The following is a 144,179-nucleotide window of genomic DNA, read 5'->3' as shown; positions in this document are numbered from 1 at the left end:
CCAGTCTTACATAACTTTCAGGCAGATTTTCTGAGTGGAGTAGATGTGCAGTAATCTAAACATTTCTATGAGTGATTTCAGATGGGGGGAAGATCAAAAGCCAAAAGGATATCCTGCCATGTCACCTGTCTGTAGAGATGAAACGGGGATATAATGAGGCACAAATATCAAACACATGAAGCAGATTACCAAAAAAAAAAAACCCCACATGGGCATCTAAGGAGGAAATGTCCTCACCCACTTTATGTAATTGTGTAACTTACATCATTTCTATGATAATAATGCATGTGGAGTCATCATTATCATCACCAATCCTACAGAAAAGTATTCCAAATTGACTTGTATCATTAAAAAATGGTTATTTCTACTAAATAAGTGAATTTGGGATGCTATGCTAAACTGTAATTTTCTACCATAAATTATTATAATAACATAATATAACACAACATAACAAAAAACACATAGCATAAAATAAAATGTAGCATAAAACATGACGCAACATAACATATAACATAACATAACAATAATTACAGCCTAACAGCCTTTTATTGTAAGATGAAAAAAATAGAAGACACTAATTCTATCCATAGCATTGCTGTGGACAACAGTGTTGTGAATGTGAGGGGCTCAATTCTATAAATGAATCCTTGCCTTCAGAGAGTCATGGAACTGGTCATGAATAGATATGAGTTTTCTTCTTCCGATCCTCTAAAATAAAAAAGTCAACAGGTCCCATGCAAAACCATAAAAAAACAAAAAAGTTAATAATAATAATAAAAGCAAAATTGCCCATTCTGATCTAGTTTGGTACTGCCTAATGGGTGTCTGATTCTAGATACCATTCAAAACTAAATTTGATATGTTTTTATAGCCTTAGGAAAACAACACAATTTAACCCTAAACATTTATTTTTTTATTCCTTAACTACAGATAAACTAAAATAGCTGGAGGGCATAATCTGTATATTCAGATGATAGCATTTGGAGATAAATGTCCACTTGTTCTCAATTTAAAAGGTTTTTAGACTAAATTAAAGTTCGGGTTCTTCTAAGCTACACTGAGGTTACAATTTAAAACAACCACTCAGAAATAAATTCCATTGAATACTTAATTTTAAATAAATATACAGTGTATGCGTTTGACTAAAATGCTCACTAACTCAAGTTATTATACTAAACTGCAAAACAAAAAACCCTAGATTAATATAACTGCTCTAAATAAAAAAGAAAAATCCCTTTCATATATTTCTGGAGGCAACATTATAAGTGATGGAATGCCTCTTCCAGGAGGATAAATGTGTTTTCTAAAAAAAAAAAGTGAAAAAAATAATCCCTCTTCTTCCATTGCTGAAAACCAATGTTGTATCATCAATTGATAGATATCCATGTCACTGGATGACATATCCCAATCAGTTTTATAATTATGTATATAAACATTCTTAGTTTTTCATCTGTAAAATAAGAATATGATCAGCCAACTTTCTCATGGCATGAAGAGAATCAATTATATAATTAGAACTGAAGTACTTTTATAGTAGGTATGATGGGGAAAGGTTATAGAAGTTATAAATAATAACAATATACTTGGTAAATATTGGATTTGTTCTGTCTTGTGGAAACAAGTCCATTATTGTAAGACTAAATCTTAAATATGTAAATGTCAGCGATGAGGAGAGGGTGATTGGAAGATTTTTTTGTCAGTGGGATTTGGAAAAAAATATTGAAATAAATAAGCAGGTATATAATTTTGAAGCAGATATATCAAAGCTGTTAATTCAGCTATTACAACTACGATATCTACAGATATCATATTGCATTTTAAATTTCGCTCTTCTCGTTGGCTTCTATTCTTGTGAATGTTTTATATCTTCAGCAACCTTTTGGATATGGTGTAATGACCTATGAATAATTTGCCATTTTAAGAAACTTGAATATGGCTTCTTCCTTGTATAGATATTTATAAACTCAATTGCAGTGGGGAACAAGGGGTGCCATCATCAAATCAAATGAGTTTAAAACCCTCCTTATTGCAAAACCTATAAAAAGTGCTTAAACTAAAACTCACTTCAGCAAACTTTCTCTCAATATTTGTGCTAAATTAAATTGCTGTGAAATATTAAATCTAGTTCTTTGTTTCAAAGTTATTAATATCAGGAAGGCTTTTCAAAGAAGGAAAAAGACAACTCATTGAACTTATGCAATTAAATCATTTCTATCACAATACTTGATATATTGCTTTTAATAGAGTATTTTCAGAGACATTTCAAAATACCCCGGAGACACTTTATTTTATTAATTTGTTCAGGTGCAAAATGTGGTGCTAAAACATTCCTTCCTCTTGGCATTAACTACTGGGAAAAATGAGACAAGAGATATTGGTGATCACAAACATTATCACTAACAATAAAAATGTTATTCTTTTTACCTAATTTTGGAATTAAGCAAAGGGCAAAGTATTCATTGGGTGAAGAATCTCTAATTTATTCAGCAGGGAAGGTGTGAGTAAATGGATAAAGTATTAGCGACAACTTTTAGGCCAAGAGCTAATAAAAATCTAGAATGGAAGACCATCAAAGCTGAAAGATTTAAAAGCTCATTCTAATATTAAATATATTCCATGAGAACTCAATTTATTGTGATAACAGGCAAATATATTAATACAAGTTTTGTGTTATGGATGGATGGATGGATGGATGGATGGATGGATGGATGGATGGGTGAGTAGGGAAGCCTTATTCTGAACAGAGAAAGGTTGCAACACATACAGTAGGTAACTCCTTTTAAATGTGGGGAGGGAGCTATGGAAAACCTGATATCCATAGGTTTACTGCTTCTATTTGTTGTTTAGCACACGGGTTCTTCTGACAAATTATGGATAAGACTTTTTTCCTGTTATTCCAAATTCATGAGAATATTTAGCAAAACAAAGCAGGGGCTGCATCAGAAAAACTTTTCTTGGAGCTTCTATACATACTCCCAATTCATGACCTCATGATTCTTTTACAAATGTATCTTTTCTTTTATGTACAGTGAGAGCCTATGCATCAATGGCAAATTCCTTGTGTGTCCAATCACACTTGGCCAATAAAAAAATATGTTTTGTTCTGTTCTGTTCTGTTCTGTTCTAGCTATTTATACAGCAATGCTCCTCAAGAAATCATCCCTGGATCCAGCTGAGTTGAAGAACCTCTGATTGGTTTCCAACCTGTTTTTCATGGGCAAGGTTGTCAAGAAAATGGTGGTACCCCAGCTCCTGCGGTCCTTGGATGAAACTGATTTTCTTGACCTTTTTCAGTCCATAGTCCACTGCTATGGTCATAGTGATGGATGATCTCTGGCAGACCCGGGATAGGGGTCACTCCTTTATCCTGGTGCTTCTTGACTTCTGCTTCTTGACCATGGTATCTTTCCCTGATGGCTGGAGTGGTTGGGGGTGGGAGCCACCATATTACGGTGGTTCTCCTCCAATCTCTCTGGTTGAACACAGTTGGTATTGGTGGGGGGAACAGAGTTCCACCCCAGGTCCCTTCTTTGTGGGGTGGTGCAGGGGTCAGTTCTCTCCCACCTATTATTTCACGTTTACAAGAAGCCGCTAGGTGACATCAACCGACAGCATGGGGTGAGTTATCAGCAGTTTGCTGATGATACCCAGTTGTACATCTCCATCTTGTGCCAATTTAGTGAAGCGGTCAACGTGATGTGCCGGTGGCCTGGAGGCTGTAAGGGTCTGGATGGGAGTCAACAGGCTCAAGCTTAATCCCGACAAGACCGAGTGGCTTTGGGCATTTCCTCTGAAGGTTCATACCATCTGTCCATCCATGGTCTTGGGGGGGAGGAAACCTTAACACCCTCAGAGAGGGTCCACAATCTGGGTGTCCTTCTGGATCCACAGCCAAGGCTTGATCATCCAGGGGGACTTTTGTCCAGGCTCATCTGGTTCATCTTATCTGAACCAGGAGACTCTGCTCATGGTCATTCACTCACTTATCACCTCATGTCTTGGTTATTGCAACACATTCTATATGGGGCTACCCTTGAAAAGTGTCCAGAGATTTCAGCTAGTCCAGAATGTGGCCACAAGAGCTTTTGTGGGTGTACCGAGCACACTCTGTATGCTGCACTCGCCACCAATTGGTCTCTAGTCACAATTCAAGGTGTTGGTTGTTACATAGAAAGCCCTACATGGCTTAGGACCAGACTATTTACAGGAACATCTCCTGCCGCCTACCTCCTAGTGATTATTTAGACTCCACAGAGTCAGTTGGCAGATCTGTGAGGGAAGTCCTTCTCTGTGGCAGCCCCTGCTCTTTGGAATCAACTACCCTTCAAGGTCCATACTGCCCCACCCTACTGGCTTTCTGAAAGGCCCTGAAGATCTGGCTCTGTCGGCAGGCTTGAGGGACATGAGACTTGACACCTTCAATTCCGGCCTAGACATGATTCGATTGGAATGTTTGATGATATGACTGGAGTGGTATATTTAAGAGTTTTTAATGGAATTATTAATTGTTGCATTTTAATCATTTTATATTATTTTTATTCTTGTTGTAAGCCGCCCCAAGTCCTATGGGATTGGGGGGCATATAAATTATTTTTTAAAAAAAAAAAAATGCTTGTTCTTTGAAACAGAGTCCTCGTTGCTAGTTAAAAAGCACTTGAGGCCAGTTCTCTGAGAAACTTTGCATCCAGTCATTGGCTGAAGGGGCAACATCAAAGGTGTTGCTTCTTTTAGGAATCTACTTTGGGACTTACTCTTACCTTGAAGAAGGGCAGAATTCCTCCCTAAGTTGGTAAGTTTAAATAAGACTTCTTAAGAAACTTCCCCTCAATCTTTCAATGGACAATTATAGCCTAATTTCTAACCCATTGTGGTTAGATATAGTAAATGAGATCAATTTCTGGCAAAAGCAATAGAACCTAGACTTATATACTACTTCACTGTGCTTTACAGCCCTCTCTAAGCTTTTTTACAGAGTCAGTATATTGTCTCTAACAATCTGGATCCTCATTTTTCCGACTTTGGAAAGGTGGAAGGCTGAGACCCGAACTGCCAAACTGGTGGCAGCAGGTGATCAGCAGAAGTAGCCTGCAGTAATGCATTCTAACCACTGCACCACCGCAGCACTTATATTGGCAATAGCAGGTTATCTTGACCATTTTAAACTGGTTCCAAGATGGGCATAAGGGTTGAAACTGTAATGATGAGCCTGATGGTGATCTTTGTTTGGGAATCAGCAAAGAGAACAACATTAAGTTGTTCTTGATATTTAGAGTTTTGATGTCATCAATCATGCTATCCTACTAAGTATGATGAGAGATCTGACATGAAATTAGAATGTGACAGTTCTAGTCTGACTAAACTAGTAGGGTTTTCAATAAGAGAGAATATTTGTAGCCCAGGATTAAACTGTGGAATCCTTGATACTCTTTGAGTTTAGTAAGATTTTCATAAAATATATAATATATAATTATTTTGTCAGCCACCATTTTTAACAGTTTTAGGCAGCTATTACAAGCAATAAGAAGTGAGAAAACATGTTAAAGAGTATTATGGGATAATTTCTATAAGAACCGGTTTCTGAAATTATCATTCTGAGGTAACACAAAGCAGTCTATATTACCCCGAAACCCATGCAGCAGCATATTAAGTGCTGCTGAGATATCCAGGTTCACATTTCATCCTGATACATAGGTTACCAAGGCAACCAAGACAAATTCCACCCCAACTCCAATCAGATTGAATTAATTCAGGTAATTCATTTCATCCCAAAGCACCTAGATTTGTTACAGTGTACAATGTATCTACAAGTGATAAATCAGAAATTTATCATTTGTGGCTGAAAATTCGCCTGATCTTGCTGTTGAAAAATATTGTTTAAAAAATATTGGTATTATGATTTTACTTCAAGAACAAATTGTATTAATCACCTGTCATCTCTCTAATAAAAAAGCAGAACACAGATGAAAAAAAAAATCCAAGTTTTCTAAGAAAATCAAAAAGATCATTGTAAATAATATAATCTTATTTAAACTTGATTTCTTTGCTGGATATTTATAAAATGTACTTACAACAGTTTGCTTAGTGTCTATTCAAAACTACAACTACTGAAAAAAGTAACTTAGGAGTGGTTTTCACACTTACCACCAGGGTAGCAGGCAGGACAGGGTGGAGCGCAGTTCCACCAGTGGAAATTTATTTATTGATTGATTGGATTTGTATACCGCCGCTCTCCAAAGACTCGGGCCGGCTCACAACATAAATGAAGCTGTGTGCCCAGCTCCATCCTCCCATCCCATCCTCCCATCCTCCTCCTCCTCCTCGGAAAGCGGCAGGGAGACCAGCACCGGCAGAAGTTGCAGGAGGCCCATTTCCTCCCCCATCTTTTCTCAACAGCTGATTGGCACCCATTCACCTAGCTACCCAGCCTGAGGCAGGGAGTGACCCAGGAAGGAGAGCATGGGAAACACGCAACAAATTGTCACCCGAGAGAACAACACTGGTGAGGTTGTAAGTCGAGGACTTAACAGTTCACTTGAATGATGATGATCATTCAAGCCGCTGGTCACATGGTCAACAAGCCACTCCTGCGCAGTCACATGGCCATAAAACCACACCCACAAAATATACCACGCCCACAGTATGGCAGTAAAAATTTGGCTGTAAAAACAGTAAAAATTTACAACCATTGCAGCTTCCCAATGGTCAGATGATCAAAATTCAGATGCTTGGCAATTGACTCCTATTTATGACAGCTGTAGCATCCCAGGGTCATATAATCACCTTTTGCAACCTTCTGACAAGCAAAGTCAATGAGAAAGCCATATTCATTTAACAATCATGTTACTAACTTAACTACTGCAATGATTCACTTAACAACTGTGGCAAGTAAGGCTGTAAAATGGGTCAAAATTAACTTAAACCTCTCACTTAGTAACATACATTTTGGGTTCACCTATAAGATGAGAACTACCAGGGGAGGGGCAGGGGGAGAGGAGAGTAGAAATAGAAATGGATTGGGAGCATTTATCAAACCTGACAATTCACCAAAAGAAAAAGCAAACAGGGGGTGTTAAAATTGTATGTTATATTATTTTATTCTTATTCAAACCCTTGTTTTAATTTTTGCTTGCATTTCACCACTGTGATATGTCGCATCATTCAATCATGGAGGAGCTGAATCAACTTCATGAATTTCTTCAAGCATCCATAATGTCTTAGAACAAGCAATCCAGACAATCTCCAGGTTTATACCAACAAATACTTTTGTCAGGTCAATAAAGGCAGTAAAGTGGTGTGTTTTACTTAATGCACTTCTTAATTTACCTTACAGAAAATATGAACTCTACTATTTTGTTATGGCCAAAAACTGCACTGTGCCTCCAGAAGGTTTCTTTCCAATGATGAGGTTGATGATCCACAGGCAATTTTTAACTAAACAATACCAGTAATTTATTTATTTATTATTTGGATTTCTAGGTCGTCCTTCTCCATAATATCAGGGGTGGATTACTACTACTGCTGCTACTGGTGCCTTGCATGCATAGCTTCACTTACCGTGTACACACGCTATGCACATATGTCCCCAGTGTGTTTTTGCTTCTGCTCATGCACAGCAAGCAAAAACACGCTGAAATAGAAACATAGAAACATAGAAGACTGACGGCAGAAGAAGACCTCATGGTCCATCTAGTCTGCCCTTATACTATTTCCTGTATTTTATCTTACAATGGATATATGTTTATCCCAGGCATGTTTAAATTCAGTTATTGGATTTACCAACCACGTCTGCTGGAAGTTTGTTCCAAGGATCTACTCTTTCAGTGAAATAATATTTTCTCACGTTGCTTTTGATCTTTCCCCCAACTAACTTCAGATTCTGTCCCCTTGTTCTTGTATTCACTTTCCTGTTAAAAACACTTCCCTCCTGAACCCTATTTAACCCTTTAACATATTTAAATGTTTCGATCATGTCCCCCCTTTTCCTTCTGTCTTCCAGACTATACAAATTGAGTTCATTAAGTCTTTCCTGATACGTTTTATACTTAAGACCTTCCACCATTCTTGTAACCCATCTTTGGACCCGTTCAATTTTGTCAATATCTTTTTGTAGGTGAGGTCTCCAGAACTGAACACAGTACTCCAAATGTGGTCTCACCAGCGCTCTATATAAAGGGATCACAATCTCCCTCTTCCTGCTTGTTATATCTCTAGCTATGCAGCCAAGCATCCTACTTGCTTTTCCTACTGCCCGACCACACTGCTCACCCATTTTGAGACTGTCAGAAATCATTACCCCTAAATCCTTCTCTTCTGAAGCTTTTGCTAACACAGAACTGCCAATGCAATACTCAGATTGAGGATTCCTTTTCCCCAAGTGCATTATTTTACATTTGGAAACATTAAACTGCAGTTTCCATTGCTTTGACCATTTATCTAGTAAAGCTAAATCATTTACCATATTACAGACCCCTCCAGGAATATCAACCCTATTGCACACTTTAGAGTCATCGGCAAATAGGCAAACCTTCCCACATCATGAGAGGGAATCTCATGAGAGGACATGCATGAGAGATTTTGGCAAATTTTTGCTTCTGCGCATGCTCAAATCTCTCTAATGCACATGTCCCTTCATGAGATTTTCCTTCTGTGCATGTACAGAAGCAAAATATATGAAAAATTGAAAAACGATGGCGGCACCCGTAGGACTGGCACCATAGCAGCTGCACACAAATTGTGCAATCTGGCGTCCCTTACTGTACCAATAGCAAGCCACTACTGAGTAATATACATGATTATCAAGTGAAGTAATGATGGACAAGTATGAATATGAATGTCTATGTGTGCTACAAAAGATTGGAATCTATTTGGCTTTTAAGAAATCAAACTTCCAGATAGTAAAGAAAGAAATTGAGAACAAGGTGACCTTCCGGCCATTTCTTTGAAGGTTTCACAGGCTCATTAAGATGTAGATTCTCATGCATTTCTTGGGCAGTGACTGCAGTGAAGTGGCCTTGGCAAATGATCTTTAGTGAGAAATTCATTAATGAGAGAGGAAAAGTGAGGTCTAACTTTGTTTTTAATGAATAAGTTGGCAATTTATGTGATAGATGAAGCTTCAAATAGTAGAAGACATTTCTCTTGTACAAATGAAAAACCTCTTCTGCAAATGCATACTCTACTCAAAGACAGTATTTCAAACCACTTGGACAGTGATAACTGCTGCTTAATTGTCTTTATTGTGGAAACACTTTCACCATACAGTATATTAGCCCAAGCCAGGCCATCCAATTAATTCCCCCCTTTTTTTGCATTCCACCCCCACAAAATTCTCAAAATGCATCCTTATATTTGTGTTTTAAAGGAAACAAAGGCAGGAGTAAACACATGCAAAATGTTTACAACTTACCTCTCCTGGAAAAATAATGCAAAAGCTGGAGAGAAAAAAATCAGCCAAATCCCCTAGTAACATGATCACATCACTACCAGAACTTCTATGGCCCTCAAATGCTAAAGAAATAATACAATAGAAAGTGTGGCCATCACAAAAAAAGTTTTTCCCATTCTTGCTTCAACCTAATTTTAACTTCTCCTTTTCTTTTAAAAAAAATCTTTATTTCTGGTGAATAAAGTGATTTTTTCCCCCTAATACAGTTTTTAGAAATCCACTTGTTTATAAAATCAAGAAATAGAGTATTTAGATGATTTCATCATCTCATTTCATCATGTTTTTGCTGAATTTTTTAAATTAAAGGAGACTAAGATAGCACTTGAAGTAGACCCAGAGACAGGGTTTTGAGCAATCGGTACTTTTATTCAGCTCAGAGAACAAGTGACAGCTCAGCAAGGTAAAGTGACAATTCAGCGAGTACCGACTGACTCTGCCTGGAGAAACCGCTCCTTTTATATATTTGCGGTTCCCGCCAAAGCTAGAGCCGGCCGCGTCTGAGCCAATCAGGAGCGACTTCCTGCTTGGGCTCAGACAGCGCTGAAAGAGGAACAAACTATTTACAGAGTTACAAGGTAGCCATTACAGGATACAACACCCCTCCCCTCATAGTTGGACACATCCATCAAGAAAGCCATGTGACAAAGTCGTCCAATCGGTGGGGCCTCTGAGTAGCTCGCGCTGACCTGCGCAGTTCAATTTCTCCTTCGCCACCGACTGTGGAGGATGGCTCGCCGCTGTTCTCCCGGTGTGGCGGACCTGGCCTGGCGGGCCCAACGAAAGCTTCGGAGGACGAGGATGGTTCGGCGTCGCTGGATGGTTCCCCCTGGCCCGATAAGTCTCTTTGCGTGTCTCTTATTTCGGGCAATGTACTAAAGTCTGTTGAAGGGGGAGAGTCCATGTCAGCGGTTTGTGGCAATTGATTTTCTGTTTGCTTCCGAATGTGGTCTATGTGTCGTTTCCACAAACGACCATCCTCTAGTTTAACAACATAGGTCTTAGGTGCATTTTGCTTAACAATGATTCCCTTCATCCAGTTTACATTTCCATCAAAACTTTTTACATATACATTTTGTCCCAAAAACATTTCTCTTTCAGGTTTGGTACACATTTGGTTATTATTAACACAGAACCTTGGGTTTAACCTGTCTAGTGGTGACCTCAACTTCCTTCCCATCAATAACTCTGCAGGGCTTACATGTGTGTGCGAGTTAGGGGTGATGTGTTGGGTGAGTAAGAATTGGTCCAAGTTCTGTTGCACATCCCCAGGGCCTGACCTGCGCAATGCCTCCTTTGCCACCCGTACGTAACGTTCTGCCAATCCGTTAGCCCAGGGCGAATAAGGCGAGATGAGGGCATGCCTGACCCCTAGGCCATCTAGGAACAATTCGAATTGCCTGGCTGTTAGTTGTGGCCCATTGTCAGACACTAAGAGATCTGGGCAACCATGGGATGCAAACAGTCTGCTCAATACCTTGATAGTGGCACTTGTGGTTATGTTGTTCATTGCTATTATTTCCAACCATTTGGAGAAGGCATCAACCACTATTAAAAAATACTGAGACCCCACTGGGCCAGCAAAATCAATGTGGATTCTAGACCAAGGACCAGCAGGCTGTTCCCACTCAGCCGGAGTTGTTTTGGGGGGACTGGGCCGTGACTCTTGGCACGGATCACACTTTGAAACCCAGCTTTCAATATCAGCATCCAGCCCTGGCCACCATAAATGCCCCCTTGCTAGGCTCTTCATCCTGACAATCCCAGGATGACCCACATGTAGCATTTTGAGTACCTTTCCCCTTAGGCTTTTGGGGATGATCACTCTATCCCCCCACAGCAAACAACCTTTTACATACGATAACTCAAGTCTCTTGTTTTTAAAATCACACAATTCAGGTTTCACAACATCATTTTGCCATCCCTTTAGAACACAGTTCACCACTTGTTTAAGGATTTGATCTTGCTGCGTGTGTGCAGCTACCTCTTTTGCTGTGGTTAGTGGGTTTTCCTCGAGTTCTATCATTAGCACATCTGTGGAAGGAACAGGGTCTTCCACTAAGTCTGTTATGGGGCATCTGCTGAGACCGTCTGCATGATTGATTTCCTTCCCCCCCTTGTGGGTGAGCTCATACTGATACCCTGAGAGGAAAAGGGCCCATCTGATTAGTCTTGGAGACATAAAAGGTGGAGTGGGCTTGTTGGGGGCTAGCAGGCCTAGTAGAGGTTTGTGGTCAGTGACTAGCTCAAAGCTTCTTCCAAAAATGTAATTGTGAAACTTCTTTACCCCTGCCACTAATGCTAGAGCCTCCTTGTCTAACTGGCTATAATTCCTTTCTGTGCTGGTCATGGTTCTTGAAAAAAATGCTATTGGGGCCTCTGTCTTATTAGGTAGGACGTGAGCTAGGACCCCTCCTATGCCGTACGGCGAAGCGTCGCACGTGAGCCTAATGGGTAGTGAAGCACTATATTGGACTACTACACTTTTAGAAGTTAATAAAGTTTTTATTTGAGAAAAAGCTTCACGTTCAGTTTTCCCCCATGTCCAGCGGGCTTCCTTCTGGAGTAAACGATGGAGAGGCTCTGCTACTGTTGCCTTCTGCTTTAAAAAAACGGAATAAAAATTAAGGAGGCCCAAAAATGCCTGCAACTCATTCTTATCTCGTGGCTCTGGGGCTTCTCTAATTGCTCTCAACTTCTCTGTTGTGGGGTGGATTCCTTCCTTATCTATTTTATATCCTAGGAATTCTATACTGTTGGTTCCCCAGACACATTTATCAGGCTTGATTCTTAAACCTTTGTCCTGTAACCTCTTAAGTACTTCCCTTATTCTTTTGTTTACTTGTTCCTGGTTCTCCCCTGCAATTAAGATGTCATCAAAGTATGGAATGGCCCCATTTACCCCTGACAATAGGCGTTCCATAATGCTCTGGAATATTCCTGGGGCTATGCTTACCCCAAACTGTAACCTCGTGCATTTGAAAGCCCCCCTGTGCGTTACAATTGTTTGAGCGTTTGCTGTTTGTTCATCGACCGGAAGTTGCTGGTAAGCTTGCGCCAGGTCGATCTTTGCGAACCTTTTCCCCTCCCCCAGGGAATGTAACAGTTGTTGCACGACCGGGATGGGGTAGGGGTGGTGTTGGAGCGCCTTGTTTAGGGTCGATTTGTAATCAGCGCAAACTCTTAGGGAGCCATCTGGCTTCAGAGGGGTAACTATGGGAGTTTCCCATGGCCCCTGCTCCACAGGGACCAAAATACCTTGGCTAATGAGTTTGTCCAGCTGTATATCTAGTTTGGGGAGGAGTGGCAGGGGGACCCTGCGAGGTTTTAGTCTGATCGGTGGGACCTTGGGGTCAATAGAGAAAGATATAGGGGGCCCCTTATACAATCCCAGTGTGGGGCTGAACACCTCAGGGAACTCTTTCACAAAGTTAGGCATATCATAACAGTTTACATTACACACACCCGAAATCTCGATCCCCAGTGGTTCCATCCATGCTAAACCCAGAAGAGAGTGTTTGGCCCCTGTTACAATAAGCATGGGAAGGGTACATTTAACATTCTTGAATGCGATAGGTACATTTGCTGTTCCCAGGACCGAGATTACTCCCCCCTGAAAGTCTCTAATCACCAAAGAGGTTTGATTTAGGTCAGCCTTAGATACATTAGGCATATACAGTTTAAATTTTTCCCAGGGCATGATGGTATATCTAGAGCCCGTGTCCAGCTCCATTGAGCAAGGTTGGTTATTGAGTAACAGTGATATAACAATTTTAGCCCCTTTTTTGGTTGCCGTGTTATTCACGGAAAATTGAGAGTTACCTCTATAGTAGTCGCGGTTAGCGGTTGAGTAGTTTCTTTGACCCGCGTTGCGGAATGGTCTCCTTTCTCGCGCTTGGGGGGTCTGGTTTTGAGGTCGCTGGTATTGCGGTGTGGCAAATGTTTCCTCTGGCGCTGTTGCTCTGCATGCGATGGCGATGTGGCCTCTCCGGTTGCAACGGCGGCATGTAGCGTCTCGGAAGGGGCATCGATGGCGCTGGTGATTTCCCCGGCAGCCCGCGCAGGGGGCTGGGTGAGTAGCTCTCAGGTGTCTCGGCTGGTCTTGCACCAGGAGGCAGTTGTCTCCGCTGGGAATTTGTTGGCTGTTGTCTGTTTCCACGGCGCTGGGAGACGCGGAGTCGATTTTTGCAATGAGTTCTCGCCTTCCGTGCTCTTTCAATTCTCTCGCCGCTGCGTCGGCTGCTTCTGCGGTTTGCGCCAGTTTAATCACGGTTTGTAGGCTCGGCTCTTCTTCGGTGAGGAGTTTATTTCTCACCGTGCTGTTTTTCATGCCGAAAACCAAGGCGTCGGTGAGGCGAGCTTCCGGGTCTTTAAACTTGCATTGGGCAAGTACCGTTCGAAGCCGCGTTGTAAACTGGCTGATCGACTCGGTTTCTCTCTGAGCCATCATGTGGAATTGGTGCCGAAAAACCATGGCTGGTTTGGTCGGCTTGAAATGGCTCGCCAGTTTTTGTTGTAGGACGTCCCACGCTGTGGCTCTTGCTTGTTCCGGTTCGGTGAGAGTTTGGGCAAGTCTACGGATTTCTGCGCCGCAGTAGTTAAGGAAAATAGCCCGTTTGCGATCGGCTTCGGCGTCCTGCATTCCCGCCGCCTCGAGGAAGATCTCGAAGGTGGCCATGTACTCGTCCCATGTCGATTTCTCGGGATCGAAGAGTTCCGGAGCCTGGCCGATCTGGATTTTGTCCATGTTGCACGCGAAGTTTCTTCCGTCCGTTCGTCGCCAGTGAAGTAGACCCAGAGACAGGGTTTTGAGCAATCGGTACTTTTATTCAGCTCAGAGAACAAGTGACAGCTCAGCAAGGTAAAGTGACAATTCAGCGAGTACCGACTGACTCTGCCTGGAGAAACCGCTCCTTTTATATATTTGCGGTTCCCGCCAAAGCTAGAGCCGGCCGCGTCTGAGCCAATCAGGAGCGACTTCCTGCTTGGGCTCAGACAGCGCTGAAAGAGGAACAAACTATTTACAGAGTTACAAGGTAGCCATTACAGGATACAACAGCACTATTTCGGCCGTGTTCTGTCCTCGTCAGCTAGCCATAAGCCACAGGATCTGATCCCTTTAGCTTTGTACCAGGGAGGGGCTGTATGTTTTTTTTTCTGTCGCATCACCCTGGTATATTGAAGGAGCCTCACAGCTTCATTTTTGCATCTTGGCCCAACCCAGGGCCATTTCCAAGGCAGTTAATTTGTTCATAGCCGACAAACTATATTCTGTATGTATCATTTATATATATACATCTGATTCTTCATGATAGAAAAAAAATAGACTTAATTGAAGTTCATGGAGAATGAAAGAACAGGCTATTTTTACCCTACTGTTTATAACAGCCTTAGGGTTATTTTTAAAAAATCAAATTTAAATAAATTAAGTAAAGGACACCGCAATTGTTTCTGATATTTCAGAGATGTAGTAAGGATAAGTATATAATTCATGCATTCACATTTGAAATTGAATGTTGCGCATAACAACAGCTTTATAATATCTTTTTCCTGGAATAAGATTCTTCAACTAGCAAAATAAATATTTATTGTATTCTGGGTTCCTTTAGAGGAAATACAAATAAATAATTTTAAAAGCATTTTCTCAAACATTTGAAGCTCTCTAAAATGGCGTTACATGTATAATGTCATTTCAGCTCAGCTTCTTCCATTTATTTTAAACTGGAACACAGTGGTACCTCTACTTAGGAATGCTTCTACTTAAGAACTTTTCTAGATAAGAACCAGGTGTTCAAGATTTTTTTGCCTCTTCTTAAGAACCATTTTCTACTTAAGAACCCGAGCCCGGAAAAATTTCCCAGGAAATTTGAGAGCGGCACAAATGCCTGGCCAGTTTCCGGCCATTCCGCCTTTAATCCCGGTCATCTCGGGCTTTTCTGGACTGCCAGGGGAGCCTTTTGGTGGTGCTTAAGGAGGTTTTGGCAGCCCAGAGCGAATGGAGCGTTTTCCTTTCTCTGGGCGCTTGGAGAGGGAATAAACCACTTTGCTGTAGTGACTCCGTCACGCTGCCTCCCATATACCCGGTGCTAGGTTGCCTCCCAGAGCATCTGGCCATGGAAAGGCGAAAGGGGATGCTTTGCTTGGCTTCAGCCAAACCAAGGAGTCACCACATTGAAGGTAAGGCGCTGGCTACAAAGTGAGCAAGTGAGAGTAGAGGGGAGCCCTTCAGCATGGGAAGGAAGAGGCAGCAGGTAGCAGCAGCAGCAGCAGCCGCCTTTTGGTCAGAGGAGTGGGAGGTTCCACTCTCTCGCCCACCTGGGTTTCTTTCTCTGGCGCAGTGTATGGGAGGCTGCCTCGCACTGGGTGTATGAGAGTCACATGCTCCTCCTCGCTGTCTCAGAGTCCCTCTTTTTTTTAAGCCTTAAAGTTTTGGATTTTTTTGATTCCCCTTACCTCACCTTCTTCCTTCGGCAGAGACTGTCCTCCTCCTCTTCTTCCTCCTCCTTCTCCCACCCAAATTCCGAGCTTTTATTTCTTTCCTAATGGGTTTGCACGCATTATTTGCTTTTACATTGATTCCTACGGGAAAAATTGCTTCTACTTAAGAACGTTTCTACTTAAAAATCTGTTCACAGAATGAATTAATTTCTTAAGTAGAGGTACCACTGTATTTACTTTTTTTGCACTTCTGTCTCAAAATGCAACATTGAACGTTTCAAATTGCAACTGGAACAATTAAAATATCCTTGAAATTTCCTCAATTGCCATGTAATCTAGAAAGCTTTACAAACAAAAACTTGCTCCTGCATTTTATTCGCTTCAAAGATGATTAAAAAACATGCCAGTTAAAATAATTTCTATTCTTAGATTAATACTTTGAGCTGTCTAAGCCTTCCCTATTGAACAGTAAAAATGTATTGCAAGGCATTTGCTGTTCACTTTCCCAAAGGACCACAATGATTAAGACAGTCAATAGGAAATCTACTATGAGAACCCAGGATCTACCCAATAAAGCCTATTTAGGTTCCATCTTATGATATGATACAATGATATGATATGAGCAAGCAAAAAGGCTCATATCATTAACAGAAAAGCACATTCCCAAATTAGTTCCTTTGTGTCCTCTTTATTCAACACTTGATCTTAAGGAAAAAGCTGCTTGCACTTTGCCTACCATATTATTAATCTGAGGCCACTTCTTTTTCTTTTCCATTTCTTTTTCCAGGTACACAGCAATATAGCACACGCTCTTGGACTCTTCTCCTCATAGGAGAAGATCTTCCAGCCTACCATACCTCAACAACATATCGACATCCCAAGTACCACCAAAAAGAATGGGAAAGTGCACTCCTTACTTCCTCAATCCAATCCAAAACCAATCTTGAATACAAAACCAATCTCAAATGCAAACTAATCAATGCAAAAAGTGTAGTTAACAAGATGTCAGTATTCCTCCTCCTACTAGACACTGACACCTTCAACATTATTTTTGTCTGTGAAACATGGCTAATTGTATCCTATCCCGACTCCATCATCACATCAAGAAACCATCTTGTCTTCCAGTCCAACCATGAATCCCGCAGGCGGAGTAGCTATATTCTACAAAAAGTAGAAAAGTAAACCTAAAAAACATCCAAGTTGCTCATGATCTTACTCTCCCTGAAACCATCATCTGGGATCTATCCCTAAATGCCACACTTCGCTTCCTACTTTGTTACAGAACCCCTGACTATGACATCACCCATGCAAACAAATTAACCTCACTACTAATGTAGGCAGCCTCCTGCCCATACCCCCCTATCTTAATTATTATTATTATTATTATTATTATTATTATTATTATTATTTATCAGATTTGTATGCCGTCCCTCTCTGAGGACTCTTCCTTTGTGACCTCAACCTACCCCACATTAATTGGACCCTAAATGAATAATAAAAATAATTTATTAGATTTGTATGCCGCCCTTCTCCAAGGACTCGGGGCGGAATGCGCTACGGAACCCATCCATATTACCCTGTACAATGCTGTACCAATCTGGGACTCGACCAACTAGTAACAAACAGTACTAGACTCAACAGCTGCCTAGACCTTGTATTCTGCAACAGCAAAAGCACAATTTATGGACTACAAATAAAAGAACCTTTTTCCAACAGCGACCACAGCATGATTAACTTCAGCCTCAACCTACACCACTCCAAGATTCACCCTAATAATACGACACCCAAGTACAATTTTTTAAAAGCCAGCTATGAGCTCATAGGCGCTGATCTCTCAATTTTTGACTGCCAAACTCTATTCTCTGACTGTAAAACTGCCGATGACCTCTACAACACATTCTTGCTTGAAGTCAAAAGAATCAGACTACATGTACCACTAATAACTACCATGAGCAAGAAAAATAACTTACCCATCTCAATAAGAAAACTACAAACCCCCCAAAATATCACTCTGGCGGAAAAACAAAAAAACTCACGTAGCCAACTTCAAAAGCCGCTACAAAAATATATGCCACCAAATGAAGACAGAATGCTTCAGCTACCACAGCAAACAAGAAGAAAACCTCCTGTGTACCAAAATCAACAGTGCCTTCTACAACTTTGTAAATAACAAATAACTTTGTAAATAACAAACTCAAACACTCAAGACCCATCCCACCACTAGTAGGACCCAACAACAAAGAATGCTATGATGAATCAACCGAACACATGGTTCAACACTGTTCAGTCTTTGTGAACAGCAACGGCTCATCCCCAAAATTCACTAATCGCACCTCAAACACTCACAATTACTTAACTCAATTAGACTTCACTGAAGACATAGTTGGAAAAGCATTACACAATCGTAAACCTTCTTTATCAATTGGGCCTGATGGTTTATCTGCATGTTTCCTAAAAAGCTCTCCACAGCCATAACTGTTCCGGTTAAAAGCGGCGTACCCCAAGGCAGCGTACTTGGACCAACACTCTTCATACTCTATATAAATGACCTTTGCGATCACATTACAGGCAACTGCATTCTGTTCGCCAATGATGTCAAACTTTTCAACACCGCCGATAACACAGCTACTCTCTCACAAAACCTTGACTTTGTGTCCAAATGGTTAAACATCTGGCAACTCCAAATCTCAACCGAAAAATGTTCTGTTCTACACATTGGCAAAAAGAATCAGAAAACCAAATACAAGCTGAATAAACAAGACCTTGAAAACAACCCTCACTCTCTTAAAGTCCTTTGAATACTCATATCAAATGACTTAAGTACCAAAGTCCATTGCAACAACATCACCAAAAAGGCTTCAGGAGTTGTTAACTAATCCTATGTAGCTTCTGCTCTGACTACTACTAACCACTACTACTAACCAGAACATACAAAACTTTTGCCAGACCAATCCTTGAATACAGCTCATCTGTCTGGAAGCCGCACAACATTTCAGACATAAACACTTTAGAAAATATCCAAAGATACTTTACTAGAAGAGGCCTCCACTCGTAACAGAATATCCTACGCAACCAGACTTACAATCCTAGGTTTAGAAAGCTTATAACTATGTCATCTTAAACATGACCTAAGCATAGCCCATAAAATCATCTGCTATAATGTTATTCCTGTCAATGACTACTTCAGCTTCAAGCACAACAACATATGAGCACACAACAGATACAAACTTAAAGTAAACTGCTCCAAACTCGACTGCAGGAAATATGACTATAGTAACCGAGTAGTTAATGCATAGTACTCACTATCAGACTCTGTAGTATCAACACCTAACCCCCAAAACTTTATCCTTAGATTATCCACTGTTGACCTCTCCCGATTCCTAAGAGGTCAGTAGGGGTCTCTTAGGCCTTCCATCCCCAGTCCTAATGCTTTTCTTTTACTAGTATTCTGTATATAAATATTATATCTTGTATACCAGTGTTTCCCAACCTTGGCAACTTGAAGATATTTGGACTTCAACTCCCAGAATTCCCCAGCCAGCATTCGGGAATTCTGGAAGTTGAAGTCCAAATATCTTCAAGTTGCCAAGGTTGGGAAACATTGTTGTATACCACCAATACATACGTGACAAAACAAACAAACAAATAAATAAATAAAATAAATAAATTGGATGCAAGCTTTGTCTGTTTTTATAATGGATTTCCTGAAAGTATTTTTTTTGTCTATGGAGTATTCTGTTGTCAATGGAGATTCTAAGGTCATGGTTGTCCCAAGGGCACTTTTCCAAAAGGCAACTGGACTTTCTTGGGGGGTTTTTCTTGAAAACATTTCTCTTCTCTTCCAAGAAGCTGAAATGAAGAAGCTTCTTGGATAAGAATCGAAAAGTTTTCAAGGGAGAAAAACAAGAAAGTCCAATTGCCTTTTGGAAAAAAACACTTTTGGAACATTTACTTGTTTTTAAACTTTTTAATTCTTTTTCTTCTCTCAGAAATTCTTTTTTATTGGCCAAGTGATTGGACACACAAGGAATTTGTCTTTGGTGCATATGCTCTCAGTGTACATAAAAGAAAAAATACATTTGTCAAGAATCATGATGTAAACACTAAATTATTGTCATAGGCTACAAATAAACAATCAGGAAACAATCAGTATTGATATAAATAATTAGATATAAGCAACAAGTTACAATCATACAATCATAAGTGAGAAGAGATGGGTGATAGGAATGATGAGAAGACTAATAGTAATAGTAATGCAGCCTTAGTAAATAGTTTGACAGTGTGGAGGGAATTTTTTGTTTAGCAGAGTGATGGCATTCGAGAAAAAACTGTTCCTGTGTCTAGTTGTTTTGATGTGCAGTGCACTGTAGCGTTGTGTTGAGTGTAGGAGTTGAAATAATTTATGTCCAGGATGCAAGGGTTTCTAGAATGAGCAATAAGTACATTTGTTGGGTTCCACTAAACTGAGTTCCTGCAATCGTTGCAATAAGTTAGTTTGTATTTGTGTATAATTCATCCAGATAGGTGGATTGCCAGAAATAACAACAGGCTCAAGCTGGACCCCAACAAAACGAAGTGGTTGTAGCTTTCCCTCCCAGGGACAATTCCCTCTCTCCTTCCATCACCTGGGGGTGATTTTTGAGCCCCTCAGAGAGGGTCCGCAACTTGGGAGGGCTATTATCAGGGCAGAGTAATCCAGAAAGGAGCTGTTAAAAGAAATTGTGTAGAGAAACAGTTTCAGATATTTTGCTACCTGAAACTTCAGAATTAGAATGGAGTCAAGTAGTTCTTTCAAACTACAGTCTTACTCAAAGACAGATAGCTTTTTACATGGTGTACAGCTTAGTGAGGCTAGCCTGCTGTGGGTTACCATAAACCATAATTAAACAATAGCTTACTGCAAAGCGCAAGTCCAGCCATTTTATTATTGCCCCAAATACATATTTATTTCAGTTGCTGTCTACACCAGTTTGAAAGTTCAACCCCAAAAAAATTGCACAAAATTTCCTTGAAAATTTTATTCACATTTTTCTTAATTATCAGTAGTATTCTTATGCCCATTCCTGACATAGCATATTGTTCCCCCAATTTTCCGTATTGTAAAAGCACTATTTCGTATATTTTTCTCTAAGAGTCTTTTTTGTGCTCGATTGATGATTTTAGAATTATAAAATAGACAAGTTTTAAATTTGGAAGGCAAACGCTACTGGAATGCAAAATTCAGACCAACTCCATTCCTAACCCTAAGTACAAACAGAACACACAGAATTCCAAGTTCCATCATGGTTTAATATTATCAATAGCATCTTTGTCTTGTCTAGAATTAATTTTAGCTTGGTCATTCATTATCCACTTTCAATATTTTATACATGCAATCTTGCAAAATGGAATTTGTAAGTAACAATCAAAAGCATTAAATACTGGGACGTGAGCAAACAACACATGGTTCAAAAGTGTGGGATTTATGTCCCCTTCTCCATTCCATTTGACAAACTTTGTTCTGGTTTTTCAAGGAATTATTGACAGGAGCAAATATCTGGATGATAAGCAATGGACAACCAGAGAAAAATTCTTTTTCAAGCCACACTCATACACAAAGATGAAAAAGTTGGGCTAGAAAGTCCCAACAGATTCTTGATCATTTATTGCCCACTCAGTTACTTTCTTTCAGGCTAGCATTTCAAAATTGTGTTTATCTCAAGACTATAGAAAATGACATCTAAAAGTAGCCATACATTAAATTGTTTTCCTGAAAGGGAGAACAATTTTTTAAGCACTATTTGGACATTTAACCTAAGTAATGCTGCCATCTAGTGGCATTATACTGTAAAATGTATACTTAAAACCTAATCATATATAAATGACTATCTAGCTGTCAATCCATCTTTCAAGCCACCTTTCTATTTTGAATATTGGAAAGCAATATTTATGATATTTTTAATCATTCTAACTCCAGTATAATTGTGTGGATAGAAGGAGGTGATCTTTTTTTCCTTTTTAACCATGTTTTCCTAGGCAGAGGCATAAAATTCTTGCTTACTACATTTTTGAAAAACTCGGTCTTTCTTAATATACTGGAGTGATACTGCTGCTTACCTTTTTACAGTTGACATTTATAAGCTGTTTAGAAGTAGGCAAAACAGCACATTGTAACATGTAGCAATAACTATTCTATTACATAGATGGAGAATTCAAAATAGATTTAAATTTAATTATTTAAAACAGTGTACCACTGATAACTCTTTTTGTTGTTGTACTCTAACCAAAATATATAATGCAATTCTTTCATTATTATACAAGAGATATTTGAACATTCCTGAAATCAAAAGTAATTCAGGGAATATTTTTATTCCCTAAAGAAAAATACAGTAGATCCCTATTCACCAACAAACAGAAACAGATGGACGCATTAGATATGACTAGCAGGTGTATCTCCCTATCTCTTTAAAATTATCTGAAAAGTAAGTCATTTTCTTCAATGATAATTCTCAGTTAAGATAATTAAAATGAATAAGAGATTCTCAGAATATTTCATCTTGGCTGGATAAAAAATACCACGGTTGTAAATAATGTAAAACCACTTAGCTCTCTTACACAGAAAAAATATGTGTGCAAAATGAAATTTGAGGGAGGAGGCTCATATTCATAATCATTTATGGTATCAATTTAGTAATTAATTATTGGTTATTTAATGAAAATCAATCAATCAATCCAGAGCCGGGGTGGCGCAGCAGGTAGAGTGCTGTACTGCAGGCCACTGAAGTTGACTGTAGATCTGTAGGTCAGCAGTTCAAATCTCATTACCGGCTCAAGGTTGACTCAGCCTTCCATCCTTCCGAGGTGGGTAAAAATGAGGACCCAGATTGTGGGTGCAATATGCTGGCTCTGTTAAAACGTGCTATTGCTAATATGTTGTAAGCCGCCCTGAGTCTAAGGAGAAGGGCAAAATGAATGAATGAATGAATGAATGAATGAATGAATGAATGAATAATTTAAATGGACAATTGAGATCTAATATTGTGAACTGATCGAGTATATTGTAAGAACATCATTACAAAGGAAAACCTTAGCAGCTGCACTGACATTCTTGCAATATTTCTGTCTGACTTTTTACATTGAGAACTGATTTCACCTTAAGTTTAAGAATTAAAAATAAAAAACAAATACCAAAAGGATAAATAAAAATTTAATTTAACAAACATATACATGGACTTTTGAACCTTAGGATTTTTGCTAAATGATTTTGGGGGGGGGGGGTTTAATACAATTAGTATATAATACCTTTATGGGAATACCACTTTGTTTAGTCTATCAAACTAATAACAGTGATTTGAGCCTTTATGTTTTCAAAAATTAGACAATGAGGGAATTTTGAATTGGAGGGTAAACATTGGATTATAAAGAATGATAGCTATTGCTGTGAAATCGAAGTCATTTCAAAACACTTCTGAAGAATGACAACAGAGACTTGTAGCTACAATGGTAGAAATAACGTTTACCTATATGAATATATTATTTACAAAAGAAGAAAGGAAAGTGGTTAAAGAGAATGCTTTGAAAGACTTATAGAATGAAGAGGTGAAACAAGCTTATTCATATTAAAATGAAATTGTGGATTACCAAATAGAGACAACAGTAAAGAGGAAATACAAATGACAAGCTAAGATAATGACCTGGAAAACAATTTAAAATAAAGGTAAAGGTTTTCCTTGTCCCGTCATGTCCAACTCTAGGGGAGGGAGCGCTAATCTCTTTTTCTTAGCCAAGAAGCCAACATTTTCCACAAAACACCATTTAATATTTTGAATAATTGTATCGATTACATTAGGCAGAGAGAAAATGAGTGGATTTATTAATACACGGGGAAGTGATCCAGCTGAAATTGTCCATGTATCTTGTCCAGAAATATACCACATGTAAGGAATGTAAACTCTGTTTTAAGCATATCACTTGGGAGAAAGGGAAGGCAGTGTAACAAGATAATACATCTAGTGCTATTTGGTGTTATTATTCATCCAGAGACCCAGAATGCATAGAGAAATATATGGAGCAATACAAGTGTTATTGATCACATATTGAACTGAACATACTAAATCTTTCCTTTACTTATTCTCCCTCTCTCACACAAACACATGTCTATGCATACTCCAATTCAAGGCCTTGCTAGCCAGACTAGGTTTAAGGTCCAAACTCATGAAAAGGAGAAATTTATCATGCATGGTTCTTTGCTCTATGCATTTCCAATCTACCAGAATCTATACACTTTACTGGATTTTATTAATACAGCTTTTCACTGAGTGTTTTAATGATAGATCAATTAAAGATCAATAAATTAAATATGCATCAAACCTCAGATTTCATACCATGTCATAAAACATATACAGGAGTATAGTACTTCAGTCTCTAATGCAATTTGAGCTGAAAGAAATACAATTATAAGCTGCAAACTATGCGACATGGCATTCAGTTCCAAGATTAACAAAACTTTAGAAGAGCCAGACTATATCAGCCAAACTAAATACGAGTCTCAGTCTATTTCTTGTCTCACAACCAAAAAGTGAAATCAACTGAAGCTTGAACTCATTGGAAGATTAGAAACATAGAAACATAGAAGATTGACGGCAGAAAAAGACCTCACGGTCCATCTAGTCTGCCCTTATACTATTTCTTGTATTTTATCTTAGGATGGATATATGTTCATCCCAGGCATGTTTAAATTCAATTACTGTGGATTTATCCACCATGTCTGCTGGAAGTTTGTTCTAAGCATCCACTACTCTTTCAGTAAAATAATATTTTCTCACATTACTTCTAATCTTTCCCCCAACTAACCTCAGGTTGTGCCCCCTTGTTCTTCTGTTCACTTTCCTATTGAAAACACTTCTCTCCTGAATCTTATTTAACCCTTTAACATATTTAAATGTTTCGATCATGTCCCTTCTTTCCCTTCTGTCCTCCAGACCAGTGTTTCCCAACCTTGGCAACTTGAAGATATTTGGACTTCAACTCCCAGAATTCCCCAGTCAGCGAATGCTGGCTGGGGAATTCTGGGAGTTGAAGTCCAGATATCTTCAAGTTGCCAAGGTTGGGAAACACTGCTCCAGACTATACAGATTGAGTTCATTAAGTCTTTCCTGACTTGATTAGGTTTAAAAATCCAACTGCAGCTAGATCTAGCATGAGGTCACCTACATGTTGGTGATTATACTTAACCAACTTTCTGATGAAAGTTTTAACGTTTTGTGTCAGTCCATTTGGCGCTCATATTCTCTATTTTGGGGCTGAAGTGCAGCATAAATTTGGCCCTGCGTGTCAGAAATCAGTGCACATGGTGGTTGCAACTTAATACCATTCTTATTCACTTTATAAATTCAGTCAGTCCCAGCTTGGTACTTTTCTATTACACCTAAGCATTTTCCACTCGAATTTCATTATTGTATCCAATTTCCTTAGGAGTATATTATGTTTTGTTTTCTTGGAGGTCTTTTCATATGGTATTCTTCCACATGCTGGAGAATTAAAATCTTTCAGGAAAAAAATGCCTTCTTCTATGATCTGATTGATTGTGCCACATGAACTCCATCTTCCATTCTTATCTTGTCATGTTTTCATCTGTGTCCATTCATATTTTTCTATCTTTATCCTCTTTGTACAGGAATAAAAGCATAAAATATAACAGAGACGGGCAGACAAAGAGACAGACACAAATATGTACCAGACATCTACAAAACTGTTTATGATAATCACATAATAACACTGTACAAAGATGATGACACTCACAACCATTCAATGAATTTCAAGACTACAAACCATAACATGTTACTTCACTCTCTCATATCTAAGTCTATCCCATTCACTGGCTTTGATGACAAACAAGAGAAAACAGAAATGAGTTTGGTTGGTTTGTTTTAGGCTGAGTAAAATATTTTATTTTAATCTTTATAGATTATTGTCATGTACTGTATGAAGTAGGCATTATTTATTTCCATTGATGTTACCAACACAGCTGAGATAAGAATGTTCTTTCTTTGCAGCAAAGAGAAAATTAATCTGATTTAGGGTGTTCACAAACTTTGCTCTGTGGGAAAGGTTTACCATATTTGTCTTCACAATTGCTGCCTGATTATCCTCAGGAATATATTGCCTCAATGTGCTTCATATGTGGTCTAGCAGTTAAGGCATCAGGCTAGAAATTAGCAGAAGGTGAGTTCTAGTCTCACCTTCTGGATGAAAGCTAGTTTTGGGTCAGTCAATCTCTTTCAGCCAATTCATCTCACAGGATTGTTGTGGGGTAAACAGGAGAAGGAAAGAGTATTAAGGATGTTTGCTTCCTTGAGTTGTTTATAAAAAATAATAATGATGGGATGAATTAATTAATTAATTAATTAATTAATTAATTAATTAATGAAAACTTTATACCTTATATACTAATTGACATATTGCTATGCTCCAGCTATGCTGGCTGGAGAATTCTGGGAGTTGAAGTCCCCAAGTCTTAAAGTTGCCAAGTTGGGGACCTCTATTCTATTACATAATGGATTTCTTTGATTACCAGCTACAACATCATTGCAGAAGGCAGATATACAAGGAGATGTTAGCTGCTGTAGTTACTTGTTTTATAAGTTGGCAATGCTTACAATTTCCATAGGGATCTACCCAATTATTTATTTTGCTCCAAAACAATACCTGTGTGTAGTGTCTATGATGAAAATCAAGCAAATGCTTGAGTGGTTCCATTACAATCAGGGAAATTTAAAAATTTGATCAGATCAATTTCATATTCACCAAATCAAATTGCAAAATATTTGCGTCAAACTATCTTTTCATTCATTCAATGGTTCAGTGATTCCTTCATCCTTCATATTTAAAAAAAGGTGGGTGGTGGGTGGAGGAGGGGGCTTGCTTGTAAAGGAAAAAAAAACCTCAGGGATTAAAAAGCAATCCATCCAATGAAGAAATGGCAAGTTAATTTGTGACATTAAATAAAATTTGTCGCCTAAGATACACTGCTGCATATGACACCACACAATGCCTTGAAATGAAGTTTGCTTTTGAGATGACCTAATAAGACTAAGTGCCTGGCAGCAAGAAAAGCTATGGATGCTGAAAGGCCTCATCAGGGAGGCTGGACAGCAGAGAATTGCTGCAATCCATCTTTGTAATGAAAAACAAAATGCAGCACCTTTTCTTGACCAAGCTCTGCTAAACATACCATCTAGGAACTTATGACAGCCTGTAATGGTGAAAAAGCACAGTTAATACAGGAAAGCCAGGGATGAAAGGGGATGAAAGAAAAGCCTGCTGATTGAGACAGCATGTTTTATGCCTTGGAGAGTGACAGCTTAATTTATCGCTGAACTGAAAGGCTAGTTCCCATATATCAGCAGGGTATGAGTTTAACATGCAATGACATGCAAAAGTTAATCTAAATACATTCACAGATTTAGTGTTTCTACAACATTGCACAAAATCTGTGAATTATTTTTTAATTTTCTTTTAGTTTGAAAAACATTTACTGCGGGGTTTTTGGAGTACAAGATGCGCCTTTGATTTGGGGAGGAAAATAGGGGGGGGAATCTGCCTATCAAATATTCATCTGGCTAATGTCTTTAGTCTGGTCAGTTTCAGCACATTATTTTATCTCCTGGTTAGAGCTTTAAAAAAACCTTACTTGAAGCAAGTAGCAATGAAAAAAAAGCCTACAAAGACTTAGGGCTAGAAAAAAACTTCGGCGAGAGTAGCAATGAAAAAGCCTGCAAGCCAGTAAGAGCAAGGAACATTATTAGCACATCATTAGGGCTGGAAAAACATTCCTTGGAGTGATTAGCAATGGAAAAAAGCCTGCAAGCCAGTAAGAATAGGGAAGATCATTGGTACTTTGTTAGGGCTAAAAAAAAAACCCTTCAAAAAGCTACATTCAGAGTATAAGACACACCCAAATTTTCAGCCTTTTAGGGGGGTAAAGGTGCATCTTATACTCCAAAATATAGTAACTTACTACTTACTACTGATAAATTTTTGTCTAATATATGGCTGCAAGGAAAGATATATCTTTCAAAGCAACATCTAATATAGCTGGGACATCTATCAGTCTGACCACTTAGAGAATGCAAACTACAGAGATGACATGATGTGTGCACTGCTTGCCAATTGTATTATCAGACACAAATTAAGGTTTTTGACATTGACCTTCAAAGCTCTAAATGCTTTGGTTCATCTGTTTCATTATGAACCTGTTTGCCCGTCAAGACTTGCTATAGATGTCCTTCTGAAGTTGCCCCATAGCCTGTTTTCTGGTACATAGAGGGAAGCCTTCCTTTGTAATACAGTGATCCCCCGAGTTTCGCGATCCCGATCATTGCGAATCGCTATATCGCGATTTTTCCACCCGATGACATCACTCCCTTCCTTTCTCATCTTCCTTTCTCTCTCTCTTTCTCTATCTTGCTTCTTCCTCTCTCACACTCTCTTCCTCCCTCTCTCATCTCTTTCTTTCCTTCTCTCTCTTTCTCTATCTCTCCCCCTCTTGCTCTCGAGCGGCAAGCGAGCAGCCGGGCGGGCGGGCGAACGGGCAAGCGGCAAGCAGCAAGCGAGCAGCCGGGCGGGCGGGCGACGGGCAAGCGGCAAGCGGCAAGCAAGCAGCCGGGTGGGCGGGTGAACGGGCAAGCGGCAAGCGAGCGGCCGGGCGAGCGGGTGACAGGCAAGCGGCAAGCGGCAAGCGATCTTGGGGTTTCCCCTTTGCCTGGGCGGCGGGAAGACCCAGGGAAGGTTCCTTCGGCCGCCCAACAGCTGATCTGCTCCGCAGCGCGGCAGCAGCGAGGAGCCGAAGATGGGGTTTCCCCATTGCCTGGGCAACGGGGAAACCCCATCTTCGGCTCCTCGCTGCTGCCGCGCTGCGGAGCAGATCAGCTGTTGGGCGGCCGAAGGGTCTTCCCCGCCGCCCACACGCAAACTCCACCATCTGCGCATGTGCGGCCATGGAAAAAGGGGTGCGCATGCACAGATGGTGTTTTTACTTCCGCACCACTACATCCCGAAATATCGATTATCGCGAGGGGTCTTGGAACGGAACCCTCGCGATAATCGGGGGATCACTGTATACCCTTAGGAACAGCACATCATTTCCATTCCTTTGATATTTAGAAAATCTGTAGACATACTGCTCTCAGCAGACTCTTTCATACATCCATGTACTGTAGTTTACATAGCAACTATATCAAAGATGTTTGATATTACCCTTTTCCAATATAGGTTCTCCTTTTCTGAAGGCCTTTAAGAACTTTCTTGCACTGTTGGACAAATCGGACTAGATAATCCGAGCATTTCCTTTCTAAAATCTGGGAAGAGAAATAAAAAGCATACTGTAGACACGATCCCTCCTATTGCTGCTGACTGAACATGCATTTGAAGCACCTATGGCCTGCTACCAGAATGGTCGGGATGCGCATGCAGCTGCATGTCCCCAGCGCATGGATGTGCACTCCCACACGAGATTTTGCTTCTGTGCATGCGCAGCAAGCGAAATCTTGCAAGAAGATGCTCGTGTGAGTGAGATTTCTGTGATTTTCACTGATTTCCTACTGGGTATATCAGCTAAAATATTGGCGAAAATCTCCAAAATTTCTCTCACACACATGTCCTGACATGAGAGTTTGCTTGCTGCGCATGCACAGCTAAATCTTGTGCCAATGATGTGCCCATGCCTGCAATGGTCTCGGAGGGTGCACCAGTGGTGCCGAAGACGGCAGTTCTTCGCTGATTTGAAGCCTTAATAGATGGCTAAGGGGAAGAGCATAATGAATAACCTTAGCTGCATGAACAGTTTTACTTCTCACCATCCATGCTCTTCACCAATTCTATTGCTTCAGTGCATTTCAACCAAAAGTAAGAGTCATAGGAATGAAAAGAAATTTGTTTTGTTTGATAGTAGGCAGTCAATGCACAATTCTCTAATGTAATGCAGAGTGAGGGGGGGGGGAATCCAGTTCTCCCTGAATATCTATTTGAAGCAGAACATTAGAAATTTATTCTGAGATTTATTATTTCCTGCCCTTTTTATTTCTGGCAAGCCAAAACATTGCAATATAATCTTGCTTCACATTTCAGTATGTGGAATGAAATCCACTTCCAGCATCACTGAACCATCATGTTATTCTGTTAATAGTCAGTTATAACTCTTTGAAAAATTAAAGCATCAGCACTATATTTCTCTCAAGAAAACTTTCCACGTTGAGTTCAATATTTATAGAAGTCGCAGCTGCAGACACCAATATTGGCTGAAACTTATATTTGCATTTTGCAATTTTGAGAAGCTCAAAACAGTACATATGAGAATGAATTGGTATGAGTAATTAATGGGGTTAATTCCTATTTATTAAGTTGACTAATAAAAAGATGGAGTGGGAAAGCAAGGGAAGAATTTTAGTGGTGGAGCTATAGTCATTCAGGCCAATTCACAGGTCTTCTGACTGCATTTCCTTGCTCTGTATACCCCTCCAAGATAATTCAACTATCTATCTTTCCTTCCTATGGGCATCTTGTAAGTTACAAATAATGCTAACTGAAGAAACAGAAAACACTTTGGTTCCCAATCAAAAATGGATGCCTATATTTTTTTTTAATAACTTGAGCGCCACTACTTTCTAATGCAAACAAGTAATAGAGGCACAGTTCTAATTCAGACAGAAAAAACAAAAAAACAAAAAACCAAGTAAAAATAAAAGAGAAGGAAGAAAATTCCAATGATTGCCATTACCTAGGTCTCGTTGAGTTAAATCGCTGAGCCACATGCCTGATGCTGTCCTATTTTATCAAGGGATGCAGCAAAATTGTCAACAGAGATCAACATCATTTTTTCCCTACTGAAAGCTGTAATGTGGAAACGTAGGAATACTGTATGGGATAGACTGTTCTCCACTATAGGTTCTTATCAGCTCTTCATATATTAATGCAACTGTACAAATAAAACAGTTTGTTCTTACTTTGCTGCTAAGGAACTGGGAGTTGCACTTTAGATTCTCGTATGAAAATTGACACAGGAAAAATCAGAGATGCAAGTAGGCTGGCATCATGTACCAGACCTGGACTTGCATTAGATGTCAAATAACATCAGGGATGTCTCTAGGAAGAAGATTGGAAATGGAGATGATGGCTGGCAGCTAAAATTGAGTTTGTCAGCAATTGGCTACTGAAGATTGACGAACGGTTCTTTGCAGAAACTAGAAAGGATAAAAAAGTTGGATTTGCTTGTGGACAAATGCCAAAGAGTTTGCCAAAAAGAATTGTTTGAGCACTACTCAAAATATCATGAGGAGGAGAAGACCTTTCTACACAAGTCAGAAAATTTGTGGTGAACCTTAAAGAAGGAAAATAAGATCAAAGGCATGCCTGTCAAATAACCAACTGCCAGTCTGACTGATGAAAAAAAAATGTTTTTTAAGGCTTTTAAAAAAATTCTAGACAGAAATAGTTCTATTATTTAGCAAACAGAGAAAGTTGCATATATATTAGATAAATGTATTTCCCAAGTTTATGTAATTTTCTAAGTAATGCAATTTTAAAATGGCTTCAAGCTAGACATTAAGAGTCCAGACTGGGGGGAAGAAAAGCTTGATATTTTTGTGGCAGGCTATGACAGGCTATAATTCAGAACAAGTATAGGACCACAGCAGTTAGTGAGGCTTGCAGGTAGAAAAGTCAGTGCTTGGTTATTTTGATAAAGCTTTGCTGAAATTGCTTCTTACTCTCTTAAAGTGATTTTTAAAAAGTGTGAGGAAAAGGTGTGAAATGTTGTGTGAGCCTGCATCTCTCAGCCTCATCTCTTAAAGCTTAAGCTCATATACCTTTGTCACACCCATCTATTAAAATCTCTTTTGGGAGTTATACAAATACAATTATCCAATTCAGTATTCTTCTGTTGAAGAACTGGTGAACTCTGCTCTTCAATACTTGTTTGGCAGTCTGCAGAGACATAGCATTCCAAAAATGGTGATGGCTGGGAGGTTATATTCTCTTTGTCCCCCACCCCACCCTCTGGCACTTTAAAGGCAGCCTGAAGACTAAACCTGGTTTCAAATTATTAAAGGAAAACACTGAGGAGTCAAATATGGGAATGTCTATGTGTTTTAAGAAAGATTTGTGTTGTGTGGGAGAATAGAAAGGAAGAATTTATAGTCGAGGGAGTAGAGTTATCAGCTTAACTGGCAAGTGATACCGTGTTTCCCCGATAGTAAGGCCATGTCTTACTTTCTTTTTACCCCCAAAAGCCCCACTATGTCTTACTTTCGGGGTATGTCTTACATTACCATCCCCGGAAGCGAGCCAGTTTATGCCCTGGAAACCAGCTACTCTTCCAGCCAAGGCACCTTTTGAGCGGCGTTGCAAAAAAAAAAAAACCACATCTTACGTCTCCCCTTCCCCCAACCCCAGCCTCTTTCACACAACCCGACCTCTTTCTTTCTCCTTCTCTGGCAGATCGAGCGCGCGAAGTGGCACCTCTCACCTTCCGCCGCTGCTGGCCGCCCGCCCTCTTTTGCCCAGCGCCGCTTGAAAGGACCCCCCTCTTGGCTTCTGCGATATGCCGGAGAGCCGGAGAAGGGGGCGTCCGGACCCCCCCCACCCCCAGCAGAAGCCAAGGGGGGGTCCTTTCAAGCGGCGCTGGGCGAAAGAGGGCGGGCGGCCAGCAGCAGAAGGCGAGAGGTGCCCCCTTCTCCAGCTCTCCGGCATATCGAAGAGGCACCTCTCACCTTCCGCCGCTGCTGGCCGCCCTCTTTCGCCCAGCGTCGCTTCGGAAGCCGCCGAACGCCGTCAGGGGGGTGCTTGGCGAGCGGCACTTGGCGAACGGAGAGGCGGTCACCAAGCGCCCCCCTGACGGCATTCGGCGGCTTCCGAAGCGACGCTGGGAGAAAGAGGGCGGCCAGCAGCGGCGGAAGGTGAGAGGTGCCTCTTCGCGCGCTCGATCTGCCGGAGAGCCGGAGAAGGAGGCACCTCTCGCCTTCTGCTGCTGGCCGCCCGCCCTTTCGCCCAACGTCGCTTGAAAGGACCCCCCCCCCTTGGCTTCTGAGATATGCCGGAGAGCCGGAGAAGGGGGCGTCCGGACCCCCCCCACCCTCAGCAGAAGCCAAGGGGGGGGGTCCTTTCAAGCGGCGCTGGGCGAAAGAGGGCGGGCGGCCAGCAGCAGAAGGCGAGAGGTGCCCCCTTCTCCGGCTCTCCGGCATATCGAAGAGGCACCTCTCACCTTCCGCCGCTGCTGGCCGCCTTCTTTCGCCCAGCGTCGCTTCGGAAGCCGCCGAACGCCGTCAGGGGGGCGCTTGGCGAGCGGCACTTGGCGAACGGAGGCGGTCGCCAAGCGCCCCCCTGACAGCGTTCGGTGGCTTCCGAAGCGACGCTGGGCGAAAGAGGGCGGCCAGCAGCGGCGGAAGGTGAGAGGTGCCTCTTCGCGCGCTCGATCTGCCGGAGAGCCGGAGAAGGAGGCACCTCTCGCCTTCTGCTGCTGGCTGCCTGCCCTCTTTCGCCCAACGCCGCTTGAAAGGAACCCCCCCTTGGCTTCTGCTGGGGGTGGGGGGGTCCGGACGCCCCCTTCTCCGGCTCTCCGGCATATCGTACCGTGTTTCCCCAAAAGTAAGACATATGTCTTACTTTCGGGGTATGACTTATATTAGCCGACCCCCCTGAAACCCCCTGAAACCCCCCATATGTCTTACAATCGGGGGGGGTCTTACTATCGGGGAAGGTAGTAGGCATGGATTTCAGTATAAAGGTAGTAGGCATGGATTTCAACAAAGCAGTGGCAGACAAACTGAAAGAAGAGACAAAACCCAATAGCTTCACAGCTTCAGCAGTAATGCTGAGAAGTTATAGCCAGTCAATAACTGGTAAACCATATTCCTTTTTTTTTTACCCCAGTGCAGATTGAGAAACTGCCATGCCAGTGCAGAACAGGAGTTGTCAGCAAGGAGCCAATCAGAAGGTGGTTAAATTGTTGTGAGCCGCCCCGAGTCTTCGGAGAGGGGCGGCATACAAATCTAATAAATAAATAAATAAATGGTGGCTAAAGATTTTGCTGACAGCTCAAGCAATAAAAAATAGACTGTTTAAGAAATAAGAAATATACATATGCTGTACCGGCTTTGTTAGCACTATGTACAAGATGGTTGGGTTTGCAATATACAAACAAGCTAACAATGAATAAGAGAATTCAAAATTTCTCAAGCTAAGTAGATTAGCCAATTGTTAAAAAGATATAATATGGAGAAGTGTAAAACTGTTAAGATACCAATGGATCAGGGATTTACACAGTGATATTAAACACCCTTTATTTGATAAGGAAATATATTTCTAATTGGTAGTCTCTCATATTTGAGTAATTGGTCTGGACCAGATTTACTGTATCTTACAGCATAAATCAATTGGCTAGATATAATGTTAAACCAAATGAAAAGCATTAGCAAGGAGCTAAGCGAATACTTAAGTTATTTAAAGCACACAATACATTATTATTTATATTTAGAATCAAGAAATGAACTAGTGTTAATTGCTTGTGCCGATGCAAGCTTTGCTACTGATACAATGACTCATAAGACAACATGTTGGTTATGACCTATAAAGCCCTTCATGGCATCGGACCAGAATAACTCCGGGACCGTCTTCTGCTGCACGAATCCCAGCGACCAGTTAGGTCTCACAGAGTTGGCCTTCTCTGGTCCCGTCGACTAAACAATGTTGTTTTGCGGGACCCAGGAGAAGAGCCTTCTCTGTGGTGGCCCCGACCCTCTGGAACCAATTTCCCCCAGATATCAGAGTTGCCCTCACCCTCCTTGCCTTTCGTAAGCTCCTTAAAACCCACCTCTGTCATCAGGCATGGGGGAATTGAGATATTCCCTTCCCCCTAGGCTTATAAAATTTATACATGGTATGTCTGTATGTATGATTGGTTTCTTAAATTGGGCTTTTTTACATTACTTTTAATATTAGATTTGTTCATATTGTCTTTTTACTGTTGTTAGCCGCCCCGAGTCTACGGAGAGAGGCGGCATACAAATCTAATTAATTAATTACTTTATCCACTATGGAAGCAGAATTCTCGCATTTATCATTAATGTGTACAGAATCGGTATATTATAAACAATTGTTAAAGGATATAGGAATTACTGTACAAGAGCCATTTACTGTGTATAAAGTCAATCAATCTGCAATTAATAAGGCTAATAGTTTAGCTGTGAAGACAAGATAAAAACATACTGACTCAAGGTATCTAAATGTTAGACAGTGTGTACAAAGTAATGATTCAGTTAGAATATTGTACAAGTGAAAACAATATTGCAGATCAATTTACCAAGACTCAAGGTGCTATTAAGCATAAAGAATGTTGTGAAAGTTATAAACTGAAAATATAAAATGTTATATATTAGTCACCCAAATGGGAGAATATTAGTACTATTTAGAAAACAGTTGGGTTAACAATATATAAACAAGCTAACAACGAAGTTTTATTTGAAGTACTATAGCTTAGAGGTAGTGTTGCAAATTGCCATAAGAGGGAGCCAGAAAGCATGATTCTCTCTGCTCTCTGTTCTTTTATGCTGATTCACTGAGACTGATGTAGTAAGCTCTTTGTTAATTTGATGTATTTGTAGGCTGTAATGTATGTCTGATATGTAAGACAAAGACAGGCTTGTAGTATTGTATTGAGAGATACTGATTGATTTGAATGTGTATAACTGGACTGTTTAACTTGACTGTGCTAAAAGTTTTCAGTGTGTCATTTAATAAAAATATTTTGTAATGCTATCTAAAGCATAAACACAATTTTATTAGAATCAACTTTCAAAGTAGTATATCCCGTTAGTTTTTACTGAATATCATGACATTGCCTACAAGAAAATGAAGAGAGACACAAAATTGAATTATTATTTTTATAAAGGGGAACAGTTTTAAGAAGTTACATATTCTTTCTATAAAGCCAGCAATCTATAACATTAGCAGAAACAGGAACATATTAGAGTTTATTCAATGGTAGATAAAAAATGAGAAAACATGAAACAAAATCCAGGTGTACAATATATAATTTGCAACAGCACTGCAAAGGTTTCTGATTATCGATAGTAACAAGCAAAGAAAACAAATCCACAACCACTGCCCTTTCTGGGATAACTAATCTTATATAGACTATTCATCTCTCAACTTCATTTGTCAAAATATGCACATGAACTGATCAATATTGATCAGAACCTTATAGACTTCAGTTGAGCAATTTTAGAATTCTGTATTAATATTTTTCCTCAACTATAGTTATTCAGTATACCTTTGCAATTATATAGTCAGGACAACTTAGTACATTCTCATAGAGAGCTATTTGCTGTGCCCTATATATTGCCAGTTTGTATTAGTTTTATTCTCTACTATTTTGTATTTAGTACCTTATCCTGTACACTTCAAAATACTAAGTAATAAAATAAATGGAAACTAGTGAAGTATTAAAGTTAACTAGTTAAGTGTTAAAAGATCAATAAATAAAAACATTATTTTACCCATCAATATTAAATTTTTACCAAAAAGCATAAAGGAACATTGGCATTTGCAAGTTAATGTATGTGAAATATTGTTTTTATGCATGACTTCTTATTCATGAAAGCTAGGGCCTTGATATGTACATCAACCACAGATAATGATGCTTGTGAAATTCTTTGGGTAATAAATTTCACATTTTTACTGCTCGTACGTCCTTGTGCAATAGTACCTTCATTTGAATACTGGCCTGCAGACATGAGATAAAACAAGGTCTCATGAATTTTCATCACCTACAGGTAGTCCTTGACTTACAACATAAATAAGTCTAGAATTATGATGGTATGATGGCAGTTGTTAATAGGATGACCATGTGACAGTGTCCAATTTTACGTCCTCTTTTGTGGCAGTTGTTGAATAAATACCATGATTATTAAGCCAATCTGTTTTCACCAATGGATGTTTTTTTCCCAGAAACCAGAAGTAAAAGCAAGAAACCAGGAAAAAAACCCCCAAAAATCACAATCACATGACCACCAAATGCCGAAAAGAGCCATAAATCCAAGCTAGTTGTCAAACTCCAAAATGTGATTATGTGACACATTTTGGAGATGATGCAGCCATTAGAACTGCAAGAACAAGTCATAAGTAGCTCTGGGGAGGCCCATCATAATTTTTAACTTCACTAAGGCTTACCTCTACACTTTTTCTCCTTCAATGTATCTAGTCAAACACAAAGAAGAAAACTATAAAGCTATCTGTGTTTATTGGATTACCAACTAAAGATTAATAATAGGCATTTTCAATATATTTGCTGTTGTCAACAAGAGGTAGTTTAAAAGAAGATACTTCACAAATAAGCCAGCCAGTGATAAGCTGGGTATTTTTTTCTTCATTATAATTAGATAAGTGTATTAAGACATTAGAAAACCAGGAGTAAAATCTCATGTCCTAGTACAGGGGTAGGCAAAGTTGGCTCTTCAATTCCCAGAATTCCTGAGCCAGCATGATTGGCTCAGGAATTCTAGGAGTTGAAGTCCACAAGTCATAGAAGAGCCAACTTTGCCTACCCCTGTATTAGTAGAGGACATATAAATCCACTAAAATCCTGATTTCATCATTCCATGCTTCATAACAGATATGAGGCATTCCATCTGATTGCAAGGTGAATTTTACACACACAAAATGGACTTCACGCCATCCAGAAATATTGAAAGAGGATATTGCTACCTAATCTTAACAGTTTAATTTCTATCAGTTAAAAATATATGACCCTGTCACATTTCCGTGTATAGCTTGCACAAAAATGTTTTAACAAAGATATGATTTTAAAAGATATGATTTTAAGAAGGAAAAGAAGTAATTGGTAATCAGAAGAACATTGAATGTATATTAATATTAGCAAGAAACAATCAAAAATCTCCAGTAGCATAATTAACTACTTAATAATTAATAAGAAAGTCCCTGATAATAAGCCCAATTGGGCTTTTGAGTGCATAACAATAAGGCCAAGCACTTACTTCAGGGTTCAAAATAATATAAGACAGGGTCTTATATTATTTTGAACACAGTATTAAATTAAGATTTGACTAGGCACATTCAGAATTCACAATGTATGATGGAAACCTCAGCTGGCCTCAATGTGAAAATTATCAAATTGTGTCAGTTCAAAAGAATGGGTCCCAATAGCTGCCCAGCCGTTCTTTGGACTGTGTTTGGTGACTTTCTCCCACAGAGGATAGCCATTCAACATGCCATAGATATTGGATCCCTGTCAACAAGAAGGGAAAAGTACAAATTTGTATTGAGGAATCAATATTGTTTTCAGTTTTATATTGAAGAACATCATAAGTCAGAAAATAAATCGTTCTAAAATATTTGCCCACAGGGCAAATGCTAGATCTTCCATTTTGAGAGAGATCTGCAGTGCAAGCTTTCCACTGAAAATAAATTCACAAAATATGTATACTGGGTTGAAACCAGAAAACAAATCGTAGCCACATTCTATATAACCAAAGGTTACCCCTCCCACTGACCTTTATTTGCACCATGCATACTTATCCACAACTGGATACTCTACAAAGACATGGAGCTTAACTTTCAGAATTCCACACCCAGTCTGACCCTTTCTGAGACTTCTGGAACTCAGAATATAGGAACTGGGAAGGAGACAGTTAGGGAAAATTGATATACAGTGATACCTCGTCTTATGAACCCCTCGTCATACGAAAGTTACGAGATACGAACCCAGGGTTCGAGATTTTTTTGCCTCTTCTTACGAACGTTTTTCAGTGGGAGGGGTAACACAGAAGTCCGGAGGTGGGGTTTCGAGGACTTCCGTGTTTGTGCGATGCTGCGATTTCACTGAGACTTCCCTCGCTGGGAAACCCCACCTCCGGACTTCTGTTGCCAGTGAAGTGCCCATTTTTGCGATCCTGGGATTTCCCTTTTGGGAACCCCTACAGCATCATAAAAACGCGGAAGTCTAGAGGTTGGGTTTCCCATGGAGGGGGGCCTCAGGGGAATCCCACCAGCGCAAAAACGGGCGCTTCGGCTTGAAAAAGGGGTGAATTTTGGGCTTGCACGCATTAATTGGTTTTCCATTGATTCCTATGGGAAACATTGTTTCGTCTTATGAACTTTTCACCTTATGAACCTCCTCCCGGAACCAATTAAGTTCGTAAGACAAGGTATCACTGTATCTTGCTATTTCAGAGTTTTTTCCAAGTTAATTAATTCCTGTCATCTCTATGGCACAGGAACAGCACGCTAAAATAAGTAGTAGAAATTTCCTCTACTCAGTTCATTCAGAGGAATAAATCAGAATATCACAACACACAAATACATACTCATCCACAAAGTAACCATATGTTGTACAGTCCAGATTTTAGAAGTGATAGGAAAATACATAACTATCATGCATCCCAAGGAATGCCTTATAGATTAAAATCTGAACTCAGAAAGGGCAATTCTCAGAAAATATGTGGATAGACAGCTTTTATAACCTGCTGGGATATTCTTGTACTAATCTCTAACAGGCTATTCTTGAACAAAGGAACTCTCTCAGCATGATACTACTGAATTGCAGCTCGTCAGGTAGTTGAATTTTAATACCTGTGGCTTAATGAGATAGCAGGCCTTTATTCCTCTTTAGGAGTTAATCAGCTTACCAGTATTTGGATAGTATTTCAATGCTTACCTTTAGAATGAGAGTGAGTGTATGCCATCTGTTTGCTCGCACACCAGATAACCCCGTCATCAAGATATCAGCACCAGCTACAAAAGAATAACATTTTAAAACGCTTTCTCTATTTAGAAAGTGAACTAAAATTATGTGCCAAACTCTAAATTTGAACAAAATTAAATAAAACAAAATTAAAAGGGGGCATTTGCCCAGGTTCGCACGGTGCACCAGTTGCGGCCCTATTTGGACAAGGAGTCTCTGCTCACAATCACTCATACCTTTATTACCTCGAGGTTCGACTACTGCAATGCTCTCTACATGGGGCTACCTCTAAAGAGTGTTCAGAAACTTCAAATCGTGCAGATTGCAGCCGCGCGAGCGGTCATGCATCTCCAACATTCTGCGGACTGCATTGGTTGCCGATTGGTTTCCAGACACAATTCAAAGTGTTGGTGATGACCTATAAAGCCCTACATGGCACCGGACCAGATTACTTACGGGACTGCATTCTGCCACATGAATCCCAGCAACCGGTTAGGTCCCACAGAGTTGGCCTTCTCCAGGTCCCGTCAGCTAGACAATGTCATCTGGTGGGGCCCAGGAAAAGAGCTTTCTCTGTGGAGGCCTTGGCCCTCAGGAATTAGCTCCCTCCAGAGATTCACACTGCCCTCACCCTCCTCGCCTTTCACAAGAGCTTCAAAACTCATTTATGTCGCCAGGCATGGGGCAATTAGATCAAGCACCCTTCCTTTGTTTATGAGATGCAATGTGTGGTTGTGAATGAATTGGTTGACTGTTCTGATTATATGTGGGATTTTAGTAGTAACTTTTAATTAATTAGATTTGTTGCTGTGCTGCTTTTGTACCCTGTGAGCTGCCCCGAGTCTTCGGAGAACGGCAGCATACAAATCTAATTAATAATAATAATAATAATAATAATAATAATAATAATAATATAATATTCAAATACAGGGATAAATATAAAAATAAGATAAAGATAAAATATAGTTTTCAATATTGTAATTTATTTGGTATAATGTATATGATATACATCACATTTTGAGTGAATTTTCAGTTTTGAATATAGAAAAAAATGCTCCAACTTCTACCCTTTTTTGTGATATAACTTTTTATTAGTTTATCTAAGTATAAAATACAAGAAAGAAAAAATATGGAAAAGTAAGAAGAGAGGGAAGGGAAAAGAAGGGATATACAGTAATGGGATGAGAAGAAAAAAGAAGGCAGCACTTTGGACTCTCTTTAAATTATTGGGGGCAATATGCTGACTCTGTAAATCATTTAGGAAGGGCTGTAGAGCACTGTGAAATGGTATATAAGTCATAAGAACATAAGAAGAGCCATGCTGAATCAGGCCAAAGTCCATCGAATCCAGCATTCTGTGTCACCAATTGTACATGGGGATCTTGAGCAGAAAGAGAAGGCAAAACCCTCCCTTTCCCTTGACCCCAACAAATGGTACTCAAGGGAATCCTGCCTGCCTCAACCAACATAGAGGCGGCACATGGACATCCATTTCAATAACCACAGGTACACTTGGCATCCATGAATCTGCCTAATCCTGCATTGAAGCTATCAAGGCTGACAGCTGTCACGACCTCTTCTGGAAGTGAATTCCATAAACTAACAACCTTCTGGGTAAAGAAATATTTCCCTTTATTTGTCCTGCTTTCTTACCTATGAGCTTTAGGGAGTGCCCTCTCATCCTAGTATTGTGTGATAGAGAAAAATTTCTCTATCCACCTTTTCTATCCCATGCATTATTTTATACACTTCGATCAAGTCAACCCTTAAATGCTATTGCTATTTAGAACAGTAGAAAGTAATATTACAACCACAACTTTTTGCTTTTACACATCAGTATGTACAACTTCTACCCTTCCAAACATCTACAGCAGTGATGGCAAACCCATGGCATGGTTGCCACAGATGGCATGCAGAGCCATATCTGAGGCACGCAAGGCATTGCCCTATGTCAGCTCCAGCATGCATGTGCATGCTAGGCAGCTGATTTGGGGGCTTCTTTTCAGCCATTTTTGCTCTCCCCAGGCTTCAGGAAAGCCTCCTGAACCCTGGGATGGTGAAAAATGGTCAAACATGCCTACTGAAAGTCCAGAGGGTTCAGTGACGCCTTTACACAAGCGCAGTGGAAGGGTTGTGTGAATGCACAGGGAGCAGTGCAGAGGTTGTGCACATGCGTGGGGGGAGGGCATTGCATTATGGGTATGGGCACACATGCACACACTATTGCACTTGCACATACTCTTTTGGCACCCAAGACAAAAAAGGTTCGCCATCACTGATCTAGAGACACAAGGTTGCGTAACATTCTGAAATAGATAAAATGAAAGATCTGTAGGGCAGTTATCAAGTCTCAGAGAATAGAAGACAATCCATCTATCCAACACCCTCCTCCATTATGCTGAAAAAGTTACAAAGAAAGGATTTACCGAGATCTCCTGTGACTCGATACGTTCCATCAGGAAAAACCCAGAAGAAAATTCCTTTGGCAGATGCAATGTATATGCCACCTTTGTCAATTCTTCCTGCAATGAATGCTCCTCCTTTATTTGATTCTATATAAATATCACAGGTTATTATCATATTTACCCTGTAAGAATAAATGGAAGATCGTTAAATATTGGAGTAATTTTTTTGGGGGGTAGATATTGTCTTAATATTTGAATAGTCTTTTCTCTTGCTTATTTTGAAATCAGAATCTGTAACAACACAAGGGTGATCCAGTTCATAATTATAATATGTCAGAGAAGTGATATTTTCTTCCAGCTTCTCCCCTAAATATCTAAAGTAATATTCTAAATATAATAATCCTTTACTTAGGGCTAAGGGTTATTCCATATAAGACTTCCCAAATGGGAACTTCTTCATCTTAGATTATTTTTAGCAAAGATGAAGTAAGACACATTGTAAACAAGACTGACAATTTTTGTAGAAACCAGACAAAATTCCCGTTCAAAATTGCCTGATATAAGATTTTAAAATTTTGATTCCAACAAAGTCAACACTTCACAATACTGTACTTTAAGAGTTTTTAAAGTTTAATATGAGATGCATTCAATACTATCTAGGACTACTTAAAATGTTATATTGAAAGTGGTATACTACATATATTATACAACTACAGAAATGTTTCACTTAAAAACACCTCTAGAAATACTTCTAAGAGAAACAGAGATGCAACTATCAGTCTCTTTAGGAGAACTGAATCCAAAAGGATAATCAACAGTACTATGCAATGTTTTATTTCTCTTGCTATAGTGCTCGTAGCAATATAGGGCCTCAATTTTATTTCCAGATGTATTCTTTTCTAGTTTGGCATAGCTAAGGAAGAAAACAATATTAAAGATGAGATCAAGGGAAAGAATATTGCAATAGGGAAAAATGTTATATCAGATTTTTTAAAATAATTTATTTGTAAACCATTCTGTAGATTCATTTTTAAAATTGAAAGGCACAACAGTGTCTTAAAATAAGTAAGTTTATTTACAGCAATTTTGTTTCCAGAATTCAAGGGATCAAATAATTCATACTTTGAAATATTAGTCATATCCTTGTAACAAGCCTACTTTCAAGAATGCTACTAGTAGCTAGGATAATTTTTGTCACAGGAAATATTACACGTGCAATGACTAAATCGATCAGCATTATATAAAAACAAACATCTCTTCAACGAGGATTTTACACTCTGATAATGTCAGTAGGGACTGACGAAAGCTTAGTTTTAAATTTAAAAATATTCAACATTCTATGTATGTATGTATGTATGCATGTATGTATGTATGTATGTATATGTGTGTGTGCATGTGTGTGTGTGTGTGTGCGTGTATTCTGTCAAATATATATATTTGTTTTAATTAGTTTACTTTATTTCTATGAGTTTGCCTTTGCTGTTTTAACTCATGAGATGAGATGCCATAGTCACATAAGTGAAATGGGAAGCTATGTAAAATGAATGAAATAAAACTAAAATAAAGAATAACCATAATAAAGCAAGTTATCACCAAAAGATTCTCTGCAACTGTATGTTCACTACTATGGCCACATTTCATAATAAACTTAGATCCAATTGAAAATACAATAGAATACATGCACTACATACCACTTATAGCTGCCGATAATGCTGATTGGGTTCTTTGCATCAATAACCCAGGTTATAGGTCTCTGAGTCACCACTTGTCGGAGTGTAAACACATGCTCTCCCGGATCAGAAGCATTAATAAAATATTCAAACACTCCTGTTTGATCAGCAAAGTATGGTGCTTCACTGAAAGGTGGGTTGCCTATTTGAAGAACATACATTTTATTATTTCAATCCGTCACAGTCATAGGTGTTCACATTCACAAAATGAGAAATTTCTTTGTTCCAAAAAACCTCCACATTATAAATGTTCATCATCACATGTACTGAAAAATTCATTTTTATTGTCTTAATTGGTCATCTCTTCAAAGTTACCAAGTGGGGGGGAGGAAGGCCACCAAGAACAGTCAACTGAAAGATGTATGTGATTGGGAACTCTAGCAGGCTCAGATCTCAGTATCCATATTTTTTGTGATTTACACCAACTAAGATGCTTTCAAAATTAAAAGGCTGCAGAAAGAAGTTCAATGAACAAATGCATGGACTGCCCAATTTGCAGCAATAATCACCAAGCAGAGCTAAATAGTTATATATCATGGATGGTTTAATTTGGATCCCTGTCCAAACAAGGGATTAGATTTATGGTTGTCAATAGACAACCCATTCTCCCATTGTATTGATTTCTATGTGTACCATTCTGTTCCTCTACTATTGGGAATGCTACAGAATTTATACTATTGATGAAGCCCTATCCTTGACAAAAACGACTAGTAGCCTAGGATCCATGCTAGAATTCCCTCAAAATAGCTTGATATTGACTTACGGATATTGAAATCATCTTTGTAAATGGACGGAAAAGGTTGAGAAGGAGGAGGTTCTGAGGAAGAACTTTTATGGCCAGTTGTTAGTGTTGTCAAAGTATAGATCTCATCCAAGCCCAAATTTAGCGTCAAAATTCCTTCAGAGATCTACATAGCAAGAAAGAGGACAAGTGACCAAGTAGTAGCAGTACATACAGGGAAGTCTTTCAGGGCATTGGAAAGGATTCATTCTTGGACCATTGACAAGAAAGAGATACAATTTGGTGTAGCACTTTAGGGACCAAGCTAGAAACCAGGGGACAGTGAGTTCTACTCCCACTTTAGACATGAAAGCCAGCTAAGTAACTTTGGGCCAATTTACCTCACAAGGTTGTTATTGTGGATAAACTAAGAGGAAGAATAATATATTCAGTAAGTGCTAAGGAAATGAGTTTTAGCTACAAACTATCATTCCAAGTGATTTACTACATTCTCAAATTAGCAACTTATTAGGAGAATGTAAGGAGTTATAGGTAGACTAATGTTTTTGTTTTATACATCACCTAGAGTCCATTGGAGTTGGGCACCTGTAATCAATTTAGAATAAATAGGGCTTATACATTGCTCAAAAAATAAAGGGAACACTTAAACAACACAATATAACTCCAAGTAAATCAAACATCTGTGAAATCAAACTGTCCACTTAGGAAGCAACACTGATGGACAATCAATTTCACATGCCCTTTGTGCACATTCAACTTAGTACAGAAGAAGTATTCAATGAGAATACCGTATATACTCGAGTATAAGTCGGGTTTTTTTAGCCCAAAAATGGGCTGAAAAACCCGACCTCGACTTATACTCGGGTGACTGACATGTCACCACAAGAGGGCGCAAGCGGCTGAGGGAAAGACAGCCGTCTGCCTTTGCTTCAGCTAGAAAGAAGCGGCAACTGCCCGGTCAAGAAGCAAGAATCCACCTAGCCAAACGGCTTTTTTCTTGTTTAGCGCGGCGTTCAAGTGGTTGGCAGGTTCCTTTGCTTGCACGCAAGAGCCAACCACTCGAACGCCACGCTAAACAAGAAAAAAGCCGTTTGGCTAGTGGGTAGATTCTTGCTTCTTAACCGGGCAGTTGCCCCCTCTCCCAGAACTTCTTTGGAGCTGAAGCAAAGGCAGACGGCTGTCTTTCCCTAAGCCGCTTCCTGGAGACCGCTAAAGATATCGCTCTGGGAGAGGGGGCAACTGCCCGGTTAAGAAGCAAGAATTTCCCCCCCCCCAGCCAAACGGCTTTTTTCTTGTTTAGCGCGGCGTTCGAGTGGTTGGCTCTTGCGTGCAAGCAAAGGAACCTGCCAACCACTCGAACGCCACGCTAAACAAGAAAAAAGCCGTTTCGCTGGGGGGGGGGGGGAATTCTTGCTTCTTAAACCGGGAGCAGTTGCCCCCTCTCCCAAAGCGATGTCCCAAAGCGGTCTCCGGGAAGCGACCGAGGGAAAGGCAATCGTCTGCCTTTCCTTCAGCTCAAAAGAGAAGGCAAATGCCCTGCCTTCCCCCAGCCAGTTAACCGAGCGCTTCAAGTTAACCGGCTGGGGGAAGGCGGGGCATTTGCCTCCTCTTTCGGGCTGAAGGAAAGGCAGACGATTGCCTTTCCCTCGGTCGCTTCCCGGAGACCGCTTTGGGACATCGCTTTGGGAGAGGGGGCAACTCCTCCCAGTTAAGAAGCAAGAATCCCTCCCCCCTAGCCAAACGGCTTTTTTCTTGTTTAGCGCGGCGTTCGAGTGGTTGGCTCTTGCGTGCAAGCAAAGGAACCTGCCAACCATTCGAACGCCGTGCTAAACAAGAAAAAAGCCGTTTCGCTGGGGGGGGGGGATTCTTGCTTCTTAAACCGAGAAGTGGGGTTTTCGGAGTGGGGAGGCAAAAACGCTCAGAATGTCACCAACGAGGCATTTCTCCAAGGGGCGGGGGTCCCTAAACTTTCCTTTAACCCCAGCGGACACAAAGATGGGAATGCGTGGTCCTTGCCAGCCACCCATCTGCGGGGGCTGCCCCGCGCCAAGGCAGAATTAAATTCAACAACCAAAATATTATATTTTTTAAAAACATACTTTTTTGACAGTTTGTTTGCCTTTTAAGACATCTCTCTGGCTGTGCCTAATGTCAACAATAAAAATTTTTGCCAGGTGAATTTTTTTTTGCCAGATTAGCTATGGATCTCACTGAAGAAATTTTAAAGAATACTCAAAATGATTCTTCATTTGCTTTGTAACCTTAAATAAAAAAACAATACAGTATTGACTCTGTAATTTACCCGGGGAGGGGACAGGAGGGGGGCGCAGACAGACAGGAAAGGAAGACAGACAGACAGACAGACAGACAGACAGAGACCTATGACCACAATTGAGCTCAAAATTTGTTGTTAAGCAAAAGCATTGTTAAGTGAAAATCACCACATTTTACTCAATCCATGACATTTCCTAGCTCTAACAGTGATGTGCAAGCTAGGGAAGTACCGGTACATCTGAAGACATGTGTAATGTTCTAGTTATGGTTAACTGTGTGGCAGAAAGTGGACTCTGGGTTTGTTTTCCTATTACAGTGAGGTTGAATGTACCATATATAATTTTACAAGAGCTCTCTCTCTTTCTCTCTCTGTATATACACATACAGTTTATATAGTAGATAATGTACAGTATATTTTTGTGTGCCTGTGTGTAATATTTATTTACACATATGGCATATATACATAGAATTAAGTATATTTTGGATGTTCAGTAATTGTAAATATAGAGGGAAATTGTATCTCTTTGAGGCAAGGAGAGGTCAAGTATCCTAACCCTAACCCAAACCAGCAGGAGCAGGGGATTAAGGTAAGTACCTAGGTACTTGCAATTTTTTTGCCTATACCTGCCTTGGGGGATATATACCTGTTTACCCTCTTTTAAACTTACAGAGCTAGTTTACTGGCTTTCTTTGAAATAAATATTCTAAAATATTTAATCTACTGATGCCTCAATTGATGTAATTTTATTGGTTTCCATTTTTATAAGTTACCAGTAGCCGCTGCAATTTCCACCCTCGACTTATACAGGGGTTTATAAATTTTCCCAGTTTTTGTGGCAAAAGTAGGCGCCTCGACTTATAGTCGGAGCGACTTATACTCGAGTATATACGGTATTTCATTTATTCAGATCTAGGATGTGTCATTTGAGTGTTCCTTTTTTTTTTTTCAGCAGTCTAGTTTTAACACTTAAAGTGCTCATATTTCTTTCTAAATTCTAGCTGTTTCCTTAAAAGCAGAAATTTGTTGCCTGCCATAACAAGATGAATGCATTTCAGACATGGGAACTTAATAATATGTTTCCTACTTAAACAGCATTATTCTTTCATTACAGATGCAGCTTTGTATAAGATGGCATGCAGGCAAATGCTCTTTCTTTGCATACCTTTAGTTCCTCATTTAGACGTTTAAAGGCAATATCTATCAACTATATCATAGTCATATTAACCCTTTGGTGTACTCACATTTTTAGGGCCAAGAGACTGAAACAATGTAGAGTTGGCAGTAGAAAAATCAAGCTTGGAATACCACATCTGAAGAGATTTCAACTTGCTCTGGAGGAGAAAAAAATTACATTTAATTTTCTTAAGATACTTTATAGCCATCAACATAGATGGTTTTTAAATTAAACACATGAAGATGACTAATAATATCTATTAGCCAAGATGACTGTGTATTTATTTCAGCATCAGAACTATTGTGACTCTAATTACTAGTTATTAAACAGAACATTAGCAATAAGATGCCATTTGGCTAGTATCCTCTTTGTGGTATCTTTTTACTCACTGTGAGCCACTGGATTTGATTAAGTTGACCTTTGGTCTAGCCACCACAGTTCTACTATAGTGGCTTAAACAGGAGGCAGTGATACAGCAGCAGAAAATTAAATCAAAACAAAACTCTAAATTAGGAAGTCAAAATAATAATAATCTAAACACCTTTTTATATAGACTGATAAATATCAGACTATTGAAATTACATAACTTTCTTTAACTTTTCAATGTTATAATTCATTTTTTTATAATGGATTCAATGTACTCCATATGAAATTGCATTCTATAATCTTGCCTCTCTCTTGATACAAAGCTGATTCAAAGTCTTCAAAGTTGACAAATTTCTTGGAACTAACATTCAGAGTTTAGAACTGATCTATTCTTCCATGTGTAGATTGTTTCATCTATTTTGAAACAATCCAAGCACAATCATCCAAAGTTCTTCCCAGATTGAACATTTCCATATTTTTAAAATATAAGGATTAAGGATATCAATGTATTGTTTATCTATTTATTTTTATTTGTTTGTTTGGTCACATACGAATTGGTGGTATACAAAGATATAACATTTATATTCATGTTACTAGTAAAAGAGAAACATTAGGACAGAATTACCTTTAAAAATGAACTGATTCACCATGGCTAGAATATTTGACCAATGAGGAATTACATACCTGTATTTGCCAACATTCCTTCAAATTGATTACAAAAATTTTAATGGTATTTATTGCTATTTAAAAACATTTTCAGAATCTCAGAAATTCTAAAAGTATTATTACCTAACAATTGATTAAGAATATTATAAGCCCATGGCTTCTAATAAAATGTTTTGCTACCCACTTTAAAATAGAGGAAACATTTTTACTATAATTATAACTATTATACTTAAACTGAGACCACAATGATATTTATTCAATATTGTTTCCATTCCAATGTTTGACTGAGTTTAATAAATAAGCTTCATAATACTATTTAAAATCAGAAAAAGAAAAACTATTGTCTTTACCTCAAAATAAATTAAAATGTGGTTCATTTATCATCAATTCTGTTGCTGATAGTTCCACTGAAATATTTTTAATCCCATTAATTATCTAATAGTTATTTTTAATGGAAGAAACAAATATCCAGAATTTTCCTGTTCAAATTAAGTCTTTCTTGGAAATCTGAGTTATATAGCAGAAATTAGGACTATTTATTTATATTTATATTTATAATTTATATTTATATTTATACTTATGCAGGGTGTCCAGGGGGAAAGCATTTTGAAATTCCCTAATATTTCCCTTATATTTCCCTGTAACTTGCAATCTAGTTATGGCACGGTCGTAGACGACGTCATACCAAACGGCTAAGCCCTGGAGAAATATCAGTTGAGGAAGCAAGTTGTTGCCTCATCAACTATGCTCATTTTTGCTTGACTCTGCCAAGCAGCATGATCCTTTTTTGGTACATGATTTTTCCCTGACTTTTAAACATTTTAATATAGTTTGGTTTTTTTCCCTGATTTATTCAGGGTTTTTTTTCACGAATTCTCTGATAATTCCCTGATATTTCCCGAACCGCCGATTTCCCTGATAATTCCCTGATTTCCCTGTTTTCCAGGTTTGCTGGACACCCTGTTATTATTTAATCAAGCATTTATTAGGTAACAAATACAGGTACAGTGGCGCCTCTACCTACAAACGCCTCTACTTACAAAATTTTCTAGGTAAGAACTGGGTGTTCAAGATTTTTTTGCCTCTTCTCAAGAACCATTTTCCACTTACAAACCAAAGCCTCCAAAACTGTTATTGGAAAAGGCAGGGGGATGCCTCCGTGGCGCCTCTCTAGGAATCTCCTGGGATGAAACAGGGCTGGAAAAGGCAGGGAGAAGCCTCCGTGGGGACTCTCTAGGAATCTCCTGGGAGGAAACAGGGCCTCCACCATCCCTGTGGTTTCCCAAATTGCACACATTATTTGCTTTTACATTGATTCCTATGGGAAAAATTATTTCTTCTTACAAACTTTTCTATTTAAGAACCTTGTCACGGAATGAATTAAGTCCGTAAGTAGAAGTACCACTGTATAAACATAGTTATTAATACATGAAATGGATACAAATAAAGGGGGACATTAGGACAGGGACAGTAGACATGTTGCTGCACTTATACACGCTCTTTACAGACCTCTTAGGAATGGGGTGAAGTCAACAGTAAATAGTCTAAGATTAAAGTTTGGGGGTTTTGGCTATAATCAGACTACAGGCAGGCAAAACATTGCAGTACCATGAATCTGAACTGCACCAGTTTATTTGTTCATGGACAACTTCTGATAACAGCCAATAAGATACGGTGCATAGGAATGGAATTTGTCCCTCAATTAGTTATATGTAACATTCAACTACATAGTCACTTCAAAAATGCCAATCATTCTAATTGCTATAGATAAACAAAACAAGCTATTGACTGATCTTGTTTTGATCATCTATTCTCTAAGGCAGTGTTTCCCAACCTTGGCAACTTGAAGATATTTGGACTTCAACTCCCAGAATTCCCCAGGCTGGGGAATTCTGGGAGTTGAAGTCCAAATATCTTCAAGTTGCCAAGGTTGGGAAACACTGCTCTAAGGCACTCCACAGAGTGATTGAGGTACAGTTCAATTACTTACAAATGATCCTTTCAAGTGGAAAACTGCCTTTTGGGGTGACACAACATAGAAAGGAAGTGGTGGTCTGATACACATTGAGTGGTTGTGAGTCTAAAAATAAAGAAAAAATTTTACAGATTAAACATCACCTCAAAGCATCATTCCTTTTATTTCCATCATCCAGACACTAAGTGACATTGTTTATTTAGATAAAGAGGGTCAACAACATAAAAGCATAATTAGCAAGCTCTGGAGAATTATATATATATAATGTGTGATGTTCCTTCAATATACCAGGGTGATTCGACACAAAATGTAACCCTTCCCTGGTACAGAGCTGAAGGGATTGGATACTGTAGCCTAGAGGATAATTCTCTGCCTTACAAGGCAAAGGTTGCAGATTCAAGTCCCAGTGGGTATGGCTAGCTGATGAGGCCAAAATAAGGCCGAAATAGATCTATCCTAGTCTCCCTTAATTTTCAAATTCAGCTTAAACATGTGACATATATATATATATATATATATATATATATATATATATATATATATATATATATATATATGTGTGTGTTTTTCTTATGTCGGATCAATTTTAAAATTCCAGCTAAAAATACATTTAACATATATATATATATATCACAGACAGACAGACAGATACATAGATACCATATTTTTGGTGTATAAGATGCTCCAGAGTATAAGACACACCTTACTTTTATGGGAAGAAAATAGGGGGGGGGGATCTACCTATCAGGTATTCATCTGACTAGCATCCTTAGTCTGGTTCAGCTTCAGCACATTATTTTATCCCCTGGTTAGGGCTGAAAAAGCCCTTTTTTCAGAGGGAGTAGGAATGAAAACAAACCTGCAAAGACTTAGGGCAGGAAAAACTGCTTTGAGGGAGCAGGAATAAAAATAAATGCTGCAAGCCAGGAAGATAGCATCACATTAGGGAGTAGGAATGAAACCAAGCCTACTAAGACTTAGGACTGAAAAAAACCTTCTTTGGAGAGAGTAGGAAGCTGGGAAGATCATTAACACCTAGTTAGGGCTGGGGGTGGGGAGCTTCGGAAAAGCTACATTCAGAGTATAAGACGCACCCAAATTTTCATCCTCTTTTAGGGAGGAAAAAGGTGTGTCTTATACTCTCCAAAATACAATAGATAAATATATACAGAATGTCACAGAAGTGAATATGCCCATCACATTTTGTAAATATATAAGTATATCTTTTCATGCGACAACACTGATGAAATGACACTTGGCTACAATGTAAAGTAGTGATTATGCAGCTTGTATAACAGTGTAAATGTGCTGTCCCCTCAAAATTATGCAACACACAGCCATTAATGTATAAACTGCTGGCAAAAAAGTGAGTACACCGCTAAGTGATAATGTCCAAATGGGGCCCAAGTAGTCCTCTCCCACCCACCTCGGTGTCATGTGACACATTAGTGGTACAAGGTCACAAGTGTGAAGTGGGAGCAGGTGTGTTAAATTTGGAGTTATTGCTCTCACTTTGTCATACTGGTCACTGGGAGTTCAACATGGCACCTCATGACAATGAACTTTCTGAGAATCTGAAAATACAAATTGTTAATCTACATATAAAGATGGCCTAGGCCAGTGATGGCGAGCCTATGGCACGCAGAGCCATATCTGTTGGCACATGAACTATTGCACTAGCTCAGCTCTAATGTGCATAAGTGTGCCAGCCAGCTGATTTTTGGCTTGAACAGAGGCTCTGGGAGCGTGATTTTGGGCTCCAGAGAGCCTCGGGGGGGAGGGGTTACCTTCCTCCGGCTCAAGGGAAGCCTTTGGAGCCTGGGGAGGGTGAACGACAAGCCAACTGGGCCCACTAGAATTTGGGAATGGCCTCCAGGGGGGCAGGGGAAGCTGTTTTCGCCCTCACTAGGCATTGAATTATGGGGGTGGGCACTCGCACATGTGTGATAGCGTGCGCCCATGCTCTTTCGGCACCTGAGGGAAAAAAGGTCTGGCCTAGGCTATAAAAATATTGCCAAGATTCTGAAACGGAGCTGCAGCCCGGTGACCAAGACCATATAATGGTTTAACAAGACAGATTCCACTCAGAACAGGACTCGCCAGGGTTGACCGAAGAAGTTGAGGCCCTGTGCTCAGCATCACATCCAGAGGTTGGCTTTGGGAAATAGACCTATGAGTGCTGCCACCATTGCTGAAGAGGGTGAAAGGTTGGGGGGAAGCCTGTCAGTGCTCAGACCATAGGCCGCATGCTGCAACAAGTTGGTTTGCAGTGCTGTCATCCCAGAAGGAAGCCTCTTCTAAAGATGATGAACAAGAAAACCCGCAAATGGTTTGCTTCAGACAACCAGACTAAGGAAATGGATTTCTGGAACCATATCCTGTGGTCTGATGAGACCAAGATAAACTTATTTGATTTCGATGGTGTCAAACATGTGTGGCGGCAATCAGATGAGGAATATAAAGACAAGTGTGTCTTGCCCACAGTCAAGCATGGTGCTGGGAATGTCATGGTCTGGGTCTCCATGAGCACTGGAGAGCTAAGTTCAGTTAGGGAACCATGAATGCCAACCTATACTGTGACATACTGAAGTAGAGCATGATCCCCTTCCTTCAGAGACTGGGCTGCAGGGCAGTATTCTACCATGACAAACGACCCCAAATACACCTTCAAAGTGACTACTGCCTTACTAAAGAATCTGAGGGTAAAGGTGATGGACTGGCCAAGCAAGTCTCCATACATAAATCCTATTGAGCATCTGTGGGGCATCCTGAAATTGAAGGTGGAGATGTGCAAGGTCTCTTAACATCCACCAGATTTGTGATGTCTTCGTGGTGGAGTGGAAGAGGACTCCAATGGCAATCTGTGAAGCTCTGGTGAACTCTGTACCTAAGAGAGTTAGGACAATACTGGAAAATAATGGTGGCCACACAAAATATTGACACTTTGGGCCCCATTTAGGTATTATCACTTAGGGATGCACTCACTTTTGTTGTCAGCAGTTTAAACATTAATGGCTTTGTGTTGCGTTATTTTGAGGGGACAGCACATTTACAGTTATATAAGGTGTATATTCACTACTTTACATTGTAGCCAAGTATCATTTCATCGGTGTTGTCACATGAAAAGATATACCGTACTTAAATATTTACAAAATGTGATGGGGGTGTACTCCCCTCTGTGACATAGTGTATATATACACACACAAACACACTTACACATATACATATACACATATACACACATTATACACATATACAGACACACACACACACACACACACACACACAAACATATATATATACAGAACCTGTGTATATATCATATATTATATATCATATAATATTGAGTATATATGCATATACTTCTCCAGAACCTGTGCATATATCATATATTATATATCATATAATATTGAGGGGGGGGGGAGTGCATAATGCAAGACCTTAAGATGATAACTTGAAAATTGTTGAATAATATAAAAACCCACAATCGGAAGCTCCTTATTGTCTACCAGTCTCTGAAAAAATTCCAGTTAGAAAGATGTGGTTCAATATAAACAGATATAAATTTGTTTAATATAAATGAATAACTTTACTTTAGTATTCCTGGTCAAAATGTTTTTTTAATCCTTTATATAGATTATACCAATAATTTATACTACAACCTTGTAAAATTAATAAATCAATATAACATATCCCCAAATGTGCTTGTCTAAGGGCTCTTCTCAAAGCCCTATCTCATTTACAACTCAGTCTTGGGGATTATGTTAGGCCAACTGAAAAAAACACTAGTACAATGCTCCTCATAGAGAAGCATTCGTTTTCAAAATATATCAGCAGATGGCAGCATTGGACTGATTTTGTGGGGCTTGAAAACTAAACACTTTTTGCTTGGATGGGAGAGTATCAGAGACTACCAGGGTTGTAGACTATACTGAAAGTCGGGGGGGGGGGGGGTCACCTTGAAGAAATGCAAGAACAATTCATTTTCTTATTATTGCCATGAAAACTTTATGGATGCATTCATGAAATTAACAGGAGTCAAGAGCAACTCAAAGACACTATACTTCCGTGGCATTTGTACCGTTATGCTTCCATAAACTTTATAGTGTGTGAAATCAATTCTACATTAGACTTTGCCGAATAACATTACCATTGTTTCAATGATGATGGTCAGATTGCCCCGCCCATCAGTCAGAGCCACAAAGCTTCCACCTTTTTCCAGATGCCCATCTACTTTCAGGTAATACCAGCCTGGTTGGGTGAACTGTGTTGTATGTGCTGTGTTAAAACAAAAAAGAGTACGTACTGAAATTTGCTTCAATGGGAAGAAAAAAACAATAAGATCAACACAAAATCACATGAAGCTCAATTGTCCTACAAGATAAGCAATCATTTTATTTATTTATTTATTTATTTATTGTTTAGATTTGTATGCCGCCCCTCTCCGCAGACTCGGGGCGGCTCACAGCAGGATACAACAATTCATGACAAATCTAAATATAATTTAAAATATTTTTAAAAAACCCATTTACTAAACAAACATACACACAAACATACCATGCATAAATTGTACATGCCCGGGGGAGGTGTTTCAGTTCCCCCATGCCTGACGACAAAGGTGGGTTTTAAGGAGTTTACGAAAGGCAGGGAGAGTAGGGGCAGTTCTAATCTCTGGGGGGAGTTGGTTCCAGAGAGTCGGGGCCGCCACAGAGAAGGCTCTTCCCCTGGGGCCCGCCAACCGACATTGTTTAGTTGACGGGACCCGACCTAATCGGTCGCTGGGATTCGTGCGGCAGAAGGCGGTCTCGGAGATATTCTGGTCCAGTGCCATGAAGGGCTTTAAAGGTCATAACCAACACTTTGAATTGTGACCAGAAATTGATCGGCAGCCAATGCAGACTGCGGAGTGTTGGTGAAACATGGGCATACCTAGGTAAGCCCATGACTGCTCTCGCAGCTGCATTCTGCACGATCTGAAGTTTCCGAACACTTTTCAAAGGTAGCCCCATGTAGAGAGCATTACAGTAGTTGAACCTCGAGGTGATGAGGGCATGAGTGACTGTGAGCAATGAGTCCCGGTCCAGATAGGGCCGCAACTGGTGCACCAGGCGAACCTGGGCAAACGCCCCCCTCGCCACAGCTGAAAGATGGTTCTCTAATGTGAGCTGTGGATCGAGGAGGATGCCCAAGTTGCGGACCCTCTCTGAGGGAGTCAATAATTTCCCCCCCCCCCCCAGGGTGATGGACGGACAGATGGGATTGTCCTTGGGAGGTAAAACCCACAGCCACTCCGTCTTATCCGGGTTGAGTTTGAGTCTGTTGACACCCATCCAGGCCCCAACAGCCTCCAGACACCGGCACATCACTTCCACTGCTTCGTTGCTCTGTCTGCAGTGCCTATTTGTAGTTACAACTGAATCAAAGGTCCAGGAATAATTTCTTATAGGAAAGCAGATGGGTATGGATTTAATTCAGAAAAGTTTCTTCATAATGTGCAGGATCATGAGTGCAACACCTGTTTGTGAATCAATAAAACTACTGTGGTTTAGACTAACAGTTTGCAGCCTGTGCTCTCCACCTATTCTGGATTCTATTGCCTATAAATCACAGAATAGGATGGGGAGGGGGACAGGGACAGAACAAAATAGAACAGAACAGAATAGATTTTTTTTATTCGCCAAGTGTGATTGAGCATACAATGAATTGTGTCATAGGCTCTCAGTGTACATAATTATTACAGGTAATGTAAACTGTTCCAGCCTAGGCTCCAGTCCTGTCAACCTTCTGAATGAAAAAGTATTTTGAATTATTAAGCAATAAAGTAAGAACAGCATTATGTTCTCATACAACTCACACTTTTTTTATAAAGTTATGAGCATATTAAAATGTAAGCATTGAATCAGTATGTCTAACCTGGTTGAGTCAAGAGATTTCTACATGGGAGAGTGAGCTTGCAGCCTCAATTTTGATAAGACAAATGTCATTTCAAATCAATAGTCCTCTAAAGCTACCCCATTATGTAAAATCTTGCACACGAGTTGAAACAAAACATGCACATTCTCTTATAACCTCTAGTAAAAAGCTCTGTATTATTCATTTAGAAAGATTCTGCTATACTCTAAAAAGTATTACGATTCAAAACAATAGATATTCAATGTACTACTCAACAGCGTAACATGCATTTGATAACTGGAAAAGTTTAGGTTTAACTTCTAAAACGTACCTGTGGACCATATAGGAGAATCCACAGAGTAATGTCCACTCCATGGTTCTCGTGCTGTCATTAATCCACACCTCCCAAAGGGTAATCCTTCATAGTAACTAGCCACCAAATTCCAAGCAAGAGTGCTAAGAACATGGAAATAAGAAACAGGAAGGAAAATTATTATTTATAGTCCACTATTCGTAAACCAAAATCTTTGGGGAGATTTTACAGGAGGTAGTAAGTATATGAATAAATGGAGAGATGGTTCCAAACGTGAAAATATTGACACAGATTAATCTTAGAGAGGTATTTATCTGCATGCCTTTCACTCTCTTTCTGAAACTTTTCACTTGATGGCAATAGCACAAAAAATGAAAACAAAGGAGTTTTACAGAGGTTTATACAATTAAGCGGCCAAGCAAACATCCACCTATTTAATTCATTCCAAGAACTACTATATATTGATCAATCAAGCATAGCCCAAGTTTTTACCAAGTCATATATTAAGAAATACTCATACGGGGGAATAGGTGCCTAGAGTCCCTGGAAAGTTAGGCAACATACAAATTGAATTAAATAAATAAAGAATAACTAAATATCTGCAGAATAAATGTTCTTGTTATAAGCAATTCAACTGGGTGGGGGACTAGTTGGTCCAAGTTTCATGTGCATAATTATTTCATTTGTTAAAAATATTGACCCTATTGTCACTGCCAAAAGAATTAAATAAGGTTTTCACAATATTAAAGATATACAGTGATCCCTCGATTATCGCGAGGGTACCGTTCCAAGACCTGTCGCGATAATCGATTTTCCGCGGTATAGTGGTGCGGAAGTAAAAACACCATCTGCGCATGCGCGCCCTTTTTTTCAATGGCCGCGCATGCGCAGATGGTGGAGCCGGTGGCTGGGGAGGTGGATTTGCCGCCCCCACCAGCCCGATCTCCCTCCGGTGGCTGGGGAGGTGGATTCGCCGCCCCCACCAGCCCTTCCTGCTCTGGGTCAGAGCCGCGGAAACGTTCGGCCCGCCGAGGCTGCGTCTGACCCCTTCGTTTGTATTGCAACGAAGGAGGCGAAGCAAGGCTCCAAGCTTGCCTGCCGCCGCCGCCGCTACGCCTCTGCCGCCTCAGCCACCCCCTCTGCTCTGCAGGGACCTCGCATGCCACGATCTCCCTCTCTCGCCCTCCCCGCGCTTCTCCTCGGCGGCGGCCAAGCGGCAGGCTTAATGGGAGACCAAAGGCGAAAAAAGAAAAGAAAAAAAATCCCCAAAAGAGGCAGGCACAAAGCGGGGGCACAAGGGGAGCTGCCCGGCAGAGGTTGCTTTTTTTCTTCTCGTGGGCAAGTGGAGGAGGGGAGAGAGAAGGAAAGAGAGAGAAGGAAAGAAAGAGATGAGAGAGGGAGGAAGAGAGTGTGAGAGAGGAAGAAAGAGAGAGAGAAATGATAGAAAAAAGGGGAGAAAAAAAGAGAAATGAGAAAATGATTGAAGCAGAGAATGACAGGAGAGAAAGAAAAAGAGACAGAGAAGTGACTCTTGGTGATGACGGATGACGTCATCGGGTGGGAAAAACCGTGGTATAGCAAAAAAACCGTGGAGAATTTTTTAATTAATATTTTCTGAAAAACCATGGTGTAGCGTTTCGTGAAGATGGAAATCGCGAAAATCGAGGGATCACTGTATATTGTCATGAAATACACTTTTATATCACCAGACATATCGATACATACGCAGTCATGTTCCCATTTACATAATTTTGATTCAGGATTCGAGCCCAGCAACTAGCACCCACTTCATCGTTGAAAGTACTGTAGTCTTCAGAAGACCAGAGTTTCTTTAGGGTTAATTGAGCACTTTTTACTGTTTTCGTCCCTGGGTAGTGAGCCCTAGACAAGGGGAAAAGTATATAGTTTAACTCCAATGTATAAGCATTTGATTAAATAACATTCTAGAAAAGTATATAAGACATAGTGTCTTTTCTAATAACAGTTATTTCCTCAGGGCTTACATTTTTGATGATTATATGGAAAATTGAGAATCTCAACTAGTTTTAAATAACTCATAGCTCTTTCAAGGGCACTTCAGCAATCTCTTTGATCCCATCTATTCTCCTTAGCCTTTACTTTTACAGCAATAGTAAATCCGTGACATAGAAAATAAAACTGTTCATGCATGAATTCAGGAATAACATTTAAAGGCTACCATTTACAATGTGAACGCTCAGCATTTATCCAGCATTTTAAAACTCAGATTTTTTTTTTAAAAAAAATTGAAGAGTAAATCAGCATAATAATCCCTGGATTGCAGATGGCAAATCCTAGCCTCAGTTTTCTTTACGGCTGTCTAGTAAGATCAAAGGAAAGGCAGAATTTTAAAAAAGGATTTCCAGGGTTTCACTTATTTACCAATGTAGCAGCATTAATCTCATTACTACTGAGTAGAATTTAGAGACCTAAATGTCTCATTGCTTTTGATTTATGAATCTTAAAACACAAGCCTAGATTCCTTTTGAAAGGCAGAGATGCAAAATAACTCAACAACTCAACATTTAACAACTAATATATTCTGAAGTCAAACACTTGGTACAGAAATCTCTGCTATGGACAGTCTTATTAATCCAATGTAAATCCTTCCAATAAAACGTAAAAGACTTAATATCTACCGCTTAAAACATTATGTTCAAAGCTCTTTCAAAAATTGAGACCAGCAAACATTAGCAATAAGTGTGACTGGGGCTTTCTATTGGTTCATTTTGATGGGGGGGAAATCAGAGCAAAAGACCATTTTAGAATTGCCTTCCTTTTTTTCAACAATTACTTTCATTTTCCAGCCAATTCCTTAACAAGACTGTTTACACTATGCAACAAAGATCATCAGTTTTCCTTTGTCAATCCAGAAGACAGCTGTCCTTTTTCTCCCTCGGGTTGGTAAAGACATTTTTCTTTCATCATCTTCAGTCTTCTTATGTGAAAGGCATTCCCTTCTCCTCAACTTTTGCAGGTCTTGCCTGGATTTCTCCTCCTTTTCTTCAAGAAGTTTTAAACTCTCATGACACCAACACACCAAAACCAGCACACCAGAATCAAAAAAGCTTTAACAGTGACAGTCAAGTCCATTTTAGGTTTATATAACTAAATATATTTATATACTTATATAATATATAAATAGTATATATAATGCTATATACTACAGTATATATAATATTTATATTAATATTATATTTATATTTAATTGGATTTGTATGCCCCCCTCTCCGAGGACTAGGGGCGGCTCACAGAATATATAGTAGACATAACAATACAATAAATCCAAGGTTCTATCATATTTCAAGACCTAAAATGGTTACCTAACATCAAATATGTCATCAAAAAAGCACAACAAAGAATGTTCTTTTTGTGCCAACTCAGGAAGTCCAACCTGCCCAAGGAACTGCTGATACAGTTCTATAAGGAATTATTGAATCTGTCATCTGCACTTTTATAATTGTCTGGTTCGGTTCTGCAACCCAACAAGATAGAAACAGACTTCAGAGGATAATCAAAACTGCAGAAAAAACAATTACTGTCAACCTGCCTTTCATTGAGGACCTGTATACTGCACTCACATCCTGGACACAAACTGTTTCAACTCCTATCCTCAAAATGACACTATAGAGCACTTGCACACCAGAACTAGACAAAAGAACAGTTTTTCCCCCAAACGCCATCACTCTGCTAAACAAATAATTCTCTCAACACTATCAGACTATTTACTAAGTCTGTACTACTATTACTATTTGTCTTCTCATTGTTCCTATCACCCATCTCCTCCCACTTAGGACTGTAACTTGTTGATTGCATCCTTATGATTTATATCAAGATTGTTTCCTGATTGCTTATTTGTACCCCTATGACAATCAAAAAATGTTGTACCTCATGATTCTTGACAAATGTATCTTTTCTTTTATGTACAGTGATCCCCCGGGTATTGCGACCCCGATCATTGCGAAATGGCTATATGGCGATTTTGCAACCCGGAAGTAAAAACACCATCTGCGCATGCGCGCCCTTTTTTCTATGGGCACGCATGCGTAGATGGCGCCGGGCAGATCAGCTGCTGGGCGGCTTCCCTAGGTCTTCCCCCTCTTGCTGGCGGGAGGGCGAGCGGCGGGCATCAGCGAGGAGTTTCCCCACCGCCCACGCAAACTCCTCGCTGCCGCCCGCCCGCCCTTCGCCCGCCCACGCCGTTCATTCTCGCCGCTTCCCAGCTGAGTCCTGAAGCGAATTCGCTTCAGGACTCAGCTGCGAAGCGGCGCGAGCGAGCGCGAGCGAACGGCTTGTCCGCCGCCCGCTCGCGCATCGCCCGCCCACGCCGTTCATTCTCGCCGCTTTCCAGCTGAGTCCTGAAGCGAATTCGCTTCAGGACTCAGCTGGGAAGCGGCGAGAATGAACGGCGTGGGTGGGCGGCGGACAAGCTGAGTCCCCTTCCCAGGAACCCCAATCTTCGGCTCCTCGCTAGCGCTGCAGAAGTAAAAACACCATCTGTGCATGCGCAGATGGTGTTTTTACTTCCGCAGCGCTACTTCGCGAAAACCCGATCATTGCTAGGGGTCCTGGAACGGAACCCTCGCAATGATCGGGGGATCACTGTACACTGAGAGCATATGCACCAATGACAAATTCCTTGTTTGTCCAATCACACTTGGCCAATAAAGAATTCTATTCTATTCTATCTATTATCAGACATTCATGTGTTTTCCTAAAACCAAAAGCCAATTTTCAACAGTCAGAGCTGTCTTCCATCATCTTACACATTATACATCTCCATTAACTTCTCCCCAAGATCTTCTTCCTAGAGTATCTGATGAGTTTTAATCTTTCACTTCTAATGTCAGCAGAATAGTTTCTTTTTCTTTGGAAACCTTTTTCTATAGAAATTATCCCTATTCTTATCTAATAGCTAGAAAAACTTGGTTGATATCTATGTAGATATGTAAATAGCCAGCAGGAAAACAGGGCTGAATGCAAACTATTATAATAACCATGCACGAAAGACAGGTGGTGCAACTTTTACTCACTGGAGAACCACTGAGGTGCTACCATATGTCTATGGAGCTTCTCATGCAGATCATGGTTGCCTTTCAAAAGGCAACTGGACTTTGTTTTTGTTTGTTTTTTAAGATCTTTTGCTTCTCATCCAAGTAGCTTTTTCAGGTCTGACTAAATGGTGATGATGGGAAGGATTTATATTCTTTATAGTCATATGATAAATCCTTCCATTCCCCACTATTCAATCGGAACTGAAAATGTTCCTTGGATGAAAAAGGAAAAAATAAAGTCCAGTTGCCTTTTGGGATCCTCTTAGCACATCATCTGAGTTGAAACTATACAATTGAAACTACATCTCCCATAGACAACATGGCCCAAAATTGTTGTTTACAGAAGATATAGTCCAAATATTTGGGCAACCCAAGGTTTCCCATTTTTTCTATATGGCAAGAAGTCTAAAATAAATAACCTGGACTGGGAAAACTCTTTCTACATTTCTCAACATATAACTGTGACAACAGTTTTACAAGTGCACCAACAAACAATGAAACTATTTAGGAGTTAATTTTGAGAAAAAATAGTAGGCAAAAAGATGTTTCCAATCCCTTCTTCCAACATTATGCATACACTAAATCTCATGAATTCAGGTAATTCTTACTTAATCTCCATTCATTCAGTGGTTTTCAAATTATGATGGTGCTGTATGAAGGTCCTCTAAATTCCAGCTGTTACATCACCCCTACAGTTATGTGAACAAAATTCAGGCATTTGGCATCCAGCTCACACTTATGACTGATCACAACATCTTCACAGTCCTTATTTTTAGAGTCCTGGTATTTCCTGCTTAATAACCTATGGGCAGCAAGAGCAACTGGGACTACGTGGATTGCTATTGCTAAGCAATGTGATCACATAATGTTGCACGTTAAGACCACATCACTTATTGATGGCAATCCCAGTTACAATTGTCATAGTAATTCCACAATACCTGCGTAAAAATCTCAAGGGAATAAGCAGCTTGGATAATTACAATGAAACAGAAGATGGAAAAAACCCTGAAAGCATTCCCTTGAACTTTCCTATGCAAAATTTCCAGTTTCTGGCAACGGTATTGAGTGCAAGAAATCAAATATATTTTTTTTAAAAAGACTACCAGATATGCGCTCACATCTGCATTTGCAATTTGACACTTTGAAAGCTCACAAGTCTAAAGATTGCAACTATTTAATATTCCAGAAAGATTTCTTCCCACCTCCAAAAAAAAAAAGGTATTGCTATCAGATGTGAATGCGTAAGGGCTTATGAGAAAAGAATGAGTTTTGTAAAGATGCCCTACCCAATAATACTGACTGCTTCACGAAGTTCAGAGTCAGTGAGCATGAAAAAGGATATTGGTTCCCAGAGGTAATCGCTGGCTATGATCTGCACTCGCTGTAGGTCTTGCTTATCCAAAGTGTACCTTAAGATCTTTTAAAATAAAGAGACAAGAAAAGTAGCAATTTATTCATTTTTATTTATTTATTTATTACATTTGTATGCCGCCCATCTCACTGCCAAGCAACTTTTTTCCCACCACTTTTAAAAAATAAATATTTTAAAAACCAATTTATTTTGTTGATGTCTATAAAACAGGTATTTTCTTTCTCTCTCTGACATGTGCATAAATGTGAATAGCAATATATACTGCTTCACAGTGCTTTACAGCCCTCTCTAAGTGATTTACAGAATCCGCATATTGTCCCCAAAAATCAGGGTCCTCATTTTACCAACCTTGGAAGGATGGTAGACTGAGGCAACCTTGAGCCAATGAAATTCAATGCTTCTTTCTAACCCCTGTACTTACCACGGCTCTTCAAGTTGTAATAACTGCAACTACTGTATTTGTCTGCCAAAGGGGAAAATAAATAAATTGCTTCATTTCTAAAAGTTTTAAATGGACAAAGTTCATAATAGTCACTTAGGATAGTGAGATGGATGGCATATAAATTAAATAAATTAATAAATAAATAAATAAATAAATAAGAAAGCTCCGTGGACAAGCTGGGAAAACAAAGAAGCAAGCCTTATTCTCCAAACAAAGGTCTAAATCTTCAGAAGCAAGATTTAAAAAGTATTTTGTAGGCAAATACCTCTCAATTCAGATGGCAGAATAAGAACATGCCAAAGAATAAACAAATCCAGGCAAAATCCAATATCTCCTTACACCACAGAACGTTCTCCCCACTGTGATTTGCCTGCCCCAAATTTACCCCAGAGGTTTCTTCCAACCCAGAGAACAGATGTCTATGAAAATTCTGTCATCCAGGTCATGATTGTCTCAAAGGTGCTTTTTCATGAGGCAACTGAACTTTCTTGGGTTTTTTTGAAAACATATCGCTTATCACCCAAGAAGCTTCCTCAGCCACTATCCAGTCAGAGATGAAAAAAGCTTATTTGAACCCTCATGATTCTTGATGAATGTATTTTTAATGTACATTGAGAGCATATGCACCAAAGACAAATTCATTGTGTCTCCAATCACACTTGGCCAATAAAAAATTCTATTCTATTCTAATTTCCCCAACTCTATTTAGTTAACTATGTAACAAAGCTCTTCAATGAAATTGAATTTCAAATTATGAAAAAATATCAATAAAAAATCACAGAACCACTCATATATACTTATTGACTGAAGACCATTAACCAATTCTGAATGGCCAATTCTCTGCAAAGCTATCAGAAGAGACCCAGAACAAGGCTCAAACCTTTAGATTAATCACAGGATTGCCATTTGAGCCAAATTTATCACATGTATGTAGACTGTAACAAATGAATCTGAGATGTTATAAACACTGAAATATGGGAATTAAATAAGATACTGTAAAGGTCAAGAAAAGTTATGCAACACTTTAAAACAGCATCTAAGGGAGACAGGGAAAGTCTAAAAAAATTTTGATACACGACTGCGTTTTGTGACTTTTAGAAAAGAAAATATTTTCTAAACAATGAAAAAATATTTTTTTCTACATAGCGATGTGCAACTGAGATTCACCCATTTCTTCTCAGATATACATAATCAGTAGCAAATGGTGGTCTTGATGAGCGCCAAGCAGCTCTCTAGACTGCCAATTTTAACTTTCCTCAAATGCAGTGTCATAAGAGCCACCTTTATTTGGGGAGATCGGAAGAAAGACCGGCATCATGCTATTTATAAGATGTGATTTCTATCTCATGAATTTGGGGTGGGATGCAACTCTCAGCCAGAATAATTCTAACAGTTGTAAATGGAAATGATAGCAATGACACTTGGAAGTTTCTGAGTTTTCCATTTCTATTCTTAAGAAACAACAGAAAATCAAACTGCAAAGCTTATGATCTGTAGTAATCTTAAACATTAGTATAAATCATTTAAATTTTTTCAAATTTTCATTTATAAATTTTTCCAATTTTCAGGTATAAATTTTGTGATTATTATTTAATAAAGTGCCAGTTTCTCATTAAAATCATTTTTAATATAAGTCAAACACTGTTTTAAATGTCTTAAAGTTTATCCACTGAGCATTGTCCCTTTGGGTGCATATAGCTATTCTCTAATGGTTTATATTACTCGATGAGTTAATTAATGCAGCATATCTAGACAACGTATTATATAGCCATAAAATCAAAGCACTGAGAATATAGAGAATAAGATTAGATGATACAGTTTAGTAAATCAAACATGAAAATTATTACTGATAATCTCCAGGCAGCACGTTCACTTTGGGAAGGCTACATTTAAATGTATAACGTACAACACGGTCCTTCATCTCTGGCATTCAAAGCAACTATGATACAGATAAAAAAGCTAAAAGAATATATTAAAAATACCACCCTAAATAGAATAAAACAAAAAACAACCCAAAAAATGGAGCATTGTCCCAAGAAGTGTATTCTTAAGCTACAGTAACACCGCCATCGCTGAAAAGGGCCAAGCAATCACTAGAAACATCCTCCAAGTTCCTATTCTCTTCTATTGATTCCTTAGAGATAATCAATAATGTTTTAATATTCCACACAAACCCATCTACCTAATCTATCTACCCTGTCTGTCTGTCTGTCTGTCTAGCTAGCTAGCTAGCTACTTACCTACCTACCTACCTATCTCTATATCTCAATAACTCTTAGACTTTATGCCATCAATTTTCAAAATTTCCCCTAAAAATCAGCACATAGTGAAGGTATTGAGAATTCTGTATAGATATAAAGCCTTAGGTTCTAAGGGTACTTATATGAAAGGAAGTTACTATTTAAGAAGCATCTGTGGAATTTACTGTATAAAATAAAAGTCACATATTACAGAAGATAACAGAAAGATGTTGGTATCACATTAAACTACAACAAATAGCTGGAAGTAAAACTAGTGCAGGACCACAAACAAATAATACTAGTCGATGCATAAGAAAAGTGGAATAATTAAGCTTGTATCCAAATTCTAATTAATACAATGCTTTACATATAATAGAGGCATCACTGTTCCTCTGTATTTCCACACTTACCCTACTGTCTCAACCGCGTCATATAGATAAGGATCGACTAACATTTGACTGGCAATGTCCCAATTTCCATCCGCAGCAATGATGCCAAGGGTGTTTAAACCCACTTTGTCCAAAGTTTTGCGAAGTACCTTGGTAACAGATAATATTACTTGGAGTATAATTTTCATCAACTAAGGAGCATGACATTATCTTAAAGGAACAAATAAGGACAAGGCAATCGAATTCTGAAATGAATAGTTAAAAGCTAAAATAATATATGGTGTTGGCTTGTCTAAATTTTATGATCCTCAGTAGGAACAGTGCACTTTTTGGTGATAATCAATTAATAAGAAACAATGTGCACTTGTATGAGATCAGCTACTTAATACACATATCACAGCCAAACAATGAAGAAGTGATTGAAAGACACATCTGAAACTGAAACCTTACTGATCTAATCCCCCAAATCTATTTTATAAGTAATCAACATTAAGTAATCAAAGGGTACTCAGATGCCATCAACACCAATACCACCTAACCAGAGCCCATTCTTATTTCAGAATTTGAGTACTGACCACTTAATATGAATTTAATGCCTAATCTGGCTATTAAGCACATCTTAACTCAAGAGTTTTTATAGACTGTATAGAGCAAATGATGGCTGCTAAGAGGTTAATGTGCCTCAACAAAAAAATCCTGTTACAAATCACTGTCGGAGAGCAACCGTCCCAATTGGGAGGAGGGATCAAGCAGGGAATTATGTCTGTTTCCTTGGCTACATCCCCAGATGTACAGAGCCACAAAGATGACCTTGAGAGAGATACACTAGATCCGTTACTAAAGAAACTAGGAGAAATACATGGCTTAAATCTAAAACAGGCAAAACATACAGGTTGTCCTCACTTACCAACTACAATGTACGCCCCTACGGAGAGGGGCGGCATACAAATCAAACAAACAAACAAACAAACAAATAAATGGGTAGATTAGCCACTGGCAACTCTTGCTAAGCAGAGCACCAAATCACAATGTCAGTTCTGATTGAGTCATTATGTGAATCACCACAAGTTATTAAATGTGATGTCATGTGACAGTGATTTGTGACTTCCTACTGACTTCCCCATTGATTTTGTTTATTGGAAGCTGGCTGTGAAGGCCACAAATGATGATCATGTAACTTAGGAACATTGTGCAGCCATCATAAAATGCATTCTGGTTGCCAAACAACTGAATTGGGACTGTAGGGATGCTGTAATGCCCACAACATTAAGGACCAGTGATATCTCGTTTTTCTGTACTCTTGCAAATATGAATATGAGTAATCAGGAAGCAAGGACTAGCTCTGTGTATAAGTGGCTCACATACTCCATACTTCACAAAGAAATTCACAAGGGAGGAGATACAATCACACTTACAAGATTTTGTTATTAAAGATTTTTTTCTCAATAAAAGTAGACCACCTTCCTGGACAGTTGAAGCTTGGTCTGACCTACTTAGTGGGATTACATTAGTGTCCAGAATCAATCTATCTATCTATCTATCTATCTATCTATCTATCTATCTATCTATCTATCTATCTATTTTCGTAGATTTTCTCGGGTACAGGTATGACGGTCTTGGTATATTCGGGTTTCTTCCCGTGTAGGATTTGGAAATTTCTGGCGACGTTTCGACGAGGTCCTACTCGTCATCTTCAGGCTGGTGTTTCTGTCCTTGTTCGCCCTAGAACAAGGACAGAAACACCAGCCTGAAGATGACGAGTGGAACCTCGTCGAAACGTCATCAGAATTTTCCAAATCCTACATGGGAAGAAACCCGAATATACCAAGACCGTCATATATATATATATATTGAGAGGGGGGAGGCCCAGATGCAAAATTGGAAAGATCCTATCATGTATAATACTGAAAGGAAAAATGTATTATTTGTAAAAATAATAAAGTTGGGATATAAATAAATATATGAATTACTGAAGTGATATATGTTATTTATTTTTCTATGACAAACAAATCTTAAAAAAAAAATGAAATTGAGATTATTTGGGGGGAGGGGGGGCAGGCTGTTTTATCAATGGCACAATGTCCAGGGCTGCCAACTGCTCCACAAGCAAAGGCAGAAGTCCAGAGGATCTGCCCAGACTGTATATCAATTCTGTCCAGGGAATGAAAAACCTGTAGTGAAGGTTACAATTGTGATCACATGATCACATGACACATCCTAAGCGTGAGTCGACTGAAAAGCACCTGGACTGTGATCCTATCACCAAGGGGATTGTGTGCCAGCCAGAACTTTGAGGACTGGTCATACGTACCACATATCATCACCATTATAACTTCAAACTGCAGCTGAACAAGTGGGTGGTAGGTGAGGACCAGGTATATATAGAAATGTAAATAAAGTCGCATATTTACACTACCCATTCCTGAATGGCTTTGGTCAGTGTAAGTCTGCCTTAACTCCAATAAAAAATAGTTCTAAAATAAAAAGTCCTTTACAGAGAAAAAAGAATTGTGTCAATTGTAGTTGTACCTGTGGTGGGTCCTACAACTTTTTTAAACCTGAAAAAATATAAGTTCATGAAAGAAATGAGCACCTTAAATTGCATTCATAAAACAAATGGAAAGCAGTATAACTTGTTCAACAAGTGACCTATGAAATGCCATTGTACATACCTGTTGCCACATTCTGGGCCAGCTGCAATTTAAATTACTAAAAAATTAAACAGTAAATCTTTCCCACACATTTCAACTCAACTCCTCTTAAGAATTAGGCAAGTTCCTGTAGCCTTCAGGGTTAGTCACTTGGTGTCAAATATTAATCTCTTTTACATATTCCATAGCCTTCTTTACATTTTAAATCAGCAGTAAACCATATCTAAATTAGCCAAAACTTGATGAATCCTAGCAAGTTTGATATGTAAGATAAACTGTATATTTTCAAAAGCAAATGATGAACTTCAAAATAGAAACCAACAGTCATATTTAAATGTACAAGTGTTACAGCACAGAAATTGTATCTAATCAAAGTAGGAAATACTTCTTTTAAAACCTAATCGTTTTTTCTAGATGTAAGTCCTGCAACATCCTTAAAACTAAGCAATCAATTATGATTATAAATAAATAAATATTATGCCTTATTTTGTAGATTCTAGATACTGCCATAGTTCCCTCTAAGCTGAGCAGTGAGCAATCGCTCACTTAAAAATCATCATCAACTCAGAGTTCTCCAAACCTGCCCAGAAGCCGAGAGGGAAAGAGTGAGAGGGAAGGAGAGAGAGAGGAAGAGAGAGAAACAGATAGAAAAAAGAGAGGAAGGAAAAGAGAAAGAAAATCAAAATCTAGTTTGAAACTAGCTCAACTATTTAAGTGGCATTTTGATATTGATAGAGTTGCCCTATTATGAGCTCACTGTTATAGGCACACAGTACAGTAGAACCCCTCGTATGACGAAACATTGTTTCCCATAGGAAACAATGTAAAGTCAATTAATCCGTGCAACAACAAAAAAAAACCGCTGCCGCCGAACGCGGAAGTTAGCGTTCGAAGCGGCGCGCGTGTTTTAAAACGTGGCAGCCGGCCTGGGGGGCTCGGGGGCTTCCCCCAGAGCCCCCCAGGCCGGCTGTGACGTTTTAAAACACGCGCGCCGCTTCGCAGCTGTCTCCTGAAGCCGAACGCTAACTTCCGCGTTTGGCTTCAGGAGACAGCTGCGAAGCGGCGCGCGTGTTTTAAAACGTCACAGCCGGCCTGGGGGGCTCGGGGGGAAGCCGGCTGCTTCAGGAGACAGCTCCTTGGCGCTCGTATCCCAAATGTGAGCTCGGGAGGCGAACAAAAATGTCGCTCCCCTCCCAGCTCTTATCTCGAGTAGCTCGTAAGTAGAGCTGCTCGTATGTCGAGGTTCCACTGTACAGTATTTTATTTTGAAATTCTCTGAGGCAAAACAGGGTGGGTTTTTTGTTTGTTTGTTTGTTTATTTATTTATTTTTTCTGTGCTGCCCAGTCCCGAAGGGACTGCCGCTCAGACACTATACTTTTCTGCCCACCCCCCAAAAAAATTAGAGGGAACACTGGATACTGCATCTAAATTCTAGATAAAAGTTCCTAGATTCATCAGTCAACTAAAAACCCAAGCTCTATCTATGACTAAGAATGCTTAATGTCAACTTGGATAATATACCACATTGATCAGGACTGTCAAAATCTTGGCCCATGAGCTGGATGCTGGCCACACCCATGCCTGATTTAGTGAAGGGGGGGGGGAGTCCTGATATGTCATGTGACGATGACATGATGACATGAATTTGACACCCCTGACCTAGATGCTTTTTCTCGAGAGGAACAACCCAGCTACACATATTTATGGAAGCATAGATAGCCTCATTCATAGATCATTCCAAGGTATTCAGTATAAAGCTGTTCTTTATACTTGGTCCACAAACTGTAGCTATATAGTGGAGCAACTAAGATGGGTAAGTTCCTGCACTTGCTGCTACCTAACTACTAAGCCCAGATCATGTTTCTAGCTATGGTAGTCAAGATCCTAAACAACTTGGGATCAGAATACTACCATTTGAGCCAGTAAGATAATGAGCAGACGCTAACTAGTAAAGGCCCCAAATTGAGAATATTTCAGCTCACACAAAATGAACAGCATTATATTTTACTTTCAATGTCCAGTCAGTATTGTATGGATAGCACAAGATGGTTCCGATGTTATTAGTGAATAGGAGAGCATGCAAATGTAAAGCAGATAGGCTACAAATCCAAGCATATTTTTAGTACACAACAAGTAATGCAAATGGTTATTGACTGTTTACTTGAAGTAAAGTACCGTATATACTCGAGTATAAGCCGAGTTTTTCAGCCCAAAAAATGGGCTGAAAAACACAACCTCGGCTTATACTCGGGTCATTGACAAAGTCACCACAAGAGGGCGCCATTGCTTGAGCCAGAGCGAGGAGGCACCAGCTTTTGTCCCCTCTCGCACGCCGTAGGAGCTGTGGGAGGGGTGGAGCTGGTGCCTTCTCTCCCTGGCTCAAGCAAAGGAGGCAGCCATTTGCTCCAACCGAGAGGGGAAAAAAGCAATGGGAAGCCGGTGAGGTTGTGTGTGTGTGTGTGTGTGTGTGTGTGTGTGTGTATGCCCCCTCTTCCCCCCCACCGTGAAAAAAGCCAGCTACCTCTTGCTGAAACCCGGAGGCTTTTTTTTTTACTCCCTGTGTGTATTTGTCAACAGGTTTACAGTAACTATTCCTTGCTCTCTCTGCATTGCCCTTAGTTGGATTAAAAAGGCCCCCTGCTGTCAGATTCTCCTCCCCCTCCTTTGAAAGGATTTAAACTGTTTAAAAAATGGTATTTTGTGGTAGTTGCTGTCCTTGCTTGGATAGGAACTAATAAGGCAAGAGCTAGACAGGAATTCCTAAAGTGTGTTTGTGGATCTTTAAAAGTTGCCTTTTATAAAGTGGGTTTGAGAGCAAGTTTCAATTAACAAGTATGAGGGGAAGCATTTTACATATTTTAAAAATGAGTTTGATTCTTAATAGGACCTGCATATTTAGGATACAAAACCACAAGAGCTGTCTGTGTTTTGCAAGTTTTGCTTGTCTCACTAGTATGTCTGTCTGTCTGTCTGTCTGTCTGTCTGTCTGTCTGTCTGTCTGTCTGTCTATCATCTACCTACCTACCGACCTACCTACCTACCTATCTGGTTTTCTATGCTGATAACCTCACAGCAGCTAATGCTGAAGCTCTGTTTGGATATACAGATTTATTTATTTAATTATTTATTTATTTAATTAATTAATTAACTGGATCTGTATGCCGCCCCTCTCCAAGGACTCAGGGTGGCTCACAGCATATATAAAAACAGAACAATAATGTAAATCCAATTAATGATGAGATGATGAGAAGGAATCCTGTTTTAAATTTACAGAGCTAGTTTACTGGTTTTCTTTAAAATAAATATTCTAAAACATGTGATCTTCTGATGTTTCAATTAATGTAATTTTATTGGTTTCCATTTTTATAAGTTACCAGTAGCCACTGCATTTTCTAACCTCGGCTTATACTCGGGTCAATAAGTTTTCCTAGGGTTTTTTGTGGCAAAACTGGTGCCTCGGCTTATACTCGGGTCGGCTTATACTCGAGTATATGCGGTAACCCCACATTCTTGCTCTGCTGCATAATTTTGTTCTTTGTTAAAGCAAGATTAAGACTCCTACTTGGTTAAATAAGTGAAGGGTAGTAGTTGACATACCTTGATATATTGGCTGCTAAAAGATCGCTCATTCCAAATCTTAAAGAAAAAAAAGGGGGAAAGTTTTAAAGTGTTACAATGTTGCTAAAAAAACCTAGTAATAAAATCTAACTGCCCTCAAGAATTATAAGAAAATCCCACTAAAACCAATTCCCAATCCCAAAGCACAATAACTTAAATTAGAACCCTAATAGTTAAAGAATGAAGCATAAAGAGAACAATAGAGTATCTCAGCCACTGTTTCAAGTGTGTTTCCTTAAAGTGTGTGTATGATTAGGTCAGTGTTTCTCAACCCTGACAACTTTAAGAGAAGTGGACTTTTAACTCCCAAAATTCCTCAGACAGCATCTTGCTTGGGAATGCTTAGAGTTAAAATCCCTACTTCTTAAGGGCATCAGAGTCAGACAATACTTTCCTAGATCATTCACAACACATTAAAAATATGTACTCTTTCAAGTTTAGTACTAAAGCCCTTTTCCAGTGAGAGGCAAGGTCTTTTTATCAAGAATATTCTGCCAATGAAGCTCCTCTGTATATTTGTGTAACATGTCTTTTTTACTATTTTCCGAAATATAAATAACTATTCTAAAGCACGCAAAGTCACTTATTTCTTAGAAAATACTTGACATTGCTTCAATATTATTGGGTGTATTTTTTTAAACACTGATTTTTGAATTTTATATATATATATATATATATATATATATATATATATATTATTCTCTGGGATGCAATTTTGTTCTCAAATAAAGAACTCAAGCTTAAAATAAAAATCAAAACTGACTGTTGCCATAGACACTCATGCTGCATCATCTCTGACCTTGATAAAGTCTCAAAACCAGGGACACATTGTGTACAAAAATGTCAAATTAAATTCCACACTAGAATCTCTAACACACTGTCTAGATTCAAAGAAAACTCCTGTGAGCAACTATAATCTTGCAATTTTTTTATCATTTATGACGGACAAATAATTAGTAGATACCCTCCCAGGCTATTAAATATCCAGAGGCACCTTTCTCTAAGTCAAAGACTCATTTTCATATATTAAACAAAATCCAGGTTTAGCATATCATGAACAAATCTAGACTAGTTTCAAGCTTATTGTTAGAATATTCATGACTAACCACTAACCGCTAACCCCTTCTGAGTCTGTGCAGAGAATCGAAACGGAAACATGGCTCACTCTCCACTCTGCTCGCTCGCTTGTGAACTCTGCTGAAATGAAACTAACTGTTCTCTGCTAAATGTTTATAAAGAGGTTATTGAATCCAGCTCAATCAATCATCTATGTGTGTTTCTGGTTTTGATTTTGCAACAAACTTTAATACTTATGCCACATATCTACAGTATGTATGTATGTATGTATGTATATATGTATGTATGTATGTATGTATGTATGTATGTATGTATGTATTTACAGGACTAATATCGCCACCTATCTCATGCAATTATCTAGGTTGCTCACAACAATCCATGAAATCTAACTTAAAAACAACAATACCCTAATAAAGGAAATTATTTGTAGCTGAGGATTGATATGAGGGTCTTTGGTGCTCAATGAGCTTACTTGTTTTTTTGCAGACATTTTATTACCTAAACTAGGTAATATCATCAGTAATAGTTTGGGTAACTAAACCTGTGCAAGAAAACAAGCAAGCTCAAAAAGCATCAAGGACCCCTCAAAGAATACCCTTCTCCTTAGGTGCCAGACCAATCATTCCCACAGCTCAACCCCATCCTAGCCAAAACTTAGAGGAAGAGCCAGGTCTTCATGGCCTTCGGGAACAATACATCCATGGAACAGCTTGTTTTTGGAAGTTGCTTCAGATAGTGAGATGGGCAGAATATATATTTAATAATAAAGAAACAAATAAGCATTTGTGATTTTTTTTTTTAAAAAAAGCTAATTTGAACCAATCAATTGCATATAATCTACATAATTCTAAGCATTCAAGAAAGAACATGACTTATTGGCAGGTAGATTCTTTTCTGCAATCAGTCCAAAGTAAGATAAACTATGTTTTTACTTATGGGTGAAATGTATGTTAGTTTAAGTCCAAATTCACTTTACTAGTTCAATGGTCCTTTATATTAACTTTTCTTTTACCCTCCTAATTATGCCCTTTGACCAAATTGCCCAGAAATAAGTTGCTTAATATAGAAAGAAGGTGATTTTAAAAAAACACTTGGTAAACATACCTACATTATAATAAGCCATATGATTCACGTTGCATTTAATTTTTAACAAAAAACAGAATATGATGAAAAACTCCTCTACTAACCCCAATGTAGTCAATGTCCAAATCATGATATTTTTTAGCACCTATAATCCAGGAGATAATATAATATGCGGTGACATCTGGATATATATAAGGCCAACTCAAACCCCTCCCAATCCATCCTGGAAAAGCCCAGGGCAAGCCTGCAAGAAGAAACATTAAAAAAACACAAAAACACGCAAAAGAAAATTACACTTAACACATCAATTTCACAGAACTAATTTTTTTTTAATATTGATAATGTGGGGTAAAAAGTACTAAATGGTCAGAGTTATTGTAGAAATAATTTAATTTGTTCGCATGTTCTAGGACCCCTACAATAATCATTAAATTCTACACATTTTTTACTTCTTTTTTCTACAATACTAGTGTTTTGCTATGCATTATTAATAAAAGGATAATTCACTGAAATGGAAGAATAAGCATTAAAAATAACTGCTAGCAAGAGCTGGATGAAACAATTAACAGAATTAAGAACAAGCTGATAAATAGGAGTGTGTTTTTCCAATACTACCTCAAATCTCTGATTACATTTGTTGAAAACTGCCATGTTGTGCATATGAAAACAGCTTCATAAAAAGGCATGTTATTTTTTAAACACTACACCTGCCTTTATCTTATTTATAAAAGTCCTGAAAACCATTGTTTCTCCCAGGTCATGGGATAATTTGAATGGCTGGGTCCTGGATCTTGATTCTTCTGCATCACTATCATCTTCTGTTAATTGTTGCCTTTTGTCTTTTTCTTTTTTTTTCAATATTGTGAACTGTACAGAGTAATTTTTGAATTGGGAAGCCTTCTAAATTATATAAACAAACAAGGCATATGTAATGAGGCCCCACCTACTTTGTGGTTCCTCATTCCTCTCATATGCCCCCTGGCCAATGAGTTGATTAGAAATCAGGGAAATGAAGATGAGCAAGAAACAGAAAGAATTAGGGGGATTAGGTGGCAGACAACATACCGTATATACTCGAGTATAAGCCGAGTTTTTCAGCCCCAAAAATGGGCTAAAAAACCCGACCTCGGCTTATACTCGGGTCACCACAAGAGGGCGCCGAATCACCACAAGAGGGCGCCCCGCGGGAGCCCGGCAGGCATTTCTGGCTTGGGCGAATGAGGGAGCTATGGCAGGTGCCTGCTGAGGCAGCTTCGGGGGCGCCTTTGCGAGGGCTGGACGCAGGGACTGGGCTGTGAAGGTCACACTTTTACACCCTCCACAGCTCCAACGATGCCGGATCTCTTGGGGCTATGGTTGGGTGGTGCCTTTACTTGAGCCAGGAAGAGGAGGCACCTGCCCCACCCCTCCCACAGCTCCGACGGCATGTGAGAAGGGAAAAACGCAATGGGAAGCCAGTGAGGTTGGGGGGGGGGGTGGATGGGGGGGGTGGATTCCTGCTTCTGTCTTCTCACCCCTCCCCCACCTCATCGGCTTCCCATTTTCCCCCTCTTGCGCGCCGTTCGAGTGGTTGGATGGAGCCTTTGCTTGAGCCGGGGAGAGGAGGCACTTGCGAGAAGACAGAAACTCCAGATTTGCTAAGGAGATCCATTTGGAAGGGCAGCAGGGAATGGAGGAGGAGGAGGAGATCCAGAGTAGCCTGCAGCCGCAGAGGAAAAGGAGGAAGAGGAAAGAAAGAAAGAACCCTCGCCGACAGCATAATTATTTGTTTTAATACTCTGGGGTTGTTTTTTATGAATTTTAGCTTAAAATTGTCATTGGATTGGTGGTTATTGGATTGTCATTATGTATTGTTTTTGTCTTGCTGTGAGCCGCCCCGAGTTTTCGGAGAGGGGCGGCATATAAATCCAATAAATCTAATCTAATCTATTTATTTAAGTAACGGTATTTTAAAAATAAATTTAAACTCCTTGTAGCGGCAGGAGAGCGAGAGAGAGAAACGAGCCTTTTCCTCAGAGGAGGGGGAGCAGTTGGCTGGCGTCTTTGCTTGAGCGGAGGAGAGGAGGCAACGGCCCCACCCTCCCCACAGCCGAGCGGGGGGGGGGGGCGTTGCCTCCTCTCCCCGGCTCAAGCAAAGACGCCAGCCAACTGCTCCCCCTCCTCCGAGGAAAAGGCTCGTTTCTCTCTCTCGCTCTCCTGCCGCTACAAGGAGTTTAAATTTATTTTTAAAATACCGGTACTTAAATAAATAATTATGCTGTCGGCGAGGGTTCTTCTTTCTTTCCTCTTCCTCCTTTTCCTCTGCGGTGCAGGCTACTCTGGATCTCCTCCTCCTCCTCCTCCTCCATTCCCTGCTGCCCTCCCAAGTGGATCCCCTTAACAAATCTGCTTCCCCGAACAACACATGGGGCAATAAAGGGAAATGGAGGAGGAGAGAGCCAGCAAGCTAAAGTGGGGGTGGGGGGAATGGCATGAACTTTCTCCAGGCTTTAGAAGCCCCCAACCGGAGAGAGAAGCAGATTTGTTAAAGAGATCCACTTGGTAGGGCAGCTGGGGAAGGAGGAGGAGAACAGCTCTTTCCTTTCCTCCTCCTCCCCCTGCTGCCCTCCCAAGTGGATCTCTTTAGCAAATCTGCTTCCCTGCACAACACATGGAGCAGCAAAGGGAGACGAGGGGGAGGGAGGATCAGGGGTGGAAGATCCAGACAGCCAGCCAGCAAGCTAAAGGGGGGGGGGGCGGACGGCATGAGCTCTCTCCAGGCTTCTAAAAACTCAAGTTTAAAGAGCCCTGGGTTAGGGTTAGAAATGCAAGAGTCTTCAAACCTGGAAAGATTAAGGCTTGTGGACTTCAACTCCTACTCCTGGAGTAGCATGGCTGGTGCAGGAATTCTGGGAGTTGAAGTCCACTAGTCTTAGAACTGATAAGTTTAAAGAGCCCTGGGTTAGGGTTAGAAATGCAAGAGTCTTCAAACCTTAAGACTTGTGGACTTCAACTCCTACTCCTGAAGTAGCATGGCTGGTGCAGGAATTCTGGGAGTTGAAGTCCACTAGTCTTAAAACTGTCAAGTTTAAAGACCCATGGGTTAGCTTTAGAAATAGGTTTTAGCTTGGTTGCTGATTGAGCTACTTTTTTTACTTTTTAATTTATTGTTATTACCAGATTGCTTTTGTTTAACGTCTTTTAAATTTACACAGCTAGTTTACTGGTTTTCTTTAAAATATATATTCTAAAACATTTAATCTACTGATGTCTCAATTAATGTAATTTTATTGGTTTCCATTTTTATAAGTTACCAGTAGCCACTGCATTTTCTACCCTCGGCTTATACTCGGGTCAATAAGTTTTCCCCGTTTTTGTGGCAAAAACTGGTGCCTCGGCTTATACTCGGGTCGGCTTATACTCGAGTATATACGGTAGCTAAAGAATGGGGTCAAACACATAGACTTAATAAGCAAAAGACTGGTGATGAAAACAGTTGATTTAAGAAAAGAACCAGTAGATTGCATAGAGTGGCATCCATTTGTCAACAGAACAGGTACTGCTAATAAGTTTTGACAGATCTGCCTGAGATAATCAGAGGGAAAGGCAAGAGGATGGGGAGAAAGATATGAACAGAAAGCACAATAGCAGTAATAAAAGTCAATTCAGTTGATGCCGGATGTAATTCAATGATGAAGTTATTAAAAATATTTTTCTTTGTTAGATGATTACTTGGTGTGGGTAGATTGTTTTAATTTCCTGGATTCCAAGCTGAGTGTACATATTAAGACTGACATATCTATATATGTATATTATTTCTTTCTTTTTTTTAATTTCAGGACACCTTCCCATTTTTATACATTATACTGTTTTGTTTTGTTTTTAAACCCACTATTTCCCGCCTGGCAGGACCTAGGGGAAAAGCCTTCTCTGTGGGGCTCCAGCCTTCTGGAACCAGCTCCCTGCAGAGATTCTTACTGCCCCCATCTCCTCGCCTTCCACAAGAGCTTGAAGATTCATTTGTGCCAACAGGCCTCAGGCCATTAGATATTAGCCCCCTGGCTGATGAATGTAATGTACGTTTGAATGTTTGAAAAGAACAATCAACTTGTGATTGATTTTTAAGGAACTCAAGTTTTAGATAAGCTAGTTTTAACTTTAAAAATGGATTTAGGATATTTTTACTCGGTTTTTTAAAATGTTGTAAGCTAAAATATTGTAAGAGGCAGCATATAAATCCAATAAATAAAAAAATAAATAAATAAATTAGCTTGTTCTCACATACTATTCATCATATTTATCTGAAAAGCAGACCATTTTAATACTACTGTCAAAATGCGAATTTAAATTTGAAAAAAAATATTTTAGGAGGTATAACAATAAATGTAATTAAAAGAGTAGCATTACTAACAAAAGCACTTTTTTCCCAGGCTCCTCCACAATCTTGAAAAAGAGACGGTGCTTTAAGGATTAAAGCAAATCCTAAAGCAACAATAACTTTAAGCTTTCCTAGAAGGCTGAAAACATACTTGGCTGCTTTAAAATAATAAGGAGCAAAAATGATGTGCGGTTCATACAAAGTCTCAAGCACTTCTCAATCTTTTTATGAGCTACTGTGGCACAGTGGTTTGAGTGCAGTACTGCAGGCTACTTCTGCTGATCACCAGCTGCCAGCAGTTTGACAGATCGAATCTCACCAGGCTCAAGCCTTCCATCCTCCTGAGCTAAGTAAAATGAAGACCCAGATTGTTGGGGGCAATATATGCTGACTATGTAAACCACTTAGAGAAGGCTGTATAGCATTGTGAAGCAGTATATAAGTCTAAATGCTATTGTTATTGCTATTTTTCAAAGCACACAGAGCTCTAACAACTACAGTGATCCCCCGATCATTGCGGGGGTTCCATTCCAGGACCCCCCGCAACGAGCGGGTTTTCGCGAAGTAGCGCTGCGGAAGTAAAAACACCATCTGCGCATGCCGTTTGCTCGGGCCGCTTCCCAGCTGAGTACTCAGCTGGGAAGCGGCCCGAGCGAACGGCGTGGGCGGGAGAAGGGCGCGCAAGCTGCGGGCGCGCGGGCAGGCAGGCTGCGGACAAGCTGTTCGCTCGGGCCGCTTCCCAGCTGCTGGGAAGCTGCCCGAGCGAACGGCGTGGGCGGGAGAAGGGCGCGCGAGCCGCGGGCAGGCAGGCTGCGGACAAGCCGTTCGCTCGGGCCACTTCCCAGCTGAGTACTCAGCTGGGAAGCGGCCCGAGCGAACGACGTGGGCGAGAGAAGGGCGGGCGAGCCGCGGGGGCACGGGCAGGCAGGCTGCGGACAAGCCGTTCGCTCGGGCCGCTTCCCAGCTGAGTACTCAGCTGGGAAGCGGCCCGAGCGAAGCGGCAGCAGCGAGGAGTTTGCATGGGCGGTGGGGAAACTCCTCGCTGATGCCCGCCAAGAGGGGGAAGACCCAGGGAAGCCGCCCAGCAGCTGATCTGCCCGGCGCCATCTACGCATGCGTGCCCATAGAAAAAAGGGCACGCATGCGCAGATGGTGTTTTGACTTCCGGGTTGAAAAATCGCAAATTAGCCTGTTCGCAATGGTCGGGGATGCAATAACCGGGGGATCACTGTACTTCAATATTAGGGTCATTCAACATTCAATATTAGGATCCTTTTGCACTATTAAGAGAATTGTTCTCCCCCAAATCATTTGTAAGTAGCAGCACCTTCAGGCAGGGGAGCCTAAGGGAATCAAACTGATCAAAGGAGGGTTGTGCATTTTCTCTGTGCATTGTGATGAACATACATGTGAAAATTTTAGTTTATAGTGACTGGGGAGAGATCTGATCAGCGGCAAATTCCAATCCGGTGCAATAAAGCTGATTCCCTGGAAAGCATATTCTGACTTACTGCCTTCTCCAATTACTTGTTTGGAGCTGGAAGGGATACGTGATGAAAAATAAGCCAAGCTTGGCTCTACTGTGTCAGTGGAGTGAATCACAATGCCCAAGGAGATATGAGAAGCAGGCTGAAGTATGTAGGTCAAACAGAAGAGCCACAACTGAAGCAATTTCATACAGGATCTGCTTGCTTACAAGTAGTCCTTGCTGAACTGCACTGTTTGGGACCAGAAATTTTGCTGCTAAGCAATGCAATTTTTAGAGGAAACATCACATGACCATACTGCCTAGCAGTTTCAGTAGCCCCAGTTGCACTTGTTAAGCCTGTACCATGCCACAGTAGGACCTCAGGCTTCTCCTTTCCTGCTGGGCTTGCCTCCACTTCAACTTTCCCATTCTCCTATCTTCTCTATTTCTACTCTTTAGGCCAGGCCACCCTGCCCTCCACCACCCATGTCAAGATTGCAGGTGTCTTAGAAGCCTTGTAAGATCCCAGGAGGACTACACGTGATCTTAGAAAGATGATGTCACACTGCCAGCAGTCCCTCATCTGCAACAGGAGGAAGAAGACAGTGAAGTTCAGCTAGGGCAGGGTTTGGCAAAGTTGGCTCTTCTATGACTTGTGGACTTCAACTCCCAGAATTCCTGAGCCAGTCCATATGTCATGAAAGAACCAACTTTGCCTATCCCTGACCTTGGGCAACAAGAGTGGTGGAGCAAAGGGCAGTGGAGCAAATGGTGCAGGGAAGCAGGGACAGAAACTGCTGGGTGTCAAGGGTGATAGAGCATAGGACAGACAAAAGAAAGAAGGGAAGAAAGATGGAGTGCATTCCATGATCATAAATGCAGATGGGAGGCCAAGTGCCTGAATGTTGACCACATGACCAAGGGGACAGTGAAATAGCCATAACTTCAAAGGCCAGACATAAGTATAATTCATTCAGTGTCATGATTCTGACATAACCCCTTTTAGCAAGGACTACCTGTATATACAAAGGAACACAAAGCTAGACTTTTGTTCAGAGGCCAGTAGACACATGCAATCCAGGCCTTCCAAGAAACATTGTGTAGGGTATGCAATCTAGTCAGCAGATTCTCAAACAAATCACAGGGTTTGGGATGAATTGCAACATGGATATTTGCACTATAATATGGCTTTCAGCAGAATAGCAAAGTTCATCTTCTAGAAAATTAGACTTCTTTTACTATTTGACTTCTTTTACTGTTTTGTATTTATTCTTATATTTGTACCGCTGTTGTAAGCTACCCTGACTCCTTCAGGATTGGGCGGCATAGAAGTCAAACAAACAAACAAACACACACACACACACATACATACAGTATGTACATACATACATACATACATACATACATAAATACATACATACATACATACATACATACATACATACATAGTCACATATTACTTTGAACCAAGAGTACAGACAGATGTTCATGGCTACTTCTCCATTCCAAATAATGTCCCTATGTTCCCTGATTAGATAAGGGACAAAGCAACATGTAAGGTTTATTTTCCAGCCAGGAACAGGAAATAGAAGAGGCTAAGTCCTGAAGGGTGAGATGATTGCTGGAAGCACGTGATGAAAGCCTCAACCCTTTTTTTAACCTGTTTCTCTTTTTAACCTGTTTGCATCCTTGCCAGCCAGGATGCAAAGACAGCAACTAGGAATTTGACTTCGTCTGAAATCCAGGTGGGTGAATACAAAATAAAATTATTTACGACATAAACTGGATATTTCCCTTGGCATTAAAAGATTATAATTAAAAATGAATCATCAAATTATACTATCAAGATACAAAGCATTATATCTCAAAGGCCAGCAGTTCTTACCAATCAATTTAATGGAAGGATTTCTCTTTTTAGCTTCTTTCATCAGCCACCATTCATAGCCACGGAAATAATTTTCATCATTTTCATAATGCATGTGGGAGGGTTCAGTGCCATCTAGGAAAGGAAAATAAAAATTCTTTATATTTCATTAAATGCAAGACCTTCAACTATTTTTACTCCAGCGTATTTCTCCAAAACATATGAAAGTACATCTGTGTAATAAAACTGAATATGAAAACATTACTCTATTTTGGCTCACAAGATAATGTCAAGGGCAGAAGCTGTCTACATCAAATTCACCTTTATAATCTTCATTTTAAAAACAATAATTGTTTGACTAGCTAGTAATAACAGATTAAAAAGCTTTTGCTCAGTAGAAAATTATTACAGTATGTGCCAAGCACAGTCACTCCTATATTTTAGACAAACTGTAAGTTTCAAAATGGAACTTTAAAAATGGAACAACTGTAATCATGATACCAAATTTCAGACTGGATTTAGAGTTTTTTTCTGTAATCACCATGGGCACTTATACATCCTGAATGACAACCATACAAATTATGTAGTTCTTCAATTATCTACATTGGCAAATAAGTCTTTTTAATAAGATTGCTTTACCACGGGCTAAACTTGTTTTTCCACTTTCAAAATACCTAAAATAAACTTGTTATATTAGGAATAACCCTGGGAATAACCTTACAATTCTAATAGTTGGCACCAGATTTACTTGCTGGGTTTTTTTAACAGAGAAAGTGGCCCTATTTTGTTCAATGCAATCTTATATGGAAGGAAGTAGAAAAAATGCATATTATATCGTGCAAAACTTAAATGAGTAGATTTGCAAGTATCAGTTAGAATTAAGGACCTATCAATAGATTATCCAATATTAACCTAGCATATATTGGGATGTTACAGGATTTCCCATGCATGCCTTCTAAAATATATGCAAGAAGGAATGCAGGAATGAGTTATAAAGAAACTATTCATTTGCAGAACAAATACTGTATCAGCACTATTACCCCAATGGATCCCATTCATGATGCTATAAACCTTTCCTGCAAAACCCAAATTCAAATACCTGTAGACTGTGCATCACCACCAATCTCTACTTTGAGAAGCTGTAAGGAGGCACCAAAATTTGGCTTGAAACAAGAGAATGAGAAAGAAGTGTTAATGTTTCTGTTTGGTAAACAACATTCCACTGTTATCACACCCATTTTAATAGGTTTTCTCCTAATTAACATAAACTCCTCATGATTCTAAAAAGAATATGTATACTATTTCCTCCCTTCCATCATTTTATGCATGATAAAATGGCTTTCCTTCCTTCCTTTCCTACCTTCCTCCTTCCCTCCCTCCCTTCTTTCTTTTTCATCAGGTTCGACTTTCTTAAAACTTTCCATTCATTTCTCAAAACATTCTAATTTCAGATGGTTCAGCCTGGCATATCAACCCACTAAGTAGGATTCACACATCATGGTGAATGAATTCACATGGAATGCTAAGATTTAACTATGATTTACCCAAGTCCATATTTCAACTACAAAACTTCAGAAGACTCTTACAGAGAAGCAAAGAGTTAGCATTCATAATTTTGCTGCTTTCTAGGATATTGCCTGAATTTCTGTGGCTCATAAATAGTACGTCAACATACTATGGCTTAGTACAGTGATGGTGAGTCAAGACATATATGTCAAAGATGACATGCCACAGTATTTTGTGGACACATCAAAATTTACTAGCATCCAACTGTCCTCAAAAGCATGTCCCATCCTTTTGCAAGTTAGAGACTGCAGAGGTCATGCAAGAATGCATGTGCTCTCCTGTGATCTCTAGAAATTGCACAAGAAGGTCATACTCTTCCACCACTTCCAGACCCTCCACTTCGAGCGACTGACAGCAGTAGTACCAGGACTGAAGACAACTTCTGTGTGTTTATTTCAGTTCTAGCATTGGCACTGTTGCTGAATGCCGCTGTTTAGAGTGGGAGGAAGTTTAAATGGGAGGAATATAGAGAAATGTTTACCTTTTGTTTGTGTGTTGTGTGTGGGTGTGTGTATGACATGCCAGCAAAGTCGAGTTGGACATTTTCCAAAATTTTGATATGCCAAGCCAAAAGGTTTGCTATCACTGGTTTAAGTACAATGTGAATCCAATCTCTGCTTCTATTCACATTTTCTTTCTGGATTACTTCAGAAAGTTCAACAGACTATGTTTGATTTTTCCACAGATAGTCCCTGCTTAACAACAGTCAAGTTACTGGGACTGGAATTCTGATTGCTAACCAATGTTATTGTAATGCACCACATAATGGGATCACATCATTTAGCAACATGGTCCCTGATGTCATTAGGTAGGAATTGTGGGTCATTAAACCCACAAGATGGCAGGTAGGTAAGTAGCTGCTGCTGGGTAGAAAAGGGCACATTTTATTTTATTTGTTTATTTATTTATCTAGTTTCTGTAGTCACCCATCTTAGTAAAAGTTACTCTGGATGTCGCACAACAATGAGGTAAAACAACAATGTAACAATTTCACATTACTATCATAAAAAACAAAGGTGCACAACCATAGGCGATAAGAGTAATAAAAATGGCAATCACAACAGAAGCAAGTCTTAGCAAGTCTCCAGTACCCTCTGGGAACTCCAGGCATCATAACATAACTAGGTCTTGAAGACCTTTCAGAAGAGATGGAGCTAATTTAATTTCCAGGGGAAGGATATTCCATAACACAAGTACCACGGCAGAGAAGGTACAGTATATCTCCAGGGACCTGCTAAACATAGCCAATGTGACCCACAACATGATCTCTCTACCAAATCTAATGGGGCAAGCTGAGAAGAGAAAGTGCTGAGCCATGTGGCACCCCACACAGTAGGGGCCAAGAGTAGGACCTTTTCTCTCTAATCATCATCAGCTGGGATCAACCTGGAAAAAAGGAGTAAAATTGCATGGGTGCCCATGAGTATTTTAGGGCCTGGGGTTGATTACTGCTGAGCTAGGGAGATTTTTCCCAAGCAACTTGTAATCTTCCCTGAGGGTTTCCCCATTAACTTAACATGTGGGAAGCCAGCAAGAAAGGTTGCAAATGGTGTTCACTTGACTGAGGGCCATTATAACTCTCAGAAATGTGAGTTAGTTGCCAAGTGCCCAGATTTGAATTACGTGATCACAGGGGTCATATGTTGGCTTCAAAGATCAATAGTACCATTTGTTCAGCACCACTGCAACTTCACATAGTCATTGAACTGTGGTGGGTAAAAGAGGACTATTTGTATATCATCCAATACTATTAGAGAAAAACAAGCACTAGCCAAGAAAAAAGCCATAAAATTAAGGAAAAAAAGCCAGCCAATACACATGAGGGGGACAAAGCAGGAAACTGATATGAATTATGTATTGGCATTATTTAATGTAATGATACAAGAATGTAAATTTGCATAATTTCTGGGATTGTTAAAGAATCATATGGGTGTAACAGACATTACTGGATATACACCAGATGTATCCTTCAGATAACCAATTTTACATCATTTGGGAGCTCACTGCCAAAGCAACACCACAATTATTAAAGAAATTCTGAAAATATTTTATAAAATTTATTGGAAGAAAATCAGTTCTGCCATATCCGGTCCTTAGTATTTTTTTATCAAGTGCTTCCAAAAATATATTTCATTGCTCAACCACCATATACCCACCAGATTATTTTCATTCAAGGTAAGTAGTGATATGTAAAGTATAAAAGAGGAATACATTTGTAAGGGAAAGAAATTAAAGAGAAAGATAAATTTTATCATTTTACCAAGCATCGTCACATTTTCCATTAGTAATCCTTTTCATTTTGTTCCAAGCAGCTTCCATGTTCTCTTTATATCTAGCTTCATTTGTTTTCTATTGGGAGATTAATCTAATTACTAATAGTTTTGGAATTGGGTATATCTAGTTTAATGGAAAAAAGGAGTAAGGGAGACATGATAGCAGTGTTCTGATATCTCAGGGGTTGCCACAAAGCAGAGGAAGTCAAGCTATTCTCCAAAGCACCTGAAGGCAAGACAAGAAGCAATGGGTAGAAACCAGGGGTGGGTTCGAGTTACATTTCGCTACTGTTGTGTATCCCCACCTGCACGTCAGGACGACATTACAAGCTGAAATATAACTGAGGAGCTTCTCATCTGTGCTTCAGATAAAGAATAAAGGTCAACATTAATACGAGGGTAGGTGGGAGGGCTTTTTTCAAAAATACGGGATATGGAGAAGCCTCCCAAATCCGGAAAAAAAATGCCGAAAATTACGTCATCACCAGGCTCCTACCGGAGCCGCACTGGTAGGAACCCACCGCTGATGGAAACTGATCAAGGGGAGAAGCAATCTAGAACTAAGGAGAAATTTCCTGACAGCTAAAACAATTAATCAGTCGAACAACTTTCCTCCAGAAGTTGTAAATGCTCTAACACTGGAAGTTTTAAAGAAGAGATTGGATAATCTCTGAACGGGTGCAGGGTTTCCTGCCTAAGTAGGGGGTTGGACTAGAAGACCTCCAAGGTGCCTTCCAACTCTGTTATTCAATTCTGTTGTAGCTTTTTGATAAGGAACTTCTACCACCTCTTGATATAGCAAAATGTGCTCTTTCCCATATTCAAAATATCTCGAATGTTAATTTTTTCATTAATTCTCTCAAACTTTCATCACAATAATACTTGTACGTTTATATTCATTCTTTTTGTACATGTATATATGAAGTTATGCGCTTGAAATATTTTAAACATGTTTTTGTAAGCAGATTTATAAGTAAATTCTTATCCTTCTCATTAATTATTGGAACTCTGAATGATTCTGGTGGTTAAGATTCTGGGCTAAAAGAGTAACTAATCCCCCCTCTCCCTCCCTCTCCCTCCCTGCCCCCTCCCAAAACAATTAAAGTACCTGTACTACTTAAAGTCAATCCCATAAGGCAGTAATTACCTTAAAAAGATAATCTAAAATCTGAGATCGATAAGGCTCTGGGTAATCCACTAAAAGGCGTGAGGTAGCCTAGAAAAAAATTAGGAAGAAACATGTTTGGAATTAATACTTATACATAATGATACTACTGATCAGAAGTATCAGATAATCATTTTCCATGCCTATTTTCCCATGGTTCCTTCATTATTCCTGTCTTCATAAAATCTTGTCCTAGCCTCTGCATATGTCCTCTGCAAATTACTGAACTTAACAGATAGCAGTAGCTAGCCAACAATGGCTTATCTCAAAATACCATGCAGGATCAAATGTGGAGATCAACAGAATATCCCAGATCTGTAAATTTACAATTCAGGAAAAATAAATATTCAAAGAAAGCAGTAACAAATTTCTTCCAATTTCTTGCCAAAAGGATTTATCCAAGAAATAAGAAATAATTAGAAATAAGGTTTCAACTTGAGTATGCCTTTAATTTTACCTAATAAAATCCTATATTTACTCCACTTGTCTTATCAGTTTAAATTATCTTTACTTTATATTATCTTTATATCTTTATAATTTACTGCCCACAATGAAATATATCCTTGTGTGTTCATTCTGCTTCCAAATTCTTATCGGGAAGCACCCTTTTTCTCTATCTAGTTATTTTAGAAAACCAATATACAAAGCTTCACCCATTGAAATCCAAATGGCAAAAATTCCAGTCCAGCTTCTTTAAAAAAAGACATTTGCTTGGCATTTCCCTCTCTTCTCTGCTCCACTAAACAAAGCTGGAGAATATATCTTACTTTTAAGCAACACACTCGCCCAATTATGTGTTTCTTTATATGCCCTACCAGATGTAATGGCTTCCCAACCTGGGATAATAAAATTGGCCCATTAGGTATTATAAATCCTGTAAGGAAACCCTATTCATTCCCATTGGAAAAATAAAAAATAAAATAAAAATGCCATGCAAGTTATAGCAACTTTCCTGGAAGCTACCTATTATTATTTACCTACAGTATTATATGCATCTGACACATGAACACTAAATATGCATATAATATCCGAACTAAATTAAGTAACGACCATGCTCAGTTCCCCTTAGAGGCATTTCCTGTAAAAAAGAACCTGAGCAAACTTGAGTTCAAATGTGGTTTCTTTGTGAAACGCCTCTGAGTGCGGAACGGGTTCTCTATTTTGCCTTGGGGATCTGAGCGTGGTTACTACTACGCTACTTCATCCGCAAGGTAAGCAGAGGACACGGGACTACGGGAGCGTTGCTCCCACTAGGAAGCGACCCGAGCTTCGGGTTCTCAGCTCCGCAGGTTCTTTCTGGGCCGATTTCCGTCAGGCTGTGAAACGCCTCTCCCATTCCGCGCAAGTACCACCCACCCATCTACTCGCCCGCAATAGACCACAGATAGCCCGAACCGCTCCCAGCCCGCGCGGGGTCTCCGTTCACCCACCCCGCCGCCGCTAACGGCTCCGATGCCGTCGAATTGCCGCCCCAGCCCGACGGCATCGTCCAGCCAGTAATCCCCGCTCTGCCAAGCAGCCGCTCCGCAGCCCAGCAGCAGCCAGAGCAAAGACCCAAGTCGCATCCTTGGCCGGTCGAAGGAACCGCCGCGTTCAGGAAGAACAGAGAGAGTCAACCGACCGCATCGGCGCTCTGGGAAGAAATCCGCAGGCAGGCGGTGGTAGCCTCGCACCAGATAGCAAGCGCGGTCACGTGACACGCGATCACCTGACCAGGCGGGCAACTGGCGGCGCGTAAAGCAAAAGGAGCAAAGTCTTTTGAGGGGCGGGTGCTGCTTCGCTTGCCCCCCCCCCCCCCTCCACGCTCCGTAGCCGCCGCCTTGGCGATGACGTAACCTCGAGGTCACGTGCGGGGCGGTTGTTAAACCTGGATTGCATTCAGGAAAGGGGCTTACGCGCCCTTGTAGAATTTTTAGTCATTGCATGCCGGCGGCTCTGTAACTCCCCTGAGGAGGTTGAAAGATTAATGTGCCTAGCGGGGATTTTAACAGGAAATGGGAACCGTGTTCCTTGTAAAAATAGGAGAAGCATGCAGAGCGTGGCTTCTGTAACTTGGTGTAACCATCTCACACTCCTCTAACCACTGGAGGATTTTATTTCCTTGAATGGAATGACAAAATACGCAACGAAATACAGTGGTACTTCTACTTATGAACTTAATTCGTTCCGTGACCAGGTTCTTAAGTAGAGAAGTTTGTAAGAAGCAGCCATTTTTCCCATAGGAATCAATGTAAAAGCAAATAATGTGTGCGATTGGGGAAACCACAGGAAGGATGGAAGCCCTGTTTCCTCCCAGGAGATTCCTAGAGAGGCCCCACAGAGGCTTCTCCCTGCCTTTTCCAGTTACAGTTTCAGAGGCTCGGGTTTGTAAGTAGAAAATGTTCTTGAGAAGAGGCAAAAAAATCTTGAGCACCCGGTTCTTATCTCGAAAAGTTCATAAGTAGAGGTGTTTGTAGGTACAGTAGAGGTACTACTGTACTTTATTCCACCACGCTTGAAATCCTGAAATTAGACCCTTGATTCCCAAAGTGGGGCCTACATGGGGGGGATTTCATTTTTAATGGGGACAATTGGAACCTTGTTTAAACCTAGTTAATGGCCTTTTAGGTTTCCTCCGTGTGAGTAGTTCACTTTTTAAATAATAAGAATTATATGTCATGGAGGGGGGAGGCCTCAGGATTTTTATAAATGCTTAGGTGGGGCATGGCAAGGTTGGAAAACACTGGATTAGACAATTTGTCGCCTAAATGTAGTTCATAAAATCATATACCAAAATGTCCTTCCTGTTAATGATTGCTTCACCAATCGCAGCAATACACAAGCATGTAATAGAGTCAACTTAAAAATAAACCACTCCAAACTGGACTGCAGAAAATATGATGTCAGCAGTAGCGTGATCAATGCCTGGAATCCACTACTTATCTGTTTATACAAACTACTACTATCTTATACATGTTTAACAAACAAATAAATAAAATAAATAGATATGCAGTGGAGGGTTGGTCCTGTGTGTTTGGACCATTCTTTGCCCTCTTACTCTCCCTCCTTTCCACTCTCCACCAAATGTAGTCCATGATGTTTGGGGAAGGGGGGGTTGTGCTGCTGATGGACAGTCTTCAGCCCTGTGTTTTCCCCCCACATTGGTAGTAGAAGAAGTCAACAAAAATGTCTTGGTATGAAATTTTAATGAAAATTTCCCATCTGTTCAATTCTTTTATTGCAAGTTAATTGTTTTTGAGAAGCTAATGACTTTGGATATTTTAAGATAAAGAAAGGTTAAACCAGTTGATCCACCTATTTTATTTATTTTATTTTTTTTTATAATTTTTTTATTAATTTTCATAAAAACAAACAAATACATACAAACAATAAACATAAAGTGGGGTTGTATTTCCCCCGCTTCTTATGAAAGTATACATTCAAATGTAGAAAAAGAATACATAATTAAATATATGTTAACTATTATAGAAAAAAAGTTAATAAATTTGAGTTAAAGTTTTACAAATCTTAATTTCGATGTAGGTATCAAATAGGGTTAGTATAACATAATTGCCAAAAAATACCTTTAATATAATCGTAATTACTATAGTAAAATAATGTCAAACCTTCAATCCAGACAATTAAGCTAATTTCAACTATTATACATCAAAGATCTTAGTATGTTGCTTATACTTGTACATACACTACTATATCATAATCGTCAAAAAGTACTTTTAAACTAATATTAATATTATTATCACCTAGGTAAAAACTAATACAAAAAAAAACCCAACTCTATATGTCTTATTTTTTCTTATCTATCCATTTATAAACATTGTTCCATGTTTCATAAAATTTAGTATCCTCTTGATCGTTTAATCTTCTTGTCATCATGTCCATTTCAGCGCAATCTAATATTTTGGCTATAACCTCTTCTTCCTTGGGGATTTCCTCCCCTTTCCAATTTTGCGCATATATTATTCTAGCCGCGGTTAATATGTGTATAATTAAATAAAAAATTTCTTTCTTTTAGGTCTGATTTGTGACACCTAGTAAGTAAAATTCCGGGGTATTATCTATATCTTGCTTTATTATTTCTTTTAATATTTTTTCAATCATCTTCCAATATGTTTTTGCTTTACCACATGTCCACCATTGATGATAATAAGTTCCTATATCCTTCTTACATTTCCAGCATGTTGGGGATGTTTTGGAAAACATTTTTGCTATCCTATTTGGTGGGAGATGCCATCTATAAAACATTTTAATTTGATTTTCTTTTAGTGAAACTGATTTAGTCATTTTCCAATTATTAATCCACACTTTCTCCCATGTATCTATATCTATTTCCTTGCCAATATTTCTACACCATCTTATCATAGTATCTTTTAAAGTCAACTCTATATTTTTATGAGCAATAAGTAATTTATATATTTTCCCTATCATTTTTGTTGAATTAGTAGTAATTAAAGTAGTTAAAGGATTCTTACTTTTATTAAAAATGTAAAGAGTTTTATCCTTCTGATATCTAGATCGGATCTGGGCGTAGTGCCACCAATCTATTATTATCCCTTCTTGTAGTTCAATTCTAGATTTAAGCTTCATCTGATCATTTAATAGTTCTTTATATCTATGAGTTATTTTCTTGTCCTTTATAGACTTTGGATGCGTTATTGCTTCTAAAGGAGCTAGCCATTCTGGGATACTTAAAAAATGATTTTTCTTTATGTCTTTCCATACTTCTAATAAGTATTTCCTTAATGTATGCCTTTTAAAATATGAATGGTTTTTGTCCTTATCATACCATAAAAATGCATGCCATCCAAGCATTAAATCATGTCCTTCTAGGTTAAGTGTTCTTTTGTTATCTAAGATTATCCAGTCTCTAAGCCATGTTAATGCAGCGGCCTGATAATATAGTTTCCAATTTGGAAGGCCAAATCCTCCTCTTTCTTTAATATCTTCTAAGCAATTCATTTTTATCCTTGCTTTTTTCCCTTGCCATATAAATTTTTTAACTAGGTTTGTTAAAGTTTTTAAAAAGATTCCCCCTGGGTTTATTGGTATTACCTGAAAAAGAAATAAAACCTTGGGTAAAATATTCATCTTAATTGTTGCAATTCTTCCTAAGAAAGATATTTTCAAATTATTCCACATTGCTAAATCTTTTTTGATTTCTGCTAGTAATTTTATATAATTATCATTTTTTAATGTTATTGTTTTCGCTGTTAAATTTATTCCTAAATATTTTACTTTTTTTACAGTTTTTATTCCAGAAATACTTTCTAGTTTAGTTTCTAGTATTTTATTCATATTTTTGGTCAAGAAATGTGTTTTGCTTTTATTTATCTTTAAACCTGCTACGTTTCCATATTGTTCAATGGTTTGTAGTAAAGCAGGAACTGTTGTAATCGGTTCTTCAATTATGAACATTAGATCATCTGCAAAGGCCTGGAGTTTATAGGTTTCATCTCCTACGGTTAAACCTTTTATTTTAGGGTCCGCTCTTATTTTAATTAATAAAGTTTCAAGAGTCATGATAAATAACAATGGTGATATAGGACATCCTTGGCGAACTCCCTTGTTTATATCAAGTGTTGGTAATTGACTGTTATTCAGTATTATATTCGTTGTTTGTTTTGAATATATGGTATCTATTAGGTTAACAAATTTTGGGCCAAATCTCATTTTATTTAATTGCATTTTTATAAATATCCAATTAACGTTGTCGAAGGCCTTTTGAGCATCTAGAAACATTAAAGATGCCATCTTGTCTGGGTGTTGTTCATAGTACTCTAGTATATTTATTACAGTTCTAATATTATTTTTAATTTGTCTCCCTGGAAGAAACCCATTTTGGTCTTGGTGTATTATTCCATTTATAACTCTTTTGAGTCTCTCTGCATAAATGGCAATAAAAATCTTATAGTCTACATTTAATAATGATATAGGCCTATAGTTTTTAATTTTTTCTGGTTCTGTACCCTGTTTATGTATTAAGGTTGTCAGTGATTCTGACCAAGATTTGGGGATTTTTCCCTCAAGTCTACATAAATTAAAGGTTTCTAACATATGGTTTCTTATTGTTTCATTGTCTATCTTATACCATTCTGCAGGTATGGCATCTGGGCCTGTGGCCTTATTACTTTTCTGTTTTTTAATTGTTGTTAGGAGTTCCTCCATTGTTATTGGTCCATCCATGGTGGCCTGTTGGTCTTCTGTTATTTGTGGTAAATTTGAAGCTTTTAAATAGTTAAAAACTTCATCTTCAATAACATGATCTTTAGCATATAACTCTTTATAAAAATTATACACAATGTCTGCCTTACCTTCTGTATCATATTTTATTATACCATCTTTGTCTTCTAATTTTTGGATTAATTTTGATTGACTCTGTTTTCTAAGTTTATACGCTAGCCATCTGCCGGGTTTATTTGCGTGTTCAAAATATTGTTGCTTTGCTCTTTTGATCTTTTCAGTTAGTTGGTTTTGTTCTATAACTCTAATTTTATGTTTAATTACATTCATTTCTGTCTTTAGATCTCTGTTCTTAATATGTTGCTGCGATAAAGATTCTAATTGTTTTAGTTCGTTTGTTAATTGTAAGTACTCTAATTTCTTTTCCTTATTATGTTTTGCTGTATAAGATATTGTTAAACCTCTTATATACGCTTTAACTGTGTCCCATAAATTCTGTGGAGTAGTGTCTGATGTTTTATTAATTTCAAAAAATATTTTTAATTCCTTTTCAATCCAATCCTTATATTTCTTATCATTTAATATATACCTATTCATCCGCCAGTTGTTCTGTTTATTATTCATCGTCATATAGACCACTATTGGGTTATGATCAGCCCATGTATTAACGTCTATCTCGACCTCTCTTATTTGTTCTGCCACCGTTTTTGGTGCCCATAACATGTCAATTCTCGTCCAAATTTTGTGAGGGTTGGAGTAGAAGGTAAATTGCCTTTTGTGAGGGTGTCTTTCTCTCCAAATGTCACTTAGTAATAATTCAGCTTTCATTTTTTGAAAAGTACTAGGTAGCAAATTCCTTCTTGTTTTTTTACCTTTTCCCCTTTTTTTATTACCTCCCCCTCCTGAATGGTCTAATTGTCTATTCGTGATAGCATTGAAGTCACCTATTATCAATACATTGTCGATAGCTAAGTCTATTATTATTTGGTGTAAATTTTTATAAAATGTCATTTGATCTTCATTGGGAGCATAAATAGAGACAACCACTAGAGGTCTAGGTTCAATATCAACTTGTACAATCAGTATCCTACCCTCTTTATCCTTATATATTTGTTTGGAATTTATAGAATTCTTAACATACATCACTACACCTCCTTTTTTTTGGTCTGCTAATGCAGCGTACATTTTTCCAATTTTGGGATTCAACAGTAATTTTTGGTTATCTTTTTTAATATGAACTTCTTGTAGTATTGCAATCTGAACATTTTGATTTCTAATTTTAGAAAAAATTTGCTTCCTTTTTCTTGGTTCATTAAGTCCATTGACATTTACGGAAAAGATTTTTAAGTCTTTATTTGTTGTCATTTAATGGGTTTTTTGGTTTCTCGCTGAGGTTGAACTCTTCTAGGACCTTGGTCCTGCTCTATTACTTGAGCAGTAGCCCCCCGATCTTCTTCTTGCTGAGTTGGTAATTTTTCCCCTGGTTGCTGTTGAGCTGGTTGTAGTTGGACCACTTGTTGCTTACTTGTGTGGTCGGAGTGGCCAATGCCGCTCTTTTCGAGAAAGTACATGGCTTGTTCTACGTTTTCCAATTTGTACCTTGTAGAACGCCATGTCAGAGAAAGTCCTTGTGGAATAAGCCAACGGTAAGTGATATTTTCTTTGATCAAAATTTTAGTTAAAAAGTGATAATCTCTTCTGTTTTCTCTGACACTTCTTGGAACTTGTTTTAGTATCTTTATTTCTACTCCATGTCGTTGGGGCGGGGAGTTTCTTGAATAATGAAGTATCTCATCTCGCAACGCTTTTCTTGTAAACTTAATATGTATCTCTCTTGGGAGGTTGTGTCGACGGATATAGCTATTCGAGATTCTGTATACTTCATCGATTTCTTGCAGTAAAGCTATAGGGTCCTCTTGGAGTATAGCTCCAATAATTTCCGCCATAGTCATTTTTAAATCTTCATCTTTTTCCTCTTTTATATTCTGAAATCGAAGTCCGTACGAAGCTCGTTGCATCTCCAGCTGGATGATTGATTCATCATATCTTCTGTATCTTTCATCAGCTCTCCCTTCAAGATAGTCCATTCTTTTCTCATTTTTATCAGATTGCTCTTCAACTTTTTTAACTCGGTCATCACTTTCTTGGAGTGTTTGTTGGATCTGCTTTATCTGGTCTTTCATCTCGCCCATGTCAGCTTTCATTTGGGCCATCTCCACTTTAAATTCTGCCAAGTCAGCTTTTATGGCTTCTCTTTGTTGTGTTGCCTCCTCCTTTATGGCTTCTCTTTGTTGTGTTGCCTCCTCCTTTATGGCCTCTCTTTGTTGAGTGGCGTCTTCTTGTGATTTAACCATGAAGTCCTTCAAAGTATTTAAAGTCTCGTGTATGGTTGCAAGGTTAGACTGCATTGTTTTGTCTTTGTCTTTGTCTTTGGTGGACATGGTTAACACCTGGTGCGAGGGAGAAGAATGCGGTGACACTTGTGAAGAGAGGGTAGTTGGTGTAGTTTGTTTTTTTGCTGTTTTAACAAGGGTTGAAATATGGGACATTATCAAATTAGAATCCACTATTTCAAATTTTAAAATTGATTTCAATTTATATATAGTGAAAAAGAAAAAAATTACTATAAATTCCAAATCTGTTCAGTGTATTTTGTTAAAAAGAGAAATTCCCTTATAATATAACTATACCAATTCAATAGCAATTCAATTAATAACAGAATTCAAAAAAGAGAAAAAAAATATGTATTATTATTTAGTGTCACAGGAAAAAAGAACAGGTATTAACCTTTGCAAATAAGAGAGAGACAAGAAATAAAAGAAGGGAAGGAATATCAGCTATATGTAGAAAACAGAAGGAAAAGCATTGGAGGGGAAACTTTGGGAGGAGGGAAGGAAGAGGAGAAGGGGGAAAAAAAATAAAGTGAAAAGAGTTGTTCAAAGGGGAAAGAAGGAGGGTAATATTTTAATTCAACTATTTAAAATAGAGCAGGAACCCAAGGGTTATTAACAATGCATATAGTTCAAGCTAAACTTCTTCTAATAATAAAAATACCCAGGAATAGAAAAGAAAGTCAAAGGACAGTCAGGAAGAAAACAAATAATTATTCAAAGACACAATAGCAATATTGTATACTTAAGTTCTTCTTATAAATCCTGTAATTTTGCTAGAGAGTAGAGATGAAGATCCAAGTCTCAGAGGGTGAAGTTGTATTTGATTTCAATTCAGGGTTCAAAGAGTAAAACAAATCAAAGGCTTGCTTGTATTCGAAATGAAGTCAGTTTATTTTCCAAATTCAAGGCAGGAACAAAGAAACAGATCCCAAGATGGAGTCAAGTTAATTTCCGTGCAGCAGGGCAGATATTAAACAAAAGAATTCTCAGCAAATAATCCAAAAGGAGTCAGCAAATAATCCAGAAAGGCTCAGCAAGTAATCCAAATAGGTTAATCCAACAATAAGTAATCCAAAAAAGAAGTGATTTCAATCTCTTCTAAATTCCATTTAGTTCATAGTTATTAAATTATTTCATGTTGTGAAAAAGAGCAACAAGAAAAAGAAAAAAAAAGGCAGCAAGACTGTGTTCCTCCGCTTCAAAATTTAAGCCCAGAACATTATGATTTTAAGAGTCTATCAAAAACAAATTCTGATCATCACTAGGAATTTCCTTTAGCAGTTAAAATTTTCTAAATAGTCATGTCAGATTTAAGCTATTTTGTTAAACCATAAAGTCAGGAAATTATTTTATAGGTTCCAAAGTTCACGTTCAAGATGGAAAAGTAAAAGTAAAAAAAATTAGGTCCGGCTGTTATTTGCGGATGAGTTCAAACAGGGAAAAACTTTCACTTTCGCCCTGAAGAAAAAAAACTTTTACTTAAAGCTTTCACGATCTTCTGCTTTTGAACACGAAACACAATGAAAATTTTTACCTTAGGTCCTTTCTCTGCTATATTCTTTTTCAATGAGGATGTTTTGTACTTTCACTTCTTAAACTTTTTCTTCTTCCCGCTGAGTGAGGGGAGAAGGCGCTGGCCGGTCCTCTTAAGCAAAGAGGAGCGGTTCTCCCGTCTCCGAAGCTGCGGGGCGAACCGCTGCCTCCGGAGTCCTGGCGATGGGTCCTCGGGCAGAGGAGAGCCCCCTGTTCATGGATCGGGCCATCCAGGCCCGATCCGATCGCAGATGCGACCTTCGGAGGGGGTAGAAGGGATCGCCTGGCAGAGCCCTGCCAGACACGTCCCGCCGCGATCTCCACCAAACCGGAAGTCTGAACACAGTATTCCCACCTATTTTAAATGCAGATGTGTACAGTCATCAGATATGTATATTCATCAAGAGTAGCCTTGGTGAGATGGGTGGCATTGAACTTTAATAATAAATAAAGTAAATATATAGTTGTCAGTAAGTCATACAGTAACTTCTGAAATCTGGTTGCCTTGAACACATCACCGAAAGGATTCTGTCTTGGGAAAGAAGATTTTGAAATAGCAGGTATTGAAGTATTATAAGATAACCAATCTGTAAGCACTTACAGTAATCTTAATTTAACTATTTATCAGAATGCGTTTTAAGTGTATAGTGCTTTACTAAAATACCAGTGGTGCTTTAAAGCATGTATCATTATGTATCCTTTTTGTTTTTCATCGTGCATGAATAATGTAGATTCTTTTAGGATGATGTATTGTGATTTGAATGTTTTGCTTAGGGTCAGGAACCTTCTCAGAATGTACAATAGATGTTTTCTATGGTTTCCGCTTTGATCAATTCCCACTGATTATCTGGTTCTGTAGTTTTGTTTCCAAACCCTTAATAACCCATTATCATGCTTTCGGCTTCATGGTGTGGAGTCCTTTACCAACCATTTTGAGTTTGTTTGTCTTGCACAGCTCCAGAAATCACAGAGCAATGATAACTTTAAATTTATCCTGAGCAAGACACAGTACAAATCACAGAGGTTTAACATTTTATTCTGTTTGATGATTGGGAATGCCTTAATCCTGTGATGAACCATTATTTGGCTATGATTATGTAGTGGTTACATATCATTGATGTAGTAGTCGTGGATCTATTAGAATAGTCTTCTGAAAAGGTCTATTGATCAAATTGGAGTTCAAGAGGACGTGTGCAGGTTGGTGATTAATCCCACAAATAATTTGTTGATGCCCTGAAATGTGGGACTTAGTAAGACTATTCACATAATCACTTCTAATTTCTGTCATTCTTCACAAATGACTCCTTGAGGTACAAACTTTGGGAACTGAAAAGGTACAAACTCTGGGAGCTGAAAAAGCAAGTTAGGTGGCCACAGAGCACATGGTAGATGACTCAGGAACTACAGCATAAAATCCACTTGAGAGCATGCATTGTGCAGCAGAGAAGCAATATACACTATGTCACAGGGGTACAGTCTCTCACATTTTGTAAATATTTAAGCATATCTTCATGTGACCACTGAAGAAATGACACTTGGCTACAATGTAAAGTAGTGAGCATACATCTTGTATAACAGTGTAAATGTGCTGTCCCCTCAAAATAATGCAACACAGAATGATTAATGTCTAAACTACTGGCAACAAAACTGAGTAAACCCCTAAGTGATAATGTCCAAATGGGACCCAAAGTATCCATAATTTGTGTGGCCTCCATTATTTTCCAACACTGCCTTAACCCTCTTGAACAAAGAGTTCACCAGAGTTTCACAGGTTGCCACTGCAGTCCTCTTACACTGCAGTCCTCCAGGATGATGTCAGGAAGCTGATGGATGTAAGAGACCTTGCACACCTCCACCTTAAATTTCAGGATGCCCCACAGATACTCAATAGGATTTAGGTCTGGAGACATGCTTACTTAATCCATCACCTTTACCCTCAGCTTCTTTAGCAAGGCAGTGTTGTGATTCAGCCTGAGGCTCCTCAGGGAACGGCTGGAACTCTGCCGGCTCCATGCTCAGAGGGGGAGGACGAGGAACAGGAGGAGGACCAGGCAGACGGGGAAGAGGAATGTCAGGACGAGGAGGAGGGAGAACAGCCTGAGACCCCGGGGGGGGGAGCTCTCCCCAGCGAGTAGCCTGGAATCATTAGATGAGAACGCACAAGCCATCATAGATATGAGGCAGAGAAGGGCAGCACAACGAAGGGGACAATTAGCCAGGTATTTCCATCCCTAATAGGCAACAGCTGGGTTTGGGTGTGGTTCTCCTCAGAAAGGTTGAAAAGGCAGGCCCGCCCTTCCTGTATTGTGGAGAGTTATCTTTTGGGAGTCCTGTGACCTTGCTTCGATCCTTGGCGTCTCTGATTCTGGCTTTTGGCCTCGAAGGCTGAAAACTTGGGGGAGGCGTGGGTTTTCTTATCTACAGTGGTGTGTGTGCCAGCAAGAAGCCTGTTGTATTGTCTGGCCGTCGTGACTCTTCTGTGAAGCTTCATAGCATTCCAGTTTGTAAGAACAATTTTTGTTATCTGTGTTTGTTTTCAAAGATATAAAATGACTTTGCTTTTTACCAGCGTGTCTGGATACTCTTTTTAGTTGGTGTTGATGTCTGGGGGAACCCAGACAGAACAGGCAGTGGTCATTTTGGAGATGTGTATGGGGTTGCTATTGTTAGAGCCGGAAGTCAGCTGGCTCAAAGGAAAAAGGCAGAGGCGGCTTTGCATAAAAATAGCTGTTTATTCAAAGACTCAGCTTAAATAGTTAACAACGGAAATGGGGCTGACAGCTTCACTATTTATAAGGAGGCTGCCTGGGGGAAGAACCAGTAAAAACTACCCAAGTCTCCTGCGTGCTGGCTGTTTAAGTTCAACCAATCAAGTAGCAGCCGGTGCGGTTGTAAGCCAGGATTTAACAATTATCATGTTGGAATACTGCCCTGTGGCCCAGTCTCTAAAGGGAGTGGATCATGCTCTGCTTCAGTATGTCACAGTATATGTGGGCATTCATGGTTCCCTCAATGAACTGTAGCTCCCCAGTGCCGGCAGCACTCATGTCGCTCTAGACCAGCGGTTCTCAACCTTTCTAATGCCACGACCCCTTAATACAGTTCCTCATGTTGTGGTGACCCCCCAACCATAAGTCTAGCACTAATTCTCCAAACATAGCTTTAAGCTGATTGGCAGGAAGGTCAAAGGGACACCCCCACTGTAAATGCCTGATTGGTCAGATTGTAAAAATATGCTCCAAGATGCCAAAATAGAAGCTTTAGTTCCTAACACCATGGGAAATTTGTCTTTTCCTATGGTCTTAGGCTACCCAGGTTGAGAACCACTGCTGTAGACTATGACATTCCCAGCACAATGATAATGCCCAAACAATGACATTATCATAGAAGCTGTATACTCACTACTTTACATTGTAGCCAAGTGTCATTACTTCAGTGTTGTCACATGAAAAGATATACTTAAATATTTACAAAATCTGAGAGGGTGTACTCACTTCTGTGACATACTGTATACTGCATTGGCAAATAAATATGTAAAGTACTTTCTAGGTTCTTAAGGTTGTCCTCTTCAATCTCCAACACTTAATCATAGTAACTCTAGAATTTTGAGGTTTTGTTGGATTTTTGCTTTGTTGTTTTAGGGTTTGGTTTAGTTTGTTTTCTTGCTGATTAAATCTCAAGCTTATCCAAGCTAGCATAAATGCCAGCATTAATACAGAGTCAATTATGTTCTGTGGATGTCTAATAATAACTCCTGTATGATTAGAATGCAAAGATTTCCATGTGTGCTATCTGTAAATGTGGATAGACTGTTGTGAGAGATACATTAACCAGTTATTCTTACAGGTTCTGTAAGAAGAAAACACTGGTGTATACAGTACAAATGATATGTCAGTAGTTGTATTAGTATGCACAGAAACATTCAAATATTAATAATATAGTAATAATAGTAATACAGATAGTCCCCACTTAATAACTGCCCTATTTAGCAACCATTCAAAATTAGTGCTGAAAAAATAACTTATGACTACTCCTCGAACTTAAAATGGTTATAGTATCCCTATAGGAACAGGATGGAAATGTTTGGGCTTTATAGCCAACAGGTATTTACTACCATTATAGCATCCTATATTCACAGTCTATGGAGATTCTCAGTCAGCCAGGTTATGGTTGTCCCAAAGGTGCTTTTTCAAGAGGCAATTGGGCTTCCTTGTTTTTTTCAAAGAGGTTTCGCTTCTCTTCCAAGAAGCTTCTTCAGCTGGCTCTCGATGGTGGGAAATGGAAGATTTATATTCCTTCCAAACAGCTGGTCATTTGTATTCTTTTAGAGAATTGTTGAAGCCACTTGGAAGTTTATCTATGTTGTCAGGGTCACCTGAGTAGAGCAAATGGATATGGAGTACAGTATTCTGGTCTACAGGGTGATTTTTGCCATGTGTCCCTTCACTGTTGAAGACAATGTTGAAGACTGTTGAAGATACTGTTGAAGACAAGCTGTTGGAGATGAATCTGTTTTGTCTGTATCCCAAACTGAAGTGCAAATGGTTCCTGTAGTCTGCAATTTTTCTGGAAATCCATTCACACTCCCACACCATGCAAAGGGTGTTGATTGAAGAAGGCAACTGGATATTCTGGGTCTTTTTGTGTTATGTTGTGTTGTGTTGTGTTTTATTTTGTTTTGTTTTTAAGATGTTTCACTTTTCAACCAAGAAGCTTCACAGAACTGAAGAAGCATCTTGGATGACAAGCTGAACTCTTCAAAGAAAAACAAGAAAGTTCAATTGCCTACTGAAAAAAGCGTATTTTGCTAAGGACACTCTTCACAACCAGCTTCTGACAAGCAGAGTCAATGGAGAAGTTAGCAGCAAAATCACAAGACACAGTCACCTTATGCTTCACTTAATTCAGTATCCTATTGGGCTTCTGGGTGCTGATCAATCTTTCCACCTCCGAACCATTCTTAGTCAAATTTAAAATGCATCTGAGGTTCTTTAAGTTATTTGGAGATAATATGGATGCAATCATATTTCTGAGTTTGAAGTCCAAACTATGTAGAGAACCATCAGCAAGTTAGGGGATCCCTCCCCTTTATCCACAAAGAGCTTTCGCCCTTAGTTGCTTAGAAAGGTTATTGACTGGATTTTCCGTCCCTCTTTCCATCTGTGCAGGTCTATGACTGACAGCAATAAATAATAAATTAATAAAGTGATCCATATAACCCATACTGTTGTATGTGTGTTATTTCACTTCCACCGCAATGGTCTTCTCTTATTTCCTTCTCAAGCTAGCCAAGAACAGATTATCATGTTTCACACCTTCAGCTGCCCTGAGATACACCTAAAAATTACTTTTTTTTCATCTCATATATAAAAAAGATAGTTACTAGTAGCATCCTCTTTTCTATTCCATTGTTTTGCATGTGTCTATTCTAAATATTTATTTAATTGCTTGGTAATAAATTCCCAGTGGAAATTTATTATGAAACTGTGTGAAAGAAAATGGATTATTTAAAAAATAATAAATACCTGAAAATTTTCCAAAGTGTTCCCACACATCATGAGGGACTTCCCCTCTTTGGTGTACCAGCATATCTACACCGGGTTTATTTTTCTAATTATATCAGCATATTACTGCGGTGGGGTCCCAAAAAGTAAAAAAACAGACCAAATAATTCTCAAAAATGTTCACAAAAGGTATACAACATTATGGCTATCTGAAGCAAAATAGTCAATAACATTTCTTTGGCCTGAAATCATACGGATCTTGTGTCAAAGACTGAAAGATAATTGCTTCTAATCTATTTATGCTTTGTTACATGCAGGTTATAAAAGATGAATCAGACAGACCTATGTGGCAAAATGTGACTTGTTTCCCCATTTTAATTATTCAATATGTCTAGATCTAGGTTTTTAACCCTACCTAGTATCACTTTAATTAGACAACAATCTTGAGCAATCTTCCTTAGAAGAATCTTCCAGTGAGCAAAAGTAAGACCTACTCCCTAGCCCAGTGATAGCAAACCTTTTTCTGGTGGCGTGCCAAAAGTGTGTGTGTGTGCATGTGTGTGTGTGCGTGCGCACGCAATTGTGCTGGCACCGCAAAGTAAGGCACTCACCCCTATGCATACGCATATGACTAGCCCCATGCACTTTTTCACACGTACCACTTGCACATGACCCCCCAGCTCATTTTGGGCCTGGAAAGCTTCCTACACCAAGCTTTGCCAACACAAACAGCCTGCCATATCTGCTCCTCATCCTCCTGCCAGCCTTATGCTCTGAGAAGTGTCCAGCATGGCCATTTGCACAAGCAAATGTTTACACCCGCAAATGTTGGTGCCTTCTTCTAAGGGAGAATTCCTGGCCAGTGCCCCTGCAGCTGCCGGGGAAGTGCCCCTCTTACCACTTACTGCAGCTGCGGTGTGACAACTGCCACTGCCAGGAGCAAAGAGATGGGGACAGCAGGAACAGCAGGCTGGGGTTTCCCTCCTCCCCACAAGGGGCTTTTTTCCTTTCCAGACCAGTTCCAAGCAAACAGTGAACAAACTTCAGCAACTCTTGTGCCACTGCTTGCAACGCTTGCTTTGAGCTGGTCTGGAGAGGAAAAAAATGCAGCCAAATTAGGCAGGACTCGCCCCACTCAGGTCCCTTTGAACGGGTCTCCTTACATAGCCTCTATGCTGAATTATGGGATCCAATATTGATCGGCCACCCAAAGGGAGGCCACCCTCTGAGCTCTTCCAAGTACCTGCTTTCGAATGAGCTGGGAGCATGAAAAGCTCTTCCCCTCTACCTGCATGCTGTTTATTACCGGCTCTTCATGCCCCTCTGCACCTAGGTAGCAGTGTCTTGTTGGTCTTGGAGGGGGGGGGTCAGACCTGATAACAGAATGCAGGTACTTTTTGCGCCCCCAGTTCATTTGTACAAGAAAGAGCAGGTCCTCTTTCCTCCTATTGGAGGACAGGCTCCTTCTAGGTGGGTGAATGCTGGCATAGCTCATCAGGAAGGCTACATAGGGAGAGCCATGCACTGTTTTCATCACTGTTGTGAGCCACCCTGAGTCTCCAGAGAGGGGCGGCATACACGTTTAATAAATCATAATCAATCTTAATCATAATCATTCAGAGGGACCTAGGTGAGGAGAGTACTGCCTAATTTGGCTCTTTTTTTCCTTTCCATACCAGCAAGCAGTGCCTCTCCGGAAGGCCTAAATCAGCTGGCCAGTGAACACATGCACACTGGAGCAGAGAGGGCAACACCTTGCATGCTCTCCACGTGCCGCAGGATCTCCATCACAGCCCTAGCCAAAATCTATAGAACTGGCTCAATAAAGTCTAGACTTGTTTATTATAACAACTAAAATAAATGACATTTGTTTTCAAAATAAGCTTATTTTGGATAAGGAGGCTGCCAATTGTCCTAATCCTGCGACTGCAGTATATGCAGTGAAGGGCTATCAAAATTTTTACTACCACACTGTGGGCGTGACCTATGCAGGATGCCCTGCATTTTCTTTCAACATCTTTCAGTGCAAATTCAGAGCTCTGGGGTGGAGCTCCATTTTTGCTACCCCATTGCACTCCCCCCGTCCAGAAAGTAGGCCACCCCTGAGTATATGTAATTTATGACATATATCAGATGAAGGCCATTCATTTTGGTCCCTAAATGAGTGAGAAAAATCCACTACTAAGTCTCAGCACTTGTATGTCAAATGAGAAAGAGACGTGTGCAGTGAACCCAAAGCAAACTACATAGACAAATATTTTTTGTTCGATTTGGTTCATGGAAGCAGCATCAAGTGATGAGCTGCAGGTGGTGCTGTGCTGGCAAAAATTATATTCTAAAGAAATTTAGAACATCACAAACTAGAATCTGCTTTCGGTTGAGTGAGGCAAATTACCTTAATATCATAAAGGGCAGAAAACTTACCATTTACTTAATTTTATTTTTAATGTATCTATTCTCAGTTAGAAGTACAGTAGTTGTGAAATTTTCTGATTCTGATTAAAAAAAAATTATGTCTGGCCTTCAATAGTGCATTAGTGGGTGTATTCAGTAGTTAGTTTACTACTGGTTTGCTCATGCACAGAAGCATCCTAGGTGGGTGGGCGGAGCCTCCTGCCACCACCGCTACCAGTTCTAAGAACCAGTCCGAACCGGAAGCAACCACTGAATGTATTGAATTTCTGTTCTAAGACTCTGGGCTTTGAATTTTCACATCTATATTTCTAGCAATATGCAATTTTATTTTATAATAGACAACCTATGACCCCATTGGATCATTGTTTCAGAGACATTTCCTTACCAGAATGCCTTCAACAATGACAGACCTTCTGATGTTCTGCCTTCGTTGGAAAAGCTGAGACACATTTAAAGATGTATGTGTCTTGAAAATAACCCATGCTGAATTGTATAGAACAGTCAAACACCAGCCTGGAAAATTTGCTATGACATTTTGTATTATGTCATAAATTCTTTTATTATTTTTAAGTCCTAAAATTTGACAAATTTCAATTCCATTGGAAACATGGGTTCCAGATTTTGGGTGCACTTTGCAAGTTAGCCTATTCGAGGTACTCTGGTTCAAAAATTGTTGCCATGTGATGCACCCTTTCACCCAATTAAAGGCTACAGGAAGAAAAGTTTTAGTAGCATATAGATAAATGTATATTGTTTATTGTAATTAATAGACATGCACCTTGGCTTGGTGAAATGAGACAATTTCCAATGCTGTTGTACTACTTCCCAGCAATATTTTTTCAGAAAACTCATTTGCAGCTTTATTGGTCCATAGGAGAAAAATATTCAAGATTTAGAAGGGAGTGATACTTTTATCAGTATCCACAAAAAATGATGTGCATGATGTTAAGCCTCCAGAATTCTTCATTAGGCAAGGCAGTACCAAAAGAAAAAAATGCACCAGATTTTTAAACCAGTTTAAGCCGGTTAAATTCAAAGTCATGACCAAAATTATTATTGTGAACTGAATGCAGAATATGAGATGTTAGTATCTAATTCTTCTCAGTCTTCAAGAACAAAGATTGTGATTGTTCCTTTTCCTAACTTTCAGGCCACAAAGTCAGTTCACACAATTACAACTATGAATCATCAACTCTTAAGAAATCTAAATAAGAAGTGAAGCATTCTGCTAGAAGCTACAGAAATTAGTTGTTTGTCGGAAATTTGACCTTTGAAAGACAGATCTTAATCTGGGTTTCATGTCATCATGAAGAAAATCTATCAACTGTATGTGATCTCCAGGAGTCAAAAACAATTTGGTGGCACATAAATCTGCAGCATCAATTTGAAGATGCAGCACCCAAATTTCCCTGCTCTTTGCAAATTTGAAAACTCGGCTTCTGCACATGCACAGAAGCAGAACCAAGCAAAAAAATTCCCTCTCAATAAAAAACCACAACCCAAAAAGGAATCCCCCAAAAGGATGGTGGCATCCATGGACCCTTACCAACAGAACCAGCTCCATGATGACACCACTGGTTACTACTGGTTCTATAGAACTGGTGCGAACCAGGAGGAACCCACCTCTGGACCAGATATTTGGATGGCTTCCTTTCTCCTGGTCTTCAAGAATTTGGTGATGACTTGGCTGTTTTGTTATATTGTTATTACTCTGTTTTTAAGAATTATTTGCCACCCAGAATTATGTATTTGACACTGGCAGCCGTATGAATTCTATACAGTAAATGAATACAAATAAATACATATCTGATGGTATTGGTATGGCTATCCTCTGGATGAGCAATTTTTAAAGTAGCAATAGCACTTAGATTTATATACCACTTCACACTGCTTTACAGCCCTTTCTAATTGGTTTACAGAGTCAGCGTATTGCCTCCAACAGTCTGGGTCTTCATTTTACACACCTCAAAAGGATGGAAGGCTGAGTCAACCTTGAGCCCGTGAGAATCAAACTGCTGGCAATTGGCACAATTAGCCTGCAACACTGCATTCTAACCAGTTTCACAATGTTGGTTTTTTTTGGAATTTTGGTACACATAATGATTCATGCACATGATTCATGGATGCCAAATGTATCAATGGTTATTTATACAGATGTCCAAGTGCTGCCTCTGTGTTAGTTGAGGCAGGCAGGATTTTGGGGGGCACCATTTGTTGCGGGTCAAGGGAAAGGGAGGGTTTTGCCTTCATGATTGCTCAAGATCTCATGTACACTTGGTGGGCCACTGTGTGACACACAAAGCTGGACTCAATGGGCTTTGGCCCGATTCAGCATGGCTTTTCTTATGTTCTTATAATTTATTTTATTTTAATTGATTGATTTTGTCCAATACACAATGAGGTTTTAGTGGGTATACACATAGTAAAATACATGATGAAGGTTATAGAGGATATACTCATAGTAAAATATATCTAAGAAAGAATAGAAGAGAAGTTATAGGAATAGAACATATCAATGAAAGAATAGAAGAGATATAGGAATAGAAGAAAGGTATAGGAGATATAGGAGAGCAATAGGACAGGGAACGGAAGGCACTCTAGTGCACTTGAACTGGCCCCTTACTAATCTCTTAGGAATCTGGATAGGTCAACTGTGGGTAATCCAAGGGTAGAGTTTAGACTGTTCTTGGCTTAAATTTTTACATGTTATATATTTCTTTTGATCCAGATTATCAATATGGAGAGTATTGTGACACTTAGCATCTGGATAATTGGAGAAGCCCATAACTTCTATAAATAAAATAATCAATGTCAGGCCTGAATTTGGAGCCTGACATAGTACTAATATCTTCACCGCTGGTTTTGTAAAAGCTGAGAACATAAAAAGATGAAAGTATATTTTTTAAATGTAATTATTAGGAAAATCCTACAAAATGTGAATGACTTGAGAGAATGAGGGGTGGAATGGAGTATAATAAATAGGAATGTTCCAGACAACAGCATATTTCATTGTGGACTTGAGCTGATATAGTAATAGCTCTAAGCAGACTATGATTTTTACAAACTTTTTCCCCCAGATATAAACTTGGAGGCAGTGTATTATTTAAAAGAAATGCTTCTTTTTGATTTCTGTGAATTGGGTGGAATTCTGCTATTTTTTCTTTGAAGCAGAACTGAGCTGTTTCTACATTAGTCATACACTGGTAAAATAATATTATTCTCATTCCTTAAAATGCTCTAAAACTTACTTAGGCTAGAACCTTTGACAATGAGCATTATTGGGCAAGCACATCTGTATGTGTTGAATTGCAGTTAAAGAAACATAGAAACATAGAAGATTGACGGCAGAAAAAGACCTCACGGTCCATCTAGTCTGCCCTTATATTATTTCTTGCATTTTATCTTAGGATGGATATAATAGCCTATTTGAGAAGTTAAGAAGCCTATTTGGGTTAGTAACTCGGTGATGACATCACAGAGCCGGTTCTGTCATGGATGCTGCCATCTTGGATTTTGCTTCTGCACATGTGCAGAACCTATTTTTTGATTGTTGCGGGCACATACCATTATACATTATACAAAATATCACCATTATACAAAAGTTCTGTGATGAAAACTTGGAGTCTTTAATTATTAATTGCAAACCCTTTTATTCTCCTCGTGAGATTCATTCCTTCTTAATTTCTACAATTTACATCCCTCCCCAAGCATCTGTACAAAAGGCACTAAAAACCCTAGCTGATCAGATTATGGAGGCTGAAGCCAAATACCCTGATTCACTGGCCATTATTTTGGGAGATTTTAACAAGGCAAACTTAAGAGATGAGCTACCAAAATACTTTCAACATGTCAATTGTCCCACCAGAGGCAATAATATCTTAGACCATTGTTACACAGCTGTAAAAAATGCATACAGGGCTTTACCAAGAACAGCTGTGGGCCATTCTGATCATTGCATGATTCACCTTGTACCTGCTTACAAACAAAGATTTAAAGCCACAAAACCAATAATTTAATCAGTGAGGACTTGGACTGAGGAAGCAAAGTTAAAGCTACAGGCTTGCTTTGACTGCACAGACTGGAATATTTTTAAAGACACCTCTGCAGATCTAGATGAACTCACAGATATTGTAACATCATATGTCAGCTTCTGTGAAGACCTATGTGTACCAACCAGGAACTTGAAAATATACAGTAACAATAAACCTTGGTTCACAGCCAAACTCAAACAGTTACGTCATTCCAAAGAGGAAGCCTACAGAAAAGGTGATAGAATGCTGTACAATCAGGCCAGAAATATATTAACAAGGGAGATCAGAGCAGCAAAAAGGAACTACTCTGAAAAGCTAAAGAATCAATTCTCAACAAATGAACCAGCAAACATGTGGAAAACTCTCAAAAACATCACCTGTTACAGCAAACCACCTTCCCAAGCTGAAGGACATCAGCAATTGGCAGATGACCTGAATGTGTTCTACTGCAGGTTTGAAAAGAAGCCTCAACCACTTATGTGCACAACCTCCATCCCAGACACACCAACAACAGCTAAATCTTCTACAACTGAACCCATCCCATTGTGTTTACAACCCCTAGTGATCACAGAAAAGGAAGTGAAAGATCTATTTCTCAGACAGAAGCCTGGAAAAGCACCAGGCCCAGACAAGATAACTCCTCCTTGCTTAAAAGTCTGTGCTGACCAATTGGCCCCCATCTTCACCCAAATCTTCAACAAATCACTAGAGTTGTGCTATGTTCCTTCCTGCTTCAAACGCTCGACTATCATCCCAGTGCCAAAGAAGCCCTCCATCAAGGAACTGAATGACTACAGACCAGTTGCTCTAACATCTGTAGTTATGAAAACCTTTGAAAGGCTAGTGATGTTCCATTTGAAAGCCATCACGGATCCACTGTTAGACCCCCTGCAATTTGCATACCGAGCAAATAGATCAACAGATGATGCTGTTAATATGGCTCTACACTACATCCTTCAACATCTTGAATCTCCAATGACCTACGCCAGGGTCCTCTTTGTGGACTTCAGTTCAGCATTCAATACCATCGTACCGGACATTCTCTTAACCAAACTAAATCAGCTAGCGGTACCTGAACACACTTGTAAGTGGATCACAAGCTTCCTAAGAGACAGGAAGCAGCAGGTGAAGCTAGGAAAAATCACATCAGATATATGTACAATTAGCACAGGTGCCCCCCAAGGCTGTGTACTCTCACCACTTCTCTTCTCTCTATACACTAATGACTGCATCTCATATGATCCATCTGTTAAACTACTGAAGTTTGCAGATGATACAACAGTGATCGGACTCATTCGAGACAATGATGAATCCGCATACAGACGGGAAGTTGAACAACTATCCTTGTGGTGTGACCAGAACAATCTAGAACTGAACACACTCAAAACCGTAGAAATGGTGGTAGACTTTAAGAGAAACCCTTCCACCCTTCCACCTCTCACAATACTAGACAACACCGTATCAACAGTAGAGACCTTCAAATTTCTAGGTTCTATCATATCTCAAGACCTAAAATGGTCACCTAACATCAAAAACATCATCAAAAAAGCACAACAAAGAATGTTCTTTCTGCGCCAGCTCAGGAAGCTCAAACTGCCCAAGGAGCTGCTGATTCAGTTCTACAGAGGAATCATTGAGTCTGTCATCTGCACCTCTATAACTGTCTGGTTTGGTGCTGCAACCCAACAGGACCGACACAGACTTCAGAGGATAATCAGAATTGCAGAAAAAACAATTGCTGCCAATCTGCCTTCCATTGAGGACCTGTATACTGCACGAGTCAAAAAGAGGGCGGGTAAAATATTTACTGACCCCTCGCATCCTGGACACAAATTGTTTCAACTCCTACCCTCAAAACGTCGCTACAGAGTACTGCACACCAAGACAACTAGACACAAGAACAGTTTTTTTCCCGAACGCCATCACTCTACTAAACAAATAATTCCCTCAAAACTGTCAGACTTTCTACTAAATCTGCACTTCTATTCTACTAGTTTTTCTCATCATTCCTATCACCCATTTCCTCCCATGTTGACTGTATGGCTGTAACTTGTTGCGTATATCCTAAGATTTTTATTAATATTGCTTCTTCATTGCTTATTTGACCCCTATGACAATCATTAAGTGTTGTATCACATGATTCTTGACAAATGTATATTTTATTTTATGTACGTTGAGAGCATATGCACCAAGACAAATTCCTTGTGTGTCCAATCACACTTGGCCAATAAAAATTCTATTCTATTCTATTCTATACGCATAGCGTGATCCTGAGCAAACTGGCAGCAAAAGGATCCAGAACCCACCCCTGAAAAACATGTCTGATAAATGTTGGAAATGTAACCAAAAACCTGGCACATATTATCATATATGGTGGACTTATGCAAAAGCAAAAAAAAATAATGGGCAAAAATACACAGGTGGCTACAAAAGCTGTAAGGAAAACATGTAGATCACAAACCTGAGCTTTTTCTTTTAGGTATAGTACCAGAAAAATTTGATAAATAAAATGTATATTTAATATTGCATTCTATTAACAGCAATGAGGATTTTATTTTTGTAGCATTGAAACAATTAAGAAGTACCCCTAGATGAAGAGATAATTAAGAAGATATTGGGCTGTGCAGAAATGGGCAGATTTATACTCAAGATAAACAGAAAGAAGATACAAAATACTACCATACATGGAATTTGTTTTATCAATGGCTGGAAAAAACAGGGTAAAATTAGGAATATAATTTGTATTGTTAGGTAAACAAAATAATCCAGACAACATGTTTATTAATTTAATGTAACAATAGAAAATTAATAAAACTTTATTTTTAAAAAAAGTTTCCATGTTTTATTATTGCACAAGAACATCCTCTATGTTACAGGACAGCTACCAGTAAAGAGGTTTAAATAAGTGAAAAAATGGATGAAGATAACTCTGTATAGCAAAATCACAGATCTCAGATCTCCTGAGAAAAAAATGGAAATTTTGTTGAAAAATGTGGGGGTAGGGATAGTGGCACTAAATGTCTCCTCCCCTAGATGGCTTCCCCTTTTTTTTTTCTCTGCCCACACCAGTTTCCTGTTGTCTGTGAGAATCAAATATAATCAGATGTCTCAAAGATGCAAAGAAACAGAACCACATTTCTCAAATTGAACTTACAGCATGGTTTCCTAAAATTTTGGAACAAGAAGATTAATCTGTGTAAAGGGTGAGAAATACAATAGTCAACTTTAGTTCAAAAGGTAAGGAAAAAATTTGTCCCTGGCCATTATAGTATCAGTTATTACTATTGCATTAATTGGAACTATGACTCTTAAGTATAATTATGTTAGTGATACTTCACTGATGATTCAGAATCCATATAGAGTTTTGCATTGTTAAGAGATCTTCGCTATCAACTATAAAATAATATATTGTAACATAAGAAGTTGAAGCTTTTTCTTTTTCTTTTTTCTTCTTTTCTTTATTTCTTTCTTTCTTTCTTCTTTGAGCCAGGAGTCAAGCAGGCAGATTGTCTTTCATCAAATTATCTAAAGCAGAAGTGAGAAATGTTTCATGGTCATAGATTTGAGACTGCAGTTGTGACCTACCATATGTAGTCTGGCTTGGAGACAGTTTTTCAATAGTTTAGTTTGGTTTCTTTTAGATAATAAGCCTGTTACACTATTTTTAGCTGTATGTGAGTTTCCACATGTCTCCGAGCAGACAAGAATGGGAAATGGAAAAAGCACCAAGCCAAGTTTGGATGCTCCAGAAAAAAAATCTAGAAATCAGGATCTACCTTGATCGTACACCAGGAAGTCCTAGGGCTGTAGGCATTGGAAAAGAATCCAGAGAGAAACAATAGCAAAGACCCAGGATTTGAGTCAAGCTCTAAGAGACTTGACTTTCATGTATAAAGTTTAAAATGGCTCCAAATCACCCAGAATTTGCAACTCTCCATTTTGAAATCATTTCCTGGGTTTTTTCATGTTAGACTGCTGGGAATTTAACAAATGATAACTTCACACTTATATAGGATTGGTAAAAGCTATTTTTATTTAAAAATATGTGTACTTAATGCATACAATGTACAGTATTTGTTTAAATTCATTTCCATTAATTTCAAATAGAACACACAAACATCAGATTTATTTGTTTGTTTGTTTGTTCATTCATTCATTCATTCATTCATTCATTTATTTTATTTGTATGTCGCCCCTCTCCGTAGACTCGGGGCGGCTATAGATATATTCCAGATATATTCTGGTTTAGAGTAATGGCACAGTTGTTTAAGATTCCAGTCAGATATCTTTCCCAAGTCTCTTTGTAGATGCCAGGGGTTGATCCTGGGATTTTCATCATAAAAGTCTTGTATTCTGATATTGATTTACAGTCTATATAAAATCTGTCTCACCAAGTTGGAAGAAACTTGGAGGAGGAAGGCAGTGACAAAATACGTGACATGGTGTTGCGAAGCAAACTGCCCTTTACCTGCTAACATGTTTCATCATTTTGGTGTCCTAATTAGGAATGGATATGCGGTGTTGCAGTGGTTAAAGTACAGTACCTCAAGCAACTTCTGTTGACCGGTTGACCGAAATTTGGCAATTCAACTCTCACCAAGCTCAAGGTTGATTCACACCCCACCCATGCAAGCTGTTTAATCTCTATCTTTGCTCTCTGTGAAAAACAAGCACTTTTACTGAGCATTCTTAGAGCATTCTACTGTCAATTAGGGCTTATGACCATCAAAAAACATGAATAATGATAAAAACAATTGTCAGCCTGACATAAATTGTGGTTGACAATAGGAAGGGGTGGGGACAGCATAAAGAAGAGGAGAAGGAAATGGAAGAAACTTATGAATGAATCATTTTCAATCATCCAGAGAAATCTACAGAGGCATGTACTTGGGTCTTTAGCAATGAGATTTTTTTTTTAGGGTTCTCAGTCATACTGGATGGGTCAGAAAGAAAGATTAATCTTCCCTCTTTTAGTCTGGTATTCAGTAAGAAAAAAGATAGAAAGATATGTTGCATGTTATATAGATGCCAAGTGTCTAGTATGAACTTAAGGCTGCACCCATTAGCTTTTTCTTTTTATTTACAATCTAACACAAAAAGTAGTAAAATCACAATTTCATCATTTTCTTTGTTGCTTAATAGCTAAAATAACATTTTAAAAATGGAAGGAAAGATCCATGCAATTGACCTGAAGCTATTTAAAATCCCATTTGGGTGGTCTGTATTCTGCATCATACCAATCACTAAATTAATTTTACTTATTATTGCAGACCTCCTAATCTTGTTGTTTTAATAGGCTTGATCAAGCCTGTATTTCAACAGGAAGATTAGCTGATATTTTCATTTAAATCATCCTGCAAGTAGAGCGAAAAGTAAATTTGAATTTCAAACTTTACCACTTTGGGGGGTGGGATATCTTGAATTGTATTCCCCTGACTTCCCAATTTGCGGCTGACAAGAATTTAACTATGGTTTAGATATGACAGAAGCAAACAACAGCTGCACCAAAAATTGTAAAACTGTTTTAGTTAATTCATACAATTAATCAGGAGGCACATAGCAGGAATAGGCAAAAATATTCATTTCACTGGAGATAGAACGATTTAAATTTAAATTGCTTCTGCCTCCTCATCCTCTATTCCCATACCATTCCCATCACATACATGCTCCTGGTTTTTACTTCCATGTTTTCTCTATTCATTTCTGTTTAAATTATTTATTTCAATATGTATATTAGTTATATTGTTATGATACCAAGAACCCCCCCCCCCCTAATATTAAGGAAATAGTCTGAAAAATTCCCTCTAGGAATTTATCTCAATCATAGCCAGAATTTGTCAAGCTCTCAGGCGCTCAAGAGTGATGTCAAAGGATGGAATATGTGATGTTTAGATTCTGCATTTTGCAGCCTTGTATGAACTACATCAGGTGTGAAATCCAGCAGGTTCTGTCAGATTTTGGGGAACCAGTAGTGGAAGTTTTGACTAGCTCAGAGAATTGGCAAATACCACCTCTGCCTGGCCCCATAGTGGGGTGGAAATGGAGATTTTGCAATATCCTTCCCCCAGGAGTGAGGAGGGAATGGGGATTTTGCAGTATCCTTCCTCTGTCATGCTCACCAAGCCACATCCACAGAATTGGTAATTTAAAAAATTGGATTTCACCACTGGGCTATATAGAATTACTTATATACAAGCAGATTCTTTCTTAGGTTCATAGATTCATAAATATACAAATAGTCCTTGCTTAATGCCCATTGTTCAGCAACCATTCAAAATTACAATGATGCTGGGAAAAAAGGGCTTACAACTGAAGTTCTGGCCATTGCAGCACCCTCTAATCAACCTGATTATGATATGGGTGCTTTGCAACCCTTTCAAACACACAACAGGTTGCCAAGCAGCCCATGATCATGCGATCACCATTTGCAATCTTGCTCAGAAAATCAAAGGCTGCAAAGTGTTGGATTCCTTGTGGTTTCTGGGAGATGGCCAAAAAAGGTCCATGCTGAAATCTAAGCAGGATTTTGGCACAAAGCATTTGAAACACAGGGAATTTGCAACCAACCCTTCCCTCCCAAACCAAAAGGAGATTTCTTCTCTCTGGGGACAGGTTCTAAACACCCTGTGCTGTATACGCTCCATGTTGCAAACACTATGTGTAAAAATCCTGGTAGCCAGGTAGCCCCTTTGAGAGCAAAAGGGTTGCCTACAAGAGGGATTCAGCTACACATAGTACTGAGTACCTCTAGTAGGCAACTCTTTGGCTCTTCATTTAGCAATTCAAAAGATCACTTAACAATCTCAGCCGGAATCACATCAAATGACATCTTGTTTAATGACTGCTTTGGTCAATGACTGAAGATTAAGATCTTAATTGTGGTCATATGCAATAATTTTTTAAGGCTTACTAAAATGGGTAAACAAGAAAACAGGGGGAGAAATAATTAGTCAAATTCCAAAGCTGTTCTATATAAACTTGACAAGACATTGTGTGAGGTATGTTGCTTTCCAGGTGTTCCAATTCAGGATGTGACTGACAGGTTACCAAGACTCTTCAATCCTACAGACTGTTTGATTAGGTTGCCACAGAGAGAGGGTATTTAGAGTCCAGCAAAGCTTTTGACAAAGTTTTTCATAGCATCCTTTTTAAAAAAAAATAAAGGTAACAATGTGGATTTTTGTAAATAATATGGATTTGAGGGAATGCTTACCTAGTTTGCTGATGATACAAAGTTAGGAGGATTGGTTAATAATTAGCAGGAGGGGGGACAATGAGCAGAAAGAAATATAATGAAATAATAGGTATAAATATAAAACCATGCATCTAGGTAAGAACAACAAAAGAAACATATACAAAATGAGGAAAATATTCTCAAGGGTTGAACAAGTGAGAAGGATTTGGTTGCACTAATCGATCTCAAACTCAACTTCTATATACAGTGTAATGCAGTTGTGAAGGCCAGCAACGCCTTTAAGAAGATCAAGAATATCACACAATTCAGATTATGGAAAGTACTTAACCTGTTCTACCCTGTCTTAGTCAGACTTAACGGGAGTATTGTGCTCTTTTCTGCACTCCCCTGTTTTAAAAGGACATTAATAACATGGAGTAAGTCCAGGAAAGGCCTACCATGATGACTAGAAATCTACAAGTAGCAGATAAAAGATTAGGTATGCTTAGATTGTGGAATAGAAGGTTGAAAGGAGACATGAAAACTGTCTTCAAACAATTAAAGGAGTATCAAAATGCAGAGGGTTTGAGCTTATTTTCACTCCTTCCAAAGATAAGGCTAGAATGAATGAGATAAAACTTCAAGGAAGGAAGTAAAGATTAGATATTAGGAAGAATTTATTGATAGTCATAGCTATTAACCAGTGGAATAGTTTAACTCTGGAATGGTTTCTTCACTGGATGTTTTCAAACAAAGAATGAATAGTCATCTATCAGAGATGGGGTAGTGAATTCTAGATTAGAATAGGTTGGACTTTTGGGGGGGGGAGGTACAAATTTTTTTATTTTCTCCAAAATAGGTTGGACTTAATGACCTATTGGGTCACTTCAAATTAAATGATTCATTATTTGTAAGGGTGTGGGGAATAGCAAAAAAAAGTATACTATGCTTATATTATATTAACTAATTTTATTAGGTTGAAAATTGTTAGAAGCCAATCAAGCAGTATTTCTCCATAATAGCACTGTGTTAATATTTCAAGGTTATTTCCAGATAAAATTAATTGATGCTACCCCAGCAAAGCCCTCTTTTTTCAAAATATTCATAATATTCAGCTGTTTGGAAACGACCATTTTTCTCCAGTTTGTACATTTGTTTCAGAGTATACCAATTCTGGAGTGACAAATGCTTACACATTGATGTCTACAAACCCTCCATACCTTCATTTGTGGCCCTTTTGAACGCTTACTTCCTATTATATGAAATGCAGTAACAATTAGTAGAATCATTGTATCCCTTGAGTTGGAAATAGGCCATCATCCAAAACATTGCTTAGTGCAGAAAGTCAGTTAATGTAGTAGCAAATTTATTTATAGAGACAGTTGAGACAAACAGATATTCGTCCAGCATCAGAAATTTTAGCTCAAGGAAGAGGAACCTACAGCCTATGGGATTATTTTGCTTGTATGCCTTCTCCTATTTAACTCAATGCAGCTAAAAAGCTTTTCAATGCTGTTCTGATTGTTCTTATATGTGATTCTGAGGACTGCCAAAGCATAGGACAATATGTACTATGTTTTTTTTCCTCTCAGAGATTTTGCTTTCCCTTTTATGTCACCAATCCTTTATGTACCATATCTTAGTTTGGGGGAGGGGAATAAGAGGGGGAAATCTGCCTACCAGTTATTCATCTTCTTAGCATCCTTAGTCTAGTCAGCTTCAACACTTTATTTTATCCCCTGGTTAGGGCTTAAAATAATCTTATTTGGAGCGAGTAGCAATGAAGAAAAGCCTGCAAAGACTTAGGGCTGGAAAAACATTCTTCAGAGAGAGTAACAATGAAAGAGCCTCCAAGCCAGTAAGAGCTGGAAAGATTGTTAGCATCTTGTTTGGGCTGGGGAAAAAGTTACATTCAGAGTATAAGACACGCCCAAATTTTCAGCCTTTTTCAAAGAGGAAAAGGGTGCATCTTATATTCCAAAAACATGGTAGTTCAATAGACAATCCAGCTTTTAAAAAAGAAAAGAAAAAGAAAGAAAGAAATGGATTTGAAGTAATCTGCCAGGTTTGGATGGAGAGGAGGATTTATTATTGTTTCATCATTTTAAAAAAGGCTTTGAAATTTTGTGAAAGTTCCCTTTCCCAAAGTAGCTCAATAACTTATTGGATGTTTTCTTTTTATCTTGCAGGCTAAGTGATGGAATTTTTAACTGAATAGTTGCAATCCGAAGAACAGGAATATCTGATTGTCTCTCTTGCTTTCCATCTATGAAAGTCATGAAAAATACATAAATTTCTGTGCTTTTCCTTCCCAGCTGAGTCACCCAGTATTAACAATGAACATTGAATATAATATTAACTGTAGCTTTTATGGCAAAGAAAAATTGGATACAAAATTGTTTCCTTTTTTTTACAGCATCCTGATGATTATCAGTATTCCCGCTAATCTATTATCACTTTACATTTCCTGCTGTCAAATCCAGAAAAAAAATGAGCTGGGCATTTATCTCTTCTTTTTATCATTAGCTGACCTATTATACACACTGACACTACCATTATGGATTTATTATACTCAGAATGGCGATAACTGGACCTTCTCTCTACAACTTTGTGGGTTAGCTGCTTTTCTTCGATATCTAAATTATTACACCAGCGCAGGATTTCTTACCTGCATCTCCTTGGATAGGTACTTAGCCATAGTTCATCCTTTGAGGTTCCAGTCTTTGCGATCAAGACGTTTTGCCCTGCTAATGTCCTTTTTAGTTTGGGCTTTTGAAATACTGTCAAACATTAAGATTTTATATAGTAAAATCTTATTCTATGAATTTGAAAGCAACACCAGGCATGTTTCATGCTATGATATATATCCACTACAACAATGGCAAGCTTACTTCAATTATTACCGCATCTGTGTAGGGTATGCATTACCATTAGCTATCATGACCTTCTGCTACCTCAAAATATATCAGGCCGTGAAGCATAATCAAGCAACTCAAGATTGTGACAAGAAGAAACTCAATCATTTATTACTAGGCATCATTATAACCTTTTTTGTTTGCTTTACTCCATATCACATCGTCCTATTTCTGCGCAGTATCTTGGAGCCACGTAGATGTGATTTTATTAACTATCTATTTGTACCTTACAGAATTACAACAGCCTTGACAAGCATAAATTGTATAGCTGACCCAATTCTTTATTGTTTTGTGAATGAAACTGGAAGAGCGGATATCTGGAACATACTCAAATGCGATTTTTTTGTCAGCCGGACAGAAGCACAGCAATCCAGTGTTTCACAAAACAAAATCATAAAAGTTTCAGAATCTGCAGAATTTATATAATCCAAGAGCAAATGGCTTGCGGTCTTCCGAGTGTTGCTCAACTACACTGAAAGATGCGATTGACCAATATATGGAGTATCGAAGAGTTCAATATATCTTTAATGCTGCACTCTGCCAAAATAAAATGCAAAGAAACTTTCATTTGTCCTGAAATCAACCAACTGCCAGATGATATTGGTATGTTCAAATGTGAAACCAACTCTAAATATTTCCCGCATTTTCTTCTAATAAAAGAAATATATATCACTCACCCCACCCAACCTAGTGTTACTCGTCATATTAACCAACCAAGTAACTGGTAGGCTGCTCAGCTACACCCTCTGGCTGTTACAAGCTCTCATTGAGGCGACCTTGATTCCCACAGGCCTTATCATTGTTATGTCTGCCACCTAAAAGGAAATTATCCCATACCCCCTAGTTGCCCCTTCCCCCATATGTATGGCAACTAAGAAATAAAGTAATAAGACTATGGCTTCAGCTAAAGTAATTTTGAGAGTTGACAGTGTTTTCAATCATATAAAGAGCATTACCGGTCAGGACTTTCAGAACGTTTGTTGTAAAAAAATCTGCAGGCCCTATGCTAATGAAAAGTGAATCATGTCTAGACTTTACTTAGGAAGGATTTATCCTAGGAAAAAATGCAGGCATGCCAACAGTCCAAGATGAAATAGCTGCGAAGGGCAGCCAACAATGAATGGAGGGGGGATTAAGTTTGCAGAGTACACTGTCCAATTGGAATGGAGCGTTAGAGTTATCTTGCAGAAATGGAAATACACCTTTGAAATAGAACAACAAAAGATGGGTGGAGCTGCTGTCACAAAAGGTCAAAGCAGGTTGATTACAATACTTCGTCTTTGACAAATGATTTAATGAGGAGTCCTTATTGCTCCATGAGCTTGGTGGTTTCTTTACCTGACTGGATTATATCATCAATGCCTGTAAGTACAGGGTTTGCTCCCTGTTCGCATAAAGTAGCTTGCCCTGTCTGTATAATTCAATGAGTAATTAATTTAAATTAAATTAATGTAATTTAATGTGCTTAGTGTAATTTAATTAGTTTAATGGTTCAATGTGGCTTCTCTCAACCAAGATTAGGAGGATATTTGAATAACTCTAAATCATTTAGAAAGGATAAAATAATCCAACTTTCAAGGTAGTAGCTTAGGTCCATATCCTCTTTTTAATGTGTAAAAAAGAAAGGCTTTGGGAAATTTTGATTCATTCTAAGAAATATCTGCTTCAAATTGTCTTTGCATTTCTCATAATTAAAATAAAATTAAAACATTATATAAGATGCAGTGATAGATATTAACACAGATGATTTGAAAGATGGAACAGACAAATTAAGAAAATATAAAGCAATCCAAACCATTAGTGATTTTTCCTAGAATTAGAATAAAAATGGCTGAACAATCTCCTCAGGAAACTAATCAATAGTCTGGATTATTTATCCATCCATCCATCCATCTATCCATATTTCCATCTATTCATCTTTCCATCCATCCATCCATCCTTCCATCCTTCCATCCATCCATCCAATCCCTCCATCCCTCCATCCCTCCATCCATCCATCCATCCATCCATCCATCCATCTATCTATCTATCTATCTATCTATCTATCTATCTATCTATTCTGCCTGACGGACTGGTCACACAGCGATGCAAGACAAAAATACAGACTGGAAATACAAAATATATTGCTGTACAAATTGATGGCAGAAGAATGTTTGTTTATGACCCAAAGGTCAGGGTTAACGGCCAAGCTGGCAATGAATGTCTCAAAACTCCCCCAATGTATGTCAAGAATGCCTCAAAAATGGGCTGCAGCAAAAGTACTCTCTCTGTTGTTTCCAGAGCTACAGTTTTTCCAAACACAGTTTTTCCTTATTTCTCCCTCTCATATTTTTGGGGTTGCTTTTGAAAAACAAACAGTCCTTTTTAGCCCTGATCGCAAATCATTCACTTTTCCTCCTGCTCAGTCTTGTTGATTCTGGTTCTCCTTCAGCTTCATGGTGGCCATGTTTGCTGCTGTAGCTCCGCATCATCAGCTATGGTCTTGCCAACTCATGGAGGAGAGATGCAGCTACCCTCTACTCTCCCAGTGGGCCCCCTTCACTTCACCTGCTGTATGGGGTGGTTTAGGTCTGAATTCAGACCCTCAGGCATGGAGTGTTCTGAGCCAGCTGCAGAGGTCCCAGTCCCAGCTTCCAATATTGCCGAAGGAGTAACCAAACGGGTTTGGGATCCAGTCTCTAATGGAAGTTGGGAAGTCACCACTCAAAGAATTCCAAGTAACAGATGCAAACTTTGAATTAGTTTGTGGTCTGGCAGTCAAGTATGTTATAATTCATGAATGAAGGCAAATATATGTATTCCAGGATAATGTTGCAGGATCCAGTCTGAGTCAGTCACCAGGACCTAAGGCTTAGTCTTCCAAGCTAAACATACTGAAAATATTATGCATAGAATTGCCCAAGGTACACAGATAGACTCCAGCACAAACCAAAAGCTCAGAATACTAAACCACTGGTTCTGATGATCAATCCCAGATTGGATCCTGCTATTTATAGTTACCCATTTTATTATTTTCTTTATTCAGTCAAGATGGAAAACCAAAAGCATTGATAAAACCTGTTGTGTTGGTGGTGGTGGTTGTTAGTTGCAATGTCATGTCCAACCCATCACGACCTCATAAACTATGTTCCTCCAGGCCTTTCTGTCCTCTACCATTCCCCAGAGTCCATTTAAGCTCATAATGACTGCTTCAGTGACTCAATCCAGCCACCTCATTCTTTGTCATCCCCTTCTTCTTTTGCCCTCAATCTTTCCCAGCATTAGGCTCTTCTCCAATGAGTCCTTCCTTCTCATTAGGTGGCCAAAATATTTGAGTTTCATCTTCAGGATCTGGCCTTCTAAAGAACAGCCAGGATTGATCTCCTTTAGGACTGACCTAAATATAATAATAAGACCTAAACATGGCAATTCTTAATTTAGTGGGACTGGCTGACTCCCCTAGCTCTCCTTTTTCAAGACCAGGTGTGCAGGAGAATATGATTTGTGGACGTCTGATAATGTTTTGGAACAGTGATGGCTACGGCAGAGCCAAATAGAGAATAAACATTTACTTCATGAAAGATGCTGGCAGGAAAACTTAAAAATGTTCTCATCTTAAATAACATTTGTGGGATAGTAGGCTGATTAAAAGATAATAAAATCCATTTTCAGTTTTGAATCCTTGGAAGGCATTCAACAGCATGTAAATCTGTCTGTTGGCAGTGAAGAATTTGTCCTAGGGAAATTACAGTTGCTCTCCTAGAATGCCGATGTTGACACTGTTCAGAGATACAGAGATAGAGAAAATAATTTGTTGTGTCTGAAGTAAATAATTAACCTGCAGGGAATTGCTTCTTTTGTATCAAAAGAGTATGGAACCATCATTCGTTGCCTTATCAAGGAATGAGGATAATTAATACAAACATTTGTCTTTGTACAATTTGGTCAGTTTGTTTTACTTTAATGGCTTGCCCTTTATCAGACTCCATGTGAGGAATATGTGATTTAACTGGAGTTTTTCCATAGACCTTAATAAAATTGGTAGGTCTGGCTTTATATTTTTGTAACACTTCCAAGTACCAGTAGAACAGATTCCTGTGTCTGTTCCTAAATTGGAGAAATGCTGCCAAGGTGGGTTTTAATTGGTGGTTATGACCTATAAAGCCCTACATGGCATCAGACCAGAATATCTTTGGGACCGCCTTCTGCCGCACGAATCCCAGCGACCGATTAGGTCCCTCAGAGTTGGCCTTCTCTGGGTTCCATTGACTAAACAATGTCGTCTGGCAGGACTCAGGTGAAGAGCCTTCTCTGTGGCAGTCCTTGCCCTCTGGAATCAACTCCCCCCAGAGATTAGAACTGCCCCCACTCTCCTTGCCTTTCAAAAGCTTCTGAAGACCCACCTATGTTGGCAGGCATGGGAAAATTAATATACCCCTAGCTACTATGGTTTTATGTATGGATTGCTAGGTTGTGTGATTGTTTTTATTCTTATAATGAGGGTTTTAAATTGTTTTTAATATTAGATTTGTACATGTTGTATTGTTGTTGTGAGCTGCTCCGAGTCCTCGGAGAGGGGCGGCATACAAATTTAATAAATAATAATAATAATAATAATAATAATTATTATTATTATTATTATTATTATTATTATTATTATTATTATTATCTGCTTGTATGGAATTGGTATTAGGCAATTTTCTTGCAGAAATAAGAAGAAAAGAATACACTATTATCACTTATTTCCAGAGTGTGTATGCCTAAGGACTAGATAGGCTAGAATAGTTAAATTTCAGATTAGGTTAAGAAACCCTAGCCCACATACTGTTTTCACAATAATCAAACTAATATTTTTTTGCGGGGGTTGATAGTTTCAAAAAACTAATTGTCTAACTTATCTTAATTCAAGGCTTTAAGATTTCTATTAAAGCTATCCATATGTAGGAGCAATCATTTTTAAGATAAATGACCATCCATGTATCATCAGCAGGAGCAATGTAAGACATGTCAAGATACAAGATAGTGGTCTATAGAGAGAAGAGGTAACTTGATCCTGGATTTGCCAGCAGAGAAAGTCAGCTGTCTGTACTCCAGCAGCTTTAGCCCTAGCACTGATTGATGGAGTTAGCTCCTATCACTCACCTCAGCTTCTGCCAAGTTGAAAATAAGACCTATCCCAAAAATAAGCCCTACCATGTTTTTCCATGTGCACATAATAAGCCCCCCACCCACCCAGGTGGTGGGCTACTGCCTGAATGGGGGGAATGCAGTGGGGTAGCGAAAATGGGGCTCCACCCCAGAGCACCCAATTTGCACTGTAAGATTTATTTATTTATTTGTTTGTTTGTTTGTTTATTTAATTATTTATTTAGAAGAAAAGATATAAAAGTATAGGTGAACAAATTTGAAAGGAAGAAAAGATAAATGAGATAAGGAGAGACAATTGGACAGGGGACGGAAGGCACACTGGTGCACTTATGCACGCCCCTTACTGACCTCTAAGGAACCTGGAGAGGTCAATCGTGGATAGTCTAAGGGAAAAATGTTGGGGGTTAGGGGTTGACACTACTGAGTCAGGTAATGAGTTCCATGCTTCATCAACTCGGTTGCTGAAGTCATATTTTTTACAGTCAAGTTTGAAGCGGTTAATATTAAGTTTGAATCTGTTGCGTGCTGTTGTGTTGTTGCGATTGAAGCTGAAGTAGTCATTGACAGGTAGAATGTTGCAGCATATGATCTTGTGGGCAATACTTAGATCGTGTTTTAGGCGTCGAAGTTCTAAGCTTTCAAGACCAAGGATTGATAGTCTGCTTTCGTAGGATATTCTATTTCGAGTGGAGGAGTGAAGGGCTCTTCTGGTGAAGTATCTTGGAACATTTTCAAGGGTGTTGATGGCCCAGATGTGGTATGGGTTCCAGACAGATGAACTGTATTCAAGGATGGGTCTGGCAAAAGTTTTGTAGGCTCTGGTGAGTAGTGTGACATTGCCAGAGCAGAAGCTACGTAGGATCAGGTTAACAACTCTAGAAGCCTTTTTGGCAATATTGTTGCAGTGGGCTTTGGCACTTAGATCATTTGATATTAGTATTCCAAGGTCTTTTACTGAGTGGGGGTTGGCTGTGAGATTTTGTTTATTCAGTTCATATATGAAGTTCGGACTCTTTTTGGCGATGTGGAGGGTAGAACATTTGCTGGTTGATATTTGAAGTTGCCAGGTGTTAGACCAATCTGAGACAAAGTCGAGGTCTTTTTGGAGAGTAGGTATGTTGTCCGTGGTGTTGAAAAGATGTTGAAAGAAAATGCAGGGCATCCTGCATAAGCCAAAGCCGCAGTGTAGTAGTAAAAAATTGGGTAGTCCTTAACTGCCCCCTCCACTCCCAAAAATAAGCCCTACTTAAAAGCCTGCGCAGCCTGCCATCTGCCCATTTCGTCTGGTTCTTTGTGGTGCGGTCATGAGGTGGGGAGATGGTGTTTACCTCAGTGACCCCGCAGCCAGGTTAGCTATTCCCCAAAACCTGCCTTGCAGCAGCAGCAGCAGCTATGTGCAGCAGGAGCCATAGTCACTGGCCCTCACCTTCTTTCTTGTGACCACAACAGAGCAGGAGACCAAGCCATGCACCAGTGCCACAGTTATAAGGCGAGGCAGGATTTGAGACATAGATGGTCTGGCTGTGGAGGCCTTGAGGTAAGCCAGTGTGGGATGGGAGGGCCTGCTCCACCCACTCACTTCATGACTACAGCACCTCCTGCTCCACTGCAGCCACAAACAAGCAGAAGAAGTGGGGCAGGGGCCATGTTGGATCCTGCTGGATGAGGTTGCCATGCGTCAAGGCAGATGTCAGGGCCTGGATGGCTTGGCTGAGGGGGCCCTGAGATAAGCCGGTGTCGGTCATGTGCCACAGCTCCACCCAGTGGTGGGATTCCGCCAGTTTGGAGAGGTTCAAGTGAACCAGTAGTTGTGACCTGCGGATGGGCCTGCCTACCAGGGGTTCCTCCAGCACTGTGTGGACATGCGTGGGCACATGCACAGGGCTAAAAACTCCCAAAAATTCAAAACAAAATGGTGACGCATACACAGGGCCAGAAACTGTGCCAAAACCATCATTGTGATGTCACCGGTAGGTCATTACCTGTTCAGGCAAACTGGTCCGAACTGGGAGGAACCCACCTCTGCTGCCCACCCACTCGATGCCCCAATGTTTTGCCATCCTATTTAGTCACATTTTTAAGCCGCACCATACCATGGTAAAGTGCATGTGCAGAAGGTCACATGCATCCACGGAATGTGTGCATGAGAGTGATGTGTCTGTGCTTTCAAAGGAGCAGCACGTGGTCCTGCCGGATGCGACAATATGCAGTTCAAAATAAATTATAATTTACAATTCACAAAAAACCCAAGTATCTTAATTATTCATTTAAGGCAGTCCTAAATAACTTCAGAAAAATGTTTGCCTAACTGAGGCAACAAACATATACAGTACATTAAATTAATGTCTAAATTGCCCTGGAAAAACCTGGCTGCCATTCATTAAACACAGCATCACTCCCCTAAATTTAATTCAGTTCAATCCAGAATGAATAAGCTGTTGTTATATGGCTCCCAGGTTACGTTTATGATCTACCTAGAATTTCCAATTATGTATTACTAGAGAAGACAGGACAAACAGCCCTGGCAAACCAACAGGAAATAATTAGGGAGGCATATATATCATTTTCAACTGAACACGCAGGTTCTTCTTAGTACAAAATGACTCATTGCATTTTGTAAAAGCAAAACTTTACTGGTTACATTGTACACTTGCTCTTTCTCTCACAGAACATACCCATTCAAGGTTAAAAGGTGCGGTCCTTGATGCTCTCTGAGCTTGGTTATTTTCTTGCAAATGTTTCATTACCAAAAGTAGGTAAAATCACCAGCGCTGATGGTGCTACTTAGTTTAGGTAATAAATAACAAAGCTTGAAGAGCATCAAGAAGCTCTCCACACTGAGAGAGAGGAGGGAGGAAGAGCACTTATATACTGCTTCACAATGTTTTACAGCCTTCTGTAAGCGGTTTACACAGTCAGCATATTGCCCCCAATAATATGGGTCCTCATTTTACAGACCTCAGAAAATGGAAGGCTAAGTCAACCTTGAGCAGTGAGAATCGAACTGTCAGCAGAATTAGCCTATAATACTGCATTTTCATCACTATGTCATCACAGGAGAAAAAGAAAGATACACATTATAGAGAACCTGGGTGATGTACAATTAAAAATATGACCAACATAAAAATATAAGTACAGTGATACCTTGTCTTATGAAGTTAATTGGTTCCGGGACGAGGTTTGTAAGGTGAAAAGTTTGTAAGATGAAATAATGTTTTCCATAGGAATCAATGGAAAAGCGATTAATGCGTGCAAGTCCAAAACTCACCCCTTTTGCCAGCCGAAGTGCCCACTTTTGCACTGCTGGGATTCCCCTGAGGCTCCCCTCCATGAGAAACCCCACGTCCAGATTTCCGTGTTTTTGTGATGCTGCAGGGGAATCCCAGCAGCGCAAAAACGGGTGCTTCACTGGCAACCGAAGTCCGGAGGTGGGGTTTCCAGCGAGGGGAGCCTCAGCGAAATTGCAGCATTGCAAAAACATGGAAGTCTTCGAAACCCCACCTCCGGATTTCCATGTTTTTGTGATGCTGCGATTTCGCTGAGGCTCCCCTCACTGGGAAACCCCACCTCCGGACTTCTGTTGCCAGCAAAGCACCCGTTTTTGTGCTGCGGTGATTCCCCTGCAGCATCGCAAAAACACGGACGTCCTGAGGTGGTTTTTCCCATGGAGGGGAGCCTCAGGGGAATCCCAGCAGCGCAAAAACAGGTGCTTCGCTGGCAACAGAAGTCCGGAGGTGGGGCATCTCAATGGCGGCGGCTTGGGTTTGTAAGGTTAAAATAGTTTGGAAGAAGAGGCAAAAAAATCTTAAACCCCGGGTTTGTTTCTCGAAAAGTTTGTATGACGAGGGGTTTTTAAGATGAGGTATCACTGTATTATATTTCAATAGGAGGTAATTAAAATAAGATTAGAAAGAAAAATTTAAATGTGCCAGGAAACCAGTTTAAGGCAACCCTAAGATATGTTTCTCCTCTGTAGGAGATGCAGCTCTATAGAAGACTCCAGAAAATAACAATGTGTACCCTAAATGTACCTATTGATGGGAAAGTAGTGTTGTTTTTTTCTTTCTAATAAATGCATGAAAATTCATCTTAATTTAAATTGTATATGTAGGGAGGGACAAAGAAAGCTCCAGAACATCACAAGCCTCCTTTTATATCTTCCAATTATAGGTGACTATAATTTGGCTGTAACCTAAAATCTCTCACTACTCAGAAATAGGAAACACTGGTGTAAATGTATTAGACAAAATAAATAATATAAGCTTCATCAGACTACAAGATAATCTTAAAAGTCAAATTAAGTTTACATTTTTATACATGACAAAACAATCTCTGTTGCTATGCTAAACAGAGGCAGTAAAAGAAAAAAACCCACAGCTTTTAATTTGGGATTCTGTATTGTTAATATAAGCTTGATAGTTATACTAGAAATAATAATGCTAAAAGGCAGTCTTTAAAAAAAAAACAGTGAACATTTAAATTCAGTGATCATAGCAATATGAATTAAATACAGGGTTTTTATTTTATATTTATTTATTATACTTCTAAGTAATACTTATATAATAAATATACATAAATAATTATATTAATTTATACTGATATTAATTTAGATTACTACCAAATAATAGTTCTTGGAGAGGGGTGGCCTATAAATAAAATCAATTAAATAAATAAATAAATAAATAAATACATACATACATACATACATACATACATACATACATACATACATACACACACAAATACATACCAAGTGACTCTTGTATCTCCATAAACTCTCTTCGCCATTTGTTGCTCTGCAATGTAGCTCAAAAAACCTTTGAGCACTTCTATCACTAGAGGGCAGCTTAATATTTGGGTATAACTGTAAAATGAAATTATGAAAATATTACTGCACAAAATGGAGTGGCGGAGTCTCTTGATTGCAGTTGTTAAACTATGTTTTCCTGAAGAGGTATGTCCATCAAGCCTCAAATATACTTAAAGAAATAAACAAACATTATTAACTTTTATGAATCTATAGGACTTTATCATTAGAGTAAAAGAGGCATGTAGGTCTTAGATCTTCAGCAAACTGTCATTTATATTTTAATGCATTTTTTTATAATTCAGTTTTCGTGGATGTGAAGTGATGCTCTGAAGACTTTCTATCTTAATTGACAAAGGAACACACCTAATTCATTCTTATACATCTTGATAGGAGGATGGGGGCAGGGGAAGAGAATCACTATGCTGCTCAAATACCAATAACAAAAATGTGTGTCAATACAGTAAAAATAACAACAGCTTGTATCATTCTATTATTCCAAGAATTCCTGATGGAGTAAATGGTCGGTCATGGCTAAAAGCAGAGTTCCAGACTGCACTTTGACCAAGTATTTATAAAGATTACAACAAACTCAGGGGACAAAATGTAAACATGCAAACAAATAGGACAAGTAGACTCCAATGGATAGTTAGGCCTGGAGAAAGAACAACTGCAACCAGCCTGACTTTCATAGAAGACCTCTATTGCACAGGTCAGAAAGATGGCTAGAAAAATATCTACAGACCTCTCATATTCTTGACATAAACTTTTCAACTTCTCCTCTTGGGACACCGCTATAGGACTTTGCAAGCCAAAACAGATAGACAAAGGGACAATTTCTTCCCTCGTCATTGTACTGAACACCTAATTCTCATAGTAGTGTGGTTGTATTGTTATTATTATTATTTCCTTCTAATTACCTCCCCCCCCCCTTAATTGGTATTATGATGATTACTCTTGCTTGTTTCTGCACTAGAGACAAACTCCTTGTGTTTCTAATCACATTTGGCCAAATAAAGTATTCTATTATATATTTTCATAAGTAATTTTCCACTGTTCTGAGTGCATGTCTTGCTTCCTTTGGAAATCCCAGCTCTGATCGCACCACAAATTTCTAACATAACACAATGAAAAAAAAATCCCCCAGGTAACTTTAATGTAGGGATAAACATTCATTTTATAGCAAAGGATTGCATGTGCTTTGGGAGGAAAAAATATCACAGGGTTGCATCAAGGCAGTTATCCTGAAATACTTGTCTCTTTGGAAATGGAGGGCTGGGGTTTTTTGTGGCAAATCAACTCATGGATTAAACATTATTTCTACTTCAACTCTTACTATCAAGATTTATATCTCAGAATAACAGACTTGGAAGGGACCTTGTAGGTCATGTAGTCTAACTCCCCGATGAAGCAGGAAACCCCATACCATTTCTGATAAGTGGCTGTCCAGTGTCTTCTTGAAAGTCTCCAGTGATGGAGCACCCACAACTTCTGAAGGGAAGCTGTTTCATTGATTGATTGTTCTCACTGTCAGAAAATTTATCCTTATTTCTACTCTCCTCGATAAATTCCCCTTCATTGCTCCTTGTGTGGCCTTCGGGTACTTTGGAAAATAGATTGTCCCCCTCTCCTGTCTGTGAATGAAAAAATATTCCAGCAATTTATTCCAGCAAATTATTATTCCAGAAAAAAATGCAACAAATTATTCCAGCAAATTCAGAATCACAGACTTGTGGGAGTATGGAGTCACATTCTGTACAGTCTGAGAGATGGTCACCCTTTCTCCATTGTCTTAATGTTCCCCTATTTAGACTTCCAGATTTATAATAATGTATAACTAGTCATTCATTTAAAATCCCTTTTAAGATGTGATCCCTCAAATGATAGGGTAATTATGAGGCTTGATTAAAGAAAAAGATGGTTAGCACTACCAACCAACCAAAATGGAGAGAACGTGCCTGCTTAATATTCCCTGCCAGGCTATCTTAGAAGGAAATATAACCTTGTGACCACTCAGCCTAGCAATGCAAATCCAATTAATGTTAAGCAGAACAAATTAAAGCTTTTTTTTAAAACCAGAGAGCAGCTTAGCATCATGCTAGAAAAGGTATTATATTATTTGTCAGCCTAATTAGACCTCATACTTCTAACAGGCATAAGATCCATAAATGGGACCTTTGATGTATAACATTGATCTGGGGTTTAGATAAGTCTCTTTCAAAGTTCAAACTATGCAGAGTTTTTCTCTGCTTAGAAAAGTAATTACAGCTCTAGTCCCTGATAATATTGATTTAATAGAGCATATGAAAACACATTTTACTACCATGAGATGGGATATCTATAGACACACCAGTCAAGAAGCTAAGCAGGAGCTATACTTTTTCCCTTAAACAAGAAGACTAAAGCAGCAGGAAATCATTGCATCTTCCTGCATATACTGTACTGTATAATAAACATCAGTGCCACATACTGGCTAAAGTATATAATTTCATTATTCAGGTAGTAAATTTTTAAAGCCCTTTGATTTCACAGGATGTCTGGCTTAAATCTGGTTCCTATAAGCAAAAGAAATTCAGAATATACTGTATATAGTATATATCCTGCCAACTTTCAGGAGGAAGGAAGGAAGGAAGGAAGGAAGGAAGGAAGGAAGGAAGGAAGGAAGGAAGGAAGGTGTTAATAATCTCTAGAGCAGTTTAATGCTTAATTATTAAAAATCCAATTCTATTGTTTAAGCGGAGAAGTCCACTGAGATTTTTTTTTTAAAAAAAAAAGACAGCTCCCACATCTCTTCTGCACAAACTGCTATGTGCTATATACAGTTCAGGTTGAAAATCATTAGAAAAGAAACCAATGTTCAGTCATAATAAAATTAGGCAGCATGATACAATATAACAGCATCTAAAAAGCTTGATAACAATTAGGAAATGAGTCATAGCTTTTGAATTAAAAATCACTATTGGTTTCTAATTTTCATAGGTTTTTTAAAAACAATTAAACCCATCTACAAATTAATTAATAATGTCAGTTATTCTATAGTATGAAATCCATTTCTGGATTCCATTTTATGGAATCAAATAAAACATTCTTTGAATTTGGAGGCAGATATCAGATTTATGCTGATGAGTAACTGAGAATGAGATTAAAACCTATGGGGAATAATGAACTCATTTGAATATATGCAGAGTTGCAAGTGTTGGTTTTCATCAGCATTCTTGTGCTATTTTTCAAAAACCTTATGTAGTCTCTTGAAGATCATTAAATTCAGACTGATCTCCAAAGTCATTCTCATTGATATCTGCATGGTTCACAAACTGGACATGAGCAACAGTGTGAGGGAGTAGCAAGAAAAGCAAATAAGGTTTTAATCTGCCTCAACAGAAATACAGTGTTAACTTAAAATATCATTTGTATCTGCTCTACATTGGTCTACATCTATGTTTAATATCCAGTGGTTCCAAAAGTATGGACATATTTTAGCTCTCTTTAAGTAATGCAAGGGTAGTCATGTAGATGATGGACATATCTGAAAGTTATTTCAAAAGACACAACATGAAATTATAAGAAATAGAGTCCTATCAGACATAAGAATGTGGAGGTAATCCTAATAGTAAGAAATGTTCAACTGCAGAACAGTCTACCTCAGGCATGGGAGCTTCTCCTTTGTTCAATGATTTTAAACAGAAATCTGATAATCAAAATTACGTTAAAGGGTGGTGTAAACTAATGGTTTTATGAGTACTACTGCATTTGCAAGCACCACTTCTTGACTCCTGATCTAGGAAGAACTTGGGGAAGGACAGGCCTGCTCTTCTTTGAATTTGAATATTCTAATTCCACAAGGCTTTAGGGCAGTGGTTCTCAACCTTTCTAATTTCTTGACCCCTTAATACAGTGCCTCATGTTGTGGTGACCGCCAACCATAAGTCCAGTGCCAATTCTCCCAACAGAGCTTTAAGCTGATTGGCAGGAAGGTCAGTGGGACACTCCCACTGTAAACACCTGATTGGTCGGATTGTAAAAATATGTTCCCAAGCACCAGAATAGAAGCTTTAGTTCCTAACACCATGGGAAATTTGTCTTTTCCCATGGTCTTAGGGACTCCTGTGAAATGGTTGTTCGACCCCCAAAGCAGTTCTGATCCCCATGTTGAGAACCACCATTTAGGGGCATTCATCTAACCTATTGCTCTCTGGTCTTGTAAGGACAAATGAGTTTAATTCTGAACAAACTTTAAAGATTGTAAATCTGGACTTGCCCACCAAAAATCGTTTAACTGAACCACAATGGGCAAAATTTCTGGAAGGAGCTAACCAAGCACTGAGCTTTATCCTAAATTTATACTACCAAACGTGAAGCTTAGTGACCTGGAATTACAGACATAGAATAGCAAAATTACATAGTCTTACACTGTGCTCTTTTAGGAATCTCTGAGCTTTAAGTTTATTTTTAAATCTTATGTGAATAGTCAATAAAATAGCATATTTGACTATAGGTGTTGGGAGACAAAGAAATGTACCAACTGCAATTGCAAAAGCTAAAATGCTCACGTAAATAATTCTCCTCAATACCTTTTACTGGTAATGAAAAAAGTGGCACATTTTTTTAAAAAAAGCATGCGCTACATATGATTTAGCCTCTAATGTCTTGTAGTTATTTTGTGAATGAATCAATCACTGTGAGATTGTTGTCTCCAGGGTAACTTTCAAAATAAATGGTAATATCATGAAAATAAATGATCATTTATCTTTCAGTATTCACACATGTGCACCACATTCAAATAAGGACAATTGGTCCAATGGAATGTAGCAGGGGCCTGTCTGCCTCAGCACATCTGTCATACTAATGGATGTATTTTGTCATTTTCATAAGGCTCAATGTGGGAAGGGGGGGGGAGATGAACAAGCAACAAGCAACTCTTGCTGTGATCTACACCCTTTCATGGACAATAATATTTCCTTCCTGACTTGCTTGACAGATCTGTCCTATTTTACAGGCGGCTCTCTTAACTGAAACAGCTATTTATTATTAACAGCAGCTACATAATAGGCCATCGGAACCACATAGGTACTTCGAAAAGCTTGTCTACATAGACAACAGTCTATAGTGGGACCTAATAATGTCAGACTCAACATTCACTTGTCAACATTCCAATAAAAATACTGCAAAGTTTCAGCAGCTCTCCAGCTTACACGTATAGTGAGCTGGGGTCATGGAAGCGGGGATCTGAATAATTAAAGCAGCCCTGCCCTTATTTAGTTATTTTATTTATTTATTTGTTTGTTTTGTCCAATACACAATAATAAACAATGAAGGTTATAGAGGATATATATGAGTAGAATGTATCAAAGAGAGAATAGAAGAGAAAATATAGGAGTAAAATATAACTAGAGAGAATAGTAGAAGAGATAGAAGAGAAGATATAGGAGATATAGGAGAGACTGTAGGACAGGGGATGGTAGGCACTCTAGTTCACTTATGTACGTCCCTTACTGACCTCTTAGGAACCTGATGAGGTCAACCATAGAGAGTCAAAGGGAGTTTGCACCTATGTGCAAATGGTTTTAGCTCCTACAAATGCCACTGGTCTAAAAAAAAAACCCCATTGATGCTGACCTTAGGGAGTTATTCTCAAGAAAGGAACTTGCATCAGAAGATCCAATGTGTAATTATGGACTTCCAAGGAATTAAAATGTCAAACGTTATATGGTATAAGAGAGATAGACAGATATTATATATCATTTAAATTATCACTCTGAATACACTGCAGTACATTTTAGAGTCCAATTTAGAACATTGAGCTGCATTAGTCCTGACTTTGTGCAAATCAGATTAGATTATTCTCTAATCAATCTCTAATAAACCTGCACATAAAATTAGTTCATCTGTTCTTCTATAGGTACTATTTTGATAAACTTCATTCCAATGGTTACTAGTAGTGATGACTAAGACTCTATCTAGGGACGTTTTCTGTGGATGTTTTTCAGCTTGTGCAACCTCAGAGTATGGTTAATATTTTAGCAAGAAATTGGGTGCCCTTTAAAAAACTAGACAATATTTGGCTGCAGTCTTGAAAACTGGAGTCAAGGGCATTAAATTAAATCATATGAAGGTGACAAGATCTCAGAAGGTAACATGACACTAAATTCTCAGGATAGGGAGCTTAAGATACTAGGGCTATAGTGAAGGTTTGTACTAATATGAGGGAAAAGAAAGCATTTGGAATGGCAATCCACAATTTTTCACATGTATGACATATGGAACTACAAGATCAACTTGAAATGTTAGCTATCATTAATTGAATCTCTTGTTTGGTATATTGGAAACAAAAGGCATCAGCTGCTCAAAGAAAATAGGTATCCATGGGACGACCAGACATGGAAAGCCAGTTGAGTCCCTCTGGGTAAAAATTAAAAGATGGGAAAAGAACAGGAGTATTATATGTTATATTTCAGACCATCAAGCCTAGCAGAATAGTGGAGTGATAATTTAATAATTCAGATTAATAAAAATTTAGCAGTAATAGGATACTACTCTGATATCTGATGGAAGTCCAACTCTGCTTAAATGAAATATCTAAGAAGTTCTTGACTTCTTCTTTCATCTTCCCCAGAGCAGAAGAATGAATCTTAATCTGATCACTGGGAATAGGATAAGATTGCTGATGAGATGAAACTAGTAAAAACCATGGCTGAAATTGAACATTATCATCTTGGGATTTATGATACTGAGGAAGGAGAAAGTTGAGTACTATGTCAACTTTTTCTTAGCTGATACCAGAAGAGGAAGTTATGCAGCAAGGATGCAAAGATACAGATCTCTTACAAGTAAATTTACCACCAAAACCAAAAAAGGCATTTCAGTAACAGTGAAAAAGAAATCTAACTCTGAGAACGCAGGCACCCATAGAGAGAAAGGGAGACTGCATTTGAAGTAAATAAGCAAGCCTGCTAATGATGTAAGTCTTTGAGGAAAGGGGCTTCACTCAGTGAAGCTACCAAACTTTTTACTACCACACCATGGGCGTGGCTTATGAATTTTGTTTCAACATCTTTCAGTGCAAATTGGGTGCTCTGGGGTGGAGCTCCATTTTCGCTACCCTACTGTGTTCTCCCCCCCCCCCCATCTGGGTAGTAGCCCACCCCTGATTATCTACTATATAATGTGATAGGAAAAACATACCCAGAGTCCAGAAGGGAAAAAAGAAAAAAAAGTCAAAACTTTGCTACCGGTACTGCATATCTGACCATACCCATAGGAGCCCATCACTGGTTTCACTTATACGTAAGTTAATTGATAAATTCTGCAGTCCCCAAAAATGTTGTATTGCTTCATTTGTGGATCAATAAGCTCTGAGAAGAAAAATTGTGTGTGTGTGTGTGTATCTACACATACATCTGCATGCACAACATCTCCGCACACAGAGTTATTGTACTGAAAAATTGCACTTATACATTTGAGAAAGAGTGATCTAGTATAACATTCTGTTTCCAAAAGTACCAAATGCATAGCATGAAAATAAAACATTTAGGAATATATTACCTATGAATATATTTTGTTGAATTGTCATGATATATGAAATGGGTGTCTCATTTGACTCTATTTTTCCTTACTGAATACTTATTTTCTTCAGATGTGATATTCTTCTTGGATGATCCTCTACTATCTTCTAAAAAGACATTCTGCTTATCTACATAAATAACTTTCAGTATCAGAAAATAATACAGAACTGCACACCTAGTTTACAAAGTGAAAGTGTTATTTTTGTCTGAAGATGTCCTCTCTCTGAAGTCTGATTTAAAGTAATCATTAATGGTTTGGACACTTGAACAGCAAATTAAATAGGCTCGAAGTTTCCATGTTACAGAAATATGTAAAATATTTCTAATTAATAGCAAACAATTATGTATGTGTGAATATAATATAATCATATATATATTGTTTTCTGTCAAAATCACCCTGGTATCCCCAAATATAGGAGGAAGCAACCTTTGCTTTCCTTTTGCCTCTCGGCCCCATGTGGGGGCCATTCCAAAGCAGATAATTGTTTTTATAGTCAACAACTATAATTTACAGGGTTATATATATTTAACCATATAGTTCTTCCTTGGTAAAAGCTGATTTGGAGGCGAGCTTGTGGCTTAGAGGTTAATATCCTGCCTTGCTTGCAGAAGGCTACAAGTTCAAATATATACAAACATACACACACATACACACATACATATATACACATATATACACATACACACACATACATAAAAATGAAGGGCATTTTTATTTTTGTGATGAATTTCCCTTTTCCAGTAATATATCCACAATCACCCTAGAAAATAGATATTATTCTGAAGAATATATAAAATCTAACACATTCATTTTTCAAAATAGTATCGCATCGTTATATCTTAATCGTTCTTTTTCTCTTTCAAAATTAAACTTTAGATAAAATGACTGAATCTTTATTTCTTCAGTGGCTGCTTCAGATTGATTTCCTATCATCTGACGTAGAAATTCAATTGTTCTCTTGTGATCCCATTTTCCCCATTATGCTAGCAAAGCTTAGATTTTCATGTTATCCATTTTGCCTGAAAGGTCAATAACTTGCTCTAGAGAAAGTGTGAAATGATTATATGGTTTCTTACAGTGCTCTTATTGCAAAATATATGGTCTCTGGTACCTGTGATTAGCTACACTGTCCATATCTTACCATCATAATGATACAACTCTGCTGAGAAGAATTTATAAATCTGATTTAGTACCCTATTGGATAGACAAAGACAAGGAGATAGTAAAAAAAAAAGAATATAGAACCCTCAAAGTCACAATGAGAAGCATATGGTTATGGCTCCTATCTCTGACATGCACATAATATACAATGGTGGAGATCATTAAAGCACAATGGAGAAAAACACTGACTTTTCTACTCTATCCCTCACTGACAAATTCAACGTTTTAGGGTTCTTCCAAACAATGCACTCTGTACATCAAGAGTGTCAAATTTGCATCATGATGGTGTCACCCCTTCATTAAACCAAGCGTGGGGATGGCCACTGTGTGATGTATCCGGCCCGCAGGCTGTGAGCTTGACAGCCCTGCTGTACACGGATTTTGAAAACACAACATAAACATGGATTCCTTCTGATATAAGGAAAATATATTTATATAATTTGCAGCCTTGCCCAAAGGTTTCTTGGTCACTGGTTAGATAGATAGATAGATAGATAGATAGATAGATAGATAGATAGATAGATAGATAGATAGATAGATAGATAGATAGATAGATAATATAAACAGAAGGAGATTGAGTGACTTCTGTGGGAGTCTAAAAACTACTTTATGTAGAGTAGAATCTTTAATTCATCTAGTAACATCTGCACTTATTGCCAAAGGCTCTCCAGGGGTTTGTATAAAAGTGCAGCAGATGGTCAACCTTGTGTAAACTCAGAAGCGAAGCAGGATCAGACCTGGTTAGTAACTGAATGGTATTCCTCTAAGGGTTAGACCATGAGTTAAAGTGGAACAATGAACCAGCGTTCAAAGCAATGTTAAATTGCAAAACAATGCCATATTGTTGCCAAGAAAATTGTATAGACATGTCTATGAAATCATTTAGAGTCAAGCTTAGCCCATAAAAATCTTTGGTTTTATTCAGTTGCTTGGATTATATCAGAGACCCATCTTTCATATTGATATTTATTTACTTATTTATTTATTTACTTATTTGATTGATTGATTGATTGATTGATTGATTGATTTCTATGCCGTCCATCTCTAAAGACTCGAGGTGGCTTATAACATATAATAAAAAACAATAAATGTATCTAGGTAACCTGGGGCATTATATATTTAATCAACAATCCTTCCAATTTTGGTGGCATTCTAAGATGTTTTTAATTTCTATTTGTCTTTTAAACTTCCATATAACAGGATTGTCCTATAATCTGTACCACAGGTATAAATATTTAGTTCATTTTCATATACAGTATATACATTATTTTAAATCAGGATCCATGCACCCATCATGTCCTAAATCATTCTGTCAACTTCTGGATGGGAACAATGGGTCTATCCAGGCATTCACTATGGGTGACATGATAACAGTGTTCCAATATCTCCATAGGTGCCACAAAGGAGAGGGAGTCAAAACTATACTAGTTACAGATGAATTATACAGTAGGAATGTTCCTGAGGAATGTATATTTGTTGCATTTCTCAAAGGAAGTAGTTCCCTAAATACTATTAGAATAATTAGTCAAGCAGAAAATCTACCATTCATCTATTTATCTTCAGTCAAAAGAGACTAACATATTGAGTATGCACAGAGGTGGGCTCCTACAGGTATGGTCAAGTACCCAGTACCGGTAGCAAAATTTTGGTCAGGTACACAGTACCAGTAGCAAAATTTTATTTCTTTTTTCTTTTTTTCCCTTCTGGGCTCTGTTTTTCCTATCGCAGTAAATGATGTTGAATGTGTATAATTTTAGAAAAGCTTTGCGTGCGTGTGTGTACATACACTTTATATAGTAGATAATCAGGGGTGGGTTACTACCCAGATGTGGGGGAACACAGTGGGGTAGTGAAAGTGGAGGTCCACCCCAGAGCACCAAATTTGCACTGAAAGATATTGAAAGAAAATGCATAAGCCACGCCCACAGTGTGGTAGTAAAAATTTTGGTAGCCCATCACTGGATATGCATATCTTTTCCCAAAGTCCTTGGTACCTGAAGAAATAGGATTTTAAAAGTGGGAAACTGGATTTATTTCTATCTCAACCTATGTGCACCTGCTAGACTGGAGGAAGACACAATAACATTCAGTACCTTATAGTCTTTCAGACTAGGCTGTCATGAAGGATAGTAGAGTAACAATTCATAATCCTGTCCATCTCAGAATAGTTCATCCTCCTATATACACTGCATCACCCCCTGTTCAATGAATGCTCAAATCATAAATAAAAGCATTAAAATTATACTGTACCATCTACTGTGTTTCTCCAAAAAGGCCAGTTATTATTTTCTTTTGACTCCCCCCAAAATGGCTAGGCCTTCTTTTAGGAGGGTTCTAATTATTGACTCATCTCATAGCAGTGGCACCAACAGCCCCACCCTGCAGGAGCTCACTGATGGCCTGCTTCTTCTGCAGCCTCTTACTGCCACTTGCACACATTGCCCCGGCCTGCCTTCAGATGCCTGTCAGAAAAACCCCTACACTCTGGAGTGGGTGGGATGTTAACTAGGGCTAATTTTGTGGGTGGAGCTTAATTTGATCACATGCACTCAAAAACATGATAGGGCTTCTTTTCAAGGTGGCTCGCCTTTTTGGAGAAACACTGTAGGTTAGAAGGTAAAGCTGAATTGTGGAGTTTTGTTTTGCATGGTAAATAGACTCGGAAGTGGGAAAGGAAAAGGAGGGAGAGAGTCCCATAATATCTTCGCAAATTACTCAAGACCCACCTTTATTGCCAGGCATGGGGGAACTGAGACATCCTCCCCCAGGCTTTTATATTTTATGTTTGGTATGTATGTGTTGTATGGTTTTGAATTGCTGGGGTTTTATATAAGTTTTATTTTAATATTAGATTTGTTTCACTGTTATATTGTTTCTATTACTGTTGTGAGCCGCCATGAGTCTTCGGAGAGGGGCGACATACAAATGTAATAAATAACAATAATAAATAATAATAATAATCTTCCTAAATAAGCAATAAACAAATAAGTAATAAACAATGCCAAAAATAACAATACTTCCACATATACCGTATTTTTCGCTCTATAAGACGCACCTGCTGATAAGACGCACCTAGATTTTAGAGGAGGAAAATAGAAAAAAAATATTTTGAGCCAAAAAGGGGAGAGGAAGAGAGGAAGGAGTGAAAGAAGGGAGTGAGGGAGGAAAGAAGGGAGGAAGGAAAAGGAAAGCAAGAAATGGAGGGAGGAAAGGAAGGAAGGAAAGAAGGAAAGGGGGAAGGGACAGGAACAGAGGAAGGAAGCAAGGAAACTTATGAAAGGGGAGAGTAAGAGAGGAAGGACTGAAGGGAGGGAGGGAGGGAAGAAGGTAGGAAGGAGAAAGAAAAGAAGAAATAGAGGAAGGGAAGGTAAAAGAGAGAAAGAAAAAGAGCAAGAAAGAAAGCAAGAAAGACAGAAAGAAAGAAAATGAAAGAGAAATAAAAATAGAGAGGGGGAATGAAAGAAATGGAAGGAGGGAAGGAAGGAGAGAAAGCAAGAGAAAGAAAGAAAGCAGGAGAAAGAAAAAAGAATGAAAGAGCAAGAGAGCAAGAGAGAAAAAGAAAGAAAGAGAGAAAGAAAGAAAGAAAGAAAGGCAACTTCAAAGAAAGGCTCACTGAGCATCTCTCACTCTCTCTGTCTTTCTATCCCTCTTTCTTTCTTTCTCTTCCTTTCTCTCTCTCCTCTTCCTTTATCTCCTCTCTCTCCCTCCCTCTCTCTTTCTCTCCCTCCCTCTCTCTTTCTCTCCCCCCCTCTCTCCCCCTTTCCCTCTCTCTCTCTCTCCCTCTCTTGCTATCTCTCCCCCCTCTCCCTCTCTCTTTCTCTCCCCCCTCTCCCCCCTTTCCCTCTCTCTTTCTCCCTCTCCCTCTCTTTCTCTCTCTCCCCCTCTCTCTTTCTCTCTCTCCCCCTCTTTCTCTCTCTTCTTCTCACTTTCTCTCTCTTGTTTTCTTTCTGTCTCTTTTGCTTTCTCTCTCTCTCACTCTTTGTCTCTTTTTTTCTTTTTCACTCTCTTTCTTTCTCTTGTTCTCTCTCTCTTGCTATCTCTTTCTCTCCCCCTCTTTCTCTCACTCTCTCTTTCTCACTTTCTCTCTATCTTGCTGTCTGTTGCTCTCACTCACTCTCGTTCTCTCTCCGTTCTTCTCAGCGGTGACGCGCGCACGCCCTGCCCACCTCACCTTTGCCGAGAGCACTTTCGTCCTGGGCTCCCAGCAAGGGGGTTGCAGGAGAGGCGGGGCCGGCGAAGGTGATATTCAATGTCGGGGGCGCTCGGGCGGTTGCGCGCGCTCTCTATCTCCCTGCTAGCCCACTCGGAATATTCAAAATAAGAAAAAACCTTTGCCGGCAAAGGATTTTCTTATTTTGAATATTCCGAGTGGGCTAGCAGGGAGATAGGGAGCGCGCGCAACCGCCCGTGCGCCCCCGACATTGAAGACCTCCGCTTAGAAAAACCTTTGCCGGCATCGGCGTCAAGGAGGCGCAGCGGCGGGCGGAGAGAGGGAAGGGGGGGCAGCGGCATCCCTCCTGGCCTTGGCGGGCCGCCCGACCCTCCCCACCTCCTGCAAATGCGACAGGCGGCAGGGGGAGAGCGAGGAGCCGGTTCTGGCGGGCGCGGGGCTTGGCTGGCTGGCTGGCGGGGGGAGCGCCGCTGGTGGTGCGGAGGGAGACCCTCCTCCAGGAGGGAGGGGGCCAGGCAGCAGCTAGCCAGCCAGCCGGCGGGATGGCGCTTCCGAGTTCGCAGCCTCCCCCCCCTCCCTGCCTGCATCTTCGCTCCATAAGACGGGGCTGATTTTTCTTCCCAGTTTGGGAGGAAAAAAACTGCGTCTTATGGAGCGAAAAATACAGTAATCTGACTATAAGATTATTTCAGTGAATAACGATTCTTATTGGTGTGCAAGACACATGAGGCCAAAACAAAAAATTAAATTTGTATTATGTAAACTGGCTGACTTTCTTCTTCCACATTACCTGGTCACACCTTTGCTATTATACTCATGATTTTCCGCATCGTTATACCAATAATGTATAGTTCCTTCCAATTTACAAGATATAATTTTTAAATCAATCAGTGAAGCAATAGATTTCAATGAACTTGATACTAAAATCAGAAGGTAAATAAGCATTCCTTTTTAGAAACCAGTAGTAGAGGATCCATAAAAATGATTAGTGGACAAATAAGAACAATTCATAAAGGTATCTGAACAATGTGAGTTGTTTTGCTGCTGCCTGAGGCAAGAACTGCAAGCAATTTATAGCCTCAGTTTTCATGTTTGCTATTTACATACTTTATGTTTCAGCATTAAAAATGAAGTGTATTATTTATATTATTTTCCACTACTGTAAAAATATTGTTTCTAGAGAACTTATTATTCTCACCTTTTTTCATTCAAATATTGATTGAAACATAAAGTTTCCTTAAAATGTAGAATATCTTTCACTGGAAATCTGCTACTGAAGAATCAGAATTGGTCCCATTTGTAAATAGACATATGAGAAGGCATAATGCAGATTTTATCTAAGCTTTGCCACAGAAGGGAAGAGTTTAATCCTGTGAATCTTGAGGTGATTGACCAAGTCCTCAGGGTTATGAAACTAACCA

At 39.1% G+C, this 144,179-nt stretch overlaps 2 protein-coding genes across 4 annotated transcripts; one reads left to right on the top strand and one right to left on the bottom strand.

The window, feature by feature from the left end:
- Positions 1–35,779: 35,779 nt before the first annotated feature.
- On the bottom strand, positions 35,780–89,576 carry GALC (galactosylceramidase). Of its 2 annotated transcripts, none has more exons than XM_070753875.1 (17): positions 89,218–89,576; positions 87,770–87,838; positions 83,883–83,946; positions 82,805–82,918; positions 75,199–75,338; positions 72,914–72,952; positions 66,686–66,813; positions 58,875–59,030; positions 57,168–57,292; positions 55,095–55,222; positions 50,960–51,049; positions 48,005–48,094; positions 44,510–44,654; positions 43,708–43,888; positions 42,038–42,198; positions 39,585–39,661; positions 35,780–38,156 (listed from the first exon to the last, which is right to left on the bottom strand). In XM_070753875.1, exons 1-17 carry the CDS (start codon positions 89,350–89,352, stop codon positions 38,013–38,015), a joined length of 1,986 nt encoding a protein of 661 aa, XP_070609976.1. In that variant the 5' UTR covers positions 89,353–89,576; the 3' UTR covers positions 35,780–38,012. The 2 variants fall into 2 exon arrangements, with proteins under 2 accessions (XP_070609976.1, XP_070609968.1); XM_070753867.1 differs by lacking the exon at positions 66,686–66,813 and adding an exon at positions 63,508–63,638.
- Positions 89,577–90,049: 473 nt separating this feature from the next.
- GPR65 (G protein-coupled receptor 65) lies at positions 90,050–120,608 on the top strand. 2 transcript variants are annotated; one of them, XM_070733698.1, is made up of 3 exons: positions 112,977–113,077; positions 114,346–114,447; positions 119,204–120,608. In XM_070733698.1, the coding sequence occupies exon 3, from the start codon at positions 119,351–119,353 to the stop codon at positions 120,353–120,355; it is 1,005 nt and encodes a 334-aa protein (XP_070589799.1). In that variant the 5' UTR covers positions 112,977–113,077; positions 114,346–114,447; positions 119,204–119,350; the 3' UTR covers positions 120,356–120,608. The 2 variants fall into 2 exon arrangements, with proteins under 2 accessions (XP_070589808.1, XP_070589799.1); XM_070733707.1 differs by lacking the exons at positions 112,977–113,077; positions 114,346–114,447 and adding an exon at positions 90,050–90,154.
- Positions 120,609–144,179: the final 23,571 nt, after the last annotated feature.

The sequence above is a fragment of the Erythrolamprus reginae genome, chromosome 1, assembly GCF_031021105.1.
Source record: "Erythrolamprus reginae isolate rEryReg1 chromosome 1, rEryReg1.hap1, whole genome shotgun sequence".
In the NCBI taxonomy this organism is placed as follows: Eukaryota; Metazoa; Chordata; class Lepidosauria; order Squamata; family Dipsadidae; genus Erythrolamprus; species Erythrolamprus reginae.
This window is presented reverse-complemented; position numbering and strand designations above follow the sequence as displayed.

Bases quoted from the DNA above. Each gene is read 5' to 3' on its own strand.
- GALC (XM_070753867.1), bottom strand. From the start codon at position 89,352: ATGCGACTTGGGTCTTTGCTCTGGCTGCTGCTGGGCTGCGGAGCGGCT. The intron at 82,919-83,882 runs GTATTTGAATTT...TTCCTTTCCTAG, and splicing joins TGGTGATGCACAGTCTACAG to ATGGCACTGAACCCTCCCAC. The intron at 57,293-58,874 runs GTATGTATCGAT...CCATGTTCTTAG, and splicing joins GTAAATGGGAACATGACTGC to CACTCTTGCTTGGAATTTGG.
- GPR65 (XM_070733707.1), top strand. From the start codon at position 119,351: ATGAACATTGAATATAATATTAACTGTAGCTTTTATGGCAAAGAAAAA.